This window comes from Lagenorhynchus albirostris, chromosome 3 (genome assembly GCF_949774975.1).
Source record: "Lagenorhynchus albirostris chromosome 3, mLagAlb1.1, whole genome shotgun sequence".
NCBI lineage: Eukaryota > Metazoa > Chordata > Mammalia > Artiodactyla > Delphinidae > Lagenorhynchus > Lagenorhynchus albirostris.
In genome coordinates this window covers 80,181,253-80,325,431 of record NC_083097.1, presented here as the reverse complement: position 1 = coordinate 80,325,431, position 144,179 = coordinate 80,181,253, and the positions used below count along the sequence as shown (strand labels likewise).

The window sequence follows — 144,179 nt, the reverse complement described above, 5'->3', positions numbered from 1 at the left end:
AAAGTCATGAAGAGCCTAGGGTTAAGACAGGAATAAAGACACAGTCCCACTAGAAAACAGACTTGAGTATATGGGGAGGGGGAAGGGTGAGCTGTGACAAAGTGAGAGAGAGGTATGGACATATATACACTACCAAACGTATGGTAGATAGCTAGTGGGAAGCAGCCACATAGCATAGGGAGATCAGCTCGGTGCTTTGTGACCACCTGGAGGGGTAGGATAGGGAGGGTGGGAGGGATGGAGATGCAAGAGGGAAGAGATATGGGAACATATGTATATGTATAACTGATTCACTTTGTTATAAAGCAGAAACTAATACACCATTGTAAAGCAATTATACCCCAATAAAGATGTCAAAAAAAAAAAAAGATGTGGCACATATATACAATGGAATATTATTCAGCCATAAAAAGAAACGAAATTGAGTTATTTGTAGTGAGGTGGATGGACCTAGAGTCTGTCATACAGAGTGAAGTAAGTCAGAAAGAGAAAAACAAATACCATATGCTAACACATATATATGGAATCTAAGAAAAAAAATAAAAATAAATTTTAAAAAGGTCATGAAGAAATTAGCAGTAAGATGGGAATAAAGACACAGACCTACTAGAGCATGGACTTGAGGATATGGGGAGGGGGAAGGGTAAGCTGTGACAAAGTGAGAGAGTGGCATGAACATATATACACTACCAAACGTAAAATAGATAGCTTGTGGGAAGTAGCCGCATAGCACAGGGAGATCAGCTAGGTGATTTGTGACCAACTAGAGGTGTGGGATAGGGAGGGTGGGAGGGAGGGAGACGCAAGAGGGAAGAGATATGGGAACATATGTATATGTATAAATGACTCCCTTTGTTATAAAGCAGAAACTAACACACCATTGTAAAGCAAGTATACTCCAATAAAGATGTTAAAAAAAAAAATCTTCCAACAAACAAAATCCCAGGACCAGATGGATTCACTGGTGAATTCTATCAAACATTCAGAGAAGAGCTAATGCCAATACTTCCCAAATTCTTCCAAAAAATTGCAGAAGGAACACTCCCAAACTCATTCTTCGAGGTCACCATCACCCTGATACTAAAACTAGGCAGAGATACCATAAAAAAAGAAAATTACAGACCAATAACACTGATGAATATAGATGCAAAGATCTTCAACAAAATTCTAGCAGAAAGAATCCAGCAATGCATTAAAAGGATCATACACCATGATCAAGTGGGGTTTATCCCAGAGATGCAAGGAGTCTTCAATATATGCAAAGCAATCAATATGAAACACCATATTAACAAACTGAACAATAAAAACCATATGATCATGTCAATTGATGCAGAAAAAGCTTTTGACAAAATTCAACACCCATTTATTATAAAAACTCTCCAGAAAGTAGGCATAGAGGGAACCTACCTCAACATAATAAAGCCCATATATGACACACCCACAGTAAACATCTTTCTCAATGGTGAAAAACTGAAAACATTTCCTCTAAGATTAGGAACACGAGAAGGATGTTCACTCTTGCCACTATTAGCCAACATAGTTTTGGAAGTCCTAGCCATGGCAATCAGAGAAGAAAAATAAATAAAAATGGCTTCCCTGATGGCGCAGTGGTTGAGAGTCCACCTGCTGATGCAGGGGACACGGGTTCATGCCCCAGTCTGGGAAGATCCCACATGCCGCGGAGCATCTGGGCCCATGAGCCATGGCCACTGGACCTGTGTGTCTGGAGCCTGTGCTCCACAATGGGAGAGGCTGCAACAGTGAGAGGTCCATGTACCGCAAATAAAAAAATACTAATAATAAGATAAAAATAAATAAATAAATAAAAAGAATACAAATTGGAAAAGAAGAAGTAAAACTGTCACTGTTTGCAGATGACATGATACTATAAATAGAGAATCCTAAAGATGCCACCAGAAAACTACTAGAGCTAATCAATGAATTTGGTAAAGTACCAGGATAAAAAATTAATGTACAGAAATCTCTTGCATTCCTATACACTAACAACAAAAGATCAGAAAGAGAAATTAAGGAAGCATGCCCATTCACCACTGCAACAAAATAATAAAATACCTAGGAATAAACCTACATATAAGGAGGTAAAAGACCTGTAGTGAGAAAACTATGACACTCATGAAAGAAATCAAAAATTACACCAACAGATAGAGAGATATATCATGTTCTTGGACTGGAAGAATCAACATTGTGAAAATGACTATACTACCCGAAGCAATCTACAGATTCAATGCAATCCATATCAAATTACCAATGGCATTTTTTACAGGACTAGAACAAAAATTCTTAAAATTTGTATGGAGACACAAAAACCCCAAATAACCAAAGCAATCTTGTGGGAAGAAAACGGAGCTGGAGGACTCAGGCTCCCTGACTTCAGACTATACTACAAAGCTACAGTAATCAAGACAATATGGTACTGGCACAAAAACAGAAATATAGATCAATGGAACAGGACAGAAAGCCCAGAGATAAACCCACACACATATGGTCACCTTATTTTTGACAAATGGGGCAAGAATATACAATGGAGAAAAAAAGACAGCCTCTTAAATAAGTGGTGCTGGGTAAACTGAGCAGCTAAATGTAAAAGAATGAAATTAGAACACTCCATAGCACCATATACAAAAATAAATTCAAAGACCTAAATGTAAGACTGGACACTCTAAAACTCTTAGAGGAAAACATAGGAAGAACACTCTTTGACATAAATTACAGCAAGATGTTTTGTGACCCACCTCCTAGAGTAATGGAAATAAAAACAAAAATAAACACATGGGTCTTAATGAAACTTAAATGCTTTTGTACAGCAAAGGAAACTCTAAACAAGAAGACAACCCTCAGAATATGAGAAAATATTTGCAAACGAATCAATGGACAAAGGATTAATCTCCAAAATATATAAACAGCTCATGCAGCTCAGTATTAAAAAAACAAACAACCCAATCCAAAAATGGGCAGAAGACCTAAATAGACATTTCTCCAAAGAAGACATACAGATGGCCAAGAAGCACATGAAAGGATACTCAACATCACTAAAAAATAGAGAAATGCAAATCAAAACTACAATGAGGTATCACCTCACACCAGTTAGAATGGGCATCATCAGAAAATCTACAAACAACATATGCTGGAGAGGGTGTGGAGAAAAGGGAACCCTCTTATGCTGTTGGTGGGAATATAAACGGATACAGCCACTTTGGAGAACAGTATGGAGGTTCCTTAAAATTGAACAATAGAATTACCATATGACATCAACCTAAATGCACATTGACAGACGAATGGATAAAAAAAAAGATGTGGTAAATGTGTAGAATGGAATATTACTTAGCCATTAAAAGGAACGAAATTGGGTTATTTGTAGAGATATGCATGGACCTAGAGTCTGTCACACAGAGTGAAGTAAGTCAGAAAGAGAAAAGCAAATATCGTATATTAACACATATATGTGGAATCTAGAAAAATGGTACAGATGAAACTGTTTGCAAGGCAGAAACAGAGATACAGATGTAGAGAACAAATGTATGGACACTAACGGGGGAAAGGGGGGGGATGATGGTTGTGGTGGGATGAATTGGGAGATTGGGATTGACATATATACACTAATATGTATAAAATAGATAACTAATAAGAACCTGCTGTATAAAAAATATAAATAAAATTCAAAAAAAAAGATGACATTTCCAACTACAAACAGAAATCTACATATCATCTTCATACATTGAATTGTGGTTTTACTGTGACTTAATCCAAATGTCACTGACTGCTTGGAAAATATTTATTGTTGACTGCCAAAAAGAAGGCATCTTCAAGTGCAATTTCAAACCTTTCAAGCTTACTAGCAAACTGAATGCCAAAGTCAATAGAATTTGCATTTATGAAGATTCACAGGCATAGAAGTGAAGTTTTCAGGATGTTTCTATCTATCTCAACCACTGGAAAATGAGAAAAATGAGACATTAAACTGAGTCTTGCAGCTCACCTCCTCTGCCATTTATGACATCTAATTCTGTATCTTGCAAAATTAGAGTATAATGTCAAATAGCATTTGGTTGATGGTTGAAGAAAATATTAAATGATGTTGTTATTCACCTACAAATGTCAGCACCAAATAATACAGCAGTGCTTTGTTCCTGGATTTGTATATTCCCTACCCACAGCTTTGTGAACCAAAGGAAAATAACATACAGTAACTGTAATGAAAGATTTTCTGCACTGAGTTTCAGGCATTGTTTAAGGCGTGTTTGCGATAATATCTTCTTCCTCTGAATATTATAAAGTATTTTTAGATATAAAATACCTTTGAAATATTATAAAGTATTTTCAGATCTAAAATGAGTTATTCAAGAGAAAGTAAATCTACTGGAAGCTATCTGAATTATCTATGTAGAAAATAGCCATTTCTAGTCCATAATATTAGAAAAACAATCATTTTCTCTGACACTGTTTCTCCTACTTTCCTTGCTTCTCCTACTTAAAATGGTACTTCATATTGGACCTTGTCAAAACTAAAAGATAACAGCTTTATTTATAAGTCCACACAATCTTGGCATAGGTATGGGATGATGGATGACAAACTTTTTAAAACAGCCACATTGCATTGCTTCTAGGATGCTTTGAAATCTCTCAAATCTTGATTGGAAGGATTTTGACTTTCTTGGACATTCACAGAATTCAGTCTGTCTTAGATATGATGAAATATAGTAAGAAAAGTTCTTATGTCCAGCAATAAATCCCCAACATATCTTAGAATTTGTGACCCAAAGAAAAATTGTAAATAGGGTATGAAAAAGGTGAGGACTTTCTTACAAGGCCTGTGAAGTTATTATTTGGGATGCATTAGCCATATGATCAGTGGCACAATCTTTACTCAGTGAACTTTCTGCTTGAAAAGAAACTTGTTTAAAATGGCTACTTTCACCTTCCCTTGGATGCAAATTTTAATGCCCAAGAGACAAGTATAGCTGCTCAGGTAATTAAATAGTTTGTTTTATTTAATGTTTGCAGGGGGAAAATAAATGCCTGACAGTGTGAAGGTAGCAAATTTAATTACCACTTGTGGAGCCACTGCAAATCACTTGTGTGACCATTCTATCTTAATTATAGAGCAGGATGAAAATGGTACCACTGCCCAAGACAGAATGCTTGCTGTAAAACCTGTGTGGCAGGTTTTACAGGGGAAGATGAAATAGTTAAGTGAGAATCACCTTAATGGGTAAAACACCAGCTTGGGAATCCAGAAACTATTTCTGTTTAATCTCTCTCCATCATTTCCTCACAAGGCCAACACTCCCTCAGTTATAAATTGGAAATGATTATGTTTTCAGTTTCTATCAGATAATATGCAAATAACACAATCAAAATATGTAGCAATATTTGCTTCTTGGAAGGAAAAGATCATTTTAATACAAATAAAAGGAGGAAAAAACAATGATAAATAGATCAGAATTACTATTTATTAGAGTGAGTAGAAATTTGATTTTGAATTTCTAAAGTTACAAGTTATGCTAAGTGAATTTTTGTTAAGCAACTAACATTTGTAGTTTTAAAGGTTCAATTTCCTACAAACTTTGGAGGACTGTGGTTTTTATTATGTTCCTACTAAAAAAAAAAAATCCTGACTCACCACCTAATGCACTTGGTGAGATTCTCACAGACCCATTAAGCAGGTGGCCACCAGATGCATCACACCTTTAGTAAATAGAATCAGTGCTTGGTAAATTTGTTTATGCAGGTGGTCTGTGAATCCAGGTGGTCTCCTAAGCAAGTTTCATTGTATTTCCAATCTCAGAAGACGGGGGCAGAAAAACACAGGGAAGATATTCAATACAGCTATATTTCAGGGGAGATGAAGTAGGATTCTTAAATAAATAACTTAAAATTTCACAAGGGGCGATAGCTTAGCCTGTGTGAGACTCATTGGAACAGGGATGCAGAGGCTTGGATGTGGGTCCTGGCTCTATTACCCCAGCTTAATTACAGACTCCCTAAGCATCTGCTCTCCATTATCTCAGAAATGGAGAGAACCCCAACAATTTCTTAGTTTAACATTCTCATTTTCAAGATGTAGAAACTGCATCTCAGAGAGAGTGAGGGACTTGCTAACAGTCCCACAGCCTGACAGGGGCATAAACAGATAGAAACTCAGTTCAGAATTTTTGCCACTGCACCATGCTACCCCTCTTAATCTGAAAAAGAAATCAACATGTTGAATTACTATGGACTACTAAGTGCTCTCTAGCATCCCCTCCAGCTCTAAAGTTGCATATTTCCACATCAATGTAGGAGAAGCTTGAAAAGTATTAAACATTTACATAGAAGACAATTTTAAGCTGGCTAAACTAAAAAAGTAGAGAAGCTGAATGCAAAACAGAAATGGAAGAGAAAGCACCATGTGCTCTTCTATCTCAAACCTCATTGTCAATCTTTAGCATTTATTCTCAAGCATTTATATTCAAGGTGATATTTTTCTTTATTTACTATTTCCATTTTCAAAAGCCACTCCATTTCAAACTTCCAGGAACGTGCTAAAAAATCACATCAAGCTAAGTAATAAAATGCCATTATTGGAGTGACAAGAAGCTTCACTACCTGAAGTTATAATGCTTCCTCCCCTACCAACAGGGATGTTGTGAAGATTAATGAGATATTTAAAAAGTATTTTATGCATATGGAGAAAAGAGCCTCATAAATGCAAAGGAGAAATAACAGTAGTTTATCTCCCCCATCGATGGAAGAAATCCTGTCTAAACAGATGGACCTGAAATGATGGCCTGAAATTGAGAAAACACTATCTGTGTTAGAGGCAGCTTAGGAGAAAGGGCTCCTTCAGAATAAAAATACCTCTGAACCTAGAGAGCTTTTACTCCCTAAACATTTATCTAGGGTGACCCACCATCTTGGTTTGCCCATGACTACGGTGTTTCCTGGCATGCTTGATTTGCAGTGCAAAAACCCAGACAGTTCTAGGGAAACCATGATTGTTGGTCACTCTATTTATAGGAGTTTTCTGTTAAATCGTTTTCATTTTTCTTAGAACACTGACAACCTGACTTTCTGATATTCTAATTCAAACTTTGAATTACTTAATCAACTAGGATGATGACATGTTTGGGGAAAATGTTCAAACAAAGAATTTAATGCATAAAAATGAGCTGAATTCCTGTTCACCAAGGCTACCCTAGCTTCGGGAACATTCAGGTGAAACAAGGGAAATTGCTGTAACATTTCAATCCAAACTTCATCATCTAGTTTAACTGCTGATGTTTACCCTCCCAGCCACTTCTGGTCTATCTCATACTAAGAAGCTCACACTATTCTTAGCACAATTTCACACAGTAGTGCTGTGTGCTTCATGGCTGAACCTCTGTTCCTCAGTGTTTGACAGTAGAGAGGAATGTGCAAAGGATTATACCTCTTGAAGTTACCTATGGATGCCTGATCACTGAAGGACTCCACTGTTCAACGAGCATTTTCCAGAATGCATCATATCTGTTGAGCACCATTCTCAACATATTTTGGAAATGCCAAGATGCTTTTACTTCTATCATGGACCCCTCTTTGAACACTTCTTTATTTATCTTCCCTTCACTTCTCATAATTCTTTTTCTTTCTTTCTGTAAAACTTTAATGTTAGAGTGGACCTTCAAGATTGCAGAGAAGTAAGACATGGGGATCAACTTCCTCCCCAGAAACACACCAGAAATACATCTACATGGGTCACAACTACTACAGGACACCGACAATGCTGGCAGAAGACCTCAGACTTCCCAAAAGGCAAGAAAATATCCACATACCTGGCTGTGTGGCTGACAGGGTCTTGGTGGTCTGCCCTAGTGTCAGGCCTGAGTCTCTGAGGTGAGAGAGCTGAACTCAGGACACTGGACCACCCGAGACCTCCCAGCCCCATGTAATATCAATCAGCAAGAGCTCTCCCAAAGATCTCCGTCTCAATGCTAAGACCCAGCTCCGCCCAACGGCCAGCAAACTCCAGTGCTTGGTGCCCCATGCCAATCAACTAGCAAGACAGGTACACAACCTCACCCATTAGCAGAGAGGTTTCCTAAAATCATACTAAGTTCACACACAGCCCAAAACACACCACTGGACATGGCCTTGCCAACAAGAAAGAAAAGATCCAGCCTCATCCACCAGAACACATGCACCAGTCCCCTCCACCAGGAAGCCTACACAAGCCACTGGACCAACCTTACCCACTGGGGACACATACCAAAAACAATGGGAACTATGAACCTGCAGCCTGTGAAAAGGAGACCCCAGATACAGTAAGTTAAAGAAAATGAGAACACAGAAATATGCAGCAGACAAAGGAGCAAGGCAAAAACCCAACAGAACAAACAAATGATGAGGAAATATGTAGTCTACCTGAAAAAGAATTCAGAGTAATGATAGTAAAGATTACCTAAAATCATGGAACCACAATGCAGAAAATACAAGAAACGTTTAACAAGGACCTAGAAAAACTAAAGAGCAAACAAACAATGACAAACAACACAAAAAATGAAATTTAAAATTCTCTAGAAAGAATCAATAGCAGAATAACTGAGGCAGAAGAACAGATAAGTGACCTGGAAGATAAAATAGTGGAAATAACTACCATAGAGCAGAATAAAGAGAAAAAGAAGAATAAAAAGAATGTAGGACAGTCCCAGAAACTTCTGGGACAATATTAAATGGAACAACATTCAAATTATAGGGGTACCAGAAGAATAAGAGTAAAAGAAAGGATCTAAGAAAATATTTGAGATATAGTTGATTATATAAGAGATTATAGTTGAAATATAAGAGATTAGAGTTGAAAACTTCCCAAACACGGGAAAGGAAATGGTCAATCAATTCCAGGAAGTGCAGAGAGGCCCATACAAGATAAATGCAAGGAGAAACATGCCAAGATACATTTTAATCAAACTATCAAAAATTAAATACAAAGAAAACATATTAAAAGCAGCAAGGGAAAAACAACAAATAACATACAAGGGAATCCCAATAAGGTTAACAGCTGATATTTTGCAGAAATTGCAAGCCAGAAGGGAGTGGCAGGACATATTTAAACTTATGAAAGGGAAAAAGTTACAACCAAGACTACTCTACACAGGAAGAATGTAATTCAGATTTGATGGAGAAATCTAAAGCTTTACAGACAAGCAAAAGTTAAGAGAATTCCACACCACCAAACCAGCTTTACAACAAATGCTAAAGGAAATTCTTGAGGGAGGAAACAAAAGAGAAGGAAAAGACCTACAAAAACAAACCCAAAACAACTAAGAAAACGGTAATAGGAACATACATATCAATAATTACCTTAAATGTAAATGGATTAAATGCTCCAACCAAAAGACATAGTCTGACTGAATGGATGCAAAAACAAGACCTGTATATATGCTGTCTACAAGAGACCAACTTCAGACCTAGGGACACATACAGATTGAAAGTGAGGGGGTGGAAAAAGATATTCCATGCAAATGGAAATCAAAAGAAAGCTGCAGTAACAATGCTCATATCAGACAAAATAGACTTTAAAATAAAGATTATTACAAGAGACAAAGAAGGACGCTACATAATGATCCAGAGATCAATCCAAGAAGATATAACAATTGTAAATATTTATGCACCCAACATAGGAGCACCTCAATACATAAGGCAAATGCTAACAGCCATAAAAGGGGAAATTGACAGCAACATAATCATAGTAGGGGACATTAGCACCTCACTTTCACCAATGGACAGATCATCCAAAATGAAAATAAATAAGGAAACACAGCTTTAAATTGCACATTAAACAAGATGGACTTGACTGATATTTATAGACATTCCAGCCAAAAACAACAGAATACACTTTCTTCTCAAGTGCTCATGGAACATCATCCAGGATAGATCATGTCTTGGGTCACAAATCAAGCCTTGGTAAATTTAAGAAAACTGAAGTTGTATCAAGTATCCTTTCCAACCACAGCCCTATGAGACTAGATATCAATCACAGGAAAAAAAACTGTAAAAAAATACAAACATGTGGAAGCTAAACAATATGCTACTAAATAAATAAGAGATAACTGAAGAAATCAAAGAGGAAATCAAAAAATACCTAGAAACAAATGACAATGAAGACACAACAACCCAAAACCTATGGGATGCAGCAAAAGCAGTTCTAAGAGGGAAGTTTATAGAAATACAATACTACGTAAAGAAACAAGAAACATCTCAAATAAATAACCTAACATTACACCTAAAGCAATTAGAGAAAGAAGAACAAAATAACCCCAAAGTTAGCTGAAGGAAAGAAATCATAAAGATCAGATCAGAAATAAATGAAAAAGAAATGAAGGAAACAATAGCAAAGATCAATAAAACTAAAAGCTGGTTCTTCAAGAAGATAAACAAAACTGATAAACCATTAGCCAGACCCATCAAGAAAATAAGGGAGAAGACACATCTATAGAATTAGAAATGAAAAAGGAGAAGTAACAACTGACACTGCAGAAATACAAAGGATCATGAGAGATTACTAAAAGCAACTATATGCCAATAAAATGGACAACCTCAAAGAAATGGACAAATTCTTAGAAAAGCACAGCCTTCTGAGACTGAACCAGGAAGAAACAGAAAATATAAACAAACTAATCACAAGCACTGAAATTGAGACTGTGATTAAATATCTTCCAACAAACAAAATCCCAGGACCAGATGGATTCACAGGCAAATTCTATCAAATATTTAGAGAAGAGCTAACACCTATCCTTCTCAAACTCTCCCAAAATATAGCAGAGGGAGGAACACTCTCAAACTCATTCCATGAGGCCACCATGACCCTGATTCCAAAAGCAGACAAAGATGTCACAAAGAAAGAAAACTACAGCCAATATCATTGATGAACATAGATGCAAAAATCCTTAACAAAACACTAGCAAACAGTATCCAACAGCACATTAAAAGGATCATGCACCATGGTCAAGTGGGGTTTATCCCAGGAATGTAAGCATTCTTCAGTATATGCAAATTGATCAGTGTGATACATCATATTAACAAATTGAAGGAGAAAAATCATGATAATCTCAATAGATGCAGAAAAGCTTTTGACAAAATTCAACACCGATTTATGATAAAAACTCTCCAGAAAGTAGGCATAGAGGGAACCAACCTCAACATATTAAAGGCCATATATGACAAACCCAAAGCCAGCATCGTTCTCAGTGATGAAAAACTGAAACCATTTCTCTAAGACAGAAACAATACAAGGTTGCTCACTTTTGCCATGATTATTAAACATAGTTTTGGAAGTTTTAGCCACAGAAATCAGAGAAGAAAAAGAAATAAAAGGTATCTAAATCAGAAAAGAAGTACAATGGTCACTGTTTGCAGATGACAAGATACTATACATAGAGAATCCGAAAGATGCTACCAGGAAAGTACTAAAGCTAATCAATGAATTTGGTAGAGTAGCAGGATTCAAAATTAATGCACAGAAATCACTTTCATTCCTATACACTAATGATGAAAAATATGAAAGAGAAATTATGGAAACACTCCCATTTACCAGTGCAACAAAAATAATAAAATACCTAGGAATAAACCTGCATAAGGAGATAAAAGACCTGTATGCAGAAAATTATAAGATACTGATGAAAGAAATTAAAGACCATACAAACAATGGAGAGATATACCATGCTCTTGGATTGGAAGAATCAACATTGTGAAAATGACTATACTACCCAGAGCAACCTACAGATTCAAGGCAATCCTTATCAAATGACCAATGGCACCAGGGAGGGGATATAGGGATATATGTATACATGTAGCTGATTCACTTTGTTATACAGCAGAAACTAACACAACATTGTAAAGCAATTATGCTCCAATAAAGATGTTAAAAATAAATAGCGGAAAACAAAAAAAAATTAATGTTAAAAGTAACTTTAAAATCTATGAAATGTAAGAAGAAAACTAAATATTTTGTTTAAAATCTTATCTTAAAATACTCAGAGTATTAAATTAGAGTATTAAAATGCTCTAATTATTGCCAAAATGAATTAAATTACTTATTTTGGTGAAAGTGTTTTCCATTTAAGTTTCTAAACCATTTTGAGACATGGAACTATTTTTTAAAAGTGATAAATTGTGGGAGACTTTTACTTTCTCAGCATAAATTAAATAGAGATTTATATACACCATTATCATTAGAGGCCTGTCGAATCTAAACATGTACTACAAACTTAGATCTCTGTCATTCCAGGTGAAGTTCTGGTTCTGACTATGGTCCTGATAATTGAGGTGTTTATTGTGACTTTAATTCTCAAATGTTAGCATTGGGACTTATAGTTGGGGATGAATCTCCAAAATTATTACATGAATATCTTTTTTTATGAAAAGTGTTTTGTTAGTAAAACTGTGATATCTGAAGCCATTTTGAATATGTAGAAGGAATGTCTGAATAGAAGCCAGTATGTCTTCACATACCTAAAAACTCGAGTTTTGCAAGTTGAGCACAGTTGACTGGGAAAGGAGAAACAGTTCTTGTTCTATTTCTTGGCACATACACCAACAGGGTTTTGAGAAAAGTTTGCTCCTACAATAATTCTCAGAGCTGTTTTCTCAAAGGAAGAAGCACGGTTTCAAAACTCACTGGGCTTTGGCTGATTAGGTGTGACTTCACTTGTCAGATTTCCTGGCACATCAAATTACTGAATATCTTGCATCTCTAATTAAAAACCTGAAACAGGACAAATAAAGAATTTGGTAGGAGGTCTCGGGGAAGATGGCAGAAGAGTAAGACACGGAGATCACCTTCCTCCCCACAGATATATCAGAAATACATCTACACGTGGAACTGCTCCTATAGAACACCCACTGAACGCTGGCAGAAGACCTCAGACCTCTCAAAAGGCAAGAAACTCCCCACGTACCCAGGCAGGGCAAAAGAAAAAACAGAGACAAAAGAACAGGGACGGGACCTGCACCAGTGGGATGGAGCTGTGAAGGAGGAAAGGTTTCCACACACTAGGAAGCCCCTTCACGGGTGGAGACTGCAGGTGGAGACTGCGAGTGGCAGAGGGGGGAAGCTTCAGAGCCGAGGAGGAGAGCGCAGCAACAGGGGTGTGGCAAAGCAGAGAGATTCCCGCACAGAGGATCGTCAGATCGCAGGGAGAGGACTGGCTGCTTGAACACAGCCTGAAAGGGTTAGTGCACCATGGCTAGCCGGGAGGGAGTCCGGGGAAAAGTCTGGACCTGCTGAAGAGGCAAGAGACTTTTTCTTCCCCTCTTTGTTTTCTGGTGCGCGAGGAGAGGGGATAAAGAGTGCTGCTTAAAGGAGCTCCAGAGATGGGTGCGAGCCGTGGCTATCAACACGGACCGCAGAGATGTGTCTGAGATGCTAAGGCTGCTGCTGCCACCACCAAGAAGACTGTGTGTGAGCACAGGTCACTATCCACAACTACCTTCTGGGGAGCCTGTGCAGCCCGCCACTGCCAGGGTCCCGGGATCCAGGGACAACTTCCCTGGGAGAACACACGGTGCGCCTCAGGCTGGTGCAACGTCACGCTGACCTCTCCCGGCCGCAGGCTCACCGTGCACTCCATACGCCTCCCTCCCCCTGGCCTGAGTGACCCAGAGCTCCTGAATCAGCTGCTCCTTTAACCCCGTCCTGTCTGAGCAAAGAAAAGACGCCCTCCGGTGACCTACACGCAGAGGCAGGGCCAAATCCAAAGCTGAGCCCCGGGAACTGTGAGGACAAAAAAGAGAAAGGGAAATCCCTCCCAGCAGCCTCAGAAGCAGTGGATTAAAGCTCCACAATCAACTTGATGTACCCTGCATCTGTGGAATACCTGAATAGACAACGAATCATCCCAAATTGAGGAGGTGGACTTTGAGAGCAAGATTTATTATTTTTTCCCCTTTTCCTCTTTTTGTGAGTGTGTATGTCTATGCTTCTGTGTGAGATTTTGTCTGTATAGCTTTGCTTTCACCACTTGTTCTAAGGTTCTGTCCATCTGTTTTTTTTCTTTTCTTACTTTATTTTATTTTATCCCCTTGCTTTCTTTCTTTCTTTCCTTCTTTCTTTCTTTTCTTTCCTTTTCTTTCTTTTCCTTCTTTCCTTCCTTCCTTTCTTTCTTTTCTTTCTTTTTCTTTCTTTTCCTTCCTTCCTTTCTTTCTTTCTCTCCCTTTTATTGTGAGCTGTGTGGATGAAAGGCTCTTGGTGCTGCAGCCAGCAGTCAGTGCTGTGCCTCTGAGGTGGGAGAGCCAACTTCAGGACACTGGTCCACAAGAGACCTCCCAGCTCCATGTAATATTAAATGGCGAAAATCTCCCAGAGATCTCCATCTCAACACCAACACCCAGCTTCACTCAACGACCAGCAAGCTACAGAGTTGGATACCCTATGCCAAACAACTAGCAAGACAGGAACACAAGCCACCCATTAGCAGAGAGGCTGCATAAAATCATAATAAGGTCACAGACACCCCAAAACACACCACAAGACATGGACCTGCCCACCAGAAAGACAAGATCCAGCCTCATCCACCAGAACACAGGCACTAGTCCCCTCCACCAGGAAGCCTACACAACCCCCCAAACCAACCTTAGCCACTGGGACAGAAACCAAAAAGAACAGGAACTATGAACCTGCAGCTTGCAAAAAGGAGACCCCAAACACAGTAAGACAAGCAAAATAAGAAGACAGAAAAACACACAGCAGATGAAGGAGCAAGATAAAAACCCACCAGACCTAACAAATAAAGAGGAAATAGGCAGTCTACCTGAAAAAGAACTCAGAATAAAGATAGTAAAGATGATCCAAAATCTTGGAAACAGAATAGACAAAATGCAAGAAACATTTAACAAGGACCTAGAAGAACTAACGATGAAACAAGCAATGATGAACAACAAAATAAATGAAATTAAAAATACTCTAGAAGGGATCAATAGCAGAACAACTGAGGCAGAAGAAAGGATACGTAACCTGGAAGATAAAAGAGTGGAAATAACTACTGCAGAGCAGAATAAAGAAAAATGAATGAAAAGAACTGAGGACAGTCTCAGAGACCTCTGGGACACCAATAAATGCACCAACATTCGAATTATAGGGGTCCCAGAAGTAGAAGAGTAAAAGAAAGGGACTGAGAAAATATTTGAAGAGATTATACTTGAAAACTTCCCTAATATGGGAAAGGAAATAGTTAATCAACTCCAGGAAGCACAGAGAGTCCCATACAGGATAAATTCAAGGAGGAACATGCCAAGACACATATTAATCAAACTATCAAATATTAAATACAAAGAAAACATATTAAAAGCAGCAACGGAAACACAACAAATAAGACACAAGGGAATCCCCATAAGGTTAACAGCTGATCTTTCAGCAGAAACTCTGCAAGCCAGAAGGGAGTGGTAGGACATGTTTAAAGTGATGAAGGAGAAAAACCTACAACCAAGATTACTCTACCCAGAAAGGATCTCATTCAGATTTGATGGAGAAACTAAAACCTTTACAGACAAGCAAAAGTTGAGAGTTCAGCACCACCAAACCAGCTTTACAACAAATGCTAAAAGAATTATTCTAGGCAAGAAAGACAAGAGAAGGAAAAGACCTACAATAACAAACCCAAAACAATTAAGAAAATGGTAATAGGAACATACATATCGATAATTACCTTAAATGTAATAGGACTAAATGCTCCCACCAAAAGACACAGACTGGCTGAATGAATACAAAACAACACCCATATATATGCTGTCTACAAGAGACTGACTTCAGACCTAGGGACACATACAGACTGAAAGTGAGGGAATAGAAAAAGATATTCCATGCAAATGGAAACCAAAAGAAAGCTGGAGTACCAATTCTCATATCAGACAAAATAGACTTTAAAATAAAGACTATTAGAAGAGACAAAGAAGGACACTACATAATAATCAAGAGATTGATCCAAAAATAAGATATAACAATTGTAAATATTTATGCACCCAACATAGGAGCACCTCATTACATAAGTCAAATACTAACAGCCATAAAAGGGGAAATCGAGAGTAACACATTCATAGTAGGGGACTTTAACACCCCCTTTCACCAATGGACAGATCATCCAAAATGAAAATAAATAAGGAAACACAAGCTTTAAATGATACATTAAACTACATGGACTTATTGGATATTTATAGGACACTCCATCCACAAAAAACAGAATACACATTTTTCTCAAGTGCTCATGGAACATTCTCCAGGATAGATCATATCTTGGGTCACAAATCTAGCCTTGGTAAATTTAAGAAAACTGAAATCGTATTAAGTATCTTTTCAGACCACAATGCTATGAGACTAGATATCAATTACAGGAAGAGATCTGTTAAAAATACAAACACATGAAGGCTAAACAATACACTACTTAATAACGAAGTGATCACTGAAGAAATCAAAGAGGAAATCAAAAAATACCTAGAAACAAATGACAATGGAGACATAATGACCCAAAACGTATGGGATGCAGCAAAAGTAGTTCCAAGAGGGAAGTTTATAGCAATACAGTCCTACCTTAAGAAACAGGAAACATCTCGAATAAACAACCTAACTTTGCACCTAAAGCAATTAGAGAAAGAAGAACAAAAAACCCAAAAGTTAGCAGAAGGAAAGAAATCATAAAGATCAGATCAGAAATAAATGAAAAAGAAATGAAGGAAACAATAGCAAAGATCAATAAAACTAAAAGCTCATTCCTTGAGAAGATAAACAAAATTGATAAACCATTAGCCAGACTCTTCAAGAAAAAAAGGGAGAAGACTTAATAGAATTAGAAATGAAAAAGGAGAAGTAACAACTGACACTGCAGAAATACAAAAGATCATGAGAGATTACTACAAGCAACTCTATGCCAATAAAATGGACAACCTGGAAGAAATGGACAAATTCTTAGAAATGCACAACCTGCCAAGATTGAATCAGGAAGAAATAGAAAATATGAACAGACCAATCACATGCACTGAAATTGAAACTGTGATTAAAAATCTTCTAAAAAACAAAAGCCCAGGACCAGATGGCTTCACAGGCGAATTCTATCAAACAGTTAAAGAAGAGCTAACACCTATCCTTCTCAAACTCTTCGAAAATATGGCAGAGGTAGGAACACTCCCAAACTCATTCTACGAGGCCACCATCACCCTGATAGCAAAACCAGACAAGGATATCACAAAGAAAACTACAAGCCAATATCACTGATGAACATAGATGCAAAAATCCTCAACAAAATACTAGCAAACAGAATCCAACAGCACATTAAAAGGATCATACACCATGATCAAGTGGGGTTTATTCCAGGAATGCAAGGATTCTTCAATATATGTAAATCAATCAACGTGATACACCATGTTAACAAATTGAAGGAGAAAAACCATATGATCATCTCAATAGATGCAGAGAAAGCTTCTGACAAAATTCAACACCCATTTGTGATAAAAACCCTGCTGAACGTAAGCATAGAGGGAACTTTCCTCAACATAATCTAGGCCATATATCACAAACTCACAGCCAACATCGTCCTCGATGGTGAAAAACTGAAAGCATTTCCACTAAGATCAGGAACAAGACAAGGTTGCCCACTCTCACCACTCTTATTCAAGCAGAGTTTTGGAAGTTTTAGCCACAGCATTCAGAGAAGAAAAGGAAATAAAAGGAATCCAAATCAGGAAAGAAGAAGTAAAGCTGTCACTGTTTGCAGATGATATGATACTATATGTAGAGAATCCTAAAGATGCTACCAGAAAACGATTAGAGCTAATTAATGAATTTGATAAAGTAGCAGGATACAAAACTAATGCACAGAAATCTCTGGCATTCCTATACACTAATGAAAAATCTGAAAGTGAAATTAAGAAAACACTCCCATTTACCATTGCAACAAAAAAGAATAAAATATGTAGGAATAAACCTACCTAAGGGACAAAAGACCTGTATGCAGAAAATTATGAGACACTGATGAAATAAATTAAAGATGATACAAATAGATGGAGAGATATACCATGTTCTTGGATTGGAAGAATCAACATTGTGAAAATAACTCTACTACCCAAAGCAATCTCCAGATTCAGTGCAATCCCTATGAAACTATCACTGGCATTTTTCACAGAAGTAGAACAAAAAATTTCACAATTTGTATGGAAACACAAAATACCCCGAATAGCCAAGGCAATCCTGAGAACAAAAAAATGGAGCTGGAGGAATCAGGCTCCCTGACTTCAGACTATACTACAAAGCTACAGTAATCAAGACAGTATGGTACTGGCACAATAACAGAAAGATAGATCAATGGAACAGGACAGAGAGCCCAGAGATAAACCCATGCACATATCTTTGATAAAGGAGGCAGGAATGTACAGTGGAGAAAGGACAGGCTCTTCAATAAGTGGTGCTGGCAAAACTGGACAGGTACATTTAAATGTATGAGATTAGAACACTCCCTAACACCATACACAAAAGTAGCTCAAAATGGATTAAAGACCTAAATGTAAGGCGAGAAACTATGAAACTCTTAGAGGAAAACATAGGCAGAACACTGTATGACATAAATCACAGCAAGAATGTTTTTGACCCACCTCCTAGAGAAATGGAAATAAAAACAAAAATAAACAAATGGGACCTAATGAAACTTCAAAGCTTTTGCACAGCAAAGGAAACCCTAACCAAGACCAAAAGACAACCCTCAGAATGGGAGAAAATATTTGCAAATGAAGCAACTGACAAAGGATTAATCTCCAAAATTTACAAGGAGCTCATGCAGCTCAATAACAAAAAAACAAACAACCGAATCCAAAAATGGGCAGAAGACCTAAATAGACATTTCTCCAAAGAAGATATACAAATTGGCAACAAGCACATGAAAGAGTGCTCAACATCATTAATCATTAGAGAAATGCAAATCAAAACTACAGTGAGATATCATCTCACACCGGTCAGAATGGCCATCATCAAAAAATCTAGAAACAATAAATGCTGGAGAGGGTGTGGAGAAAAGGGAACACTCTTGTACTGCTGGTGGGAATGTGAATTGGTACAGCCACTATGGAGAACAGTATGGAGGTTCCCTAAAAAACTACAAATAGAACTACCGTATGACCCAGCAATCCCAGTACTCATCATATACCCTGAGAAAACCATAATTCAAAAAGACTCATGTACCAAAATGTTCATTGCAGCTCTATTTACAATAGCCAGGACATGGAAGCAACCTAAGTGTCCATCAACAGATGAATGGATAAAGAAGACGTGGCACATATATACAATGGAATATTACTCAGCCATAAAAAGAAATGAAATTGAGCTATTTTTAGTGAGGTGGATGGACCTAGAGTCTGTCATACAGAGTGAAGTAAGTCAGAAATAGAAAGACAAATACCATATGCAACACATGTGTATGGAATCTAAGGAAAAAAGAAAAAGAAATGTCATGAAGAACCTAGGGGTAAGATGGGAATAGAGACACAGACCTTCTAGAGAATGGACTTGAGGATATAGGGAGGGGGAAGGGTAAGCTGTGACAACATGAGAGAGTGGCATGGACATATATACACTACCGAATGTAAAATAGATATCTAGTGGGAAGCAGCCACATAGCACAGCGAGATAGCTTGTTGCTTTGTAACCACCTAGAGGGGTGGGATAGGGAGGGTGGGAGGGAGGGAGACGCAGGAGGGAAGAGAGATGGGAACATATGTATATGTATAACTGATTCCCTTTGTTATAAAGCAGAAGCTAACACAGCATTGTAAAGCAATTATACTCCAATAAAGATGTAAAAAAAAAAAAGAATTTGTTAGATTTTGTGAGATACCCTGGAAAGGCAAGTCTCTTCATAGTTAATCACAGATTGTTTACATAATGCAAACTGATTGTCAAGCTCAAGGAACATAGTTATTTGAACAGATTATTAGGTCAATTATCTAGTAGCCAAGAATTAGGTGCATGTTCAAGTCATAATGGATGTGTTATTTTTAGTTGTTACCATTTATCTCAATATTCAGAAATATAGATTGTGCATTTTATTAATAGGAATGGAAGCTCATGCTTGAAGATTTGCATAGGGCGGATGTATGTATTTTACAAAATCAAGTTGTAAAATATGTAAAGCTACTGGTTTTTAAATAGAATATAAATGTTGACAGATAAATCTATATATTTTTAAATACATGAATCAAACTTTTGTTAGTTGAATATAAACTACATTGTGTGCTTTATGGAATTCAGTGACTTTTAATAATAAAGCAGGGGCTTCCCTGGTGGCACAGTGGTTGAGAATCCGCCTGCCAATTCAGGGGACACGGGTTCGAGCCCTCGTCTGGGAAGATCCCACATGCCACGGAGCAACTAAGCCCGTGAGCCACAACTACTGAGCCTGCGCGTCTGGAGCCTGTGCTCTGCAACGGGAGAGGCCGTGACAGTGAGAGGCCCGCGCACTGCGATGAAGAGCGGCCCCCGCTCTCTGCAACTGGAGAAAGCCCTCGCACAGAAATGAAGACCCAACACAGCCAAAAATAAATAAATAAATTTATTAAAAATAATAATAATAATAATAAAGCAGTTTTTCTGTAGACTTCAATGTTAAATTGGATAGATATTAAACGTTTTTGTAGTTAAAAAAAATACTGCATTTTCTTGCCATTATAGTTTATAATCCTGGAGGTACTATGGACAACTATAGGGAGGATGAAATATGGGCTTTGAGAAAGAAAATGTTATACAACTTTAAAATTATTGTTGTAGCCTGTGTTAGCAATTTCTTTTTCTTTCTTTCTTTCAATATACCAGAACGTCAAAAAATGAAACGGTCCAGGGCATTCTTACCCTCTGGCAGATGCTGGGACCATGATGAGACCGAACAACAGAAACAATATATATCAATCTTATACTCTGCTGTCAACAGTTTTCTTACTATAACACTGTAAATAAAATACACTTTTGTCTCTTTTATGCATCTTTACTTGTCAGATCCATTTGATAAACCACACATTATCAGAAAAAGGGGAAATTAACTTCAAAGCTATACTCCATGGTGACCTCCTTCTGTACCAAATGATCATACATAGAGAAAAAAAAAAGGCATTCACCCAGCTACCTGATTCTCATTCTAGCATACTAACTATCCAGATAGAGTTATAGCTGCTATGGCTGCTTTCCTGCCTGTAGCTCCTTGTGGATTAATGTCTATTTGCCTGCATTGTTATTTTTTTATTCTGTAGTACAGGTTGAAATACAAGCACCATCTGAAACCATCAAATCAGGGCCACATTTGGAAGATTTTTCCATGTACATCCTGTACCCCCTCCCAAATTTATATGGGTTTTCTCAGCCCCCTGCACAGGGATAATTATGTATTCTCCCTGATTATATGATCATATGGAAACTGGTTTTAACGTCTTCCTGCAGCTCATAACTGAAGCAAGAGATTACAGTTGTAGCTGGATACCTAAAACAGAAGCCCTCCTTGAAAACTGATATAGAAACCCCATATTTTAATCATAAAGCCAAAGAAAAATATGCAGAATATTTATTTTCAAAATGTGAAAAACACTAAAATATACTTTCACTGTGTAAAATTATCCTAAATAAAAAATAATAATGCTTGAATTTTAGACATCAGAGGTATCAAAAGCAAGTTAAGCTTAGCTATGATTGTAATTCTGTTTCCATAAAAGCTTGAAACTAACAACAAATATTTTTGAGCTCCTATTTTTCTTTTTCAGGGAACAGAGAGGATGAGGAAGATATGAGCTTCAGAAGCTGACAGACCGGTGGAAACATAATGCAAGAATATGAGCCACTAGAAGAATCCTAATCCATGCCAGCGTAAAGTAGAATGGACAGGGAAATATGAAAAAGGAATTATAGGAGTTTGAAAAGTGGGTGGATTTCATCTAGGAAGATGGAAGACAAGAAAGTCTTCCTGGAAGGAGTATCATTTGACCTGGAACTTGAAGGATGAGTAGAATTTTAAAGTACAGAAGAGGGGAAGTTTCTTCTTTCTTTTCTTTATTAACATCAATAAGATAACATTTTACTACCCATCTTGAATGGCAACCATGACAGAGTAAAGAACTTTTTCCCTTCAATATGTTTATCTACTTAACATATATTCATTCATTAGGTGATGTTGCTGGTTAAGGCCCTCTGGGTTCCAATTCTGGCTCTATCAGTGGTTAGCTGTGTAGCCCTGGTCATGTTACTTATATGTTTTGTGTCTCAGTTCCTGAAACGGTAAAATGAGCAAGATTTCAGTTTCTACTTCACAGGGTTGTTATGAGGATTATGTGAGATAAAACATGTAAAAAGCTTAAGAAGAACCTGGAACACAGTAAGTAACTCATACATGTTAGGCGTTCTGGACTCTGGCAGAGGTAGCAGCATGAACAAAAATTACAGAAGTTGGGGGAAAAACTGGGGTTTAAACATGTGGACTAGTCTGAATATAGGGCAGGAAAGTCATAAGGGAACTACTTAGGATCATCGGCCTAGAAACATAATGTGAGCCACATTGTGAAAAACCATGCACGGCAGAACAGGAAGGTCCTTCTCAGGGACTGGAAGTGCCGAAGCAGAAATGTTGCATGGAATGAAGTGGGAAAGCCACGGGATAATTATAGGAGCAGAGTTTAAAAGTCATGATGGCCCAGTTAGAGCAAGAGAAGACCAGTCAAGCTCCAGTGGAGACGTGCATCTGTAGCAACTTTGCAGCTGACTACAGATAGGGACCAAGGAGATGGAGAAATCAAAGAGGAATTAAGTTTTGTTAAGTACTGTAGCTCAGAATGAAGACACTCTAAGCAGTAACAAGAAAGCCAGAGAGGGCATACCAGAGTTGGTGAGGAAATGGGAGTGGAAGCAGAATGGGTTCCAAAATCACAATTTCCCTCCTATACTACATCTTAGGCCTATTTACTCACGCAAAATATTCAAGGAAAGCAAATTTGGTGTAACCTAATGGAGTTGTACACACACAGTGGTTGCACAGAATATTGCTAAGCCTAGAGAAAATAAAATTAAAATGTCCTTTTTATAAACTATAACATAGGGCTTCCCTGGTGGCACAGTGGTTGGGAATCCACCTGCCAATGCAGGGGACACGGGTTCGAGCCCTGGTCTGGGAAGATCCCACATGCCGCAGAGCAACTAAGCCCGTGTGCCACAAATACTGAGCCTGCGCTCTAGAGCCCATGACCCGTAACTACTGAGCCCGTGTGCCACAACTACTGAACCCCGTGCGCCTAGAGCCCGTGCTCTGCAACAAAAGAAGCCACCGCAATGAGAAGCCCGCACACTGCAACGAGGAGTGGACCCCACTCGCCACAACTAGAGAAAGCCACGTACAGTAACAAAGACCCAACACAGCCAAAAATAAATTAATTAAATAAATAAATTTATTTAAAAAAACAAAAAAACTATAACATACAGTAAATGCAAGGCATGTATACTAGTTTAACTTAATTTCATTGTAGACAGCTGTGAAAATGAAACTAACCTTAACCAAGTATTATAAACATGAAATTTCATCATTATCCTTGTTCTTTGCAATGTCAGAGAATTCCAAGGGAATCAGTGTGAAGAGCGTGCATATTATTTATGCATACATGGCTTTCAATCCCTCAGAGCAAAGAGTCTATAGAAACTAAATATTTTAGTTCATTTCAAATACTGTACTTGAGATTTGTTCCTCCCTTGATAGTTGGGGATATGCTACTAAAGTTTTAATTCTCACAGCTAGTGAGAGGTTCCCTCCTGTATACATTAATTTTCCTCTTTTTTCCCTTTACCCAAGACTTTTCACAATAGATCTATCAATCAAGCTACACAGACAATTCTAATTTAAGAAGCAAACATACCACGTTAAGGATAGCAGGCAAGTGACAGAACTGAATAAATAGCCAGTGAGCAGGCCCAGGAAATAGGTGGGAACAAGAAGGAAGAGGTGACAAGGTAGCAGAAAACACACCCCAATTCTTTCCAAAGGAAGAGTCAGGTTAAGATCCTGCCCCTGGCGTGACCACCGTGGGAACTCTCCCCTCTGGTGAACTCTTCCATGGCTCTGCATCATTGCACCATGATCCTGAGTCTTTAATAAGGTCACTTACCAAGCCACTTGAGGGACACCTGTCTCATGCAAGCTGCTGGCATAAAAAATAAAGGTCCGGCTCCTTTTTGCTATCCATTTCCATGAATGGGTTTCTCCTCAGCTAATTTCTATGTTAAAATGTTGGTCCTAGACTCTAAACATCATGAAGATAAATCTGCTTTGCCTGTCTTGCCTGGCACTTGGTAGATTATTGTATGTGTGTGTATATATATATAGACATAATGTGTAACATATATAGTTGTATAATTTGGTCAACCACTCAGTCAATTCAGTCATTTCAAATAGAAAAGCTTAGCATGACATAATTAAACAGCGAAACCCTAGTTCTAATTTTCATAATGTAGGATTAATTAAGTATGGACTAAAGTAACCAAACTAATTCTTCTGATTAAGCAAAGAAAAGTCACTGAAGTATTACTTAGCTTGAAATTAATTCTATTCTACAGTCAAGGTGGTTAATATAACTTCCCACCATTGTTGAAAAGAAAGGAATGACACTCATCCTTAGCTAGCTACAGCAGTCATGTTTTGTAAAATGGGCAGCGGCCTCAACCCATTAGGTTATAGCCTTGCAAGGACCTTGGGGGTACTAATAAGAATGGCATTCACAGACTATAGAAATTACATTTTCCGGTAAAAAGATATCATGGTCTGAAAAATGGGAAAACACTGGTGTAAACAAAATTAACCTGGTTTCTTTAGAGTAAAACATTATATAGCCTTTAACATGTAAGTCTATATAAATTATAGACATCCTAAAATAAGATAAAATGTCTTATAGCTCCCAAAATTAGCTGAGGGATCCTGATGGTCCATTGAACAAACTTTGCAAAATGTTGCTCTATACTTTGACGTTGGAAATTTGGCAAATTGCAGTTTCAGAATTCTACGCAGTTAGCATGTGAACACTCATAAAAGAAATTTCATATTTCAAAATGAGACATAGCAGGATTAAATGAAGATATGAAGAAGAAATGCTGCAGAACCAGATATTAAAGGAGAGTCTCCACATGATCCACAAAGAAGGAGGACAGACACTTCTTTTATGAAGTCCTCTAGTAAAGAGGAATCAAAAGAAAGACCAGAAATATACCATACAAAGACCCATGTATAAAGTATGGATTGACCTTAGTGTGTCTGTATGTATAAGTATTTTTTCTATTTGGTAAACAGAAAGTGGATGGTTCTATAGTATGCGTTCAGACGTTTTTTTAATTGAGTTTGACCCACTGCCTTTGACTGACTAGACCACAACTAGCTGTATCAACTAAAATTAAAATGTCCATGAAGCTCTGTGTCTGAGGGGGACAAACCAGATAAGAGCACCAACTACAGAAGGATCCGTAGACCAATCCTCTTCTGTTTAGATAAACCACATGTTATGGATTTTTTTTTCATTTAAATATTACCAAGTGAATTCTGGGTAATCATAATGAAAAAACAAAAGGCTTTGGACAAAAAGTTTCACATTATAACAATAGGGAGGATATTTTTAAAGAGAATATTATTGCTAACTGAACCAAAAAGTAGTGAAATATGAAAATGCCTTTTTCTCTGCTACTTTAATACAAAACAGAAATGTTATGATAGATATGTGTTTGAGCATATTTTGTCTTTTTTTGACAGGCTATTTCCTGAAACACAGGAATATGTTGGTCTAAATTGCTGTGCAGCCCACAGGATACATTTGGATCAAGGAAGTTCAGTTAATAGGCATTTAAAGATTATAAAAATTGCTCCACCATTAAAAAGTAAAATCACCTTATTGCATATTTATTTTCTATACAGTTCTTTGGCCATGATAAGGAAAGGAAAATCAGTACATCAATGAAGTTGGGAAAACAAATTTCAAAGAGCAGCAGTGTAAAAGGATTTGCTCAGGAAAGTTGTTTAAAATAGTATAAAGAAGTTCACCATAACAAGACTAAGTAAATAGGGAAAATACAGCATAAAAAATTCTTTTATCAATATTTATTTTAAAAGTTCAACCAATGACTGAACCCAAGGGGCTTTTATCTGTGGGAAAGCATGACTTCAAATACAGTCATTTATATAAGCACAGAGGATGAAAGATATGAAAGGGAAATTAAATTTTCAATGAAGCAATTGCCAATCACTTTACCATTTAAAACAGAACGAATTAGCAGATGCACAAAATATTTTTATTTCATTTTTGACCTTCAGGAGTCATACTATTTGTTGATAAGACACTACATAGGAAAGTGAACAACACTGGTAATAATTGCTGTAAATCAACTTTATGAATATACAATGTGGTCAGACCTACTGATTTTGCTGACCATATCAATAACATTTTTATTTTTTCTTTGAACAAGTCACAATATACATTTTTTTTAAATTAATTATTTTGGGTTGCATTGGGTCGGTTGCTGTGCATGGGCTTTCTCTAGCTGCAGTGAACAGGGGCTACTCTTCTTTGCGGTGCATGGGCTTTTCATTGTGGTGGCTTTTCTTTTTGCGGAGCACGGGCTCTAGGCATGCAGGCTCAGTAGTTGGGGCACACGGGCTTAGTTGCTCCGTGGCATGTGGGATCTTCCCGGACCAGGGATCGAACCCGTGTCCTCTGCATTGGCAGGCGGGTTCTTAACCACTGCTCCACCAGGGAAGCCCCACAATATACATTTTTAAAGAGATAATAAAAAGTATTGGAAATACTTGTACTAATCTAAGACATAAAATTGATATATTGAGAAGAAAATAACATTGAAATTCTAATTCCATTATGAATGCCTTGTTTTCTTGCCTCCCAGACTTAGAAACCTGAGTATTACTCCAAGTTGAAGGAAATTACCATTGTTCTTTAATAGACCATCTCTAATCATTAACTGTGTACAACACTTTTCCGGCAGAGCATTTTCTAGTTATTTAACAAATACATCTAGATATCATTTTCTCTGTGCCAGTGGTTTGATATTTGCAAATCGTTTTTTACAGTAATGCAATAAAAATGATACGTTAATTATTCCTAATTTATAGATGAAGAAAATCATACACAGAGAATTTAGATAACTTGCCCACAGTTACACAGCTAGTAGATGGCAATCCCCAAAACTGACCTAGGTAATCAAGTTCTAGGCTCTTTTTAATAAAGGCCTTTGCCTTGCAATGCTCAGAGTGAATTTGTAATTCATTCGTAATTTTAGGGTTTTGAACTAAATTTAATCTTATTTCTAATTATACCTCACTTGCACAAAATGTACCAGTTTTAAAAGAAAATGTTTTATTACATCTTAAAATACATTTGACAGTAAATATTATATGTCTGATCATATATGCAGTCTGAAGTATTATGATGAAATATGGTATGTGGATTGGAAATCCGAACTCACATCAAGAGATTTCTACCTTGGGGGTGAGCAGGAGACTGAACTACACAAATATTGAATAACCTTAATCAAATTGTGTGTTACCTTATGACTCATTTTCTTATCTACAAATGGGGATTTTAAAAATACAAGCTACTCAGGTAAGATTATATCAATCAGGCAATAAACATATGTTTGAATTTTTTTTTCAAATTAATCTATGGATCAGTTAACATCAATACCAGGTAGATTATTCAATTTTGGCTCATTCAAGTCAAATATGATTGATCTTATGACTATAAAAACAGGTATTTTTATTTCATCAGCTTTTATTTTCCTTCAGACAATACTTGGCATCTGGATGGATTTCTTTGAAAAGACCATCCTTGTAAGTAAAAGACCTTCCCCCTTCATCACTCCCATGATGCTCTTGCCCTAAGTTGTCCTTGGGGTAAGTGCAGAAATGCAGACTGGCCTGAGAGAGTTAGAGCTAATCCACAGAGGAATAAGATGAAGCCAGAGATATTAGAAGAAGGACTGACTGTTCAGATCCTAACTAAGGAGGATGGAGAAGACCAGTTTTAAACCAGAAAACAAAACCTTGGAAGAAGCCAAATCAATAAGGTACAAACGTAACAGTAGAACAGTTATAAAGCAAGAAAACATTTTGTAGAAATGGGAAGTATGTGAAGATTAGGGTAAATCTAAGAATTTATTTTCATAGGGTTCCTTTTGAATATGTTTGCTGAATTCACAGAGGCATAATAAAAGATTTCCTGACAACCCACATGGGTTCCTCCCGCCATCCAAGGTAGGACTAGAGTTCCTTTAGGTTTTCCCTGAGTGAATTTACCTTTCTCTACAGAAGAGCAGGGTAGTACATAATGGGCGTGTGTGTTCCCAGGCTCTGTGGCTCTTATCTTCAGATATTGTAAACTGCTTTAACTGGATTAGTGGTTTGGCAAATCAGAATGGACTTGAACACATGACTTGGTTCTTCTTCCCCAGTAGTCCAAAGAGATTATAGGTTGTAGGCACAGATTAAACTCCTGCCAGTTATATTCAGAATAGACCAGTAAAAACCACGGTGAATGTACATGGGTTTAAGGGAAAGTGAAAAAGAGGCAGAGAGGGACTAGGGAGAAAGCATAGTACTGTATAATAAGCTGTAATACTTATATGGAAATCCATAAACCAGAAGATGTAAGCATTTTAGTAGAGGTAACAGAAAACATAAAATTTATATTTTGTGGCAGAATATTATGAATTGCCCAATCAGCTATCTGAAATGTAAGATTCATATCTTAAAAATTATTTCAGGAAGCATTGTATCTATAACAATAAGAATTAGTTTTTATTCACTTGAAACCTGCTGCTCTAAGTCTCCTGCTGTCTGGCCATCTGGCTTTACTACCTTAAGACGTGCTTGAGTCAAAGTTTTCTTCACTGTAACTCTTACTATTATAGTTAGCCATGCTATTGTCCAAGCTGGACACCCATCCAAATCTCTAGTCTAAATTTCTTCATTTTATTCATTGCTTTACTTTAAAAATTTTTTTATTAAGCACTGACTTTGATGGATACTATGATTGGCACTGGAGATTTATCTTCTCTCCGCCCATATTTCCACTGCTTTAATTCATTACCTCATAATTTTTCAACTAAATCTTAGCAGGAGCAGCTGTGCTCTGCCTGATTCTGATTAAACCCTTTTCAATGTTGTCTCTTTATTATTCCTAGAATGATCTTTATAATACACAAACCTGATTATGTCGAGTGCCTGATATAATTCAAACTCTTTAGCATAACACAGAAAGCCCATTATGATATGTTGTCTGCTTACCTTTGCAGTCTCATCTCTCACTACTCCTCAATTAAAACCAGTCTTCATTTCCTGAACTAATTGCATCCCAAGAACATGAATTTTTCCTTCTCAACACTGAACTTCAGCTTACGGTGCCTTCTCTTTCCTATATACCTGACCACCACTCTTTGATTTTTAGAAATCATTTTAGGTGACACCTCCTCTAAGAAGCCTTCTCTAACCAATCACTCCGGGAAGGCTGGTTTTGAAAGTCCTTCAATAGGTTTTCATAAACACCTGTGCACATCTTTATCCTCAAGTATGTCAGATCGTATAGTCACTACCTGTTTATTTTCTGTCTCACACATTAAGGGGGAAACTTTTGGTGGCAGGGAATGTGTCTTATTTGTGCTTCCCATATATAAATCTTTCAAAAATTTTGATGAAAGAAAACGTGGAAGAATATCTCATTTGGATAAATATCAAACATCTGAAAAAAGTTGACAGGATGAAAACTATATCTGACAGAAAATAGAGAAAATAACAAAGAAGATCTTAAATGTTCTCATCACAAAATGATATGATAATTATGTAACATGATAGAGGTGTTAGCTAACACCACACTGGTAATCATACTGAAATACATAAATGTATGAAATCAACCTTTGTATACCTTAAGCTTACACAATGCTATATGCCAGTTATCTCTCAATTTAAAAAAAATATTTTAAAAAGCTGCTTCTCTGGGTATAATATGAATGTAAATCAAGTTCCAGTTGGGGAAGAAATAATAAGGCATATTGAGAAAGAGACAACTTGTTTTCTTATAGTAAATGACAGCAAAATGGCTAGTGAAGGCAAAGTCAGCATTTAGACGTGGAAGAAGAAACAGTTAGGAAAGTCTCCCAAACAAGGTCCTTACTGGGAATCATGAGTAACTGCACTTAATAAAACAAGAGAAATGTGTCTAAAGAAATAGATGAGGCTGCACAGTAAGCTCTATGGAAAACTCATATGTAAAAGAGACAAGTTCAAAAGATAAGAGAAACAAAGTATTATGATACCTATAATTCATTTAAAACTCTTCAGCATGGACAATGGACATGAGAGAGAGAGGGAGTGAGTGTGTGTGTATGTGTGTCTGTCTGGAAGCTCTTTCAGTTGGCTCCTGCATTTCTTTGACATATCCCCATTTCTGAGCCTCAATCCATATCCACTGGCCAGTTAGTAAACAATTAGAAATGCATACTCCAAAAAGGAAACCCTTTTGCACTGTTGGTGGGAATGTAAATTGATACAGCTACTATGGAGAACAGTATGGAGGTTCCTCAAAAATCTAAAAATAGAACTACCATATGACCCAGCAATTCCACTACTGGGCATATACCCAGAGAAAACCATAATTCAAAGAGTCATGTACCACAATGTTCATTGCAGCTCTATTTACAGTAGCCAGGACATAGAAGCAATCTAAGTGTCCATCATTGGATGAACGGATAAAGAAGATGTGGCACATATATACAATGGAATATTCCTCAGCCACAAAAAGAAACGAAATTGAGTTATTTGTAGTGAGGTGGATGGACCTAGAGTCTGTGATACAGAGTGAAGTAAGTCAGAAAGAGAAAAACAAATACCGTATGCTAACACATATATATGGAATCTAAGAAAAAAAATGGTTCTGAAGAACCTAGGGGCAAGACAGGAATAAAGACACAGACGTAGCAAATGGACTTGAGGACATGGGGAGGGGGAAGGGTAAACTGGGATGAAGTGAGAGAGTGGCATGGACATATATACACTACCAAATGTAAAATAGATAGCTAGTGGGAAGCAGCCACATAGCACAGGGAGATCAGCTCAATGCTTTGTGACCACCTAGAGGGGTGGGATGGGGAGGGTGGGAAGGAGACGCAAGAGGGAGGAGATATGGGGATATATGTATAGGTATAGCTGATTCACTTTGTTATAAAGCAGAAACTAACACACCATGGTAAAGCAATTATACTCCAATAAAGATGTTAAAAAAAAGAAAAAATATGGAAGAGCAGTGCCTTCAGAAGGGAAAGATGAGCTCTAATATTTTGACTTTTTAAATTTCAGGAAACAAAACAAAACTTGGGTCTATAAGAAGAAGTTACATTTGAGACTGAGAAATTTTGGTTTAAAATGAAAAGGATAAAGGAAGAATCATTTTAAAATCAAAAAAAAAAAAAGAAATGCATACTCCAAAGGTTTAACAAGTGCTTTGACTAACCTTTTTTAAATTAATAAGCATGACAATTTTTATTAATTATAATGTATATTAGAAATGAGGTTTTATTGGTAAAATTCATTTTTTAAGATTTGTTGATTGACTAGAAGAGAGAACGGTTAGGACTTTCCTGTTTTTGAATAGATAATGTATTTAAAATTCTGGTAAGCATATATACATACATAATTATATTGACATTAAAAAATTCAACATATAGATGTAGATATATATATAAATAGACACACATACTTTCTTCAGATTTCATTAGTTTTTGCCTAGCGGCATTTTTCTGTTCCAGGGTCCTATCCAAGGTACCATGGTACATTCACTTATCATGTCTCCTTAAGCACATCTGTGCTATGACAGTTTCTCACTTTTTTAAAATTTGTTTTTGATGACTTTGACAGCTCTGAGGACTACTAGCCGAGTATTTTGTAGATGTCCTTCAACTGTGTTTTGCCTGGAGTTTTTCTCATGGTTAGACTGAGGTTATGGGTTTTAGGGTGGAAGACCGCAGAGATAAACTACCATTCTCCACGCATCATATCAAAGACATATGCTATCAACAGAATTTATCACTAATGATGTTAACTTTGATCACCTGGCAAAAGTATTTCCTAGATTTCTCCACTATACAGTTACGTTCCCCTTTTCATAGTGTACACTTTGGAAGCAAGTCACTAAGTGTACCCACACTTAAGGAGGTTAGGGTTATGCTCCACCATCTCTGGAAGGGGAGTAAATTCCAAATAAATGACTTGGAATTATTCTGTACGGGAAATTTGTCTCTTCTCTCTCATTTATGTATCTTATACAATTAGTTATTTATGTCACTATGGACTCATGAATATTTACTATATGATTCTGAGTTATAATCCATTACTACCTTACTTATTGTGTTGCTCTGATGGTCAAAGTTGGAACAATTTGAAGTTCTTTCATTTGGCTCCTGCATCTCTGTAACATATCCCACTGTTTTGTTTTGGGGTATTTTCTAGCTCTAAAAGATGCTCCAGGCTCATTTTGTCTATCTCCTGCTCCAGTCCTAGAACTAGTCATTTCTCTAAGGAGCACTGGTTCCTTTTATTAGAAAATGTCACCAGAAACTAAGACACGATCACTGAGTGTGCTCATTGCTACTGGAGTGTCATTGCTTCAAGGGCCCCCTGAGCAGACAGGGCGAGGAAATATATGTGTATATACCAACCTGTGTAAATAGACATGTCTAGAATTATTTATATATCTATATACCATTATGAAGTTAAAGATTAGCTCATATTGATGTCTTCAGTCCTAATCCAGTACCACATGGGTCATTCTCCCCTTTTGCCTTGCTTACTTAAACCTCCCACTCCAACTCTGGTAAACATAGTTCCCACCATCCATTTACTTCATCCTTGAATTTTAATTGTTATCTGTATCTTTATATTGATTCAGAGGAGTGTTTGCTATCTGAGTCTGTACAGCTAAATCCTGCCGCTAAAACAATGTTACTTTTATCTTAGGTCTACAAGCCAGATGTTACTTGAGCACTAAAATAGAGCATAAGAAGTCATCCAGCTCACAAAGGTCATATCATTGTTTGTGTCTATTTCCCAATGAAGAGCAAAATGTGTGTCAGAATTTCATCTGGGCTGTAGGGATGACAACAATAGCCTCTTTCACCTCTAATTATTAGAATTTAGATATATTTTCCCAAAAGAGAATTTGATAGTTATGCATGCTCAAACCATCTTCATCAGTTTTCAATAAAATGCATAATCAAGAAAAGATTTTAAAGTTGGCCTAGGTTTTTAAGTATATCACGAGTATCAAGGATGGTTTCTAAGGACAACATAAAGGGAAATTTTAGTTTAACAAGGCACCAGAGAAGGGTAACACAGACCTACTACTTCCTGAGAATGATGCTGCCTGCCACATTGGGCTTGTTCATGTACTCCTTCCTCCCAGAGCATAACCCATCAGTACAGTAGTAATAGATGACACTGAAATCTCCCTTATCTACTTCCATTTTATTTCTATCTTCTCAATAAAAGAGAATCATCTTTAGACATGAAGAACATGGCAAACCTAGACAAGAGCCAACTGAAGACCAAGATGGTCAAGAGAACATGAAGAGTAAACCTAAGCTTTACCAATGAGTTCAAGCTTCTTGGTCTAAATTAATTATATTCTAGAGCACTGAGCCCAACTTCAGAGGAGATCCCTGAGCTACCAACAGCAATCCTGGTGCAACAGTAAAGATATGTCCAAATGTTCAATAAAGACTAAACATGTCATGTTTTTTTGTGTATACAAAATAAAAGGTAGGTACATGTGGAAGTTATAACATGAAATATTTTATATCAACATAAAGGAAAACTCTCTAATAATACTGGATGCCCCAAACTGTAAGGAGATACTTGAGGAAGTAGTAGTAGTAAAGTACTTATTTCAGAAATGTTATGAGAGATTATTGTGAAGAGAGTGGCCATCAGATTGGGATTAGATGGTCTCTAAACAGACTTCCGACCTGAATATACTGCAGTTCTTCTGTATCTAGTCTCATGACGTGGATATTATAGAACTATGTTTAATTCTAGTGCTGACTATGGTCTCTTTTGTGATTTTCATTTTAACTCTTCTGACTATAACACTGTTAACTAATGAATTTGAAAAATCTTTTATGTATAGTTAGAAAATAAAAATGGTCTCAGAATAGGTGTTAATTCATCTTCTTTGAGGTTAAAAAGCTTTTCAAAAATTTTTTTCTTGGGATTTTTAAATTTAGAGCTCAAGGTGTATGTCAGTGTTGGTAAATTTTAATAAATAAAGTTATGATAAAATAAATACATGCAAAATTGGGAACATGACCATCTTTATTTGACTAAAGTACCACTAACTTTAATTATTAAAATTAAATATAAATACTTTAACTCAAGGAAAATTATAAGTAGACAATTGAAATAAATTTTGTATGACTGATATTAGCCCGATATTCAGAAAATGAAAATTTGAATTGAAAGAAGTGTACAATTTCTAATTTAAGCTTTTTAAGAAAGAGAATACCTAAATACATCTATAAATTAGGAATGAATTGTTAGGGCCCTGTAAGGGACTTCAATTTAAGTAAAACTTATGCACTGAAACTTTAAGATACAGTTTTGTTTTGTTTTTCCCCTGAAATGAGAGTCACCTCATAAGTTCAAACACTTGGGCTCATAATTACTTTCCCAATATGGTAGGGAGTTAGAATTTCATTGCACTCATTCATTCAGAAAATATTTATCGAATGCCTATTATGTATAAGATGCTGCCACCATATTAGGTGCTGGGAATTGAGAGAGAAAACAAGACAGAGTCTCTGCCCTTTTAGAACTTACAGCCTAGCAGAGAAAATAGATATTAAACAATGGATTACTTAACTATTCACGTTTCATAGTTGAAAGGAATGTATCCAGGATAATACTGAGATTGTGTAGAGGGAAACGTCTTTAGACTAAGGAGAGGATAGGGTGGAAGAGGGCAGGAATAGTTCCTTGTGGAAATGCTGATGGAGTCAAGTTCTAAAGCATAAGAAGGAATTGGTAGGGCAAACTGAATAGAAGATGATTACCCAAGAAGAAGGCAAAGCATGGGGAAAGACTCTGAAGTAGGAAGGACCATATGTATTGAAGAGACATGAAATGGTTCCTGCCTCTGGGCTGCACAAATAGCAGGGCAGCTGGAGAGGCCAGTGTAATGACCCTGGGAAGAGGCAGGGACCACAGCACCCAGACCTGTGTTGACAACTCCTTCCATCCCAAGTTCATCCAATACAGTTACTCTTCCAAAACTACTGGTATGTTACATTTGGGTAAAATAGATACAGTTGTGATTTCTTTATTCCTCTTTTATTTGACATGCTTATTATCCATCTACATTACTCATGGTGTGTCTTGTTAAATCTTACTTAAAAAGTTTGAATTACTTTGAAAGTAAGATACATTAAATCTGAATATAGTAAATAAATGTAAATAAACCTTTCTGCTATATTCTTATCTTTTCCCACTACAATAAGTGATTTGCAAATAAATGCAAAACAATCTACTCTTCTCCTAAAACAATGTCAAAAGGTTAAAAATAAAAACTAGCACATACCACCAAATGTAGTTTGAATGAATACCCTTCAAATGTCAAGCATGTGATCTAATTTGGAAAAGGGAGAAAATGCAATGTATAGCATGGAGACAAAATAAATATTCTTCTGTGTGATTTCTCTCTGTGACTATTTTTACAAAATCTTAGAGATGATCTTCTGACTACAAAAAATCATCTTCCTTTAAAATAGGTATCATACATGAATTTTACATTGTTTATTTTAGAAAGAAATCACCAGCTGAGGCCAGAAACAGAACAATTGCCTTATAATAAAATCATATTTTCCAATTTAATAATTACTCATTTTCATACTTCTCTGTTCCCCCTGCTATTCACGCATTGGGAATTAAATTGTTTATTTATGCCACTATACAAGAGTAAGTAGGGAAAATAAAACATACACCTAAAACTAAATGCCATTTTTTTGTTTCCAATTTCAAAGAAAGTATTGGTTGAAGAGACTTGGAAATGAATAATAATAAAGCAACTAATTTCCACTTGGAAGAATCCAGAGGTCATCCAATATAAATTTCTTCCTCTGATAAATAAGAAACTAAAACCCAGGGAGATTAAATGGTTTACCCAAGTTTCACTAACTAGTAAGACTGATTTCTGGTTTCCCGGTTTCCAGCTCTTCCCAATACACACTGCCCATAATTTTACTTTGCCATGCTTTTGTTTTTCTATGTAACAAAGAAGTGGCCACATATTGCTATTCAAACTGCAATAATGTTAAAAATAAAATTCATCCAAGACCCTTGTTTATAAAGCATCAACTTCAAAAGAATCAATTAATGTTGCAAAGTAATGAGATTGCCTCAAAAAAAAAAAAAAAGCCAGCAGAGCAATAGACCAAGATGCAGAAGAAAAGGGCCTTATGCCTGTTGTCATTTAATCTTTATGTACCCCTTCAAATGGATAACCTTGGTGTTAAAAGTAAAGGAATCAATTTTGTTACATTTTATACCCAACAGTGACAGTAAATTTGTGAAGTACTTACCAGAAAGAGAGAGGTTTGCAGGTTGTGTAGCAACAAAGTAAATAAACATGTTGGTATAAACTAACTGTTCTTTAGAGGGAACTACTTTCATTATTCACTTATTAAATCTCTCTCTTAATAAAAAGAAAAAAAATACAAGACTTGAAGTGGGAAGAGGTGGTAACAGGAAAAGTGAGTGCCAGAAATTTTAAAATTATTGGTTTTTAGTAATTTGTGAGGATGGACTCATTTTTTTTTCCCATAAGCCAAACAGACCTATGATGAAATGAAGGAAAAAGTACTCCAGAATCACTGATTTATAAAACTGTCTGCATTAGCATTGAGTACCTAACTCCTCCTACTTCAACTAGAAACGTTTGCCAAAATAAAGGAGACTTGACTTTGGCTAGTTGGATAAAATTCATTAATGACGTCTATCAAAATCATTAATATTACAGAGGTCATTTTCAAAAAAAGCTTTGGTTTAGCTATACACCAAAAATGAGTTGTGGAAGAAAAAAGAAAAGATGTTTTTCTTGTCAAGTATGTCTACTGTTATTGCCAGGCACATATCCCACCATAAACTATCTCTCATTATTATTATTATTGTTATTTTAATCTCTGATCCTGGACAAGAGTCTTTGGCTCTTGTTCCTATAATAACCAATTAAGCTTCTGTCTCACCCTTTCTGTCACCCAGGAGCAGCTTCGACCCTTAACTTCTTGCCTGGCTTTTGAATTGATGGCATGGCAACTGACCTCTATATGCTTGTTGGTTCCTGACTACTACAACTTGCTTTGGAGTGATCTCTGATATCTATGTACTTCTTGATTTGCAGTTTGCTTACCTGATTCCTGTCCAGTATTTTAGTTTGCTTCATCTACCCTGGTTTTGTATTCTGCTTCTACCCCTAAGATCTATTTCTACAGCCCCTGTGTGTGTAAAGTTCTACTGACACTTTCTATTCTAGAATTTAACATGGTAATTAGACAAAATTTCAACATTTGGTCACATTTCTTTTTAGATAAAATACTCAAATTTGATAATGTTTCCAAGCAGGGTTTTCAAGATCTCTTGGGCTGCTACTTTAAATGTAATAAATTCGTCATGAGTCAACTCATTCTAAATCAATTTTTATATGAACAGTTTGAAAAATTTAGAAGCAAGCAAAACACATTCTAAATTCCATTGGTTTTAGAGACCATACTATACTTAAATATTGCAACTGTAGTGTTAAAAAGGAATGACAACAATAATAAAATGATGATGATGATGGTGATGGTGGTAGTGAAAATGACTGGCATAATCTTTTGAGTACTACATGAATCTACTATGGTACCTGAATTTTCACTGGAACTTAAAAAACATTATTCAATGAATATGTTCTACAGCAGCAGTCCCCAATCCCCGGTGTCACGGACCTATACTAATATCGGTCCGTGGCCTGTTAGGGAACCATGCCACACAGCAGGAGGTGAGTGGCAGGCTAGTGAGTGAAGCTTCATCTGTATTTACAGCCACTCCCCATTGCTTGCATTACCGTCTGAGCTCCAGCTCCTGTCAACATTACAGTGAGTTGTATAATTATTTCATTATGTATTACAATGTAATAATAATAGAAATAAAGTGCACAATGAGTGTAATGCACTTGAATCATCCCCAAACAATCCCCAACCCCCTGGTTCATGGAAAAATTGTCTTCCACGAAATCGGTCCCTGGTGCCAAAAAGGCTGGGGACCACTGTTCTAGAGTATTCGCTAACTGTTTTACAGATGTGAAAACAAACACATAATTCAAGTATGTTGCTCAAGGTCACACACAAAATAGGCAAAAGAGCTCAAATTAGAAATTGAGCCTTGTATAACTTCAAAGATGAGGCTTTTAGTCATTTTTCTAAGTTTCTCCTAAGAAGCCCAACCTTAACTCCCCTGAAATTCTATTAAAAAGAAAACAAATTGAATGGGTGACTCCAACTAAAATCTTTAAAGAAATTATCTTTTTTACCTTTAAAGTAGTACCCTCAAAGGGAAGAAAAAGCAGTTATTCTCCTACACGACTGATGTGGGTATAAAGTGGTACAAACACTGGGAAACTATTTGGCAGTTCTTACTAAAGCTACACATAGATGTACCTGGTCACCAGTAATTCTACTGCTGGGTACAGGTACGTACTCAAAAGAAATAAGTGCATATGTCTACTAAAAGCCATGCGTATGAATGTTCATGTCAGAGTTATAAATAATAGCCTAAAACTCAAAGCAACCTAAAAGTCTATAGAGAATTAAATGAATAATATAGATTGTAGTATAGTCATACAGTGGAATAGCAATGGAAAAAGGACAACTATGTATCTCATAGACATAAAACTGAGCTACAGAGTCCTGACACAAATAGTAGACCACTTGGTTCCATAACGTTCTAAAACACGGAAAACTGAACTCTGGTGACTGGTGAGAAAAGTATTAGTTTCCTTTGAGAGGGCAGTATTGCCTGGAGGAAGCAAGGAGTTCTTCTAGAGTGCTGGGAATACTCTCTACATTGATTTGAGTGCTGGGTGACTCTCATATTCATAAACCTTCACTGTACAATTAAGATGCGTCCATGTGTAGCTTATGCTTCCATGTAAAAAAAGAAATGTTCCAAGATGAGATAAAATAAATTATTATTTGTTAAAAGCTTATAACAATCCTAAAAAAATATGTAATTTGAAATGCTGAGTTTGAGTCTAACTTGCCTATAAGCCATATTTATAACTCTCAGTTTCTCCAAAAATATAGGGTTCAAAGGAAGAATTAGTCAATAATTAATGCTGAGAAATGGTATCACCTTTTGGAGAAAAACAACATCATACTAGATCATTTTCTCACAGTGTATTAGAAGATAAATTCAATATGGAATTAGAAGTTAAATATAGCAAAGATACCCAAAAAGATTATTTTGCTATTACTCAGTTGCATAAGTCTATGTGTGAAACTCTATTTAAAACCATGAAGGAAAATATCGAAGTATTTTCTTTCATGTTTTAAAATTTCTTGTCATCAAAAACTCAAAAGCAGATTTTGAAAAGCAAACAGTGAGACAGGAAATATATTTTCACAGTCTCTGACAGGAAATGGTGACAATATCTGTAGCACATAAAGAATGCTCATAAGCTATTTATGTATTATTTCTAGAGAGGATATAGACAATGTAAAAAATAAGTAAAATATATAGTCTAGCCATATGAAAATGGTTCAACTTCATAAGTCAAATGGATACAACTAAAACTACAAATAAAAAATACATTTTTCTAGCAAATTGATAAAAGGTAAAAATGTAATACATAGAGAAGTAGTACAATAAAATACACACTATTATGCATGCTTATTACATGTAAATTGGCTCAAACTTTGAGTCATATCTAGCAACAGAACATTTAAATGCCTGTGATTTCTGACTCAGTAATTCCAAGTATTAGAATTCATAAAAAAAATAAAACAGTATCAGAAAGGTACAGTAGTAGTTGTGTACAAGAAATAAACATCATTCACTTCTGGAGAAACTCAGCAAATACTTATTGAGAACCTACCACATTCTTGGCAATGTAATACTAAAGGTACTGCAATGAACAAGATATGAAGTCTGTGTAATAATGGTCAATATAAACTTTATACAAATAATTATTAGTACAATTGTTACTCTAAACAGGGAAGATTAGTGTGCTGTGAAAGTATGTAAGAGATGTGAGCTATCTGGGAGATTACAAAAACCTCTGAGAAAATGTTGTTTAAAATGAAACATGATGATTGATAGCACTACCCTTGGATTCAGGCATGAAGGGTCCCTGTCTGGGCTTTGTTATTAGATGACTCTACATATATTCTGTCAAGAACACATGGCCTCCTCTGTCACTCAGAGTCTGGCACAGAGAAATCTGCAACCTTAAACATACACTTTCATGACCAACATCATTCAAGTCCCAGGGACATATTTACTGTTCTATGTCTTTGAAGCGAACAACATCTGCCTCCAAATGCTTTGAATGTTTGTGGATTATACCCTTGTCAATATCAGAAATGAGCACTTTCATAGTGTGAGGAGGAACTGATTGACAGAAGTGCTTGAATATGAGAAAAGACAAATTAAATTACTTTAAAATTCCCTTAGTTGAAATTCCCTATCAGGTTACTTGAATGTAATCAAATCACACATAACGAAGTAGCTTTAACTACTCTTGCCAATCATCTGTTTTTATTCTTCTCTTGAGGTTCTAATTCATGGTCCTGGGGTACTCAGAATAAAAGTACACTATTTGAAAGATTTGCACTTGGCAACTAAGAAATATTTTGAAATAAAACCATGCATAAAAAAAGGCAAAAAACAAACCATTCATATTACTCTTAAGTTTGTATATATGTAGTCCTGTATTTCATATGCATGAAACATAATACCAATGCATTATATTGACTAGATGCAAATGGAAAGCCAGAATTGTAAAATAGTTTTACTCTATTAAAAAAATTTTAATAAGATTCTATTAAATGCTCAAAAATTAGATACAGTTATTCATATTTTTAAAATAACTTTATTTTTTATATATTATTTTCATATGAATCAATTTGTATATGAATTAAATATTAAGATATTATTAATTCATATATTAATTTAAATTTTATCTTACCATTAAATTTTAGTAGATAGCTTAGAATATTTTATGAGAAAATAATTTTTTCAAAACATGTAAAATAACTGTATTCATGGTTTAGATTTACATTAATTTGTTTGTGAAAATATATTTAAACTTATATACTTTAAATATAATTATTTTACTTTTTAATCTTTTTTAAAATTGAGTAAGAGTACAGATCAAAGTAGAAATAAATAATAAGAAAGGGGAGCTCACAGAAAAAGAAAATAGAAAGCTATAAAGAAAAAAGTTTTTTTTTTAATTCCATAGAGAAAATCCACTTAAATTTTTAAATCTGTAAACAAATGAGCAGTACTCTATCAAGCAAGACCTACACAAAATTAACAGAGAGAATACCATGATTCTGCAACTTGAGATCATATGATATCCCTGCAACTTCATATTATATACTACATAAAGATCTAAGATCTATCCGCTTCAAAAAATAAAAAGTTTACACCCAAAAAGCACATGTGTTTCCTAAAATTGATAAAAGAGGGTAATAGAGACCTAATCAAGAGTTTTCAACAAAAGTAATCACTGATATTAAATAAATGTAATATACTTAAAGAGTTATCATTGTGTTCCAACATTTAGATGAGCATATGTTTTATGTGACACCACCTGCACATTTCAGAAGAGAATGAAATTTTCTAGATTTAGAAGAAATGACTGTGAAATCTGATGGTAGAGTGACTGAATATGGAAATAATTTTTTTAAATAATGAAATGAAAACTAAGATGGTAACATCAAAATGAGATTACTAGTAGAATAAAAAAAGAATGAGAGAAAAGAAAACATCCACAGTGTTTAAGAAAAAAAATTAATAAAAAGTCATGCTGAATGACTAATATTTATTAGTAGAATTGTTGGAATATTAAGGGGGAAAACCACAAAACTGAAAATTTTATCAGTTTTAGACATTTTATAAAATATAACGTTTTGATTTAAGTGAAAAACTAACAAGCAATTGATCTTTCAATTGTAGACCCTGACTGAAAATAATGAGCACAAGCAGAGGAGATCAAGATGGTGGAATAGCAGGACATGGAACTCATCCCCACCCCTAACACATCAAAAATACATCTACATGTAGAATAATTCTCACTGAAAACTAAATAGAGACTAGCAGAAAGCCAAGGGAAGGTTATGGCTGTAAGGGACAAAGGTGGCTAAGACCCAGAGCAGTATCTGAGCAGGGCAGGGACAGCCATTACATTTGCTTAAACAGGCAATGTATCAAAAGCAGTCCAAGTCTCTGAATGCAGCCAGACCACTATGGCCTGTGACCCAAACCATGCTGAATGTCCACACCAGCCCCGCATGCTCTGCATTGCAGCTCCACACTAGGGTGAGGGCTGCAGCAGCTGAGAGGAGAGCTCAGCTCTGAGAAACAAAGGTGGGTCAGACCCAGAGCAGCATCTCAGCAGGGTGAGGGCAGCCATTACTAGCACTTACACAGGCAGCATATTAGAAGTGGTCTGGGTTGTTGACTGTGGCTGAAACTGCCACAGCCCACTCCCAGACCCATGCCTAGGATCCATAGTAGCCCCTCTTGCTCCAGTACTTGCTCTCCTCAGAGAGCAAGTGTGCTGGTGCTGGGAAAGGGGAGAGCACACACTTAAAGGGAAAAAACCACTTGGACCCAACCCTCAGGGCTCCTGCTCCAGCAAACTGGGACCTGCCCCACCCCTGATAGGGCAGGAATGGCCACTGAATAGAGGAGAAGCCCTGGCTCACACCTAAGTCTGGTCTAAGACCCTCCATCTGCAGCCCCACCTCCTACCAAGGTGCACCCTGGGGAAAGACTTGACTTGTGTTCACCTCAGACCCAGCTCTCCCACCAAAGGCACTGGGCGCATGCAGTCTGTATTATAGGGATGCTCCCACACAACACCACCTCTTCAAGACCAGAATAGGTAACTGTTTCACCTCACTTCATAGAGACAGAGAAAGTTAAGCAAAATAAGAAGACAGAGGAATTTGTTTCAATTGAAAGAGCAAGAGAAAACCTCTGAAAAAACAACTAATGAAACAGAAATAATTTACCAGATAAAGAGTTCAAAGAATTCATAGTAAGAATGTTACTGAATTAGGGAAAAGAATAAATGAATACACTGAGAATTTTAACAAGGAACTAGAAAATATGAAAAAGAACCAGTCAGAACTGAAGAATAAAGTAACTGAAATGAAAAATACACTAGAAGTAATTAACAGCAGACTAGGTGATACAGAATATGTACATGATCTGGAAGGTAGAGTAGTGGAAATCACCCAATCAGAACAGCAAAAGAAAAACATATTTAAAAGAATGAAAACAGCTTAAAGGGCCTCTGAGACCCAACATTTCCATGATAGGGGTCCCAGAAAGAGAAAAGGGTCAAAAATGTAACTGATAAAATGATGGCTGAAAAATTCCAAAACCTGAAGGAAGAAACAGGTATCCAGGTACAGGAAGCACAGAGGGTCCCAAACAAGATGAATTCACACAGACCCATGCCAACACATATCATAATTGAAATTAAAAAGTTAAAGGTAAGAAAAGTTAAAGGTAAAGAGATTAAATTAAAAGTTAAAGGTAAAGAGAGAATTCTAAAGGCAGCAAGAGAAAAATGAAGAGTCATGTACAAGGGAATCCCTGTAAGGTTAACATCTGATTTCTCTGAAGAAACTTTGCAGGCCAGAAGGCAATGTCATGATTGCTGATAGGGAAAACCCTGCAACCTAAGACACTCTCACAGCAAGATTACCATTTAGAATTGAAGGAGAGTGAAAGAACTTCTCAGACAAGCAAAAATGAAAAGAGTTCATCAAAACTAAACCTACCCTAAAATAAATGTTAGACACTCTCCTCTAAGTGGAAAACAAAAGGCTGTAACAAGAAGTATCTATAGGAAAGGAAAAATTCTACTGGTAAAGGCAAATGTACAGTAAAGACTGAGGATCAACTACTTAAATAAGTTAATACAAAGATTAAAAGATAAAATAAATTTTAAATTAACTATAACTACAATAATCAGTAGAGGGATAACCATGAAGGTATAAAATATGACATCAGAAACACAAAATGTAGGGGAGGGGACTAAAAAAGTTAGCTATTTTAGAATGTGTTTGAACTTAAATGACCACCTGTTTAAAAAAAGTATATATCATTATAGGTCAACATATATGAATCCTATGGTAACCACACATCAAAAACCGACAATAGATACACAAAAACTAGAGAGAAAGGAACACAAACATACCACTAGAGAAAATCAGCAAACCACAGGGAAGAAACTAAAAGGAGAAGAACAGAGAAGAACTACAAAAAGAACCAGAAAATAAGTAACAAAATGGTAACAAGTACATATCTATCAATAATGACTTTAAATGTCAATGGACTAAATGCTCCAATCAAAAGACATAGGGTGGCTGATTGGATAAGAAAACAAGACCCATCCACATGCTGCTTACAAGAGGCTCACTTCAGAATGAAAGACACACAAACTGAAAGTGAGGGGCTGGAAAAAAATATTTCATGCAAATGGAAACAAGAAAGCAGAGGTAGTAACACTCATATCAGACAGAATAGACTTTAAAAAAAAAGTCTATAACAAAAAAGAAGGGCATTATATAATGATAAAGGATCAATATAAAAAGAGGATATAAACCTCATTAACATATATACAAATATAGGTGCAACTAAATATATAAAGCAAATAGTGACATAAATGGAGAAATTAACAATAATGCAACAATAGTACAGGACTTAACACCCCACTTACTTCAATGGACTGATCATCCAGAAAGAAAGTCTATAAGTAAACTGTGGTTTTCAATGACACATTAGATCAGTTGTACTTAGTAGATATCTACAGGACATTACAATCAGAAACAGCAGAATAAACATTCTTTTCAAGTGCACATGGAACATTCTCCAGGGTAGATCATATGCCAGGCTCAACAAATTTAAGTAGATAGAAGTTATATCAAGCATTTTTTCTGACCACAATTGTATGAAACTAGAAATCAATTACAGGAAGAAAAATGGGAAAAGGAAAACACTTGGAAACTAAACAGCATGGGTCAATGAAGAAATAAGAAAATCAGAAAATATTTCAAGACAAATGAAAATGAAAACTCAGCCTTCCAAAATCTATGAGATGCAGCAAAAGCAGTTCTAAGAAGAAAGGTTATAGTAATACAGGCCTACCTTAAGAAACAAGAAAAATCTCAAATAAACAATCTAAATTAACATCTAAGGAATTAGAGAATGAATAACGAACAAAGCCAAAAGTCAGCAGAAGGAAGGAAATAATAAAGATCAAAGAGGAAATAAATGAAATATAGCCCCCAAAACAACAGAAAAGATCAATTAAACTGAGAGGTTTTTTTTAAAGATAAAGAAAATCAATAAACCTTTATCCAGCCTCATAATGAAAAAAAGAGAGAACCCATATAAAAAAAGTAAGAAATGAAAGAGGAGAAATAACAACTGATATCACAGAGATACAAAAAATCATAAGAGAATACTGCAAACAGTTATATTCTAGGACAACCTAGAAGAAATGGACAAATTTCTAGAAACATATAACCTGCCAAGACTGAAAGAGACAATCTGAACTACCAATTACTAGTAGTGAAATTAATTGTGTAATAGAAAAGAACTGGCAGCAAATAAAAGTCCAGGACTGAACAGTTCCCCAGGGAATTCTACCAAACATACAAAGAAGAGCTAATACCTAAGGACATAACACTCCCAAATGCATTCTACAAGGCCACATTTACCCTGATACCAAAACCCGGCAAAGACACTACAAAACTAACTAACTAACTAACTAAATAAATAAATAAATTTACATGTCAATTATCACTAATGAACATAGGTGCAAAAATCCTCAACAAAATATTAGTAAATTGAACTCAACCATATATAAAAAGGATCATACTACATAATCAAGTGGGATTTATTCCAGGGACATAAGAATGGTTCAACATTCACAAATCAATCAATGAGATACACCAAATTAACAAAAGGAAGGATAAAAATCACATGATTATCTCAATAGACACAGAAAAAAGCATCTCATAAAATTCAACATCCATTCATGATAAAAACTCTCATCAAAATTGGTATAGAGGGAACACACCTTAACATAATAAAGACCGTTCATGACAAACCTACAGCTAACATCATACTTAATGGTGAAAAGCTGAAAGCTTTTTCTTTAAAATCAGGAACACAACAAGTATGCACACTCTCACCACTTCTGTTTAACATAGTATGGAAGTCCTAGCCACAGCAATCAGAGAAGAAAAATAAATAAAAGGAATCCAAATTGGAAAGGAAGATGTAAAATTGTCACTGTTTGCAGATGACATGGAAAATCCTAAAGACGTTACCAAAAAATTACTAGAGCTCATCAATGAAATCCGTAAAGTTGTAGGATACAAAATTAATATACAGAAATCAGTTGCTTTTCTATACACCAAAAATAAACTATCAGAAAGAAAGAAAACAATTCCATTTAAAAGAGCATCAAAAATAAAAAATACCTAGGATTAAATTGACCAAGGAGGTGAAACACCTATACTCTGAAAACTGTAAAACATTCAGGAAGGAAAATGAAGGTGATTCAAAGCAATGGGAAGATATCCCATGCTTATGGTTTGGAAGAATTACATTATTAAAATGTCCATACTATCCAAAGCAATCTATAGATTTAATGCAATCCCTACCAAAATACCCATGACATTTATCACAGAACTAGAACAAATTACCCTAAAGTGTACTGGAAACATAGCCATTATTTTGTAACAACTTTAAACAGAGTATAATCTATAAAATTACTGAATCACTATGTTGTAGATCTGAAACTAATATAATATTGTAAATCAATTATACTTCAATACAAATTACTTTAACTAAAATAAAGATGGCAAGCTTGTAACATTGCCTATACCGATGGTGAAGAAAATGTGGATGAACCAGAATTTTAGCTGAAAAATCCATAAGAATTATTTTGCCAGAAGTAGTATACATTATTGGGAGAAATGGTCTCAAGTGCACCAAGGCTGATGACATTATTTGAAACAATCAGATATTATATATGACATTTTTTCAATCTGTCCAATATATCATAGTTAGATGAAGATCATATTAACTATTTGACCCAACAACTTCTGTCAAACACATGATAAGAATAAAATGTGCTGTTAAAGCAATCAGATCTCATTCAACCAAGTTACAACATACCAGAAGAATTAAGGGAAACAATCAACTATCCTCAGATAAAGAGTGAAGTGTGGTCTAGCAAAATAGAAATTAATTTTGAATTTGAGTACATCTATAGCTATTTGATAAGAACTTTTGTCTGCTATTAATGCTAAAAAACCTTTACAAAACTAAACAAATTTTAAAGTATTAATTTTTAAAGGGTTAAAATATTTTATATTTTTTCTATTAAAAGAAATTTCATGTGAAACTTGCAAAAAAAGGTGGCTGTGCAATGAAATACAACACAGAAATAAAAACGTTTCCCTGAAGGAAAAGACTCAGATACAAATATTGTGAAATACTTAATACAGAGCCTATTTTCTAGTCAGTATAGACAAGGATATAGCCTTGATTAAATAGAGATGAACAAATTGAGAAAAACAGTATTTTTTTTTAAGTTGCTGCTTTTTATAAATATTCTACATTAAAATATTTGACAAAGCAAACCCTGTGTAGATCCATATATTGCTATAAGAGATTATGGGTATTGTGACTATAAATAATCATGATTTATATGATGTTAAAATAAGTTGACCTACTTTCTAATTCTGATAATTTGTCATATGCAAATGTTTTATGATATTTGAACATAATATATAAAATATTTTTTCCAATCTAATTATTACTTTAAGAAATTTTCTACTACTTTGGCAAAATAACTATATTCAAATTTAAATTCATAAGATTCAAAAGGGTTTGCTCAGTATGGAATACAAATTATGTGAAAATATTCATTACAACAACATGAGCAGTGAATCTGTTGAAATGAAGAAAATAAATTTTATAAATCAGTAACTTGTAAATATGTTTTATCCAAATATCTTTGGTATGTCCAAACATGCCAGACAAGGGAAATATTAATTATATTGAGTCACCTTTGATCCTGATATTTTGCCATCATTCAATAGTAGAAAAATCATGCTTTGAAAAAGTTTTTATTTATGATGGTATATTTGTGTGGGTAAGTAAAAAGAACATGTTTTATAGGCCATCTGTTAGCTTGATTTATACTTTTTAAATATTTAGACCTTTTTTTAAAAATAAATAAATTTATTTATTTATTTATTTATTTTTGGATGTGTTGGGTCTTTGTTTCTTTGCGAGGGCTTTCTCTAGTTGCAGCAAACGGGGGCCACTCTTCATTGCGGTGTGCAGGCCTCTTATTGTCGCGGCCTCTCTTGTTGCGGAGCACAAGCTCCAGATGTGCAGGCTCAGTAGTTGTGGCTCACGGTCCTAGTTGCTCTGCGGCATGTGGGATCTTCCCAGACGAGGGCTCGAACCCGTGTCCCCTGCATTGGCAAGCAGATTCTCAACCACTGCACCACCAGGGAAGCCCATATTTAGACATATTATATGTGGCCTCCAACAGTACCAATGCTCGTGACTGCACATACGTTAGTTATTGGACAGGAGTTCAATCAGTAAAAGTTAACTCGGTAAAGAGAGGGAGGTACAAGGAGGAGGGGAAGTATTTAAGAAATTTAAAACAGCATGTATAATGGCCTAGAATTATTTTAAGAAAACATTTTTTCATTAAAGAAACTAAAAGCATTTCAGTACACTAGAACATTAGATATGTGACAAAATGCAGGAGTGGATATAACAGTAGATGAATAGTTAAATATTTTGTTATATCCACAAAATAAAATGCTATAGTCACTAGAAATCAAATTTTGAAGCCTATGAAATTTATAGGCAAATGTTTACAATATAAGTTTTAGTACATAATAAGATATAAGCAAAATTTACATTATGATCTGGATCATCTGTTTTTGCATTCTCTCTCATTCTGATGACTCTCTCAGGCCTCTGTCTCTCTTTTGTGCATTCTATGAATTTATTTATGCACATAAAAAGCCTAAGTAAATAATCTAAAATACAGTTGATTTTTTAAACAGTTCCTTTATTCTAAGAGGCTTAAAATACCAATTCCTCCCACACATCTCATCAAAAATAGGTTATATAAAGCATCTTATTAACTGGAGTCTTATTTTGTATCAGTGAAAGATAATCTGTTACATATTTTTATATCTCCCACAGTGCCTAGCCTATTATTTTGATATAATCATTCCTCAAAAAACATTATTTTAAACATGAATTCAATACTTATTCACCGTTAAGAACTTCCCAATATTGGAATGAAATTAAAGCAACAGGCACAGCAAATAAGCTAATGACAAAAAAAGACAAATGGACTGCCTTGAAAACTGCAGTAACTTTGGCTGTGAAAATGAAAAACTACACTGTGAAAGGAACTGCAGGTTAATTGAAAATTTTTGTTCAGCTCTTACGTGTGAATGTTGGAAGAACACCACTAGTATTTGCAGAATTAGAGTAGATGGGAAGAAAGGGGGCGGCGGTATGGACCTACTTAATATACATGCCTAATGACTTGCCATTCTCCCCACCTGTGCCACTCCTTCCCAGATGATGATACAGGTAGAGAGCAAAATTAAATCTAGGAATCACGCCCAGAGCCAATGCAGACTGTTGTGTTCCCTGCCTAAAGAATGTTAACAGGAAATTGGGTGGATAGCATTTCATAAGTAGACATAAGGGGCTCTTTGAATGAATGTGTGGAGAGTTATGTAGTTCAGGCACCCTTTGTTTTCTACCATCTCTTTTTGTATTGCCCTCTGCAGTATTTCAATAAGGAAAGCATAGACTTTTTCCAAAATTGGAAGTCTATAGTGATTGGAGGTGGCACTTAGATGGGTGGACAGTGGTACTACAGAAAAATGTTAAAAGCTGCTGTTTCAATTATCAATTGCTGTAAAACTAACTGCCTCAGAATTTACTGGATTAAAATAACCACCGTTTCTTTGCCCAAATTCTATGCATTGGCCATATGCACAGGCTCATCTGGAAGACCTCATCTCAGTTCTGTGTGCTAAGGAATAGGCTCTACTCACGCATTCAGAGTCAACTGGCAGGTTGGTTCAGGGCCAGCAAGCCCCACATGGCTTCCCTTATTTATGAACTCAGCTAGAACTCCTGGCCAGGGTGCTTCTGCTCTCTTCCACAAAACTTTTCCAGCAAAATATAGTAGACTTCTTGACTTGGTGGCTGAGTTTCAAGAGAGCAAGCCCCAGTGTGCAAGTACTTACCAGGCCTCTGGTTGAATCATGTTTTCCATGCACATTTGGCCAAAGCAGGCAGCAAAAGCAAGCCCAGAGTCAATGTGTAAAGAGATTACATCAGGGTATGAATACTATTACCACAAAAGGAGAAGGCTCTGTAGAGGGGCTTTTAGCAGTGCGGTCAAATAGCCTCAAAGAAACATGATACAACTTTTGGAACTAGATAAAGGCTACAGTTGCAGAACACTGTGAATGTACTACATGCCAGTAATTACACACTTTAAAATGGTTAATTTTATGTTATATGAATTTTACCTCAATAAAAGGGGTGGGGGAAAGGGACCCTAAGATGTTTCTTCAATTAAGAGAACACAGGGCTTCCCTGGTGGCGCAGTGGTTGAGAGTCAGCCTGCCGATGCAGGGGGCGCAGGCTCGTGCCCCGGTCCAGGAAGATCCCACATGCCACGAAGTGGCTGAGCCCGTGAGCCATGGCCGCTGGTCCTGTGCGTCCGGAGCCTGTGCTCCACAACGGGAGAGGCCACAGCAGTGAGAGGCCCGCGAACCGCAAAAAAAAAAAAAAAAAAAAAAAAAAAAAAAAGGGCACACTTTGAACATACACTTAATTCCCTTACCTTCCCAAATCTCATCTGGCAGGGATCTCCAGAATGAGGGCTTTATACCACTGCATCTAAAAGTCAAAACTAACATCAAAACAACAAACGACCTGATTGAAAAAATGGGCAGAAGACCCGAAGAGACATCTTTCCAAAGAGGAAATGCAGATGGCTAACAGGCACATGAAAAGATGCTCAACATGGCTACTCATCAGGGAAATGCAAACCACAATGAGCTATCACCTCACACCTGTCAGAATGGCTATCATCAAAAAACACAAATAACAAATGCAGAGCAAAGGGAACTCTTGTACACTGTTGGTGGGAATTTCAGTTGGTGCATCCACTGTGGAATACAGTATGGAGGCTTCTCAATAAACTAAAAATAGAACTACCATATGACCCAGCAATTCCAATCCTGGGTATATATATGAAAGGAACAAAAATACTAATTTGAAAATACATGTGCATCCCAATGTTCATAGCAGCAATTTACAATTGTAAATTTACAAATTTACAATTGCCAAAATATGGAAGCAACGTAAGTATCCTTCAACACATGAATGGATAAAGAAGATGTGGTATATATATATATACAATGGGATACTATTCAGTCATAAAAAGAAAGAAATTTTGTCATTTACAACAATGTGGATGGGTTTGGAGGGTATTATGCTAAGTGAAATAAGTCAGAGAAACATAAATAGCACATGGTATCACGTATATGTGGAATCTAAAAAATACAACAGAAAAGAAAGAGACTCACAGATATAGAAAACAAATTAGTTACCAGAGGGGAGAGGAAAGGGAGGAGGGGCAATATAGCAGTAGAGGATTAAGAGGTACAAACTATTACGTAAAGAATACAAGGATACATTGTACAACACAGGGAAATTAGCCATTATTTTATAGTAACTGTAAATGGAGTATATCCTTCCAAAAATGTGAATCACTATATTGTACACCTGTAAATTATATAATATTGTACATCAACTATATTTCAATAAAAATAAATAAATAAAAGTCAAAGCTACCTTGACACACACTTTCCATTGACCCAGAGTCCACAATCAGGTCTTCCATTCAAAAAAGAGACTAATTGTGGAAACTGACAAACTGCAAAGAAAACACCAATAACCCACACTCATCACTCTAGTCCTTATATAAAAATATAAACAAATAATCAAGAATTATCAAATATTTTGAGTAAAGATCTAACAACATAAAAGAAAAGGGACTAAGATACATTTAAAAGAAACAGATAATGCAAATTTAAAAAAAGAATTTAAAAATGCAAATCTGTATTCTCAGCAAGGCAATCTCCAAAAAGAAATAATTATATAACTAAGTTAGAGATATTGGATATTTTAAATTTGACTGGATATTTTAAATTTGACTGGAAAAAATACAATAAAATGGACACAAGTGAAGAGTAAATTAGTAATGTGTAAGTTAAAGCAAAAACAAAGTGTTGGACAAATGCAGGATAATAATTACATGTTTTATTTGACTTTTTTCTCACAATAATTTATGAAATGGATAATAAGAAACTTAGGCACAGATAGTTTTTTTTAAACCTGCCTAAAGTCACCCAGTTAACTATGTTAAAATGAGAATTTGAAACTTAATGTTGCTACTCCAAAGATTACCTTCTCAACTACTTCACTATTCTGCCTTTTCTGGCAGAAACAAAAAAATAGATTCAGGGAAATCGAAAATCTATTTTATTAGAAACTCTAGAAAGAAAAGAAGGAATGAAATACTCAAACATAACAGAATAAAATTTGTCATTGTTAAAGATAAATCCCCAAATATCTCAAGTAATGAGCCTTTCAAGAACCAATCAGGACTTTTTTTTTTTCCCTTAAAAAGACATATCTAAATCTTCCTGATGAATTTCAAAACTCCAAGAAAATGAGAGAATTTTAAATCACAAAGATAAGTGAAAAAAGTTTACAGTATTTTAAGTAAAAATAGTTGAAAACACCAGGGACTGATATCACTTGAATAAATTTAGCAAGGTTTACTAATCTAGAGATGACTGGGAGGTTGAGAAGCTGAGCAGAACTTCTGAAAATCTCAGAGGGCTGGGAGACCAAAATCACAGGCTGACATCCACCAGGGAGGTGGGAACCATGGCAGATGTCTATTTGTTTGTTTTCTTTTTTGAGGTAGTAGTGATCCTGAAGGGCTAAACTTTAAGGATATTGGTGAACCAGAAAGAGTTCAGCTCTTACAAGGACTGAAACTTATCTTCCATCGACTCAGTCCCTCATTGAATTAAAGGTGATTTATTTACCTCCAACCTAACTACCTGACAAAAGCAAAAGTAAATTATCTCCAATGAATAACATCATCCTGAGCCTCAAAATTAACTCTATGATTTTTTTATCTACAATCTCTCTTATTCAATAAAAGAATCAGTTATGAAAAAAGGACAAGGATTACTCAAAATGCAAGAGAAAGATGATAATAAAAACAGATTCACAGGAGAGCTGGAGATTAGATTTGTTAGACATATAATTAAACTTACAATTTATTCAGGAATGCAAATAATGTGTAGAATTAAGACAGACAACTAAAAACTACATTTAAAAAAATCAAGTGGAAGTGGAGATGTACTTAAAAACTCAGTAGATGTGTTTAAGACACAACTAAAAAGTGAACTATTGATACTGAAAATAGTAATATTAAATGGTTTAAATAAAATAGTAATATTTAAAGGGATAAGTGCAAGGACTTTTCCAAAACTGACCAAAGAAATCAAGCCATGGATCCAAGAAATACCAGCCTACTGTTCCTCACCAGCAAGATAATATCTGAATGTATGTCATGTGAGACCACTGAAAGCATAACTATGCCCCATCCCCCAGCATTAATGGAACAGCTCTAGATGTAGCCTTAGTTGGATGGATCTATGCTGCTTGCTGACCTCTCACCTGAACCAGGACACCTCAGTAATTTCAGAGATAGATACATAATGCATTCTGTGATGCTGGGAAGTAGTAACCTCTACACTAAGCATAAGGAAAAAACGTCCCCCCAAAAATAAAAAATTTAAAATACCTTATTTTTCACATTCAACCTCTCCAGGCCATCACGGCCTGATTCAAGAACTTCCTTGAACTTAATGCTATATAACAGGAACAGAGGTCTGTTTCCCTGACACCTCTAGGATTCATGCTAACCAGAATTTAAACCTTATCTTATAGTTGCCTACAAGTGAATGAGAATCAGGCTGAATCAGACAACCCATTTGCCCCAGAGATCTCTTTGTATTTGGATTTACATATCTCCTTGCTATGTTAATGGGAGTTAAAGGCTTGTAAATATTTTCAGAAAATCTCAACTTTGATCATTTACTCTATTTTCTATTAATATTTTTAGTTTAAATTCTACTATTTAAAAATTTCTATTCCTTTTTTATATTCCTTACATAGTTTTTTTCTATTTGATTCTTTTCTTTTCCTTTTTTTCCTGTTACATTGCTTTTGCTGTATCACTTGCAAATAGTCTATAGGCAGAGGCTTTTTCTATACTTTTAAACCTCGTATTTTCAGTGAGAATTTACCACATTTGCATTTATAGTTTGGACTATCACAAAAACCTGATTTTGTTTACTGTTGCTATGATTATTTTCATTTGGTTGTTTACTTTTCTGTTGAGATAATTTTTCAAGGTCACCAAGCATTTTTGTTTATCTTAACATATTTTTGGCAGAGGAAACCCTATCCTGATCTTAATTTTTTTTTTTTTTTTTTTTCCGGTACGCGGGCCTCTCACTGTGGTGGCCTCTCCCGTTGCGGAGCACAGGCTCCGGACGCGCAGGCTCAGCGGCCATGGCTCACGGGCCCAGCTGCTCTGCGGCATGTGGGATCTTCCTGGACCGGGGCACAAACCCGTGTCCCCTGCATCAGCAGGCAGACTCTCAACCACTGCGCCACCAGGGAAGCCCCCTGACCTTAATTGGAACACGTATGTTGTGGGTAGAATTTCACTGGTTCTCTTTCTAATTTATTTGGATCCTATTTGGAAATTTTCTTCAGAGCTACAGCCGTAAGGTTTAACTTTGTAGGTTTAGATAGTATTTTTCCTGCTGAGCCTAGGGGTTTAAACAGTCGTGATTACGGATTTGGTGTGAAACTTGTTTGTATTTCTTGTATTTTGTTGAGGGAACTGGCCAGTGCACTGGCCGGTGCATTTCTTACGTGCATGCCCTCAGGTTCTGCTTTGTTTCCCAATCAAGCATGAGCTGTCGAGACTTCATTTCAGATAGAAATGATTAATCCAAGGAAATTAGAGAAATTTTTTCTCTTCCCTACCAGCCAGAGGAGGGAAAATAAATAGGCAAAACTTACACGTTTTGACCAATATTGTTATAAATCAACAGAAAAGGAGGAGAATATCATATCAGATTACCTATTACCACCATAGTTTTTATATCTATCCCTGTTCCTTTTTATTTTGTTTTAAATGATCATTATCTAGATCATCTCATACATTCTTACTAGTCAGGTAAAAACAAAATGGCAACTTCTACTAGTTTTTTCCCCCAATATTTGGTGAGTGATGATTTACCTACAGTGTCAATAAAGAGCTTTTAATCTAGAGTGATAGTCTACACATTTTCACTCCTGTCAGTTAACTCCAAATTCTCTCATTAAGCTCTCCTTCAGTCCCTGTAGTTACAACCTGTCTCTTTCAATGTTATTAACTGACTTGGTCTTTAATCTCACCTGAGGTAACTTGTTCTCCTTCAGTTCATGTTGTCTCTATAGCATGTACCATGGTTAAGTGCTTTACCATAGAAACATGCCTATAGTTTTTCATCTACCTTTGGTTTTCTTCCCTAATTTGAGGGGCTGGAGGTGGACTGCACAGAACTTTAAAAATGTGATCAGAATCCCTATGGTTAAGTCCAGGCACATTTATAAGAGGAATGAGGAGCTGGCTTAGCTACATGAAGTGTCATCAAGAGGATGCTGGTGATGATAAATAGTAAAGGAAGTGGTGGTACTATTGGGAGGATAGCTGAGATAGTAATATAGAGGCAGAGGTAACAGTGGTGGTGATTTTGGTGAGGTTGTGGTGAGAGCCATGTTGACATTATGATCAATAGTAAGTGACTTTAACTGCAATGATAAGGGCAATTATAGTGGTAGCTTGAAATGTGTTGGTGATGGCAGAGGTGGTGGTTGTGGGGTGATAATGATGGATCTGAACTCCTGAAAAATCTTTCCCTCCACCTATCAATTTACACCTGTCCTTCCTGAACCCTTTTCCCTAGTTCTGCCATCACAAGTTATTAGGAGTAAGGAGACTCACCAACCTCTCTCTTTAAAAAATAAACATTTTGGAGAAAAGGGAACCCTCTTGCACTGTTGGTGGAGATGTAAATTGATACAGCCACTATGGAGAACAGTATTGAGGTTACTTAAAAAACTAAAAATAGAATTACCATATGATCCAGCAATCCCACTACTGGGTATATACCCAGAGAAAACACTAATTCAAAAAGACACATGAACCCCAATGCTCATTGCAGCACTATTTATAATAGCCAGGTCATGGAAGCAACCTAAATGCCCATCAACAGATGAATGGATAAAGAAGATGTGGTACATATATACAATGGAATATTACTCAGCCATATAAAGGAATGAAATTGAGTCATATTTTGAGACATGGATGGATCTAGAGACTGTCATACAGAGTGAAGTAAGTCAGAAAGAGAAAAACAAATATCGTATATTAATGCATGTATGTGGAACCTAGAAACATGGTACAGATGAACTGGTTTGCAGGGCAGAAGTTGAGACACAGATGTAGAGAACAAACGTATGGACACCAAGAGGGGAGAGCCGTGGGGGGCTGGGGATGGTGGTGTGCTGAATTGGGCGATTGGGATTGACATGTATACACTGATCTGTATAAAATTGATGACAAATAAGAACCTGCTGTATAAAATAAATAAAATAAAATTCAAAAATTTAAATAAATAAATAAACAAACATTTACTACCTAACCTCATTGTTATAGCAAAAGAAGGAAAGATGCACTCCTAGATTTTTATGTGGAACCTGGAAAGTATTAGTCTATAAAAACAATGATATATGTAAAATAAACATATAATAAATCCATTTTCTCAGCTATAGTGTAAGAATTCTAATAATACCTCTCATCTGATTGTGAGGGTTACATGAGAAAAAATCTGTCAAACACACAGTAGCACTGCCATATAACATCTGAGAACATTTTTTTCCTTTTTTCTCTTTTTCCTTTAACTTTGTGAGCCAATCTGGTATGCAAACTGTTATTTCAGTTTGAAACTCTTACTTCTATAGAAAAATCAGTTCCAGGTTTTAAGGTTTACAAATTAACTTTCAAAACACAACATGATTATAGAAAGGAAACTGGCAGGATGTGGCTTGAACAACTGTGTAAGAGATTTGTCCAGATGTCAGGGGAGTGATTCCAGGACAACTTCCCTCCAAACCCTTATTTTACACTTTATTTTATAATTGTTCAAAAAGCAGCAGAAGAAAGGTCTGTTTTATTTTGTTTCGACCATGGTAGGGAGCACAATGCTTACTTACTACAACAGTCAACAAGACATGGGTAGGAATGCTCAGGTTAGAAGCCATATCATCACAAAAACAGAGAGCATTTTCCTGTAATGAGTAGTTAGGATCATACATTTTGTAGAGAGTACTGAGGGAGAGACATCTTCAAAACAATCCACAATAATAATAAAAAAATGTACTGAAGGGGAACTTGTAACAGTTGCAAATCCAAAAACTAAGGTATTTCTTCAAATAGAAAAAGGCAAGTGTGGTCTCCACGTCCAATTAGTTCTCCACACTGAAGCTAGAGAAATCTTCTCAAAAGAAACATCTGATCATTTCATCTTTCTGCTTTTGAATTATTTTGATGGACACCCAATATTCTTAGAATGAAGGCAATATCCTTTAAGGTCCAGAATCATTTTGCCCCAACTCATCATCATCATCCCACCCTCACATCACACCATGTTTCCCCTTGCTGACTCCACTTCATCCACCTCAACTTTTTTCCTTCCTTCTCAGGTCATTTTTCCCACTGCTTGGAATATTCTTCTCTTCTCAGGATCCTCTTTCACACCAGAGTGGACCAGATCATTTCCTCAGGGAGGCCTTCCCTTAACTTCCTTACCTTGGCCAAAGCACGCTCTTTCAAGCTCTTGTGACTATTTTCCACATTTCACAATGGCAATTTTACATTTGTTTAAAATATGATTTGAATGCTGCCTTATCTTCCAAATTAAATTTTAAATTCTAAGAGGTCAGAGACTGTGGCCATTTTTTGCTTCCAGTACTTTCCCCAGTGCTAATACCTACTAGACAGATAAACTCTATCATCTGTTGAAACTGACCCTTCCCTATCAAATCAGGTGAGATGAAACACAAGTCACATCAAAAGTCATTAAAAACCAGAGGAAAGAGGAAATCAAATCCCTTAGTCATAAGGGCTAAAGTGTCTCACTATTTTTGATCCTCATCTTTATTGAGGAAAGAATAAAATGCACAAGTTCATGACATAAACTTTAGAGTCGATAACTGAATATATTTATAATCAGATTAATAAAAATATGTATGTCTATATATTTATATTTAAATTATCTTTCTGGGATAAAGTTTCCATTACTTTAAAATTTGGCGAGGGGATTGCTAGATCCAACCTATCCAAGTATTTCCACAAAAATACCTGGAACTGGTAGATCCTGAATCCTTAACTAAATATTACTGTTGAGTTTCTTTCCCCAAAAGAGAAAAATGAGGTAAATAATACCCCTAGAAAAAGGTTGCTGTCTCAAGCAACAGTTCTTAACAGATGGGCCGTATCTGTGTTTGACTGACTATATAGCTATTCTTTATGCAATACTATGACAGAATTAGTGTTGTATATCCCCACTCACAGTGGGTTTTTTTTCTTTTTAAGAGAAATTATGGTTCCTGTTCTCATGACCTGCTTTCCCTCTCCATCTCACCCAACGCTATGATGAATATTCTAAAAAACAGACACAGACCACACAGAATGACTTCACAGACTACTTGCCAGGAAGAATCAAGATCCATATACATATCGAGTCCAGGCAGAGAATGTATGAATGAGAGACACTATATAACTCCTCTTCTAATATACATGCAGCACTCACTCACTCTAGAAGCTAGAGGTTAAGTATAGAAAGTGGTAGAAATCATCAGTCCAATGAATTTGTGCTTCTAATTGTCACTATTCACGTGACTCCACACGGGTGTTCGTACTTTATTCCTCTCCACTATGCTCAGGCTGCTTAGAACTTATCTTCTGCTCTGGTTCTGAGACACCTACCCTAACGTTCTGCATTGGAAGTGGGTTATGTTGCAAGGAAGGTTCAGAACACATAGTAGCACTGTCATATAATAACACACCAGAATCAGATACAGTATCAGTTCCACTAAGAAGGGTTTGCCTGGAGGAATCAATGGTAATGGGAATCTAACTGCTAACTCTAGAATGATCCTATATATATTATTATCTAATAGTTAAAATGATGAAGCCCTAAACTTACAGGAGAAGAGTGTGGAAACTGGTCCTTATCAGCTCCATCCCCAACCAGAGACACATGCACAGCTCCCTGTGAAAATCGCCTCTACCTGGGCTCCTATGCTTCAGGGGATCTGCCCATTCTCTGACTCCACTATCCTACCAACTTGTGCTGTTAGTGTGTCACCAGATTTCATTACCTCATCTTGGGATATACATAACAGTGTCTGTGACATATAGAAAGATACATCAGTTGCACTATTCACTGGGCTTTCAATCTGAGTTCAGCTTCCGATACTGTCTTCTGAATTACCCTAGGCTCCCTTCCAACTTATTCCTGACACCCACAGGGGCAACATCTAAAAAAGATGTTTACCTTGTAATTTACCAAGACAAGAAATCATCTAAAAGCTATAATAAGTTGTGCTAGTAAAAGTGAAAAAGGAGAGTGGTTAGGTCACAGTCTTTTGTGTGCGGTTTTGTTCTTTTTTTTATTTGAACTCTAAATAAATGTTTGCTCTTAGAAAGTAATTTCTGGCCATTCTGATTTTTGTGCAAGTGTTTTAACAAAAGCTCTGAAAAAGCCTTAAGAGGTAGGGATGAATATTGAGATTATACAGCATGACCCATAAGTGATTCCTGCCTTTTGCAGTCAAAAGCTGATGGTAAAAGTCACAGAAACAGTTTATACTTAACTGATCTTTATACGAGAAGAAACAGATGTCCATGATAGAGTTGAACCATGATAGAGTTAGGAGACATTACACCAGTTTTTCTTCTTTTAGGTGTTTGACTTCTAAATTCCCACTTACAATATATTGGAGACAAAGCCAGCAAGGATTTGGATGGTATCTGGCAAACTGTAAAGTTTTTATCTTGGAGTAGTTTTCTTTATTCAAATACTATATAAAACTCATGACAGCTAATTATAGATATTTGGGTAAAAATGTCCCCTCAGTGTGGCAACTCACCTGCTTTAATATATCATAAGAAAGTCTAATTCTTTGTAAAGAAAAACAATGTATTCTTGTGTACCCTTCTCAGAAGCACATGAGCCAAGGCATCATAATGGCTGCATATATGAAGCACCAGCAGCCCAGACAGCAAGTCCCAAAGTAGCTTGGAAGAGCCTTCAGCAAAGTTACATGTGAACTTCTGTGTCCTAGACAACCACTCCTCCTCCTTCCCAAGCCCAGGCCTCCCCCTCCACCAGCGGCAGCCTCCTTAGAGTATCCAGCCCCTCTTTAATTTTCCAGGGTAGGAACATTTAAAAACTAGAGGAATTGAAAGAATATTTGTTTAAGAACACAGACTAATTCATGGAATCACAAAAGAGCTGAAATATCAGGCCATAGGAAACAGGAACCAAAGCAAATACAGTGGCAGAGAGTCCGCCTGCCGATGCAGGGTACACGGGTTTGTGCCCCGGTCTGGGAAGATTCCACATGCCACAGAGTGGCTGGGCCCGTGAGCCATGGCCGCTGAGCCTGCGCGTCTGGAGCCTGTGCTCCGCAACGGGAGAGGCCACAACAGTGAGAGGCCCAAGTACCGCACAAAAAAAAAAAAAAGAAACCAACACACTGGAGTAGGAGAGAAAGTGGGTCTCCCAGTGGAAGAGATGCTGGCGTGGCAAACACTGTCTAGTACACTGCTCTGTGATGTAAGTAAAGATTTTAAAAGATAAAAACTGGCCAACATTTACCCCATACATGCTCAATTTGATACCTGTAACTCCATCCTGTAAAAGCAAACTTCTTCCTCAAAAGTTGATTTCCAAGAATCTTAAGGTAATTGTAAATATTACCCTACTATCTGTAGTACTCTGTTGTTTAAAAATGTTAATTCTAGTATCTTGAGGACACTATAGGAAAACTTATAAATAAGAATAGTAAATCCCTTAATAGGTAGTCAAATAAAATGATATTTAATAAGATGAAATGCATCCATTTTATCATCTATCAGGGACATTAAATTTGAGGGGAAAACCACACTTAGCCATGACCTTAAAGTTCTATTTCTCTAATCTTCTTATATTGTGTTACCTTTACTCTTTAATTTGTATTCATTTTTATAAAGTGAATTGAGCACCTAAATCATCGACCTTGATAAATACGAAATGGGATATATTTGTGAACTAATCTTTTTTTCATTGTTGTTAGTCATTCTCGTAATCTAAAAATTATGTAAATAAAATTATTTTTAGCAAATTATAAATACCTGTGCTTCTCTGGTTATTGAATTGCCAAGAGTTGAGCTTGAAGGAAGTGGTATACTACTTTACCCTACTTTTTGCACTGAGTCTCAGCTTTCAGTATCCCAATTCAGAAACAATTTTTTAAAAGAAAGCTGACAGATTCTTTTTCTCTTAAGAAGAAAAGTAAAATCTATTAATTGTAGCTAGAAAAAAGAGTAAACCTGGTTTAATTTCAGTTACACCTAAAAAAAATGTGTTTCTTCTTAGGTGGCTTAGGCCATGGTACCTGACAGAAGGCCTGAAAACCAGCTCAGGAAAATTAGGAGGAGACATGGAAGAAAGAGATAATGTGGTTCACATTTGATTGAATGAAAGATCTCCCAAGAAATTCCACTTGAATGGTCCTAGACGCCATTATTTTCACACATCTTTACAAAACTATGGGATTTTCTCCACCAGAAATATGGCTTAAGTATGATTAGGCAAGGCAATCTTATCAGCAATACCTTCAGCTATCACACTCAAAACATACCTTGCCTGTGTCCTATGACAGTTTAAAACATAAGAATTTTTCTTGTTTTATAAAGACTTTTCTTGTTTTCTTTGCTTTTATGCACACCTGCCGGCAGTCTTTTTCTGACATATTTAAGAAACACATAGTCATAATTTAGCAGATATCTGGAAGTATATTTTTATTCTTTTAATTCTGTCAAACATCAAAAAATACAAATGAAATATACACTAAACATTTTTAAAGCAGCTCCTTCGTAAGACATAAAAACTTTTCATTAATAATCATAAATTCTGCCCTATAACTTGCATGTGTTAATTAAAATTTTTTAAAAAGGTGTACCTTCATGATAATGCCTTTTTCTAGTATGTCTAGTATATTAAGCAACTTTTTTGCTTAGTACTACTAAACAGTTCCAAATAGTTTGCTATTAATATTGTTCTTGTCCTTGATCAAACTTTTTACTTCCTTTCTATGAAACTGATACATTCCAACAAAATATATATATTTTTTAACACCAGAGTTTTGGGGATAACTCTGGTTTAAAGAAATGAGCAAAGACAGAAAGATAAAAGACATTTTGTGGCAACGGCTTATATTTACATACCATTACAGTATATTCCAAGGAAATGTCAAAAATGCTATTGTTCTAGACAGCAGGAAGTAACCAAGCTCCTATCAACAGCAAACTTAAAGTTGGATATCTATTGTCTCTGGGCCAAACTCTCATCTTTAGCAATCCCTGTTGACTGACTGAACAAGGTTAATTTAGTCACCCATTTATTCACTCATTCATTCAGCAAAGAAATATTTATTGAAGGCATATTATGTGTCAACACCAAAATTCCCCTAAGATTACCATATTATACCATCTTTGATTACTGTCAAAGTATGACAGTCTGCATGATAAATAAAATAAATAAAAAATAAATGAGATACCTAAGTGGAGCAGAGAACAGACAAGTTAACTCTGCAGACAACAAAGCATTTAAAAGCAGACCATTATCCGCACCTACAATGGCTTGGGTGAAACCATAGGCAATCACACTGAAAAACGAAGTAAAGACCACATCAAGAAGTTCTTTGCAACACAAAGGAATAAAAACTGCTTGAGATATGAGGGCTTATTAAAGCAAGTCCAAGGTCTGCATGTACCTGTATAACTGGGCTGCTTCTGATTTCTTATTTTCTCACTCTCTGAACACCATTGCTGGGCTCCTTGATTTCCTTCTCTAGTAGTATTTCTACAGTCAGCGCTTTGATCCCCCAAAACCATGAATCCATTGATTTTATATAGAGGGTTCTGTTCCTATAAACCTCTTTAAAACATCCTTCATTCATTCTTCCATACACAAATTCCAAACTTGCACGAGATCAATTTTCTTACACTTCCAAGTCTGGTTCTGAGCACTTCAATGTTTCTGAATAAAACATGCCTATACACTGATTATTTACCACTTAAATACACTGCCTATTTAGCAAATATTTATTGAGTGTCTACCATATGCTGGATACTGCTCTAGGCTTGGGGGATTCAGAAATGAACCAGACAAAAGCCATGTCCTGCTGGTTTTTCATTCTAGTGAATGAAATCCATAAACAAAAGAGGCAGAGAAAAAAGTCAACATTTACGTAAAACAACTTCAGTTGGCAATAAATATTAAAAATTCAGATCAAGGTAAATGGATAGAGATTAGGATGGAAAGGCAATTGTATGGGGTGGTCAAGGGAAGTCTTTCTGAAGAGACGAAATCAGGGCTAACAATTGAATGATGTAAGGAGCAAAGAGCAAACCCCGTGTAGATCTAAGAAAAAAGTCAGCCTGGAAATGGCTCCTGCTTCACTCAGAGTTGAAATCCACAGCCTACAAGGCCTTACAATGGCCTTCACGGTCCTAAAGTGAGGAAGGTCCCCTATTAACCACCAAGCTTCACCAGGGCGGTGAGCAGGGCCCAGCCCAGATTTCTATCTTTCATACCTAGTATCCTACCTGACTACAATATAAACTCTACCAAGATGGCTGATTGATTGGGTAAGGGCCTGGATGAATGAAGAATATTTCTCTTCAATGTATGGACTCATTGAACACCTAAAATATGGCAACATCCAAGTTTCAAACATCACCTGTTTTATACCATATAATCCCCACTACATTTCCAAGAGGAAGGAACAATTATTAATTCCATGAAAATAATGTGGAAACTGAGTCTCAAAAAGGTTAATACATACAAAGTCATAAAACTAGCAACTGATGAGGCTAAAATATGAATTCAGGCCTCTTGAATTACATACTTTATGATAATAAAGGATGAAAACTTGAAATAGACATTAGCAGAGGAGAAAGACTGGGACATTTCAGACAAATCTGAGCCTGTGAGATACCAAAAAGCTACTATCCACAAGAATGCTCCATTCTTACCCTTATATTTTAACGATGAACTGACCTGGAAACATTGCTCCCATATAGATTACGGCATTTCTAACCTTGGCCACACTGTATACTTGGCCATTACTTCATATGCCAAAAACAAGGTTTAAGTGTTTTCTCTGGGTCTTCAAAATTCACAAACCACCAATTTATGTTCACTTGTAAATCCATAACACACAATGAGCCAGGGCAGTCCAGATAAGAGAGTAGAGGGGCCAAGGGAAAACAACAATGGGGGAAACGTACAATAACTATATAACTGTACATGTTTCATGCTTTCTTGTTAAACTTTTATGTTAGAAATTTATTTGTAACCTGGTGTACCACAAGTAGCAGTTGATAAACACACTCCATTTAATAAAAAGATTAAATAAAAATTACTATTAAAACAAGTATCATATATAAACCATATGTTACTCTTCCTACTATTTCATTATATATTGTGCCGACAAGGAATATTGAACAAAAGGAGAAAACATATTATGAACTTGCTATTTTTGTTCATTGGCTTTTATGGGTCATAGCCTATTAGAAGTTTTGAATAACTAAACAATAATCTTATTTATACACACTGGGTTTTCAGTCAATGAAAAATGGTAGAACAGAATTCAGCTTAACATAAATTGAAGTAAGACTAGAGTCTATGAATAGAGTCCAGAAGTCATTTATGTATATAGCTTCAAGTTCCACACTATTAACAAAAGGAGTTACCGACCATCCAGAATAAAGGACACAATAGCTAATCAGTAGCACTTTAAGTTCTTTTCCAGAAGTGTTGATGGGTTTTACTAAGCCTTTCAAACTCATGCATGTGAAGCTTTATTAAAAATACAAGCAAGAATGCTGATGCCATGTGTTTTCCCCAGGTATTACTGCCATTGAATATTCCTTTCTTTCTCACTCTGACCTACTGGATTTATCTTATACTAAAATTTACAGAATGAAAAAAAAATTATAAATGAAGTAAAAAAACATGGTTCCCCTTCTCCTTAGCCATGATAAATAAAATCGATCAAGCTTCTTATGGTCAACAACATGCATTAAGTATCTATATGTATCATGGACACTGGGACAACCCAGAAGAGGCAAAAGGTATGGTGTCTGACTTTGAGAAACCTATGACCACGCTAAAGCTGAGTGAATGGCCATGAACTCCATGAGTGGACAAGTCCATCAGAAAGAGTTCAGTGGCCAGAATGTGTACACTGTCTAGGTATGCCTCCTTGAAGCCACTCAGAAAGAGTTCAGTGCCCAGAATGTGTACACTGTCTGGGTGTGCCTCCTTGAAGCCACTCATTGACCCTATTGTACTTGTGCCTCTGCTTTGTGTTTGCAAAAGTGCTGTTAGCAATGCTAACACTTCAGTCGAAAGACCGAAGGTCAAGCATGGAGGTCTCAGGATGGAGCTTTTCTGTGAACTTGGTCATGATCTTAGTCTTATTAGTCAAATGTTCTACGCAACTGGAAAGGAATGCTTAGAGTCATTCAGATAATCAGAAAAACGTTTTCCTTCCAAAGACAAGTATGGGAAAGAAGAGTAGCCATCAAATTCCTTATACTTTCTGGAAGTTCCACAATTCCAAATAGAATTTTATACAGAAAATAAAAAAACACAATAACCTGACATTTAAAATTCAATATTTAGTAACGTTTAATGGCAGTGGGCATTGGTAGAGACTCCCATTTAGGCTTTATTACTTTAATCAAACAATTTTAGTACATTTACTATTCTACAGTAGTACTTTATTATGAATTACTGAAAGTAAACTACCCTTGTCAAAATAAATAAAACAAGTACATCTCAGGATTCCACATCCCTAATTTTATAATGCTGCCTTTTAATTTTCATTGCTACTCATTTGCATAATTTAGTTACCTCTTGGGAATTCTCAAGTCATTAGTGTGAATTAGTATAGTATTAAGTATGAAATGACAGATACTTCAAGGAATTTTAAAAGAAATGCACTCTTAGGCACAGATTAATGGGAAGTAATGTATCTCCTTCTAGATTTACAGCTCCCACAACGAAAACAGATGGGCCACAAATATGCTTTTCCTAAGTGGTCATTTGTAGCGGCAAAACTGCTAACACAGCAATATTCTAAGCCCATTTCTCCAATACAGACCCACAGAGAAACTCAGCATGCTGTAGCAGAAAAAATCCTAAAAATATGTCAGATAGGATTCTTGTCCTGTCCTTGAATGATTCCATGCATCCTATAGTTCCTTCACCTGTGCTGGAAGGGTGCCTTTCACACTGTGCATACTTCTGAGTCAAGAATATCTGGTGATGTTTAGGGAGTTGATAAAGTACTTTGTAGTTTACATAGCTCTTTCCTCTGTACATTATTTCATTTTCACATCTCCACAGGACAGAATCTAACATGTAGGGAAACTGCTATACCTACAAGAAGTTAAGTAAATTATCCAGTACCACTTTGCTACAAAGTGCCAAAATCAATACCAGAACCTATATATTCTAAGTCCTCGTGGGTTTATTGTTAGATAAAGAAGCTCTCTTAGCCCATGACCCCACAGAGGTTTCATATACCAGAAAGACTGAGGTCAGAGCAAACAAGGCACCTGAAGAGTTTGCTAATGCACACTGTATTCTAAATTAATACATTCCCCCCACCCCCAATCAAATAATCTACTTGCCCAGTCTTTGAGGATATGGTTTTCTTTTAGGAGTAACAAATTTTAGAATCACCTTGAGCTAGTGTTTTTTAAGCTGTTGCTAACTCTTGGAAAGATTGTTGATAAGATCTCTTCAGAGAGACCATTATCCCCATTGTAACTATAAAAATACTAAGTCCTTAACTCATTTCTTACTTTAGCTTAAATTACAGCATTTGGAATTATGTAACAATTAAGAAAAATACCAAAGCTGTACATATGTGTCATAAAGCGCACGATAAACTATTACTGTAAGTCTAGTATAAGAGAGGAAGCACAAAATGGAATTTTAAATAAACCTAGTTATAAATATTAAATACAAAAATGATGACTAACATATTCTTGTTATTATTCCTATCCCAGAAAAAAATACCTACACTGTTCCTTCCTTTGGGATTCTTTATTCTCAACCCATCCTCCAACCCACTTTTTTGCCTGAAGAACTCCTGCTCATACTGCTTGGGTCCCAGCTTTCAGCCTTTAAGTATGGCTTGCCTAGACAATTTAAACACATACTGCCAACTCTTCTTTTATGATACATGATATAATCGTATTTCTTTTTCAACACTTACAGTTTGTATTACAGTTATTACTTTACACATTTGTCTCACCCTTGATTTTTGGATTCCCTGATGTCAAAGACCATATTTAATTTTTTTTTCCTTTGGTGGGTAGGGTATATCAAGCACCTTAAAACAGAGACTCAATAGAGGTCTGGAATGAGTGCATAAATGAGGGAGAAGACATAAAGTATTTGAAATCTGACGACTAAAATTCAGTATGTCCACATCATAAAATTAAGTGTAGTATTACCTTATAGTCCATATATAACTTGCTGCAGTAGCAGGTGTAAAACAGACTTCAATAGAGGTCAAGAGGCAAAAGCATTTGTATCTTTCCACAGCACTAGAAAGAGAACAGAGACAAGTTAAAGATGATCAGAGTCCACCAAAAGGTATTACTTTTGCATTTCAGAATATCTCATATCTCTTCTGGACATAAGTTGAATGAGTTCACTAATTTGCACTAATGAACAGAAATCCTTAGGTAAATCACTGACTTCCTTTTGAAAGGAAGCTAAATTAATACTTGGATCGGTCAAAGTTAGACGCAGAAACTTCAAAAGTGACTGTTTGAGTGAATTTAACTTATCTTCCCATGATAATTGATAGCAAAAGCATTCATTTAGTTGGAAATCTTCAAGAAACAGAGACATACTGAAATCCTATTCCAGTTTTCCATAAATCACTTATGTTTAAAGACAAATTAAGTTACTGATGTACTTAGCAATTAGTTTTTACTTAGTTTTAACCGTCACACAATTTCAATCTTTGACAAGAAAAACTGGATAACTTTGAGGGTGTACCTCTAAAATTAACAAAATATGCCAGATTTATGTGATAGTTAAAATGTTCACTGTAAATGCACAAACTCTTTTTTTTAACATCTTTATTGGAGTATAATTGCTTTAAAATGTTGTGTTAGTTTCTGCTGTATAAAAAACTGAATCAGCTGTACATACACATATATCCCCATATCCCCTCCCTCTTACGTCTCCCTCCCACCCTCCCTATCCCACCCCTCTAGGTGGTCACAAAGCACCCAGCTGATCTCCCTGTGCTATGCGGCTGCTTCTGCTAGCTATCTACTTTACATTTGGTAGTGTATATATGTCCATGTCACTCTCTAACTTCGTCCCAGCTTACCCTTCCCCAAGCCCCATGTCCTCAAGTCCATTAGCTACATCTGTGTCTTTATTCCTGTCCTGCCCCTAGGTTCCTCGGAACCTGTTTTTTTTTTTCTTTTTTTTAGATTCCATATATATGTGTTAGCATACGGTATTTGTTTTTCTCTTTCTGACTTACTTCACTCTGTATGACAGTCTCTAGGACTCTAGGTCCATCCACCTCACTACAAATAACTCAATTTCATTTCCTTTTATGGCTGAGTAACATTCCATTGTACATATGTGCCACAGCTTCTTTATCCATTCATCTATCAATGGACACTTATGTTTCTTCCATGTCCTGGCTATTGTAAATAGAGCTGCAATGAACATTGTGGTACATGACTCTTTTAGAATTATGGTCTTCTCCGGGTATATGTCCAGTAGTGGGATTGCTGAGTGGTATGGTAATTCTATTTTTAGTTTTTTAAGGAAGCTTCATACTGTTCTCCATAGTGGCTGTATCAATTTACATTCCCACCAACAGTGAAAGACGGTTCCCTTTTCTCCACACCCTCTCCAGAATTTATTTCTTGTAAATTTTTTGATGATGGCCATTCTGACTTGTGTGAGGTGATACCTCGTTGTAGTTTTGATTTGCATTTCTCTAATGATTAGTGATGTTGAGCACTCTTTCATGTGTTTGTTGGCAGTCTGTATATCTCCTTTGGAGAAATGTCTATTTAGGTCTTCTGCCCATTTTTGGATTGGGTTATTTGTTTTTTTGTTATTGAGCTGCTTGAGCTGTTTGTAAATTTTGTCAGTTGCTTCATTGGTAAATATATTTTCCTATTCTGAGGGTTGACTTTTCATCTTCTTTACGGTTTCCTTTGCTGTGCAAAAGCTTTTAAGTTTCATTAGGTCCCATCTGTTCATTTTTGTTCTTATTTTCGTTTCTCGAAGAGGTGGGTCAAAAAGGATCTTGCTGTGATTTATTTCATAGAGTGTTCTGCCTATGTTTTCCTCTGAGAGTTTTATAGTATCTGGCCTTACATTTAGGTCTTTAGTCCATTTTGAGTATATTTTTGTGTATGGTGTTAGGGAGTGTTCTAATTTCATTCTTTTACATGTAGCTGTCCAGTTTTTCCTGCACCACTTATTGAAGAGGCTGTCTTTCTTCCATTGTATATTCTTGCCTCCTTTATCAAAAATAAGGTGACCATATGTGCGTGGGTTTATCTCTAGGCTTTCTATCCTGTTCCATTGATCTGTTTTTCCGTTTTTGTGCCAGTACCAGACTGTCTTGATGACTGTAGCTTTGTAGTATGGTCTAGAAGTCAGGGAGCCTGATTCCTCCAGCTCCGTTTCTCTTTCTCAAGATTGCTTTGGCTATTTGGCATCTTTTGCGTTTCCATACAATTGTGTAATATTTTGTTCTAGTTCTGTGAAAAATACCTTTGGTAGTTTGATAGGGGTTGCATTGAATCTGTAGATTGCTTTGGGTAGTAGAGTCACTTTCACAATGTTGATTATTCCAATCCAAGAACATAGTATATCTCTCCATATGTTTGTATCATCTTTAATTTCTTTCATCAGTGACTTACAGTTTTCTACATACAGGTCTTTTGCCTCCCTAGGTAGGTTTATTCCTAGGTATTTTATTCTTTTTGTTGTGATGGTAAATGGGAGTGTTGACTTAATTTCTCTTTCAGATTTTTCATCATTAGTGTATAGGAATGCAAGGCATTTCTGTGCATTAATTGTGTATCCTGCTAATTTACCAAATTCATTGATCAGCTCTAGTAGTTTTCTGGGAGCATCTTTAGGATTTTCTATGTGTAGTATCATGTCATCTGTAAACAGTGACAGCCTTACTTCTTCTTTTCTGATTTAGATTCCTTTTATTTCTTTTTCTTCTCTGACTGCTGTGGCTAAAGCTTCCAAAACTATGTTGAATAAGAGTGGTGAGAGTGGACAACCTGGTCTTGTTCCTGATCTTAGAGGAAATGGTTTCAGTTTTTCACCATTGAGAATGATGTGGGCTGTGGGTTTGTCATATATGACCTTTATTATGTTGAGGAAAGTTCCCTATATGCTTACTTTATGAAGGGTATTTATCATAAATGGGTGTTAAATTTTGTTGAAAGCTTTTTCTGCATCTGTTGAGATATCATATGGGTTTTCTCCTTCAATTTGTTAATATGGTTTATCATATTGATTGACTTGCATATATTTAAGAATCCTTGCATTTCTGGGATAAACCCCACTTGATCATGGTGTATATCCTTTTAATGTGCTGTTGGATTTTGTTTGCTAGTGTTTTGTTGAGGATTTTTGCATCAATGTTCATCAGTGATATTGGCCTGTAGTTTTCTTTCTTTGTGACATCTTTGTCTGGTTTTGGTGTCAGGGTGATGGTGTCTTTGTAGAATGAGTTTGGGTGTGTTCTTCCCTCTGCTATAATTTGGAAGAATTTGAGAAGGATAGGTGTTAGCTCTTCTCTAAATGTTTGATAGAGTTCGCCTGTGAATCCACCTGGTCCTGAGCTTTTGTTTGTTGGAGGATTTTTAATCACAGTCTCAATTTCAGTACTTGTGATTGGTCTGTTTATATTTTCTATTTCTTCCTGGTTCGGTCTTGGAAGGTTGTGCTTTTCTAAGAATTTGTGCATTTCTTCCAGGTTGCCCATTTTATTGGCATATAGTTGCTGGTAGTAATCTCTCATGATCCTTTGTACTTCTGCAGTGTCAGTTGTTACTTCTCCTTTTTCATTTGTAATTCTATTGGTTTGAGTCTTCTCCCTTTTTTTCTTGATGAGTCTGGTTAATGGTTTATCAATTTTGTTTGTTATCTCAAAGAACCACCTTTTACTTTTATTGATCTCTGCAGCTCTTTCCTTCATTTCTTTTTCACATATTTCTGATCTGATCTTTATGATTTCTTTCCTTCTCTAACTTTGGGGTTCTTTTGTTCTTCTTTCTCTAATTGCTTTAGGTGTAAGGTTAGGTTGATTATTTGAGATGTTTCTTGTTTCTTAAGGTAGGATTGTATTGCTATAAACTTCCCTCTTAGAACTGCTTTTGCTGCATCCCATAGGTTTTGCATCATCGTATTTTCAGTGTCATTTGTTTCTAGGTATTTTTTGATTTCCTCTTTGATTTCTTCAATGATCTCTTGGTTATTTAGTAGTGTATTGTTTAGCCTCCATGTATTTTTATTTTTTACAGATATTATCCTGTTATTGATATCTACTCTCATAGCATTGTTGTCAGAAAAGATACTTGGTATGACTTCAATTTTCTTAAATTTACCAACACTTGATTTGTGATGCAAGTTATGATCTATCCTGGAGAATGTTCCATGAGCACTTGTATTCTGTTGTTTTTGAATGGAAAGTCCTATAAATATCAATTAAGTTCATCTTGGTTTATGTATCATTTAAAGCTTGTGTCTCCTTACTTATTTTCATTTTGGATGATCTGCCCATTGGTGAAAGTGGGGTGTTAAAGTCCCCTACTATGATTGTGTTGCTGTCAATTTCCCCTTTTATGGCTGTTAGCATTTGCCTTATGTATTTTGGTGCTCCTATGTTGGGTGCATAAATATTTACAATTGTTATATCTTCTTCTTGGATTGATCCCTTGATCACTATGTAGTTTCCTTCTTTGTCTCTTGTAATAGTCTTTATTTTAAAGTCTATTTTGTCTGATATGAGAATTGATGCTCCAGCTTTCTTTTGATTTCCACTTGCATAGAATATTTTTTTTCTATCCCCTCACTTTCAGTCTGTATGTGTCCCTAGGTCTAAAGTGTGTCTCTTGTAGACAGCATATATATGGTTCTTGTCTTTGTATCCATTCAGCCAGTCTATGTCTTTTGGCTGGAGCATTTAATCCGTTTACATTTAAAGTACTTATCAATATGTATGTTCCTATTACCATTTTTTTAATTGCTTTGGGTGTGTTATTGTAGGTCTTTTCCTTCTCTTGTGTTTTCTGCCTTGATAAGTTCCTTTAGGATTTGTTGTAGAGCTGGTTTGGTGTTGCTGAATTCTCTTAGCTTTTGCTTGTCTGTAAAGGTTTTAATTTCTTCATTGAATCTGAATGAGATCCATGTTGGGTCGAGGAATCTTGGTTGTACGTTTTTCCCTTTCATCACTTTATATATGTCCTGCCACTCCCTTCTGGCTTGCAGAGTTTCTGCTGATAGATCAGCTGTTAACCTCATGGAGATTCCTTTGTATGTTTTTTGTTGTTTTTCCCTTGCTGCTTTTAATATTTTTCTTTGTATTTAATTTTTGATAGTTTGATTAATATGTGTCCTGGCATATTTCTCCTTGGATTTATATTGTATAGGACTCTCTGCACTTCCTGGACTTGATTAACTATTTCCTTCCCCATATTGGGGAAGTTTTCAACTATAAACTCTTCCAATATTTTCTCAGTCCATTTCTTTTTCTCTTCTTCTGGGACCCTTATAATTTGAATTTTGGCACATTTAATGTTTCCCCAGAGGTCCCTGAGACTGTCCTCAATTCTGTTCATTCTTTTTTCTTTATTCTGCTCTGCAGTAGTTATTTCCACTATTTCATCTTCCAGGTCACTTATCTGTTCTTCTGTCTCAGTTATTCTGCTATTGATTCCTTCTAGCAAACTTTTAATTTCATTTATTGTGTTGTTCATTATTGTTTGTTTGCTCTTTAGTTCTTCTAGGTCCTTGTTAAATGTTTCTTATATTTTCTTCATTCTATATCCAAGATTTTGGATCACCTTTAGTATCATTACTCTGAATTCTTTTTCAGGTAGATGCCTATTTCCTCTTCATTTGTTTGGTCTGGTGGGTTTTTACGTTGCTCCTTCATCTGCTGTGTGTTTCTCTTTCTTCTCATTTTGCTTAAGTTACTGTATTTGAGGTTTCTTTTTTGCAGGCTGCAAGTTCATAGTTCCCATTGTTTTTGGTGTCTGTCCCCAGTGGCTAAGGTTGGTTCTGTGGGTTGTGTAGGCTTCCTGGTGGAGAGGACTGGTGCCTGTGTTCTCATGGATGAGGCTGGATCTTGTCTTTCTGGTGGCAGGACCACATCCGGTGGTGTGTTTTGCGGTGTCTATGACCTTATTCTGATTTTTTTGGCAGCCTCTCCACTAATGAGTGGGGCTGTGTTCCTGTCTTGCTAGTTGTTTGGCACAGTGTGTCCAGCACAGTAGCTTGCTCATCGTTGAGTGGACCTGGGTCTTAGCATTGAGATGGAGACCTCTGGAAAAGCTTTCACCGTTTGATACTACATGGAGCCGGGATGTCTCTGGTGGACTAATGTCCTGAACTCGGCTCTCCCACCTCAGAGGCACAGGCCTGACACCCAGCTGGAGCACCAAGACCCTGTCTGCCACACACCATGTGTTCTCTTAAGAGCACTCTTAAGTAACATCCTGATTGTGTGTGGTACAACTTTACTTTCGAACTGAGAGTTGAGGTGGATGGGATTTTTGCCTTTCCCAGTTGGTTGAAGGTTACAATTTTTGTTTTTGGCAACCCCCACCACATCCTTAGTTCTATTATTATTTTTGCTTGAAAAGTATAAAGAGAGTTGGAATGGAGGTGAGATTTGTGATTGGGAAAGCCCTGGACACCCTCCTTCTCCATCTTCTGCCTCTTTCTCTCTGATTAGTTCCTATCCAGCAGCAGATTGAAGCAGGAGATGATTATTCTCAAGGTTTTTTCAGTAGCTTCATTTCTAGGTGAAGGCTTCATCTGCACAAACTCCTTACCATGAATAATTAGTAACAGAGAAAGTCACAAGTTGAAATTCCAAAGCAGCATCCTAAGATTTTGAGGTTGTCATTACAAATGTAGATGTGAAAAAAATCTCTAAGTATCTCATCAGTTCAGAAGTTCAATGAGCTTTAGTCAAGACAAAGAGAAGAGAATGAAGGATATCATTAAAGACACTAAAATGAGAAGCACAAATTGATCTCAGATTTTCATTCTTTAAAGGTAAAAAAGAAAAAAAGGCCCCCAAACAAGCAGATAATATCTACATAGTGAATACCAAGGAAAGCAATCTCACAGACAAGGAAATCTGGATGATGGTAGAAATGAAACTAATCACCCTGCTCCCCACCATCAATCATGAGATTTATGATAAAAGGCGGCTCCCTTACAACCAAAACATACAGGTGGAGGCTTCACACCGTTACACCTTTAGGGGCCAGAATAGGGGACAGAAGCATCTTTATCCTTGGAATGTAGTAAAAAGAGATACCCCTAGGCCCCAAATTCAGGACCCAGGGCAGAAACCTGAGAGTAAAAAGGGGTTCATATTTCAGATCATCAGTGGCTGACTTGGCTACTGAGAGATGCTGCAGCCGCAGAACAGGAGGGGACAGAGAGGGCAGCACTGCCCAAAGTGAGCACAGGAAGCCTCCAGAAGGTGGCAGAAGTATCAGCAGCACAAGTGATTCGGATAAACCCCAAGACAGACTTGTAAACTAATGTCCTTCCTCCCTTATGGGCTTTGTGCACATGTTCAAATTCATGACTCACTAAATCTGTTCTCTTAAAGGAAAAATAAGAATACCAACAGCAACATTTTATCAGTCATGGTTTGCTAGGGAAAAAGAAGCCACTTTGTGTGTTCTAACTGTGAAGGGCTTAATACAAGTAGAGAATTTCCCAGCCATTGGGAGAGCTGGGTAGTGAAGTTCAGGAAAGTCACAGCTGATCACCTCAGCCTGAAGCACTGATAAGATTTTTTTAAAGAACTCACAGGAAACTGCTGCAATTCCTGCAAACACACAGAAGTTCCCATTGACTTTGTCTGCAGTAGTGATGGGGGTGGTTCTCGGGAGCTGGGCAGGAAGCCAGTGTGACTCTCTCATCTGAGCAGCATTTGGCTAAAACTGCTTTCAGACAATGATGACCTCTCTCCTTCCTTCTGCCTTTCTAATCAAACGGAAATGCTTCTTGTTGGCATAGGCCAACCTGAAACCTACAGGGAGAGGGATTCTGAAAAATGAAGGCCTTGGCTTTTCTGCACTGCACAGAGGACCTTACAAAGAGGTGGCGACTATCCAATTACCCAGCCTAGATAGAAATTAGGATTAAAATAGGATTATCCATGATAAGAGTGCAGTGAGTATTGGCACTATTATGACTATTATTATTACCACTCTCATCATCATCTTTATAGGGCAGAAACAGCTGTTGGGCAACGTTGACTATACAAGAAAGAATATGCCTCATTATTTGGTTCCAGGCAGAGGGACTCTACAAGAAAAGCAGAGTCTGGTGGCTCCTCAGGGAAGGAAAATAACCCAAGAGGTTTTTTCCATACTTATTATTTCCCAAAATGTTTATCAGTGGACCCATATAACTTAGACAATCAGAAATTAAACAACATTATCTTAGGAAGACAAAAGGAAGAAGAAAAGGAAGAAAGGAAGGAAGGAAGAGAGGGAGAGAGGGAGGGAGGAAGGAAAGAAGGAATAAAGGAAGGTGGGAGGGAAGAAAGGGTAAGAGAAACTTGAAATTTAGCAGTTACGCCCCTGGGAATTATTTCAAGCCAAAGGCTTTTGCTTGGTATTCTACGTTAACCATGACTAATGTGCTCTATTTCTCAGCCTAGTGACTGGAAAAACACCTATTTTATCTTTCATTAGCAGGGGACATGGCAATGAGAAGGGCAGTTTTAGTTAGCAGTAGCTTAGAAAACAGAATCAAGCACAAGGAAGTGAACAATCTAAATGCTAAAAATCATCACTGGCGTTTCGGCAAATTCACATAGCACATGGCTTAAGTGCAGCAGATTATAATACAGAGAAAATCTAATGTACTGACACACCAATGTAACAGTGTATCATCAACCAAAACAAAAATGTACTGAACCTCTCTAATATGCACAACTCTGTGCTGAAGAAGTGTAGACAATGACCTATCGGCAGCTGCGGGAGACCTGCCAATGTTAGATGACAGCACAAATTTGTTCATGCCAAGTGCCCACTGACTGCCACAAACAGTCAAGACAAGGAGGTAACTGCTGAAATCAGGACTCAAGAGTGGTTATCCATCAGACAAAGTGAAATAAAGCAAGAAACAAAGTTCAAACTTCTATCTTTGAAAGAGAGCAAAGAACAAGGGGAAACAAAATGAAAGTAGTTGGAAACGTTCCCAGAGTTTCAGGAGCCATAAAGCTGTCCACACACGTTATATACAAGGTCAGTCACTGGGAGGTGGGGGGGGGGCGGTCATCAATCAGTCCAGTCACACTGGAAGACTCCCTCAGGCCAAGTTAAGAGGAAAAATAAAGACCTAAACAGTGCCATGTATCAATCCCAGGAATCTGGGAACAGGATGGTAAAAGAGGCATTTATGGTACAAATTAATCCAAATGACTAAGGAGGGCAAACGTTTTCCATCCGTAAGCTGTACATGTCATGAAGGACCTTGTGACCATGCATAAAAGAGGTCATTTTGTTGACTCTCACTGCAGCCTTTTTCCTAAGCCTTCTCTGCCCAAACATACACGTAGGTATCCTCGTAGATTGGCAGCATGCCACTATACTCAACAATGTATGAAGACATTTTATTTACTTCTGTTCTCAGGCCCTTTGAGGAACATTAAAGTGTTTTTTTCCCTGACACCTTTTGACACTTTCCCATAGTAGAATAAACTGACACTAAATTGGATTGCACTGGATTGTAACAACTGATAGTTTAGGGAAAAAAAACCCAGTAATTCTAGTCATATATTCAGTGGTCACTTAAGAGGGGCCTTCAGTGTTGTAGTTCATCTCCTGGTTACTAGCAATGTAGTAAGTTTGTGCTACTCCCCTAAGCAAACAAGGCCAGCTCCCCACTGAGTTCAGAGTCTAAATACCACATCCTGGCTCTAAAGGTCTTCTACAACGCATCTTCAATTCATCATTCAGACACATCTTTTAGTACAAATCTCAGATAATACATTCATGAACATTTATTTCTCCTTATCTGACTGTGGTCCTTCCTTACATAAAATATCTTTTCTTCTCTTTTATGGAAAATTGCATCCTGTTCCCAGTAAAGACCAGCTTGTGACAAACTCCCCTCAAACCTTAGTGGATAACCACCACCACAATTTATTATTTTTCATCTTTCTGAGTACTGGCTGGGAGGTACTCTGCTGACTTTGCCTGTTTTCAAAGTGTCTGCACTCAGCGGGAAGGTCCCAAATGGTCCCACTCGTGTCTGGCAGTGTGTGCTGCTGCCAGCTGGTGTGTCTTTGTTTTCTCCAACAGTCCTTTTATCCTTCTCTCACAAGACTGACTTAGTGATGTCACGGACTCAGAGCAAAAGAGGGCAAAGAAGAAAGCTGCAAGATCTCTTGAGTCCTAGACTTCAGAGATCACACATCACTTCATCTACATTTTCTTAGGCTCAGCGAGTCACAAAGCCAGGTGTGATTCAAGGAATGGTAAAGGAGACTCTACTTCTTGATGGGAGAAGCTACAAAGAATTTATGGCCATATTAAATCTACCACAATCCATCATCTGGTCATAATTATTTACAATCCTCCCTTACGAAATACATTTACCTTTTCTCAAGGACCCTACCAGTCTTACCCATAAATAGCACTGGGTTCAAAATCCAACATCTGATTATCTGTATCTTGTCCAGAGATCTGTAAGCTAAAAATAGTGATGTACCACCACTACCACCACCACCCCCCCCCACACACACACCCATACCCATCCATTCAGCTAACATACACTGGTAACATGGGGACAGAAAAATTTCAATAGAAGTAATGTGAACATATAAACTTGCTAGAAAGAACGGGGAACACATAGAATTTACTGGCTCAGAGTAATTCTGAAATGCAGCCCATCACTTATGACCAGTTAGCCTAACACTGGAGGCACAGGATGTTCCTTCATCACAGCATGTAAGTACTCCCTAAGAATGGTTCCCAAATCCATTGTTCTCCTAAATTCTTGGTTCTATTTCTGCATTTTTGGTTCTGCTCTCAAAGTCACTTTTCTTTAATTTTTTTTTTTTTTTTTTTTGCGGTACGCAGGCCTCTCATTGTTGTGGCCTCTCCCGTTGTGGAGCACAGGCTCTGAATGCGCAGGCTCAGCGGCCATGGCTCACGGGCCTAGGCGCTCCGCGGCATGTGGGATCTTCCCGGACCGGGGCACGAACCCGTGTCCCCTGCATTGGCAGGCAGACTCTCAACCACTGCGCCACCAGGGAAGCCCTAGAAGACAGTTTTCTATAGCCCATGTTTAAGTAGTTCTCACAGCCTACTTTCTGTCCAGAGGCTGCTTTTCTTTTTTAAGTGTCTCTGTCCCTAAAGGGCAAGTTCAACTCGTTTCAGTTCAGTACCAATATTCTACAATCTAGCAATCCCACACCACCTTCTATTCTTCTTCGAAAATTTGCTTTCTAATCAGACTGTTCCTTCTTTAGTGCCTCTCTAGTTTCCCATACTAAATCATACACAGTTAGGAGAAGCAAATGGGCACTTTCACTATCTGTCTAGAGACCTTCTTAGTCAGAGCCATATGGGTATTTAGAGCAATATCTATCTTTTGAATTACAGCAAGCGAATGTTTTGAAAACTGTCAGCCACATGTGACATAGCTTCCAACAGTGACTTCTCAACTTTTCTAGCCTCTACCTACAGTCTCCTTGCCTCCATCTGCCAGCTGATCCCAAATATTAAACCCAATTAGGGTTTCGTTACAGCAGAACTTGTTTTCAGTTCATGTCTGGCAGTTTGTGCTTCCCACCAGTGGGGGCACCTTTGCTCTTTGCCATGTGGCACCTCATCCTACAATCAGTAAAGCCAGCTTCTTTACATGATGGTCTCAGGGCAGCATTCCAAGAGCACAAAGGCAGAAGCTGCACAATGTCACTTCCATCTCTCTCATTCTGTTGCTCAAAGAAAGTCACAGGGTCAGTTTCCATTCAAAGATCAAAGAAACAGACTCTACCTTGATGCAAAGAATGTGAGGCCACATTTCTACCACAACCTCTTATTAGATATTTTTATTCTTAGCAGTCCTCTAGGCTAGGGACTCTATTACCAGGGTATCTCCTGTATTATTTGGCACAGTATTTATTATTTATCTTTACCTTAATATTTATTCCCCAAAATTTAAAGGTCACTATGTATTACATCTTAGTAAAAGGATAATAATGACATATCTATGCAAATGTTTAAGACAGCAACATGTTTTTAAAAATTGGAGAAACACGTATAGGTGATTAAGCACTCGTTATGAAAATTACCAGTCTTTCTAATATGCTCAGTCTGCTTTCTGCTACCAGAAATGTGGACTATGTGTCCTTGGGAAAAAAATTAGATTCATTTTTTTCCTTTTCAAATTTTGTACACCAAATGGAATTGCACTATAAGGAAATTTATAAATCACCTTCAGAAAAGATACATACTATAAAATAAACCTTCCAAAAAGTGAGAAACTGACTTATAAAGTCTCATTTGCAAATGGATACATTTTTGATTATCACATGAACATTTTTTCAGCCATATTGCTCTTTCCTAAACACTCCTCTAAAAGGAAATTCCATGATGAGAATAATTAAAGTATGTTTTGTTTCCCTGTAGATTTTAATTACTTACTTCAGCTAAACTCTTACATACTTATTTTATTTCCATAAAATATGCTTTACTTAAGCATATTTTAAAATAAAGTTGAATACTCATCTGTTTTTCCCCAAGCAAAGTAACCTTTGATATACAAGGGGGAAAATGCATTTCATTGAAGGTCAGATTTAATAATTTTTCCTTATACTAACTATGTGACACTGAGGAAATTACCTGACTCTTTGGATTTCTATTTCTTTAAGATAAAAAATACGAACTTCTTTTAGGTCTTATAGTTTCAAGACACCTTGTTCTCTATATTCCTCTTTGCTAATGCAAAATTGAAGAACTCATTAGATATTTTTTCACTACCCATCAGTTTCATTAACAAGAGCTTTATTACTTAGAAGGCAGACGATGTTAGTAGATGATTAAATGAGCCAGATCTTCAGCTTAAATATACATTTCCACATTGCTCAGCAAAATGATAAACCAGCTAAGAAAGAAACACAGGTTGAGAATGTTTGTCCAATTCACGTATGGCAGCAATTTTATCTTTCAGTTAATAAAGTTAATACCTAGGAGACCTAACAAGAAAAATAGATGATAGATGTCTGCAAAATGAGGTCAAAGGTCAAATACAAGGAAAAAGTAAAGTTAGAGTGAAACATTACAGTTAACTTACAGATACTTTTAAATTATTGAGTTCTCAAGCTTTGTTGTCTTCTTAAAGTATTTATACAAACTACAGTCCTCTGATCATATTGTACCTTCTTCTCAGTTATTCTTTTGAATTCTCTTAAAGATTAAGATACCAGGAAACTTCCAGATTATGGAATTTATAACTATATTTTCCTTACTGAAAGGAACCAATGCTTCTTAGACAAATAATTTCAGGTAGATCAGATAATACATAAGAGATGTCTGAGATATCCTGTTTTGACAGAAAACAAAGACTACTGTGTCAAAAGACACAGGAGCCAACCTGCAGACAGGCTCTCACTATCCAAAGATGGACCTGTTTTAGTAAAAAAAAAAATAATAATGATAATAATAAAACTGTAATATACAGAACTATGTTAAATAAATGAAGTTTTATAAGTTTATAATATTTTTAAACACATAGATTATCATTGAAGGTAATTAGGATACCCACTCATCGTTCTGAAAATTGGTAGAGGGAACAACTAAGCATTTATCCTGCTTCTATTTTATGAATTATTTTGGGGGTAAGTAAATAGTACAAGATAGGACAGTCTAGTAATCAATGGAGTCTATAGGTAGATCTGGGCTTCTGTATATCAATATTGTTGCAATAAATAGGACTAAACAATATGTAAAAATGTAAGAACAAGAATTTTCTTGAAATCTTTTAGGGAGAATTTTCTGAAATTCTCTTCAGATCAAGAATTTTCCTGATTTTTCCGAGTGCTACTGTGTTCTTCCCTGCGCTTCTCCCAATGGTATAAGAGCTCTGAGGTCCTCTGGTCCGCTGCTGCCTTCCTCCACAGGAGCGCACTGACTGTCTAACCCTGACGTTCCTCAAGGAAGAGCACGGAGAGCCCCATTTTGCTGTAGCCTTATCACATGTGTACTCATCTCTTTGTGAAGGTAATCTTGAATTTGTTCTCAAACCTCATTTTTGCCAATTTTTCAACCCCAAACAAGTCTTTGTTTTAGCTTAATAAATCTTCACACTAATTTTCAAAGCACTTCCATAGAACTTATGGTCATCAATAATGTTATTCTGAACAGTAATATTACTCAGTTGGAATATTAACAGGAAGAGGTCATTTCAGTAGACAGTGTGGATATAGGGCAGAAAGATGCCTATTGGAGATGGGGGAGAGGAAGAAAAAAAAAGAAACAGCAATAGATTTAGTGGGGTATAAAAATAACTTGATGGAAGTATTAAAAAAAAGGTGGAGGAGTTCAACAGAAAATGAGAGAAAAGATGAGGAAGAAACATACAGAGAAAACCTACTGAAAAAAGATTTTAAAAACATATGTAAAAAGAAGAAATGAAGATCAAGGAAGAAGGAATGGAATGGAAAAGAAAAATGACAGATTCAATGGGTTCTGAAGTATGTTAATCAAGTTAAATGCTTATACCTCATTGTGCTGTCCATTTGATCCGTGGCTATAAAGTAGTTTATAATTTGTAATTTATCATCTGTCCTTTGAGAGGTTAATTAGCTTTCCTACAATTAAACACTATTCAGGACTCTTCAGCAGTTCTTATCAAACCTTCAACTGGCTATAAACATATAGCCAAAGCAGTCCTTTGGGAAAGATGATTCAATTGCAAAGTTGTGATTAAAAAAAAAATAAAACACCTATTAAAGCAGTTTTTCTCAAAGGGTAACCCAGCTTTCTAGCATCAGAATCACCTAGGATCCTTAGTAAATGCAGATTCTTGGGTGCTGTCAGAATACACTGAATCAGAATTTCTGAAGGTGGGACCCAGGAATTTACATTTTACCAAGAATCTTAAGTCTTTTTTATACACACTAATGCTTCTTCTGCTAGGAGAAATAGAGGCAAGAGGCAGGCCAGGTTAATCATCTAAAGTGCTTACTTTTATCACTTATGAGATCAGTCTTTCAGAAGGAGAAAGAGTAAACCAACAGTTATCATGATCATCTCTAGGGCAAGTTCAAGAAAATACCAGTCTGTTCTGAGTCAATAACTCTTTTTTCACTTCCTTCCACAACTGGCTGGCCAAAGTAAAAGATGGGTATCTTTAACAGAAAATTAAACAATAAAATTAAAAAACAAACTAATGGCGTGTAATTTTGTGGCATTTCTTTCTCAGGCATTCATTCCTTTTTTCTTTTAAATTAATTAATTAATTTATTTATTTATTTATGGCCGCATTGGGTCTTCGTTGTTGCGCACAGGCTTTCTCTAGTTGTGTCGAGCGGGGGTACTCTTCGTTGTGGCGTGTGGGCTTCTAATTACAGTGGTTTCTCTTTTTGTGGAGCACGGGCTCTAGGTGCATGGGTTTCAGTAGCTGTGGCACACGGGCTCAGTACTTGTGGCACACGGGCTTAGCTGCTCCACGGCATGTGGGATCTTCCCGGATCAGGGATCGAACCCGTGTCTCCTGCATTGGCAGGCGGATTCTTAACCACCGCACCACCAGGGTAATCCCCATTCCTTATCTTACTTCATGTCTTTATTTTACCAAAAGTCAGAGAATAGGAAGATTAAAATAGGACCATGAGTTTATTTCAAAAGCCTTAGAGAAATTCTGCTTTAGAGTCACAAACACCAGGGAAACAGACTATCTTATGTAAATAAGAGCCCATGGCAACCCACTTTCAAGGCAGATGTACAGCAGAATCCAGTAGGCCCCACATCTGCTATATGTGCGCTAGCCTTCCTCTCTCAAAACCCTCAGCTGTGTAATCAAACACATTTTTGTTGACTTGGGGATGGGGAGCTAAAATTCATATGGTTCACTTATTGCTTGTTCTTGGAGAGACTCCTCATAGGAACAATGTGACAGATCAAACAGCTATAGATTTTTGGAAGGCTGGTTGAGTAAGATCTCAGTAATTGTTTGGAAACCATATTTGTCACTGCATCAAGTATCTTTTAAAAAATGCCCCAGAAAACATCCAACTTACAGAATCCAGATTTGTTGACAAAGCCCAAGGTGGTTTCTGTTCCATACAACTTAGAAAGTCTCAGAGGTTCCATGTAAGATCAAATTGGTGCAGTACTGAAGAGATGTGAATGGATCTAGAAATTCTGAATGAGACTGAATTTATCCAATTCCTAACCAGATCTAGAATCCCACTAAACTATATATAAGGAATGAGCAAAGTACCCCTAAAGGGTCATTATAGGCTCATTTATTTAGTTACCCCAATAAAAAACAGGATTGTTAATACTTGTTCTATACCTCTCATGTGGTTGTGAGAATTATTTAAGATTATTTGCATGAAAATGCTTTAAAAAAGTATGAAGTATAATATAGAGTTGGATCATGTGATAGCATTCCAGGATACTTGTTCCAAGATATTGCACCCATACTAAAATTCCATTCTGAAAATAATTTTTTAAATTAAATTTTTACAAGTACATCTGGTAACTATCACTTAGAAATGTGATTATGCACAAGAAATTGGTTACCCTTTGTTAGTTATCTGCTTCTCATTTCCTCTTGCCCTTCACACATCTCATTTACATGCAGCATATCCCCAGCCTTCAATGATGTCCCACTGATTTCTATAATTTATTGCCTCTTGTTATTCATGTTAACAAGAATACAGTAAAATGAGTCTTTTGTGCACGTGGAAATTTTTGCTATGTTAATTACTGTGCTGACAATATATGGAAAGCAAGAATATTGCTCCCATTTTCTACTTTCATTCCTCAATCTCCTTATAGTTCCTTTTCTTTTTTTTTTTTTTTTTTGCATTAAGAATGAATTCAAGAGGTACCTAAAAAGATGAGTTGAAAAACAACTTTAACAGCTCATATAGGATTTTTCTCACCTAGATTTCCATATAGTAACCTGTGTTATGGACATGAGAGCATGATAATAGCTAGCATGTATATTTTTTTATAATTTTGTTATTCCTTATGACCCCATGTAGTAGATAACCATTATTATTCCTGTATTATGTATGCCTAAACTACAGAACATAGAGGTTAAGTAAATGACACAGGCCCTGCAGCCAGTAAATGCCAAGCCCAGGTTCGAACCCAGCTTATTTGAATCCATGGCTGAGTTAGTTCAAGAGCTCCCAGAAGCACACACCAAAATAAGATTAAAAGTGCAAAGATTTTATCTAGGGAAATGCCTATGGAGGAATGGAGAAAAAGTCAGGAAAGGACGGGAGAGATGTCAGACCACTATACAGGTCGCTCACTACAGAAGTAGAGAAGAGAGGAAATGGGTTACATGGAAGTGACTTAGACACAGGACAGTCCAAGGAAGGTTCGCCAGGACTGTCAGGGTCCTCAGGCCAAAGTTGTCATCAGAGGAGCCCTTGTCTCCTAAGACTGGGCCTCCCTTTGTCTCCCTGCTGTGTTCAGTCATTGACCAGAAGCAGCCAGTAGGAAGTGTGCATCAAAGCAAGCACAGATCTGGGTTTCAGATCACAGCATCTGCAGCCGTGGTTGCAGGCCTGTAGCTGCAGGTCTGCATGGCACATGCTCAGGACCACCAACATATCCTTAAACACTGGGCTATACTGTCCACTAGTCTAAAGCAAAGGGGAAAGATAGAAGAAAAACCAGAAAGAGCAGTGCTGCAGTTAAGTTCTAAGACTGAGTGTAGTAAAGAGAATGTAGTATGGTAGTAAATCCAGTATAAAACAGATTCTATAAATCCTTGCACATTTTTCCCAGTGAGAATTGGGATTCTAGAAGACTTCTCTTTGTAAGTACATATAATTTATGAACAAAGGCAATATACAGTTGCTTGGATATATCTCAGACAGATCTGAAACGTGGACTCACAAGGGTTTGACACACCTGAGAAACTCTTCCTGGGAACCTGCCCACTAGGCCCTCAGGACAGTGCCGGGGATGCCCACAGTTACTATATCTAGTAAGCAGTCAGACACAGAGCCAGAGGCTCCCAAGCAGCTGGGAAAGGTAAGAAGGGTCTAAAAACCAGTAAAGGCAAATGGGTGTTGAAAAACCTGTTGGGATCTTCACCCCATCAGATGGTAATACCTATACCGGACAGTCCTTGGGGGCTTTGGATGCCAGGAGAAGCTTGTTCCTCTAACAGGGAGATTGTTCTCCCATCTTTTGAATTTCACAACTATCTAAAAATAGTAAGCTGTATTCTTTGTGTACATATACAAATATTATATCTTTTAAATCAGTCTACTGGCATTTTCCGGTCAACTGCTTTCACCATGTGACACTTGAACTGTGAATGCTTATATGTATTTACCAGTTTAATTGAGATAAGAAAATTCAGAGGTTACACAACAAATGTCCATGTAGTTAGATACTTCAGAAGCCCCCATTTTCTTCTACCTGGCTTATTGTAATATTTACCAGTTATTCCTATCCCAGCCTCAGTCCCACTACAATCTATCCTAAACACTGTTGCCAGATGAATCTAGAGCAGCAACATATCATGAAAACTAAAAGCACAAGTGTTTGAATTTCAAGCTTTTTGATCACTTGTGTGACTAGGTAAGTCACAAAAATCTGACACTCAATTTCCTAATATATGAATTGCAAACAAGATGGTTCTTCCAGTTACCAGTTTAATGTCTCTCAGCTCAAAATTTACTTTTCATTGCCTGTTACTGGACCCTAATTGTTTCTCCTTTGCCGGTGGGCACGGTTAAACTTTAACAATAGAGGCACGAGAGGGACCCTAGAGATGGGCAGGGTTTCTCTTCCTGGTTCGGCTGTGCCGCTCCCCGCAGGTTCCTGCAGCACACACGGCTTGGATGCTCTGTTCCTGCTTTGCGTGGCAGCCTGATAGCACGTTTTTGGCAAGCAGCACTCCGCATCTCTCCATGAGCAGCTTCCTTGGGCACTCACTCGAGCAGCTGTGCAGGGATTGCGATCATCCGCACTTCCCCGTGAACAGCTTTCCCCTTGGCTTTCCCTGGAGTTCTGAAGCCCTTCCCTACACAGCTTCAGCATTACCCAGAAGAAGGGTTCTCAGTGAGACACCTCAACCAACTTTGCCATCCGTTGTGCCATGGCGCGCCCTTTCCAACAACGTTTGGATCTCAGTCCCTTGGGAAGAAATCATCCAAGTTTGTCTCTCTTGGATGCTGGGTGTCAGCCCCAGCTAGGAGTAGAGGTTTCTTCCTATATTTGCTATTCTAAAATTCTTTAGTTTTCTTTTCCCTTTACTAGCCAATCCCATATTATAGTCAGTAACTCTTTATATTTAACTTTCCCTGTTTAAATTACTGTGTGATTTCTGTCTCCGAATTGGAACTTCATTAATACTACAGTATAAACCATTGCCATAGGAGTGTTAATTGAAATGAAAGATGGAAATCACAAAGCACAGTAACCTGCTAATGGCATAAGTGCTTAGTAGATTGTACATGTTAACATTATTAATGGAATTTAACCCTGACAATAATTCCTAATCAGCCAAATTGGAGAACCCACCATTCAGCAAACATACTTGCATTTCTTATCTCTATGTCTTTGCTTATGCTGATACCTCTGCTTAGATTGCCTTTGAACTAATGCTTCAAGATTCAGAACCACTGGGAAAATAATAGAATTCTAGCCTACGGCTATTCAGCCCAAGCACAAGGGAAACTTGATTCCAGAGTAAATGCTCTTGGTGACAAAAAATTCATCTCAATCCAACACACATTGTTTTAGCATTTTCTGTATGCTAAGCATTATGCTCTTCATAACAGATACCAAAGACTAAGATAGCTTTCTGCCCTCAAGTCACTTACATCCCATTAGTATATATAGAATTGATGACAAAGAGCTATACTATAATTCTAATGGGGTTACAAATTAATTTACACTGTACTTAAATGCATGCAGAATATGAATCTTCTTTTATCTATTACTGATCCTACTTTCTAAGTAGTAGGATAAACACAAATATTAAATTTGCCCAACAATACACCCTCTCACTATGTACAAAAATAAACTCGAAATGGCTTAAAGACTTAAACATAAGACAGGACACCATAAAACTCCTAGAAGAGATCATAGGCAAAACGTTCTCTGACATAAATCGGACCAATGTTTTCTTAGGTCAGTCTCCCAAGGCAATAAAATAAAAACAAAAATAAACAAATGGGACCTAATCAAATTTAAAAGCTTTTGCACAGCAAAGGAAACCACGAGCAAAACAAAAAGACAACCCACAGGATGGGAGAAAATATTTGCAAACAATACAACCGACAAGGGCTTGATTTCTAAAATATACAAACAGCTCATACAACTAAACAACAAAAAACCAAACAACCCAATCCAAAAATGGGCAGAAGACCAGAAGAGACACTTCTCCAAGAAGAAATACCGATGGCCAATAGGCATAAAAAGATGCTCATCATAGCTAATCATTAGAGAAATGCAACTCAAAACTACAATAAGGTACAACCTCACACCGTGTCAGAATGACCATCATTAAAAAGTCTACAAATAAATTCTGGAGAGGGTGTAGAGAAAAGGGGACCCTCCTACACTGTTGGTGGGGGGAATGTAAGTCAGTGCAGCCACTGTGGAAAACAGTATGGAGGTTTCTCAGAAAACTAAAAATGGAATTACCATATGATCCAGCAATTCCACTCCTGGGCATATATTCAGACAAAACTATAATTCAAAAATACACATGCACCACTATGTTCATAGCAGCACTATTCACAACAGCCAAGACATGGAAACAACTTAAATGTCAATCAACAGATGAATGGATAAAGAAGATGTGGTACCTATATACAATGGAATACTACTCAGCCATTAGAAAGAACCATATAATGCCATTTGCAGCAACATGGATGCAACTAGAGTTTACCGAACTAAGTGAAGTCAGAAAGAGAAAGACAAATACCATATGATATCACTTATATGTGGAATCTAAAATATGACACAAAATGAACCTATGTATAAACAGAAACAGAATCGTGGACATAGGGAACAGAATGGTGCTTGCTAAGGGAGTCGGGGGTGGAGGAGGGATGAAGTGGGAGGTTGAGGATAGCAGATGTAAGCTTTTATATATCGAATGGATAAACAAAAAGGTCCTAGTGTATAGCACAGAGAACTATATTCAATATCCTATGATAAACCACAATGGAAAAGGGTATTTTAAAAAGAATGTGTATATATGTATAACTGAATCACTTTGCTGTACAGAAATTAACACAACATTGTAAATCAACTATACTTCCATTTTTAAAAAATTTATAAACTTGCCCAACATAGTAAAATGTTTCTAACAGTCTCTTAATATGCAGCCTCTTGTCTGTCTAAATAATACTCCACATTCTATATTCACTCTACTCTGAGAAGGTGTCTAGGTTTGCTAAAGATAGTTTGACTTCACAGCATCAGCAGAAAGAAAACATCCTTGCCTTGTGCTGGCTGGGGTTTCTGAGGCATCACTGCCTGATTTCCCATCCTTGGGCAACAGAATGGCTCCTGCTACTCACCGTCTGCCTGGAGTAGCTCGTGATTTTTTTCTCTGTCAACCTGGTTGGGCCTCGGTGAGACCTTACATCTGACTGACTGGGCCTCACCTTGGGACTCCTGCTGGCGTTGTAAACATACTCCGATTCTCTTCTCTGTTTTGCGCCATGGGGTCCTAGACTTGGTCTATGAGACAGCCTGTGCTGTGGGCACATCTTGGCTCTGATCCACAGCATACACGCAGGGGCTCTGTTACCTTCAGCATCCCCCCTGATGTGCGACAAGGAGGAGATGCTGGTGCCTCATAACCAAAGAGAACCCAGGGTAACTCATGAATGCTGCCTAGGTCATTACTGACTACAGTTCTCTACAGGACTGCTGGGGCCTATCCCAGACCACAGCGTGCTACCAGTTGTCCTTGCAAGAGTCCCAAATGGGAAGAGGAGTCAAAGTGGCTCCCACTTCAGTGTCCTGCTCTGACACCTGAAGTACCTTCTGTTCTAGGATTTTATTAGGACTCACACATCTCAACCAGATATCTCTTATCTCTGCTCCCTTTTGTCCGCCTAATTCCCTGGGGCCAGGAGAAGCAGATTTTTTTTCCTACTTCTCCTTCTTCTTTAACAGTGATTTCATCTATATTGTATTTTGCCTTTCTCAAGTCATTTCACATGGAAAAGCCTATGGCAGGAGAGAAACTGGTTTCCTAATAAAGACGTTTTAAAAGTTTGACCTATTACATCCCTTTTGTTTTTCAAGATAGTTCAATTATACAATTCCCTTCACAATATTCCCTGAAAACTATAAAAATTCTTGGTGCTCTTTGTTCTCCTTCGAGAAGATGTCATAAATGGCATCCAAATACTCTCTTCCTTCCTGAGGGCCTATGTCTTTGGTTCAACCACAGTCCAACATCTGGCACTAACTCATGATACTGCTCTGACTTTGTGTGTTGGCATGTGCAAAAGACATTCAACATGACATTTGAGCCAGAAATTGATTTCGCAACCTGTGTTCCCCTCTTAATGTTCTGCTAGCAGCAGCATCTTCATTTCTCTATCGGGACTACATGTACAGGCAGAAAATAGCTTGGACACAGGATCTAAAAGAAATGTGTTTCCAATAGTTAAAAATACTATAGCCCCACTTCAGAGATGTACAAATAAAGTGGTACTTGACTCCAACACAAGCCCCAGGAGAAGTCTCACCAAACTGCAAAAGGATATGATCTAAAACAACTCTGAAAGATCAAAAGGAGGTATTGAATTCACTTGGGAGGAAGGGGGACTGTCCTGAACTCATGTCTTGGTTATCTCTGTATTCCTCATAACACCTCACAGAGCTCCTCTTGTATTGTAGCAACAGTAAGTATTTCTTGAACTGAACTTAATGGAATTGATATGTCACGCTCAGTTTCATACTGAATAGGTAGAAATTAAAATCATTCACATTTCCCTTGGTGATATAAAAGCATCTGCCTCTGCAAAAAAACCTCATGAAATTTCAGGCAGAATGTGAAGTGTTTTGGAAAGCTGGGCTTATTTTTATTTCTACTAAAAATGAACACACTTAAATCTAAAAGGTGTAAGTGGCTGCCACTATGTTTGGTTTCTACACCCCATTTCATAAACATTTGCATGAACTATTGCTTTTGTGTGCTTTCTGTTGAAGGGTGCCTGTGTTATTTCTCTGATTGGAAAAAGAGAAGAGAAGACATTGTTGCATGTACAGTTCAAAACAGCCTTCTTCCCTGACTGATTCTGTAGTCAAAACAAGCATATCGCTGCAGGTGGCTGTGAATCTGAAACTCAGCTTAAGGGAGAGAAATCAATGATTCACTTTAAGGAAAAATAACTAGCTTTAGGCAAAAAAGTAAAATTCAGGACAATAAATGAAAGCAGTATATATCATGTTCTGAAATTGTTTCAGTGACTCAAAGAGCTGAGAAATTCAACACTGTTTCAGTCTTGCCTTTTTTTTTTAAGAGTTATGGACACATTTATAAAGTCATCTACACTTTCATCTAAGCTTCCTTAGTCTGATGCAGTGTTGTAAACTTAGCAGAAAAGTGAAATACCCTTAGAAAAGCAATTTATTCAAAATTCTGTCATACTGATCAGAACAGACTGTCTATATGGGAACCCAATAGGCATGATTTAAATATATCAGTTACACACCACAGAGATAGACTGAGCTGATTAGAGAGATCCTAAAATGGTCTTTGGAATAATTTAATTCACATGTTCAGGTACAATTTTGAAATACATGAAAATAAGTCAGTAGAACCACGTGTTTACTTTGGCATAGACTGCAATCATGTCTGGCAATAAATGCAGAAGCACACACTGGTTTTCACAGTGTGAAGAATATATTACAAATGGTATGAATTAGGTGTAAGAAAAGACAATATAGATTTGTCTCTCCATTTGGACTATCTTGAGTATGACAGTGCTGTAACTGGCAAAAATCCAAAATTAGGCAGAATTTCTTGATGAGGCTAAGGACAAAGGGGCACTCGTACATTGCTGGAGGGGATGCAAAATGGTACAACCCTTTTGGAAGGGAACTAGCCAATATCTAGCAAATCCATAAATACTCTAACCTTCAGTATAGCAATCTCTCTCCTAGAAAACCACCCTAGAATACCATGGAAAAAATTAAAAAGATATACTCAAGTGTCTGTCAGTTAGACCATTATAGTTTACAATAACAAAAGACTGGAAATAACCATTAATAGAACTTGAAGAAAGTATTTCATATCCATACAGTGAAATATACAGTTCTGTAAAAGTAGTAAATAATAACTAGTATGTATAGCTATGGAGTGATCCCCAGTATATGTTCCTAAGTGAAAAAGCAATGAGAGAAAGTATTCTGTCACTTATCTAAAACTAGTATTGTTGTAACTCCACTAGTACTACTATGTTTTTAAAATGAAAAACTCAAGTATTTTAAAATCCATAAATTTAGAATAATTTTTTAAAAGAACCTCACTGATCACATATGGTAGATATTATAAAATTAACTCAGTATTTTTAAAAACTGGATAAAGGAAAAATATTAAGCATTAATCTGGGTTTTGTATATTAACTGTACCTCAGAGTAACAAAATAGCTGGTAACGGAAATTTTCTCTTCATAAAGGTGTTGTAGCTAATAAGTAAAGAAAGATGAGTAGAATTAGAATATCATGATTTTGCAACCCTTGATGATACAATAATTTATATCTAGGAAAAGAGAGAAACCACACAATGGGTCCTTATTCATGTAAATATTCAATATAACCTATGAAGAAATCTTTAAAAATAAAGACCTCTACCTGATCAAGCCTTCAAGCCTTGAACAACCACTTTATAGAACATATAGAGACAGCATAATATCTTATCACAAGAGGGATGCAATCAGACTGTGGAAAATTCTACCAAACAATCCTGTTATTTCAAGAACTGAATTGCAAAAATAAATAACATTTTTAAAAGGAGAAGGAAGAGGGCTTCCCTGGTGGTGCAGTGGTTGAGAGTCCACCTGCTGATGCAGGGGACACGGGTTCGTGCCCCTGTCTGGGAAGATTCCACATGCTGCGGAGCAGCTGGGCCCGTGAGCCATGGCCGCTGAGGCTGCGCGCCCGGAGCCTGTGCTCCGCAACTGGAGAGGCCACAACAGTGAGAGGCCCGCGTACCGCAAAAAGAAAAATAAATAAATAAATAAATAAAATAAAAGGAGAAGGAAGAAAGCTTTAGGTTAAAATAGAAAAATTACATGAACCAATTTCAGAGCATTGGCCTTATTTCAATCATAATTCAAACAAAGTGAAAAAAATGAGGCAGCAGAATTAGAGCCCTGTATATTTACTAATATTAAGGAATTATAGTTTTTAAATGTGATGGTAGTATTGTTGGTAATTTCATTAATAATTTTTGACTTTTAGATCTAAGTAATATGAGTATTTTCTCTGAAACAAAACAGGGGGTGAGAGACAGTGGGAAGGAGTGTAGATAAATAAGATTGGCCAAGAGTTGATAATTGTTTAAACTCAGTGATGGGCACATCAGAGCCCATTATACTAGTATGTCTAGTTTTGTATGTTTTTGAAAATTTAATAAGAGAAAAATTAATGTTGATACAAATGATTAACTCTGTGATCTGGACAAGTTAACAGTCTAGAACTTCCCTGAACAGCACCTGTAAGAGGAGGTATCGTTTTCACAGGGTGGTTACTTAGTAGGTAACCAGTTAATGCTGACTCTCTTTACATCTTAACAAGAGTCCACTAAATCCTCTGGCATCTGACATAAAACTATATACTTCTGCAGGTTAAGTAAAATGTCAACATTACCTGTTATATTAATAGAAAAACAGAAGCATGGAGACTTAAGCACATTTGTTGTGGTCACTTATGACAAAAGTCAACATTAAATCTCAAATCCAAGTATAATTTTATAATAAAAATTTTAAACATCACAGTTTACTTTAAAATTACCTAAACTTCAGAGTTTTGCTCTACTTCATGTAAAAACAAAACAAAGACAATAAATAAGCACCATGGGTAGTAATAGATTTACTTGATTCATTTAAGCGATATTATTTCAGAAAGTACATACTTGTGCCTCTGAGATTTACCTGAGAGTTATTATACACACTAAAGCTGTATATGAGGCACAACCTTTTTTAAGCTTTACTCCTATAGGAGAAAAGGTACTGAACGCATCTTTAAAAACAAAATGCATTTTAAAGTTAGTTCACTATACCAACTCTGGAGAAGTATAACCCTGGTTCCTATTTAAAGGGATTGGAACTGTCAGAAATAAACTTTTTTATGGGCATGGAGACAACAGCAAGGCAGGTTGTGGTTCACCTTGTGACATTTTCACAGTGGCTCATCACAATTACAGATGTAAAAGGTGCTTGGTCAGTTAATTCCATAAATTATTGGCAGAAATGCCAAAAAAAATTCTTCCTGTCCCTCCCTCAAATGACCTGAGGCAGCATGATATTCTGTATTTTCCATCTATCGTTTTGATAGACAGTCACAAATTTTGTTTTAAATGAATATCTTTTTAATTTCCTGCAAGCCACACACACACCCTACTCCATCCTCCAAGAAAAAAAGGAATCACCCTTCCAAGTTTTTTTTTTTAAATAATAGAAAATAATAATAGCCAAAAAAATTATGCTTATTCCATTTGTACTGCCGAAACTACTTGGGAAATGGGCCATGTAGCAGTAATGGCATTTTGGTTTGCTACTTGTAGGATAATCTGAATTTTTGAGAATTCTTTGTTTTTCCCTCTTTGCACTCTTCACATAGGTCTCTACCATAGAAAGCAGTTGCTTCAGGTTGCCTAGTTTAGGAGAGAAATGGGATAGGCTATTTTTAGGAAGATTTGGCAGCCTATGGGAAAAAACAAGAGTAAGAAGCAGGTAGTAGATCTGAGCTGGGCAGGACAGGAGTCAAATTAAAAGTTGGAGTGTAACCAACTATACCCCAAATTTGTTGTTTCTCATTTCCAGACAAGTAAGAAGCAATACCTGTTGAAGTCCATCTAAGGCTAGAGCACGAAGCCAGTAACTAGACTGGGTGCAGAGGCATCTATGTGTGACATATCCAGTGACCTTTTTGCCTAAAACAGCTGGCAATGAGGAAGAGTTGTTACATTTGTGAAGTCAGGTCTATTATGGATTGTTTTCCAGTTTCCTTATTCCCAGTCTAAAGTTGAAAACGTAGTTCTTACCATAAAGAATGGAAAGAAGGAAGAATGGCAAGGAAGGAAGGAAGGAAGAAGGGGAGGGAGGGAGGGAGGGAGGGAGGGAGGGAGGAAAAAAACTGTAGAGAAATGTGAATGAATATAGACACAGTCTTTATGGGAGAAATATGGAAACAAAGGCAGAAGAAAAATACATAATCCCAGATAGACCTATTAAACTTATAAACACTGGGCTTACTACAGTATTAGGAGACACTGTGTTATGTGTTTAATAGACATTGTATTTTTAATCTTCCCAGTAAGTTGGTGGATTAAGTCCTAATTTTATTCCCATGTTTTTGGGAACATGTAACAAATTCACAGTGATTCCAGAATTTAAAACAAAGCTGTCTGCCTCCCAAGCTGACCACTAAATCACTCATTATGGAATTCACTAAAGGCAGTCATTAATTCATGATGTTTAAGATCTCTAATGATATGACAAAAGTTTCTGTAAAGCCAAGAAAGCTACTAAATTTAACATAGAAATAAAGAATCATTATGAAATTACATATAAAAATGAGATATAAATTTGTTAAAATATTAATAGTTGTTGCTGTGGGTGGTGATTTGAAGGTTGCTTTTTTTCTTCCTTGTTTATATTTTCCATCATTTTAAAAAATGTTCTACAATGACAAACCTTACTTTTATAATTAGGGAAAAAATGTGCAGTAATTGGTCCAATGCCTCCAAATTATATTCACTCAGACCAATATTAATTGATGCAATGCTACTTCTCAAAAACTTAAATTTATTAAAGCTCGCTACTTATTTTATCCAAAGTCTAGTCAATTTCTCTTACAAGGCTTTTGGTTTAAATATTATAAAAATTAATTCCCAAATCTATATTGTCCCTTCGTCTCCTCAAAGAATCTCTTATTCTCTTCTGGAAATTTCCTATTCTTAAATTCAACATGTCTAAAATCTAAATTAACATTTTTTTAAAACCAATGTCATCATCTCTCTTGATTTCCCCCTTTAAAACATTAAAAAGCATTTTCCTAATGCTTTAGGCAAAACCCTTGGGACAACTTTATTCCTTACACTCTATCAGTCTCCATCTAATCCTTATGGAATCTTCCTTTGAAATATTTGCCATCTGTATCCTTGCCTTTTCATTCTAAATGGTGCCATTCTGTTTCAGGTCCTTGTCAAGTTGGCCTCAGGTATGCACTAGACACATTTCCTACACAGTTCTCAAAATTATGTGAAAGCGCTGCCTTCACCATGTCATTCTTGTGCTTTCCAACGGCCAATACTCCCAAGTGCCTATCAACTCCTCACCCAGGGTTTAAGCCCCACCTCCTGCCCCAACCTATTGTAATCAAGTTTTTGGTTTCAAATTCTACTACTTGTTTCCTTCATTCCAGCTGAACTCTGGTTTCCCATTCTCCATGCATTTTACACCGCTGTGGTCAGGTAAGTCCTATCTGTTCCTTACAGCCTAATTCACACTTCAGCTTCTCTAAGCTCTCACCAACATGAAACCTTCTTAGACACTATAGATAACAATGCTTCTTCCAAAGAAGTCTTAAGCAACTGAAGAGGTTATTGTTCACAGTATCAAGACACAGGAAGAGGATATTGTTATTCCTTTTTAACATATGGAGAGGCTGAAACACACTAGATGATTTCAGCAAGCTACATAAAAGGCCAGGGTCTATATTGTAATAAAGAAATATATTGAAAAATACTAAACTGGTATGAGTGGCCTTTTTGTAATGGAGAAGTCAGACCCATCTTAGGAAATGTTTCATCAAGACATCTGTTTCAGATCAATATGTTCTCAGCAAGGAAAGTGTTGAAATCCAAATGTTTCATCAAGGATTAATGAAAACAATGGGTATTATTTTAAGTTCCTTTCTCCACAGGTTTAGCTTAAAGACACCATGAAAGATGACAGATACTCTATTTCAGAAACACATGTATCTCTAACACTTGCTCGTTTCAGTCACTGATTTGATATACTCCTCAGCACAAAGCATACAACAGAGGTGTAATATATAGCGGAGAAATAATTCATATGGTGGCTTTATGGAACACAGCTTGCATCAGGGGTAAAGATAGAAAACTAAGTCCAGTGGTCTCTAGCCTCTGCTTCTCTCCGTGGTCATGAACTTAAGTCAGAGTAGATGTATTTTTATTTTCACTCTTATTAATAAAATAACAAAGCTCAATCCTTGTTTTATCTTTCATCTTCCATAGGAAAATGCTCACTCTTCTGTTTGTAGGCAAGTTATTTGTTATTCTTTGCCTCATTGATTCCAGCAATGAATTTCAGTTTAAATAGTTGGGGGTGTTGGTTAGGGTTCTAGGACCCTTAAGTCATCAGATACATTTTAGAAAATAGTGAATATTGAATTACTTTAGTAACTTTCATTTTCAAAATGTAACACCATGCCATATTTTCCTGCTTTTTGCCTAATACCATCTTTTATTTTGTGGTTCTATTTTCTATTACAAAAATGAAGGCAGACAGAATTAGCATGAGTCAACAATAAAGAATTATCAAATCTTACCATTAAAATTATATACTTATTATCTCAGCAAGATTCCACATTATTTCTGAGGAAATATTTAGTCCTTTTTATAACATAAAATATTTCAGACTATGAATTTCTAAAAAAAGTTAAAGAGAAGTTATCTCCCTTTGCCCCAGCTATCAAACCAAAGGTACATATTTCCCAATAAAGAAAGAATTTTTTAAAAAAGGATATCAATAGTGAAATTGTTCTTATTAAAAAATATTGAAAAACAAAGTATTTAGGCACTACATAAAATCAGATATATATGTGATCATCTAATTTGAACACATTATTTTCTAATTTTTCAGGACAGTTTTAACCATAAATGAAATATAAAACATTCAAAGTGTGTTTTGATATCTCTAGTCTTCATAAAATCCCTCAATAAGTTTATTCAATCTTACCTCATTTATTTAAAACAATTAAAATTATTTTGTTATTTAATTAAATAATTAACAATGGCCACACATAATAAGTCTGATGAAATAGTATACAACGTATTTTAAGAACCTTTACTTTCCTGCCCACCATAAATGCACCTTCCAAGAAATTCTATTATCTGCAGGAGTAGAGCAAGGATCATTTGGTGGGCCTGAGGTCTCATTACCACAGTCAATACTTGGGTTGCCCTAATCAGCAGAATGTTGGAAGCTCACAGTACAGATGAGGTAGCCACAGAGGACAGAAGCATCTGGGAGCCAGGAAGGATGCACTGATGGCAGATGTGCAGGGGGAAGCTTTGGCAGAGACACAGGCATCCCCAGTGGCCTCACAAAGTGAGTACTTAGGTTTTAGACACACCTCCTATTTAAGGCTCTGATTATTTACCCTTGGGTCCTCTTCTTGTTTTCTTCATTTGGTTCTTTTTCTGTCACTTTTCATGTTGGGATGTTTGGAAGTGTTTCTTGTGAAAGGTATTTGAAAGTGTAAAAATTATATGTAGAAGACTTTCAGCTCCTCACAGGAAAAGTGCCATAAAATCTGATATCAATACATAAATAATAAATCAACTCAACAGATGTTGACTTTTTCTTGTCAGACAGTGACTTTAAACTCCTGATTCAGAATCTGTGACAGAATAAATTAACTAAAAGTGAATCTCAATTTGTCTACCTTACCCAAGAACAAAAGATAAAAAGCTTAGATTAAACAGAATTGCCTATATTCTACCAAACAAGATGGGACAAGAAGCATCATTCCTATCTTCAAAGCAGACCTTGTAACAAAAAATAACACTCAGAACAGGACTTTTTTAAGTTAAATATCCTGTTCATTAAATAGAAATTAATAAACCCAAACCATATGCTCTTAATTAGATTCTGAAAATAATTTAACACACCCTTCTTTTTTTAAGGCAGCAGACACTGAATATTAGCCAAGAAATATTAAAATCTAAGGAGCACTTGAGATCACCTTGCAATTTCAATTCTAAAAATAAAGAAAATCACTGTTTTCTGGCATTACAAGCAGAACATTAGTCAAGAAGTAGACAATCTTTATGTCAAGAAATGGAACATAGCCCTCTGGAATTGTAAGTTCACTATCTACAGTTCTTGGAAAATTTTCCTCATTGCCTATGTTTCTAATTTTAGCATTATAGTGCAAATACTTATTATTTAAATGTATCTATCCCTAAAAACTCCACAACTTAGATTATTATAAATTTTAAATATCATCTATAGGAAAGACTTTGAATCCCTGCTACTCATAGTGTGATTCATGGACAGTAGCACAGGCATTACATTTGGAACTTATCAGATGCACAGAATTGACAGCCTCACCTCCCAGATCTACTGTGTCAAAATCTGAATTTTGACAGAAATCCCCAAGTGATATATATGCACATTACAACTTGAGAATCACTGATTTGGCCACTAGCACATAATTAGCCTTCTATGTCTATTAATAACCTTTTGGTGATTTAATTATTTTTTACAAATCTAATCCAATCCCCCAAATATACTCACTTAAAAGAATTACATGGTGCCACTGAATGAATGGAAGGGATTGCTTTTGCAGGTTACATTTCATAGTAGAAAAATATATAAATTGAATGGAAGAAAATCTTAGAAAAACTATGAAATAGACCAAGTTTCCTTTCTGTGACCTAACACTATGCTCACAAATGACAATTCCCTCACAAATGTCCATTTCCCTTTCAACCACAGTTTTCTCCCTATATTATTCTTCTATATTGTTTCTTCCTTTTCTTTGAGAGGATTACTTTTGCCAGTATTTTGTCAAGCCTCTAAGTGTTTTAGTTTTTTGTTTTGTTTTTGCATGCACTTGATATCTAAAACAAGGTTTCCTTTCTATTCTCTGGGGGTTTTGTTTTTATTACATATCTAAGTTGCACACACACAAGACTCACAACAGATGTAAAGTGCTTAAAAATAACAATAGAAACATAAGCAGAATTGAGAGCCCAGAAATAAACCCATGCATATACTGTCAACTAATATTTAACAGGGGAGCCAAGAATACTCAATAGAGAAGAGACAGTCTCTTCAATAAATTGTGCTGGGGAAATGGGACACTCACATGTAAAAGAATGAAACTAGACCCCTATATTACACTACTCACAAAAATTAACCTTAAATGAATGAACGACTTAAAGGTAAGACTGGAAACCATAAAACTCCTAGAAGAAAACATAGGAGAAAAGCTCCTTGACATGGGTCATGGCAATGATGTTTTGGATATGACACCAAAAGCACATGCAACAAAAGCAAAAATAAGTGGGGCTACATAGAACTAAAAAGTTTCCACATAGCAAAAGAAACGATCAACAAAATGAAAAGTTAACCTATGGAATGGAAAAAAATATTTACAAACTATATACCTGATTAGGGGCTAATCTCCAAAATATATAAAAAATTCATGTAACTCAATAGCCCCCCCCAAAAAAAGTCCCAAATAATCCAATGAAAAATGGGAAAAGCACCTGAATAGACATTTTTCCAAAGAAGAATATAAATGACCAACAGGTACATGAAAAGGTGTTCAACATCACTAATCATTAAAGAAATGCAAATCAAGACTACAATGCAATATCACTTCACATCTGTTAGAATGGTTAACATAAAAAAGACAAGAGGTACCAAGTGTTGCTGAGGATATGGAGAAAAGAGAACCCTTGTAAATTGTTGGTGGGAATGTAAATTGGTACAGATGCTATGGGAAACAGTACGGAGGTTTGTCAAAAAACTGAAAATAGAGTTACCGTATGATTCAGCAACTCTACTTCTGGAAGTATACTCAAAGGAAATGCAAACACTATGTTGAAGAAATATCTGTATCACCATATTCCCAGCAGCATTATCTATAATAACTAATACATGGAAACAACCTAAATGTCCACTGACAAATGAATGGATAAAGAAGTTGTTATCCAACTCCACAATGGAATATTACTCAGCCATCAAAAAGAAGGAAATCCTATCATTTGCAACAATATGTATGTACCTTGAGAGCATTATGTTAAGTCAGTCAGACAGAGAAAGACAAATACTGCATGAACTCACTTATACATGGAATCTAAAAAACAAGAGCAAAAAACCAAACTCATACAAGAAGTTATAAGAGGTGGGAGGTAGTGGATAGGAGAACGGGATAAAGGTGAGCAAAAGGTACAAACTTTCAGATAAAAAAATGAAACATAAGTACACCTATCACTCATTTTTAAATAAAGAAGCCCCTGTGTGCTCCTCCCCAGGAAACTATATTTTAAAATTATTTTGATGATTTTATCTTTAATTTTACAAAGATAACTATATCACTTAACAGCATATCATTTGGTTTTGCATGATGTTATATAAATGTAGTCATTCTATTTTGAGTTTTTGATTCAGCATTATTTTCCTGAAAGCCATTTTATTTTGACATAAACTATAATAGATTGATTTTCATTGCCATATAATAATCCTGTCTTCTTTCAATGGGCTTTGTGTTATTCCAAGTCTTTAGTTAATATTAACAGCACCATCACGAGCACACCTGTATGCATTGCCTGGTGCACATGCAACACTTCTAGGACACATGCTTAAGAGTGGAATTGCAGGGTTGTGGGGAATTCACATCTTTACATTGTTAGGTAAATGTTCTCTAAGTTGCTTATTCAGAACCCTCTAAGAACTATCCCTCTAAGAGCTACACTGTGGTCATCAGGGGAGAAAAAGCCTCAGGACACTCAGGTAGTTGGGGGGGAAAGGTAGACATACATTAGAAAACATTAAAAAGGCTGGATGAAAGGGCTGCTGTACACATACATTTAAAGACATCACTCCATTTGTCCAGGAAAACATTCAGTATCCATGAGAGAGGTTATACTGAAGATCTATAAAGCAGGCCCTGTGTTTGTCCAGAGTAGGAAAACATTAACAATCTCTTTGTAAGTTAAGTGTTCAACTTTTAGGATGTGTGACATGAATCACTCTGGCTTATGGAGTGGTAGCTTTCATCACACATTTATACCTATATACTTATTATTCTAGAGACCTACCTCCCCAGTGACTGAAAGGGACCCTTGACAGAGATAGACAGGAAAGAGAGGCCTTCCCAATGAGCATAGGTTAATGCTAAAATATTTTTTTAGATGTAGTATAAAGTATACTGTTGAAGTTGTTTAGCACTACATGTATATATTAGAAAATGTGTAACTTAAAAGACACATTGAGATAGCATTTGCTATCTGAAGGAGAAAATCTTGGACCATCTAGAGAATAGGTATATTCCCATTAACATATTGCAGTACTAAATTAATTTGGAATGTCATCTTGCAGGAAGATGAGAGACCCCAAACTCCTGATGTTGTCCTGTACGGGACTTGGATGTTTTCTGCATTATAAACATCACAAAGAGAAAGGCACACAGAATGAGAAACTACTATAGAATGAAATGGAGTATCAGCTAAGCATTTGTTCTACTATCTCCCTTTTGCGTACCTGAAAAAGTGGGTGGTTCCTGGATTAGGCCAGGAAAATGGGATTTAGGAGACCCAAGAATCCCTTCTACATGTGAGTGTGGAGTGTAAATACAGTGAGGAAGGAGCTTGGTGATGATGGCCTTTTGTAGATCAAGCAGTTAGTGGCCAGGAAATGGAACAGAGATGCCAATATACTGGTTAATGGTCTGTGTATGAAGTGGATTTAGCTGGATGACCTCAAATACTACCTTTCTAACTATTTATATTGCAGGGTTTAACAAATACAACTTTCCTGATTAGAAAATGATTCTTATAAATCTAATATCCTGAACTTATCAATACTTGGAATTTAAAGTTATCTTAGATGCTTCAAAACTAAGAAAAATTTAGTAAGATTTCACTTCAAAATCAAAGCCTAAACTGATTATTTACATCACTATTGGATCTTCAACACTGTAACTACAAGACCTTCTGAATGGATATACTCTCATTCTTTTATATTCTTAGGACCATCACTCTTAAGGATACCTAATATTTTATCAAAGTGAGTTTTCTACGTTTTGCTTATTTCTGTCTACCTCCACTTCACACATATGTATGTGGGGAAGGAGGCTGTGTGTGCATTTTAACTGTTATTTCTCATGATTCAGAAAATACCATTTAATTAATAGTTATAGTTTCTATTTTCTTCATTGATGCAATAAAATAGACCAGATGACTTTGTTTTAGCTCTGTGATGCACAGTGTTTTAGATTAAATGTGTTTCGATAGACCTCAGCTATTTTTCTCCTTTTGATGTTCAAATTTTCACAACTTTGGCCTGAGAGAGTCCCATTAACATTCACTTCTGTGACCCTTTGACATGATGTCATTAATATTTAAAAGCCTCCTTGCTTTCAGGCACTGCATGATTTTCCAGTCTCAATTATAGATTCTTCCTCCTAATACCCTTATCTTCAAGGAAGTCTGGTTCACTTGAGCAGAAAAATACAATTAACAATGAGAATCTGGACTCTAAGGTGAACGATTTCAGTGAACAAAATCAGAAAAGACTGTTCTTACAAAGTCATACATCCATATTGAAAGTTCCAACTAAGTTCTAATAGCAAATAGTTTCCATTAAAATTTTTAATCCTATACTGTATTTGTATCTGTTTAACTCTAACACTGAAAAATTATTACATCTATTCAATTAAAAGTCATTACCTATTTGCTTTACCTGCAAACCCAAGAAAATAAATCCAAAATTATATGACATTACAGCAAACAAAATAATTTAATGTTCAAAGTTTTTCTACAGTTTCCTTTGTTCTTAGAATATAGCTCACAAATGATATTTGATCAAATTACTTTGTTCTGGAGCTGCTTTCAATCTCTCATTCTATGTGGTTATGTAAGTATTATTTGATGGACAGTTTGGTTCCTTTTTTTTTTTTAGTTCACTTTCAATTTTTAAAATGTTGGCATTCTTCTAAGCTCCTAAAATATGGAGGCTCTCAACTACTAGTCTTTCCTTAGTAGCAGAAAAATCTGGAAGAGAAAAGAAAGTCCTTTCTTCTTTGCCATAATTAAAACTGATCAACGCAGTCTCAAAATTTTTTGATGATCTCATTACCATTACCTGGTCCATGTATGACAACTTCCTAGACAGTTACAGGTGCAACATTAATATACATGAATATTATATATTATATTACTTGAATAAACCACCTCTACCTCCTGTTGTTTAATTTTCAGTACTGTTAAAATCCATGTACAACCACATAGGTAACTTATAACTGTACCAAATGACATCCTGATCATAAGGCTTTTTGATTTATCTGCCCTTTTTTCCCCTAAGGTATAAGTTTTATAGTCAATATTTTCTTACCAGCATAATATATCATGTTATATAGTGCTAAATCAAAATTTATCACATATAATCCAAATATTCTTTCAATAATAGTTGTAGACTTTAATTTTCCTGCAGGGTGATCAAAATATATGCACAATCTTGGAATCCCATTAGATTCCCAGTAAGTACAGGCATTTGATATTTGCATGAAATCTTTTGACTCATGAACAGAATTCAGACTTTACTTCATATAGATTACCAATGTCTCTTTTTTTAGATTTTTTTTTATTGCAGTATGGTTGATTTACAATACTGTATTAATGTCAACTGTACAGCAAAGTGATTCAGTTATACATATATTTTTCCTGATTCTTTTCCATTATAGGTTATTACAAGATAATGAATATAGTTCCCTGTGCTATACAATAAATCCTTGTTATTTATTTATTTTATATATAATGTCATGTATCTATTAATTCCATACTCCTAACTTATCCCTCTCCCCTTTCCTCTTTGGTACCCATAAGTTTGCTTTCTATGTCCCCTCCCTTTTTTTGTCTAAGCTGGTTTGAATTAGGTTTCTGTCACCTGCAACCAAAAGAGTTCTGATTGACACAGTGGGAATGTCTCTTAATTATTAACAAACCTAAAGAAAAATTCAATTTTTAAGAGGGCTTTGGATAAGTACAGGCATTTATTACCTTATTCTATATTAATTCAAACTCCCAAATGCCAATTAGGAATGTTAGGAAATATAACAGAAATATATCAAATAAACTATAATTACATTTTTTAAAACAGCCATAAAAATGTATCAAATCATATTTTTAACATACAGTTTTTCCAGAAAATACAGGTGGAAAATTTTTAATAAATTCATATGATTTAAAGATCATTTGCATGAATACTGCTAGAACTAATGTATAAAATATTCCAGTTTTTACAATCATAGCACTCCATTTTTTTTTAAGGGAACAAATTATTTCATCTCTAAAACTGATATTGGCAGGCGCCTCTGACAACTTGTCCTACAACAGTGAGGTCAAGTACTACCTCTTCTGGGGCTCTGAAATAAATGTGGCTTAGAAAATAAAAACAAACATAAAACAGATATTAACTTGCAAGTTAAAATAGAGCTAATTAGAGTTATATATATTTTAATGTAAGCATTTATTCAATGTCTTCTGATAAAGATTTTTGTCTCTTCAATGAAGAGGCATGGTCTTCACTGAACTAGACTCTAGAACTTGTTCTGGACTTGAATATAGTATCTGCAGACTCTGAGCTGTTACTTGAAAACTAAAAGCCCTTACAGATAATAACTTGAGGATCAACTACTAGTCTAGGAATTTTGATAAACACTTGCAACCATCTTCAGAGAAGGGAAATCAGAAAGCTTGTTGGACCCAGGTAAAAGAGTTAAATATGTCCAGGAACAGCAAACAGAGTTGCTGATGTTTACTTTTGCATTCATTTTCTGAACAATTACTATATCCTTTTTTTTTAAAATAGTTACATTTCCTACAATATGACAGATAGAAGAAATAGGTTTCATACCTCCCCTAAGGTGTGATAGTTTGGTCTTTTGCTCTCAGGGGCTTTTTACAGGTATTTGAGAAAACTTCTCTCCACAATGTTTTTGAAGTCTTTAAAGACATCTTGTAACCTCTTACGTAATTGTGTTTTCATTATTTTTTCTTTTTTGTTAAATCTCATCCTCCCACAAATTTTTTGAAGACATGTAAAGTTGATGGAGTGTTCCAAGCTTTACCATTAGGTATTTTAATATATCCTAATTAAATCTTTCAAAAAAGAAAAAAAAGTTTTGGTGGTCATATTTTGACATCTTCTAGAAGCAAACGCTGAGGAAAGGATTTAAGAACAAATAGTTTCTTTGTAAGGTAATTCCAGAAATAAGCAGCCAGAGAGAATGAGGAAATGAGACAAGGACAAGATGAAAATCAATAAACTACGTTATCACTGTGGGTCATCAGAATTCAGTACTACTGGAGAAACCTAGGAGACAGTGAAGAAGTATTCCTCAGAAATGTCAAACAAAGGGAGCAAGGAAACTACAGTATTTATCTCTCAGTATCTTGTTGGCAATTGGCTGATGGCAGCATGACCACCATGTTTAAAAAATACCATAGTAGATTGAGACACAGATCCCACCTGGGAGATCTAACAAGGCTTACTGATATAAAGGATTCAGAAATAAATAAGCATAGTCACTATATACAGCAGAGGGATCAATAACTTTATCTAAAATCAGAACAAGGTATAAGCTTATAAGGTCTCCCTAAATATGGCCATTCTTAGAGTCACACAATTGTAGATAATTAGTCTGATTGACAGTGTCACATTAGACCATCTGGAAGCTTAGCTATACCCCCTCCAACCCAGCTTTGCGTACACAAGAATGGAACAGTTCTGCACAATCTGGTCTGGATACACACTAGGAACTACCTCAGCTAAGCTGGGTTTACTTTTTCAATCTTGGAGTTATATAACCACAATATGTAATCTGACTACAGAACACATAAACAAGAAAAGTATTAAACCTAGTCCTATCACCCACAGCCTTCCCAGGATAGCACATCCTGGTCCAGGCATTTTCTTGGACTGAGATCTCTGGAACTAAAACTAGGGTCAGTTATCCTCATATTTCTCAGATCATGCCATCAGGCCCTTAGATACACTGTGTGTGGACCTGTCTTACAGTTGCTAATTTTCATCCCTATTGAAAGAAACAAAGATAAGTGGGAAATAGATTTGGATTAAAGTTGCCAAAAACATTAAAAGTTTTAACTTACTACAGTGTCTAGTTCATAAAACCTTTCTCCTTCTATGTTCCATTTTGTCTTATATCACATGCATTCATCACAATTACGGCAGAATTTCAAAACCAGCATATCTCAAGGGACCCAATCTTTCTGTCACCAGACTTATTCTCCCTCTCTTAGCATTAATTTTATTGCTAGACTTTTCTGTTTGTCTAACTCGAAACCTAACATTTATTTCTCCCTCACATGCCACATCCAATCAATCTTCAAGGGCTCTAAGTTTTGCCTTACCAATCTCTAGAATATATCCCTCAATGGTCATAGTCTCAGCTACAGATTTATGTCTAGCCCTCATCCTTCCAGCTTAGCTACTTAGGGAGCTTCCTAATTGGATTTATTGCTCAAGTCTCATCCCACCTAAATCCATTTTTCACAATGCAGCTCTCAGAATGATTTCCTAAATTCAAATCTTATTTGCCTACTCAAAATCTTTTCATAGCTATCAAACACAAGCATTTTTGTTTAACTTAGGATGGATGCTAATGCCTGCATCTTTTTACTCCTTTTGATCTTCCACAGCAGTATTTCTAGTCACAAGGTCTCATACTTTATCTACCAGAAATACCAAAATCTTTGTAGTTTCCCAAACTTTCCTTGAAGCTTCAGCCCCCTTTACACATGACATTCTCACTTCTGAGAATAATCTGTTCTTTGCCTTTCCAACAACTGCCACCTTCCACCTCAGTCATACTGAAATTCAAACTATAAAGGTTGTGACTAAAATTTTTAAAATTTTATTGAAGTATAGTTGATTTACAATGTTAATTTCTGCTGTACAGCAAAGTGACTCAGTTTTATATATATATATATATACACACATATACACATATATGTATATATATATTCTTTTTCATACTCTTTTCCATATGGTTTATCACAGGATACTGAATATAGTTCCCTGTGCTATACAGTAAGGACCTTGTTGTCTATCTATCCTATATATAATAGTTTGCGTCTGCTAATCCCAAACTCCCAGTCCTACCCTCCCCAACCCCCCACCCCCTGCTTTGGCAAATACAAGTCTGTTCTCTATCTCTGTGAGTCTGTTTCTGTTAAGTAGATAAGTTCATTTGTGTCATATTTTAGATTCCACACATAACCGACACCATATTGTATTTGTCTTTCTGACTTTCTTCACTTAGTATGATAATCTCTACTTCCATCCATGTTGCTGCAAGTGGCATTATTTCATTCTTTTTTATGGCTGAGTAGTATTCCATTGTGTATATGTACCACATCATCTTTATCCATTTATCTGTCGGTGGACATTTATGTAATTTCCATGTCTTGGCTACTGTGAATAGTGCTGCTATGAACATAGAGGTGCATGTAGCTTTTTGAATTAGAGTTTTGTTTGGGTGAGTGAAGAATTTGACCTCAAGGAGGTTTAGCCTCTCCAGAGGATGATCTATGACTGTCTACCCAAGTCATGGTTCTCTCATTCCCCTTGGCCAGTGACCTAAGTTATCTCCTTCTCCTTGGCTTAAGGTTGAACATATACATACGGTACAGTTCCGACTAATGAGACATCATAAGTGTGCCACAAAATGCAGCTTTATCAAAAAAATAATAATAATCTCAAGAGGAGAAAGCTCTTTATCCCTCTATTCTCTTGCTCTTTTTTCAAAAGCAGGTGTCCTGGGGCTTCCCTGGTGGCGCAGTGGTTGAGAGTCTGCCTGCCGATGCAGGGGACGTGGGTTCGTGCCCCAGTCCGGGAAGATCCCACATGCTGCAGAGCAGCTAGGCCCGTGAGCCATGACCACTGAGCCTGCGCATCCGGAGCCTGTGCTCCGCAACGGGAGAGGCCACAACAGTGAGAGGCCCGCGTACCGGAAAAAAAAAAAAAAAAAAAAAAGCAGGTGTCCTGCTTAGAGACGCAGCAGTCATCTTGTCATTACGAAGTGACAAGCAAACACGCTCAGAAGGGTGGAGAAGAAAGCAAAAATTTGGGTCAAATTCTCAGTAGACTTTCATTTTTATTTCATAACAGTATTATTTTTAGCATTATGAAGCTTACCTGTATCACAGGTTGTAAAATTTGAAAAGATTATCAGTAGGCTAAATATAATCAACTAGAATTCCAATTTAAAATGATCATTTTGGTATCATGCCATAAACCTCTTTCTCTTATTATTCCATCAGTAAGTTTGATCTGAAATTCAATATTAATAATATTGAATAATATTTTAGAAACATAGTATTGAAAATACAGTTGACCCTTGAACAACACAGTTGTTAGGGATGCTGACCAAACATGCAATCAAAAATCCATGGATAATTTACAGTCAGCCTTCTATCCCTGTGTTTCTGCATCCATAGATTCAACAAATCATATGACTGTGTATAGTACTGTACCTATTTATTGAAAAACACGAGTGGACCCACACAGCTCAAAGCCTTATTGTTCAAGGGTCTACTCTATAGTATGTTTAAAAATGAACATCGTCTCAAAAGAAAATATTTATTAAAGATCTCAATTATTGTAGGGAAATAATATATATCTATTAAAGGAAAAATTATAAATTATTTTAGTCTGACAAATACATTTCTAATTATTACTTAAAATCCATTGTATTGTTATATTTTGACTCATATTGAATAATATACTGTTGCACAATGTTTTAGTTTGCTTTTCCCCAAATTCACATTTGTCTTTGCTGCAAAGTTACAATGGCAGAGCCAAGGACTAAATATTCAAATATATAAATCTGATGAAAATAAGAAATCACTGCAAAGACTAGTTCAGAGTCTATATAAGTAATACAGTCATGACTGGAAAAATAATTTCTACCCTAATCTTTAGAATCTGATATCTAAGAGCAGGGGAATAGGTTTTTATTTGGTGGATACTAACAGAAGAAATAATTCTGAATGTGACCAAGCATTATTTTGCTATCACTTTTTACTTTAACTCCAACACGAAAAAGGAAATCCTTCCACTTATTTAAATGTATGTCCTTGTTTTATCAGCTTACATTTCAAAAAGAAAATCATATTTTTTCATTTCATTAGTGTATAAGACTATGCCTATGTAGCAAAATTAACTAGAAAATTATCTTAGAAAATTCCAAACACAAGAGAGAATCACTTATGTACTTATCTATGATCACTCATCTCGCCTTGGGCAACTTCACCTTCCCAAATGCTATAAACTATACAAGGGAAACAAGGTTGAGGTGACTATCCAGAATAATTAGGGGGGAAAAAGTAATTTACTTTCAGGCTTTAGAAACTTAATTCACAAACACTGCCCTCATGTTCAATCCCAGGATGAAAGAAACTTTTATTTTTATTTATTCATTCCATCAGTAATCTACTAAGTGTCCGGCAATATGCTAGGTACCACTGAAATCAAGACTAAGACAAAATCATTGCCCTCAAAGAATTCTAGGCCAAGTAGAAGAGACAGAAAAATGAATAAAGAGGTACAAAACTGAATATTATATTTGATAACTGTGGTATGAAAAAGGCATAAAGAAATGGGTGAAAAAAAGAAAAATAGAGGAAGACTACAGAGAAAAGGTGATGCTTAAGCTGATCCTTGAAGGATGAACAGCAGAGTGTAGAGAGGAGAGACAAAGAAAGGGTTTTCAAGACCAAAGTTCTTTCTTGGTTTGTTTTTGTTTTTTTGTTTTGTTTTGTTTTGTTTTTGGTCACAAGTAGCTTAGCAAAGGTAGAACACAGTGTAAGTATAAGGGAAAGACAAAAGATATGGTTGGCCAGAGTATAAAGGGCTTTGAATATCAAGTCAAAGAGGCATGTAGGAAATAGGGCATCACTGTAGTATTTAAACAAGCCAGAGGTATATTTGGGTTTTTGATACAACCCTTTGGTAGGTCTTTGGAAGATGAATTTTAAAGGGACAAGATTGAGGCAGGGACATGAGTTATGATTTACTGCAACAGTACATGGATCAACCAATCTATGTCAAATTTAAAGACAATTAACAAGATAAAGAGAAATGGAGTAGATCTGAAGAAGCCAGAGAAGTAAGTAGACTGAACTTAAGGACAGTTTGGGTTTGAGGTCTCAAGTAAGGTAGGAGAACTTTTTGGCTTATGAGGTTGATTTCAGTTTACTGAAGAATAACAGAAGGAAAACCAAAGTGGATTACTTCTGTTGTTGTTCTTACTTTTGTTGGTTATTTTTGTTCATTCTGAGAATGAGAGTGGAGGGGAAATGGTAAGTATAGTGATGTCCAGCAGTCAGTCAGAAATGTGTATAATGGGGATGGTTTTCAAAATTTCTAACTGACAGCTTAACAGGAGCACCAAGTAAGGCCAGCCAGGGAGGAAGTGCTAGTGCAGAGTCCTAGACCCACCCTGTTGTGTCAGGTATCAGGTCTTTAGATACTCAGGTGAAGAAGATGTGGAGCCAGACATTGTGGGGAAGGGATATGGCTGCAGGGCTCAGGCAGTGACTATTAACTAACTAGTATGGAAGTATTTCAAAATTTTAGTGACTAGTATGTCCACAGGGTCCATACAGCTTAAACATCATCCCTCAGTGAAGTTAGGAAATAGCACAATTCAAAAATCTGTAGTTCTTTCCATACTTTAAGGTGTAGAGGCAGAATATATCTTTGGTGGAGAACGTTCTTTTGAATGAGAGCACATTAATGGTATTTTATTTATGCAAGATAAGTCTCGGGCTCAGGGCCTAGTCTGGAAGGCAGAGGTTAAAGAGAAAGAAAAATAAAATGCTTTTAAAAATAAAGCAAAAGAGTTCCTCATATATTGGAGAGAAGACATTGTCCTAAATAGATATTTTGATACCAGGAGATTTTTAGTCTTTTCTAAGAATCAATGAAGCAAGGACTTTAAAAGGATGAGTTGGTCCCAGCAATGTGGTGGCTGACCAGACCTGAGTAAAGGAATAGCCAGGAGGATGGTACCAGGGAAAAGCAGCATAAATGTCAAGTGTGCAGGGAAGGGACCTGGATGGACACAGCTATGAAATACAGAAGCAGGGGTCTGGTAGCCAAAGTTAACAAAGCAGAAGTTCAAAATAAAAAATAATGAGTACCAATGTAAGGTTCTTTTGAGGATATTTAGAATAACTTGGGGAGGTATGGGCTTCCTGAAATCAGACAGGATGAAGGATATTAAATGGATATTAAATAGGAGGTAAAGGAAAAGTTCAGGAAAACTTGGGTAAAATACAGATATAATATTTAAGAAACTGTGGGATTTATAGGCTTAAGAGTCTTTGTCTAAAAGATAATTCCATTATTCCAAATGGTACAGATGAACCGGTTTGCAGGGCAGAAATTGAGACACAGATGTAGAGAACAAACGTATGGACACGAAGTGGGGAAAGCGTCGGGGGGGTGGGGGTGAGGGTGTGATGAATCGGGCGATTGGGATTGACATGTATACACTGATGTGTATAAAACTGATGACTAATAAGAACCTGCTGTTTAAAAAAATAAATAAAATTCAAAAATATATATAATTCCATTATTCTACATGGTTTGATGATTAAGGGTTTGTAGAATTAAGAGAACTGAGGACAAAATCCCATAAGACACTAACACATCTATAGAACAAATGGAAAAAGAGGCACCTTTTAGGAAAACTAAGCAGTGGGTCTGAAATGTAGAACTAAAAGAATGAATTTTTGAAGAAACTAAGAAAGATTTTTAAAGTGTATGTAGTCAGAATAAGTTAATCAGATAGAACCTAAAAGAATCGATGGTACTTGGTGATAAGAAAGCCACTAGGAAGCAAGGTGGGAGGACTCTCAGTGAAGCAGTGGTAGCATAGCCTATTTATGAGTTGAGAAAAGAAAAGGTGGAAAGGAAAATGAAATAGCAAATTTAGACCACACTCTTGCTAAATGAATGTATAAAGGAATGATGTAAAGCAAGAGCTAAGGAAATTACTGTGTTAAGGGAGGTATTATTCTTAAGATGGGATCAAACTAAACATATTTATATGATGGAGGAAGGTACGAAGAAGAAAGAGATAAAGAAAGAGGTGGGGAGAAATAGATACTGATAGAGGTCTCAGAAGAGCGAGGGAGTGATAGCAATCCAAACAAATGGAGATAGCACTGAGCAGAAAAATGTAATCTTCTTACATTACTGGAATCCTTGTCTCTTTATCTCCTGTTTCAGAGTTGGAAAATTCAGAGCACTGAAATAAATGAGAGGTGATAATTTACAGATTGCAATAGTATAGCTCTCAGTAATTTGCTGTGTAATAATAACTGAAGTCCTCCTGCACAATTTAGAAAATAGCTTTTAGTATCTAAGGCAATACTTGGAAGAGTTTGGATATGGAACATTTATTCCTTCAGGATGCTGTTTGAATAGTGATCCTGCTTTAAGAATTAGTACGTAAGTCATTCCCTACAATACCATCAGCAGCAGAATAATTAGGGAAGGTCATTTCATTTGTGAAGAGAAAACTCTAAGTCTCTCATAAAGAAAAATGGTTTTAAAAGAACAGTTTCCATATCTTTAATCTCTATAAGGGAGGAGGAGCTTGTTTTTTTTGTGGGGGGAGTGAGGTTGCTTAGTTTTGTTTGTTCGTTTAAGAGTTTAGCAGTTATATAGTTCTCAAAAAAGTAAGGCAAATCACTGAAATATGTACAAGTGGGTTTATAAATGCTTGAATCATATCACGGACAATCAGCTGATCAAATTAGTTAAGAAAGTGGATTCTGAAACTAGACTGCCTAGGACTGAATCCCTTTTCTTGAGCAAATTACCTAATCTAAGTCTCAGTGCCTTCCTCTGAAACAGAGCAATGAATAACAGTAATAGTAAGAGTATTATTCACATCATAAAATAATTAAGAGGTTTCAGAGTGTGTGTGTGTGTGTGTGTGTGTGTGTGTTTCTGTGTGTGTTAATGCATTTGGAGTGGCTAAAGATGTAACTGGAGTGGCTAAGACATTTATTTCTCCCAGGACTTAATGAGTTTCCTCACAAATATTCAAGAATCAGCTAAAAGACAAATTATCAAACTGGATATTTGCTACAATTCATTAAAACTCTAGGATTTTGAGATTTTTATAATCTTCATGTTAAAGACAGAAAAAAATGTAGCACTATTTATTTGACCCAAGGCAAGCAATATAAGTAAATCCAAAACCTCTAGACCACCTACTAGACCAAGATCAGCTTAACCTGGAAAATCAACTTAGATTTGTTGTGTGTGTGTGTATGTGTGTGTGTGTGATGGCAAATACCACTTAAAGAAATATGAACAGCAGGTACCTGTTATTAAAGTCAGTCACTGACAGTTCACAGTGCATCTGGCTGACCTCCTCTGAGGGAAACAGCACTGGAAATATGGAAATTCAGTTACGAATCTCCATGGAGCCCTACGAGACCTATAGATGGATACAGAGTAAAGATGCATATTCCAAATAGGTGACATGCTGATGATACATTCTTTTGAAAGAGACATCAAGAAAAGAAGACCTTTACTAGCTCTGTCTTGGAATGTCAGTGCGGTGTTTCAGGGATTCACTGAATTCCTGATCCTGTTGAATTGTTAACCTTCACTGATCTAAAATTCTTGTTCTAAAACAAGAATAAATAAAAGTTGCCTTTCTTTCATAAATTCCTCAAGGAGAAACAGACATGCAGTCATAAATTATAGATTATCTGCCTTTTTAAAAATGGAAAAAATGGTACTTTGTACAATATCTGCAATCTGATTACTTTTTATCTTTTCTCCACACAATATCTCAGAATTATCATACTACAATGAGATTAGGAATTCAGATTCAGAAAACCAATGGAGATCCAGGGGTGATGGAGAAGAGCTGAATACCTTGAGAAAGAATTCACTTTTTTTGATGCATGTCAAAGCTATGGTCTAATGATTGTTAAATATAAGTTAATCCAAAGGTTCCTGATTACTGCTAATGAAAATTGCCAACTGAAATGGAACATGGTTTTGTAAATAATTCCATCGGTTTGAATTAAGGGCCAATGAACCACAATTTCCATCATAAGATGGGGCACTGATACCTAATAACATATAAGTATACTTTAATATCATAGAAAAAAAAAGATGGGGCACTTAGTGCCTTTTCATGTTTATGGAACAAATCCCTAACCCCATAGGACACATGATATTCTGAATAAGTATATATAGTTATACTTATCCAGTATATGCTTATATCTGGAAAACAAACAATTTGGTTTTCAAATAAAAATGTTCTTTAACCCATTCTTCATCTCTGTTCTCACTAAAACAGATAAAGTATGCCTTCTCTATCAAAAGACAAATAGCAGAGAAAATATTTGTGAATCATGTATCACATAAGGGTCTAGTATCTAGGATATTTAAAGAACTCTTAAAGTTCAACAGAAAGAAATAATTTAAAAATAGCAAAAGACTTCAATAGACATTTCTCCAAAGCACATACACTAATGGCCAATAAAACATAAAAATATGCTCAATATCACTAGTAATTAGGTAAATGAAAATCAAATCACAATGAAATACTACTTCTTGCTCACTAGGATGGATATTACTTAGAAAATGAAAAATAACATGTTGGTTAAGATATGGAGAAATCTGGACTCATAAACTGCTGTTGGGAATGTAAAATGGTTCAGCCACTATGTGAAAAGATTGGTAGTTCCTTAAAAAGCTTAAACATAGAATATGTGATCCCACAATTCCACTCCTAGGTATATACCCAACAGAACTGAAAACAGGTACTCAAAAAATGCATATATCTAAGTGTCCATAGAAACAATATTTACAATAGCCAAGAGCTGGAAACAACCCAAATGTCCATCAACAGATGAATGCACAGCCAAAAACCAGACACAAAAGGCCACATACTGTATGATTCCACAAATATATTTTATAACATCTAAAATATATTTTGCATATATAAACTAGCCAGAATAAGTAAACCTATAGAGTCAGAAAGCAGATTAATGGTTGTCAGGGCCTTTGGAGGGAGAAAGGAATGGGGAGTAACCGAGTGATGTGATATATTTCCTTTTGTGAAGAAAATGTTTTGAAACTAGATAGAGGTGGTAGTTGCACAACACCGTGAATGTACTAAATGCTTCTGAAGTGTTCACTATGATTAATTTTATATTGTGTGAATTTCACTTAAGTAAAATGTCATACAGCACCCGTGCATGTGCTTTGACTTCACCCCCTTGCTTTCTCAAGAATTATTTCTTAACTTTCTGCATCTTCAACCACTCATTCTCTCACGTTTTGTTTTACCGAGATATAATTTACATACCATAAAATTCAGCCACTGAAGTACACAGTACAATGGTTTTTTATATGCACAGAGTTTTCCAACCATCATCACAATCTAATTTTAGAACATTTCCCCAACCCATTAGCAGGCATTCTTCAACCCTAGACAGCTACTAATCTACTTTCTGTGTCTATGAATCTGTCTATTCTGGACATTCTATATAAATGGAATCATACAATATGTGGCCTTTTGTATCTGGCTTCTTTCCCTTAACAAAAGGTTTCAAGGTTCATCCACACTTAGCAGGTTATTGATACTTTATTCCTTTTATAACAAGAGTATTGCATTGCACGCATGCCACATTTTGTTTATCCATTCACCTGTTGATGGACATTTGGGTTGTTTCCACATTTTTTTCTATATAAGTAATGCTGCTGTGAACATTCATGTGTAAGTTTTATGTGTGGATATAAGTTTTTATTTTTCTTGAAGATATACCTAGGAGGGGAACTGCTGGATCATAAGGTAACTCTAACATTCTAAGGAGCTGTCAAACTCTCTTCTACAATGACTACACCATTTTACATTTCTCAGTTTAATATAATTTACCTTCTTTCTCTGCAATCTAACTTTTGCATTTAAAATCAATTAGCAGAAGATTGTCTTCTACCCTTGCTTCTCAGGGTGGCTCCTTGATTCAATGGGATTGGAGGGAAGTGACAGTATGGCACCAACTAAAGAAGGTCACTCGCCACCCAATACTACAAGAATTAAATCATTAGTCACTGCAGTCGCTGACTTTCAACACACCCTGAGAGGAATTCAGAGCAGGATCAGGCACTCTGTATTCTGGGAAAACATATAATTACAATGTCTATTCTAATTCTAAAAATCCCTTTAAATGCTTTCTGCAAGTGAAATTATTTCAAAAAGCAACACTATGCTTTTATTTAGTCTCAGATCCTCTCACTTAAAAAAAAAATGTATTACCTGCACTTTAACTGGAAAAAAATGTGGTTGTTTAATATTTTTGCAGCAGTTCAGCATACTAAAATTAGACCAGGCTTAAGGGGAAGGTTTTTGCCTGAGATCCCCCTGCTCTCCACTTAAAACCAACTTTCTGGGCTTCCCTGGTGGTGCAGTGGTTGAGAGTCTGCCTGCCGATGCAGGGGACATGGGTTCGCGCCCCGGTCCGGGAGGATCCCACATGCCGCAGAGCGGCTGGGCCCGTGAGCCATGGCCGCTGAGCCTGCGCGTCCGGAGCCTGTGCTCCGCAACGGGAGAGGCCACAACAGTGAGAGGCCCGTGTACCGCAAAAATAAATAAATAAATAAACAACTTTCTGTTTTCTGTACACACCAACCCTTAGGTTCTTAGTGACCTCCAATTTCCTCTTAGCTTTTGGGATGTTAATAATCAGAAGCCATGACCTCATGCTTCAGATGGTTCTTATCCATCCCACCACCAACATGCACCTGCCCTTGGCTTTAAATTCTTTAGAACTTTTCTCTCTGAAAGTCACCTTAGTCCTCAAATTGATTGATTTATTATGATTGGCTGTTTATCTTATCACCCCTCTAAGAAAATGTCTTTAAATCAGAACAGGGACCTTCTGTTGGTAGTATCTTTGTTCAAAGAAATAATCCTGACTGTGGGAATGCCAAGCACTATAGCAGGCCACTCTGGAGATATTCCGAACAAAACATAGGCAACTGCCTTTTTCAACTTAGCATCAGACTGACAGCCTCAGCCTAGTAAATAAATGCACATGGAGAGCAAATCTTCAAAGAGCAAGCCCTAAGAGCTAAGTCACAGGAGTCGTTCATCATAGCATTAGGTAATTCTTGAGCTTTAAGATGACTGACATGTTTAAACTGGTCTGGATACACACGATGTGTCCCTGAAGTGGTAGTAGGGTGAGTGGGAGAGATGGAGGAGGAGATTTTAATGGAAAGCAGTTTTCTCTTTCAAACTTTCCTGTATGTCTTTTAACAACAACAATTTTTTATGTGTTTTAATTACTGCCATGTTGTACGATTTTACCCTATTCTTTGGGTTTCTCCTAAAATATCAGTGAGGTAAAAACTGTCTTAAGTCACATTGCATAAGGTATTTTTTTATATAAATAATAAAGCCTTTCATAGAAAACTCACTTCAGTATCTTATGACAGTGGAACCTGGAGTCACATAGATCAGTTGAAATCCCACTCAATATGTTAAAACACGTTAGTAGATGTAATGGTGTTCAGATTGGTGGGCTCCGTTTTAGTCTTTCTGTTTTAGAGAAAATACAGAGGAATTACTGAATCAGAAATACATGTTACAAAAACAAAACCTATTATATTGTATGACTTTCTGGTCTTCATTGCTAATAAAAAGGCTTTTCTATATTTTGTAATTTAGAATTCCCTAAATTGGGTAATAGAATATGATTTAGAATTGTTAAATTCTAGTATTAAAATTTGATGTGTGGGGTCTTCCCTGGTCTCACAGTGGTTGGGAGTCTGCCTGCCGATGCAGGGGACGCAGGTTCGTGCCCTGGTCCGGGAGGATCCCACATGCCGTGGAGTGGCTGGGCCCGTAAGCCATGGCCACTGAGCCTGTGCGTCCGGGGCCTGTGCTCTGCGGTGGGAGAGGCCACGGCGGTGGGAGGCCCACGTACCACAAAAAAAAAAAAAAATTTGACGCCTGTATGAGACTTCTAAGTAGTTTTGGTGAAGGAAATGCTTTGAAATGGTCTGATTTAACTGATTATTTTTTCTCATATTGAACATTTGCACTTATGTGAGCTAAACACTGCTAAGTTCTACAGATAAGACAGTGAGCTCCTTTGAACTTTACTATTTAGATAATCAAGAGTTTAATAACAAAGTCTCATGAGTAAAAATATAATTATAATGTATAGTTAGTGCCATGAAGGAAAATTAAAAGGTACTTTGAGAGCATGTCACAAGAGATACTAATGTAGTCTGGAAGATCAGGAAAGATCTCTGTGAGGAAGTATTATCTGATCAAGTTCTGAAAGATGCTTGGCAGCTACATGGTGAGTTAAAAATCGGAAGGAGAGCAGTATGGGAAGAGACCCAAATAGGAAGCGTGGCAGTGAAAGATGATGACGATGACTGGAGAAAATTGTGAAACATGAGGATGAAAATACAGGCAGAAAGCAAATCATGGAGGACCTGTTACACCATGCTAGAGATTTTGTGTTTCATCCTAAAGGCACTGCAAAATGATGAAAATGTTTTAATTAGGACATAGCATGAGCACCTATCCATGTTAACACCATCCTGGCCCTAGCAAGGAGAATGGATGGAAATTGAATCAGAGTCAAAGTAGGAAAATTATTTTTTTAATTATTGCATTAGTCCAGAAGAAGGGATTGTAGCTTCAACTTTAATGGCAATCTGAAACACAGACAAGCTTAAGAAATAGTCAAGAGGTAATGTGGACAAGATTTAACAAAGGATGAGTAAAAGTTTTAGAAGAAACAATTAGGCTTTTGTCTTGTGCAACTGGATAGATGTGGTGCCATTTGCTGAAATAAAAAACATACGAGCAGAATACAGTTCTGTGTTAACATGGTGAACTCAATTTTGATCATATCGATATTTAAGTTCCTTTGAGATATCCAATAGGAGATGTATTTAAATATATAAATCTGAAGCTTAGAAGATAAATTTGAGCTACCAATATAAACTGGGATAATTTGCATGTAGATGGCAAACAACACCATGAACATGAAGAGAAAAGGATCTAGAATGGAATACTAAGAAAAGTATCTAGAGTCTGCACCAAAAGATAAACCAGCAAGAAAGACTGATTAGGAGATTCCATATAAGATTGCTGTGCCTCCTAAAGAACTTTCTGGATGGAGTAAAAGCTGCAAAAATATAAAATAAATGGAGTTAAAACAATAATGTGTGCACTAATAAGGTAGGATGGAAAATTAAGGAAAATGGGTCTTTGTTCAACTCAGTGAGCATCCTTATCTGAGAAGAAAGATGATAGACCCGAAACAAATGGAAATTAAGTTTACCCTCTTGCCATGAATTTGGATATTCTTACTGAAGCCATAAAAATTAAAAATTTCTGTGTTACGGTTTTTAGAGTTTTAGAGGTAAATATTATAGCAGATTGAAATAAATGTAGCAAAGATGTTGCTTGAGCTTAAAGAGACCAACAAAGTCAGGGCATTCCATGCATATTCTGAGGCAGTTGAAAATGTATTTGTTTACATCTTTCTTATCATTTGCTTAATCTTCTATAATCTTAGGACTAATTGTCCCTCAAAATTTCTGGCAGTAGTAAACTCATATGAATTCATGCAAAGTCATCAAGCAAGGTACATTTTCTCTTGGGGATAACCATTTTTGAGTCCACAGTTCTCAATCTTCAAGATGGACCAGAGGTTTTCTAATATACTAAACAATAGTGTAACCATTATACCATAACTCCTTCTGTAGAAATCACTTTACCAGCATCTTGGGAATTTTGTCTCTTTTCTGAATTCTATGTTTCCTCACTTTTTTCCAGTTTTACTGAGATATAATTGACATAGCATTTTATTAGTTTTAGGTATAGAACATAATGATTTGATACATGTATAGATTGCAATATGATTACAATCATAAATTTAGTTAACATCCATCACCTCACACAGTTACAACTTTTTCTTGTGATGAGAACTTTTAGAGCTTTCTTAGCAACTTTCAAACTTACAATAGAGTATTGTTAATTATAGTCACCATACTGTACATTACATCCCCCAACCCCAGAATTTATCTATAAATAAAATTAAAGTTAAAAACACTTAAAGTTATCTATAACTTTAAGTTTGTGCTTTTTTTGATCTTTTGCATTTAATTTCTTGATTTACCTTATTATTTTGGCAGAACACCTCATCCAGTATTTTTCTGAAGAAAGGATATATAGTAGAAAGGATACATACTATATATATAGTAACATATATAAAAACATATATATATGTTTTTAAAATATATGTCTGAAGACACATTTACTCTACCCTTGCACTTGACTGATAAGCTACTAAAGCATTCTAAATTGGAAATCACTTTTTCTCAGAACCATGAAGGCATTGCCTCACTATCTTTGAGCTTCCCGTATTGCTGTTGATACAAATACTAATTTCTCTTTTATTTCCTAAGAGATCTTTTTTTCTTTTTTAACCGTATGAAACATCTAAGAATCTTCATCATCACCAATGTTTTGAGTTTTCCTATTAATGAGTCTTGGTCAAAGTCTTTCTTTGTCCATAATGCTGGACACTTATTTGGCTCCTGCAATATGAAACAACATGCCCTTAATTCTGGTTAATATTTTTATATCTTTGTTAATTTTACCCCCTCTCTATCCTTTCTTTGTAATTCTTGTTATATGGATATTGGAATTTTTGAACAAATTCTCTGGGTTTTTTTTTGTTTTTTTTACTATTTCCTTTCTTTTTTTTATTCTATTTTCTGGGAGATTTCTAGAACTTTATATTGCAAACTTTATTCTGACTTCATACGCTATCTAATCTTTTACTTTTCAAGATCACTATCTGGTGACATTAATTATAAGGTTAATTTTTTTCTGTTTTCTTCTGCATTTACACTGTCTATTCTTCCAGGATGTTTTTCTATTTCTCTGTGTGTGTGTGTGTGTGTGTGTGTGTGTGTGTGTGTGTGTATCTTTTACTGTTCAAGCTTTCCCTGATTATTTGGTGACACTTGGCTATCCATTAACAGTTAAGGATGAGGTTGAATGTGAGCCCTCTGTGGCTTAGGTATGACTTGAGGAATGGGTTTCAGTGTAGGGTGCTTGGGGAAGGAGTTCCCTGTTCCGTTAGGGCATCAACAGTTCTCAGTCACCCTTTCTCTTTAACAGTCCATTTCCTCAGAGATAAAACCTGTACTCTACTGCCCAGAAACTATGAAACTGGCTGCTATAGCATTGGGAACAGTAGAAGAAGGCAAATGTTCTTCTCCCTCCTTTGTATGTGGAGTTAATTCCTGTATTCCATATGGCACCCCTGACCTCCATTGTGCTTTCTGTCCAGGAGTCCCCCTGGTTCAGCCTCCCCAGCGAGTAATCTTCTTCTGGGTTGGGGAGGAGGACTTATTTGACTATGGATGGTTGTGGGTGGTGAGTATTCTCATATAGACCTTCTGCCAATTCCTCTATCTGTAAGACACCCTTTACACTTGCTTTCATTGCTATTTGGTGCCCCCAGTTTTTGAGCCTGTTGTATATTCTGATATACAAACTATCTTCAGCTGTTTTAATTTTGTTAATTTGGTCACCATATTTACCTTCTTTCCAGTGTCCAAACGTTATTGATATTGCTCCTCCCCAAATTAATATTCTCTATTTTTTTAATGAATAGCACTTACTTTGAACCAGACATTGTTATAAGTACTTTACAAAAATTGAATTATATTGTACCTGAAACAATCCTATCGGATAGGCATTTTACAGATGAAGAAACTGATACTAAGAAAAGGTTAAGTAAATTGCCCAAGTTCACAACGCTAGTAAATGGAAACCCAGGATTAAAATCTCACTCAGTGGGCTCTGGAATCCAGATTCTTCACCCCTGCTCTAACAGACTCTTAGTGGATGTGATTTAGCTACACTAAAATTGCTAATAGGCACCCTTTCTCCACATTTATAAACAATAAAAAGGGGCAGACTCTTTCTATAAGTTACTCTTAACCTTATGAGTTTTTACCCATTTATCCCTTTATTGTTCAATTCCACCATGTTTAATCAGAAATCAGAATTTAATTTAAATTCTTTAAGAATATTTTAAAGATAGGCTACCTTCATATTTAAAATCTGGTGGTACTTCATATAGTTATCAGTCAACATGTCAAATCACATCAAAACTAATGAGAGATACTTGACTTCAAACTAATTCATTTGTTTCTGACCTAAAAATTTCTTTGACCTCAGACTCAACATTAACCTAAAGTATTAATTGCCTGTTAAATGAGGTAGTACATCACCACCATACACACAATAGAAAAAGAGGTACAAGATTATCAATAAATTTTGTACTGACCATATCTATACTTACAGATGCTAAAATAATAAAAGGGGACAAGGATAGAAAAAAGCTACTGAAAACAGGTCAAAAGTTGGAATTTGGAATGTTCTAGTCTCAAGGGCAAAGCTGTGGTGGTTGAGGGAGTGGACCTGACTGGGGAAAAGTCCACTAAAGCCTGAAGAAAGGCAGAGTATTGTTAGGCAGCTTCTTCCTTCCCCCGTCAATATTTCAAGACAATCTACAAACTGGGAGAAAATATTTTCAAATGATGTGACTGACGAGGGCTTAATCTCCAAAATACACAAACAGCTCATACAACTCAACAGCAAAAAAAACCAAACAACCCATTTGAAGAATGGGCAGAAGACCTTAATAGACATTTCTCCAAAGAAGACATACTGATGGTCACTAGACATAAGAGAAGCTCAACATCACTAATTAAATTATTAGAGAAAGGTAAATCAAAACTACAATGAGGCACCACCTCACACCAGTCAGAATGGCCATCATTAAAAACTCTACAAATAACAAATGCTGGAGAGGGTGTGGAGTAAAGGAAACCCTCCTACACTGTTGGTGGGAATGTAAGTTGGTACAAACACTATGGAGAACAGTACGGAGGTTCCTTAAAAAGCTAAAAACAGAGCTACCATATGACCCAGCAATCCCACTCCTGGGCATATACCTGGAGAAAACCATAATTCAAAAAGATACATGCACCCCTAAGTGCATAGCAGCACTATTCACAATAGCCAAGACGTGGAAACAACATAAAGGTTCATCACAGATGAATGGATAAAGAAAATGTGGTACATATATACAATGGAATATTACTCAGCAATAAAAAAGAACAAAATAATGCCATTTGCAGCAACATGGATGCAACTAGAGATTATCAAAACTAAGTGAAGTAAGTCAGAAAAAGACAAATACCATATGATATCACTTATATATGGAATCTAAAATATGCCACAAATGAACCTAACAGAAACAAACTCACAGACATAGAAAACAGACTTGTGGGAGCCAAGGCAGGGGGTGGAGGGGAGGGAGAAAGATGGACTGGGAGTTTGGGGTTAGTGGATGCAAACTATTACACTTAGAATGGACAAACAGCAAGGTCCTACTGTAGCACAGAGGGAAATATATCCAATCTCCTGGGATAAACCATAATGGAAAAGATTATAAAAAAGAATGTATATATGTGTATAACTGAGTCACTTTGCGGTACAGCAGAAATTAGCACAACATTGTAAATAAGTATACTTAAATTAAAAAAAAAATAGAGAGAAAAATACTTCAGGGCTCTTCCTCCCTGCACCAGGAGTCCAGGCAAGCCCCTCTGCTCAGAGCCCCCCAGGGGCAGGGACTCCAGTGAGAACATGGCTTCCTCCCCAGGATCTTCTGGAAAAGGATCACAGAGAATGTAGCTGTTTTCAAAACACACCTGATATTAGTATGAATATCAGACCAGAATATATTTGGAAAGCACACAGAATGGTTTTGAAGAAAAAGTCTTGCCAATAATTTTTAGCATAAATTATATAATCCATTGACTTATTCCACACCAAAATCTAAAACTATTTGTATTATGTCATCACACAAACAGATGCAACTTAAAACATTCCAAAAATAATCATTTGGGATTTTGTCTGGGATTGCGTTAAAGTAATTGGGAGAATGAAAAGATTAACAATCTTGAGACTTCTCAGCCAGGAATGTGAAAACAAGAAGATATGAATTGGCATGACTTGGTTTCTGTACATTCTTTTCCTGAAAAATTATTTCTTCAACCAAAGCCTAATAGAGCAAGGGGATGGCTTGAAACAGTCTGGAAGCAAATTTGGATAGTGAAGAAATAATAGAAATGGATGTATTAATTGGAGATGATCCTTTTCCACCTGACAAACAGAAGAATCAAAATCATTTAGATCAGTAAACAGCCATAAATCTCCATTTCTTAAGACTATTTTTAGGTTTTTGCCTGAAGAAATTGAATATTATTTCTAAGAAGCAGACTTCAGATATCTTGATACAAGTTGAAAGAAAATGGTGTTAATAAAAATCGGTATTCTTAAAAATGTGGAAGTTTCCTTCATGAGAAACTTTTCAATAATGCACATAGCTTAGATTATTATGATACTTTTTGAAGATAATACAAAAAATTTCCACTAGAAAGTGAGTTTTCCCAACTTAATAATATTTCGCAATATTCTCATCAACTTTTTAGAATTATAATGTTCCAGGGAGAATTTAAATTAAGTACATAATATTCCCTAATCCACTTCCCTTCTCTTTTACTATGCCTCTCCCACCTCCCACCCAAGAATTAACCATTAATATAACTCAGTATTTATTACTTCTATGCATATTTGATAATTACATTTCTGTTGAAAGTTTTTATACTTTATAGAAAATATATATATTCCTCTCTATATTTTTATTCAACAAAACAAGTATTGTCCGAATTGCTCTAGTTTGATTATTTTCATTATTGTCCAGTTCCATTGATCGAATATAGCAAAAGCTATTGATGCATGCTCAAATTGGTAGATATTTCTATTATTTTAATATATGCATTACTACAAACAATATTGTGATGAACATTCCTACATCTGCCTTTTTGTATACATGGATGTGAAATTCTCCAGGGCAGGGTTTCTCAATCTTGGTGCTATTGACATTTTGGACAGGATAATTCTTTGTTGTTGCAGTCAGAAGTGAGGAACTACCCTGTGCACTGTAGGATATTTAGTAGCATCCCTGGCCTCCACCCATTAGAAGCCAATGGTGGTCCCTATTTTATGATTAACAAAAATGTCTCCAGACATTGCCAACTGTCCCCTGGGAGACAAAATCATCCCTGAATAAAAAACCACTGCTCTAAACTCTACACATTTAAGTCTCATTGCTATTTTATAGACTATACATATCTTCAGTTTTACTAAATATTGCCAAATTGTCCTACAAAATAACTGTAGTAATTTTCTTTGCAGTCAGTAGATGATCCATTAGATCATTTTTTTATTTACTAGATTTTTATTATGAAATATTTCTAACATACAAATAATAGTTATAATGCAGATGTAAGATGGCAATAAAAATTAACACCATGTATTCTCAACTTGGTTTAAGAAACAGAACATCAAAATATCTTAGAAGCCCACATGTCCCTATCCTGAAGCTACCCTTCTCTTTCTCACTTCTCTTTCCAGCAGAGCTAACCACTGTCTTGATTTGTTTATTCATTATTCCTTTTCTCTCACACCACATATAAGCACACATCTAAATACGATGTTGTTTTTCATGTTTTCATATACTTTTCAGTTTTACACACATGAAATCATATCTCTATAAGTTGGTTGTTTTGTGTTTGTTCAACCTCATGATTTTGGTTCATCATTATAATTTTGAATTTTATTAATGCTCATGTAGATAACTGTAATCTATTCACAGGTAAAATATACAATTACAAACCTTTTGTATTATGGTCTCCAGAATACTAATAAAATAAAAATTCAACCTGACTTATCATTTATTTTTTTCAACACTTTTCAATTTTTTAATACCCCAAGACCCACATTTACTTTCCATGGTTACAAATGTAGATCTCCCATAAGCACAGATTAAGGCACTTCATAAAAATCAAAGCTGAAAGACAATAGCCAGTGGTGTAAGTAAAAATAAGAATACTTTAAATGGGATCTATAGAATGTACATATACCTTACAAATGCATGTTATATAATTAAAACTATTTAAAATATTGTAAGCATATAGATAAGGATTAGAAGAAACTTCAGAAAAAATTAAAATAGCTAGATTGAGGAGAAAAAATTTCAGGTAAAGTTATTTTAAAAAAATATTTCACTGTTACAATGCTGTTTACATGACATTTTAAACTATTCATATCCAAGGATCTCAAAGGAAAAAGGATGACCCTTGCTGACAGGATAGCATGCACTTCAAGACTTATTATGTGAAGATAAACCGTAATTAAGCACATTGCTGTCTCAACATCTTTGGACTGCTCTACTAGGAATTATTATCAGCTCCACAGCTCTTCTTTTTCTATTGAAAATATACAGTTTTTGCATCATTCAGTGAACTTATTTCCTTCTATGTGCCAGGCACTGTGCTAGACATCAGAGACGGATCATAAACAAAGCAGATATACTCCTGACATTAAATAGACACTAAATGAATACTGCACAGCTTCCTTGACCATGGGGGGAATAAAGCCATGTACCATTGGAAGGGAATAAATCTAGAAAAAGTAAGATGCAACCAAACTGATGTATTTATTTTCTTCAGAATGTGTCTTATTTCCTGCAGGATCAAGAGGAATAAATGAGTTAAATATCAGTTAAATATCAGTTTTCAGAGCACAAGTAATTTGATTCAATTTGAATGTAAGGACAGGGACATTGTTTTTTTGCCACTGTATCCCCAATGCATAGTGTGGAACTTGGAACACAGTAGCTGTTTAAAAACTATGTTAAAAGGAGCACTTCCAGGATAATGGAGTAATTAAGGACCTCCAAAAATCAGCTGTCGATAAAAAGTGATAAAACTGGCAAAAAAAAAAGTCATAATTGACTTTTTCAGAAATGTGGAAATTAACCAACAATCCCAGGAGTGCTTACTCTAGAAGAATGCCTAAATCTCAGTAAGAACATGCTCTGTAGAGTTGTAAATTGCACTGTTCCCTTCCCTCTCTCCCCAGCCCCATAGATCCTCAAAAAGCAGCAGCAGCCTTGGAATCACAGTAGATGTGAAAAACGGCATTCTAGAAGCAAATGGAGGGGACAAAATGGGCTAAAAGTTTTTGCCCTAAAAATCCCATCCACAGAGAATTATCTTTTTTGACCTGGCTGGAAACATTTTGGAAAAGCTCCATTCATAGGGCTTGTCGTCATTTGACCAGACTCAGGGCTTACTCAGTGAGGAAAAGTCCAGTCACAAGGCATTTGTGGAAAACAATCAATAAGCACCATTTCATACCACAGCTAATGAGGCAGCAAAACTAACTGGGGCAAACAAGAGGTTGCCCCCCCCCAAAAAAAAAATAGAAGACCACATAAATGTGCAGGGCAGTGAACATACATAAGAAAGACCAGAAGAGGCTGTAATCTCTGACCACTGACTGACATTGAGGGTCTGTGAAAGCAGAAATTGCAAGCTAAGGCACAGCTTACTAGCGCACCGGGCTTCAGAGTCTCTGGATCTTCCATAGCTTTGACATATTGTACTGGCTCAGGCTTCAACTCACTGCTTATGGAGCAGCTTTCTGTTGACTATGGCAAGAAAGGCAAGCTGGAGTTTGATGTCTCTTCAGCCCCCCAACTATCTACAGCAGTTGTAGATCATCATATAACTCCATCTTGACCAACCACTCCATCCAGGAGCATTTGATTATCACTACATGGTAGACAAGGAGGCCATCTTTGATATCTGCCACTGCAACCTGGACACAGCATCCTACCTACACAAACTTCAGCTGGCTCATTGGCCAGACTGTGTCCTTCATCACTGCCTCCCTGCATTTTGATGGTGCCCTCAAAGTGGACCTCGAGAAGTTCCAGACCAATCTGGTACCCTACTCCCACATCCACTTTTACTGGGTGACCTACTCATCCACTGTCTCAGCTGAGAAGGCTTGCCACAAGCAGCTCTCAGTGGCACTGAAGCATGCACCAGCACACCCACAAAGACTTTCAGCAAAGAAGCGACTTATTGATTCAATCTATTTAAGGAAACCTCTGTCCAATCATTAGGAAACACAAAGTTAACTTAGCAGACTGTGGTGTCCACACACGACAAAGAACACAAACTTTAGGAAATTAGTCCAGGCAATTCACTAAACAAAGAGCAATGATAACAAGTAGCAGCAATGAGAAAACTCTGGAGTTCTGTTATTTTAAATGTCCAGTTTTCAAAACAACAAAATTACAAGACACACACAAACAGGAAAATGTGGCTCATACACAGGAAAAAATGCAGTCAATAGAAACTGTCCCTGTATAAGCCCAGATGTGGACTAGACAGGCAAAATCTTTAAATTACCTATTGTAAACAGATTCAAAATTAAGTATATTCCCAATATATTCAAAAGTAAAGAAAAAAATGTATAAAGAATTAAAGGAAAGTATGAGAAAAATATCATGAAGTAGTATCAATTAAGAGCAGGAGGTATGTAAAAGAACAAAATAGAAATTCTGATGGCAAAAATACAATTAATATAATACAAAATTTAGTACAAAAGCTTGAGTTGCACAAAAAAAGAATTAATTTAAAACTGGGTCAATTGAGATTATCTAGTCTAAAGAGAAAAAGGATGAAGACAAATTACCAGAGCCTAAGACTAGTGGTATACTGTCAAGCATACCAACATAGACATAATGGGAATTCCAAAATGCGAGGGGAGGAAGAAAGGGACAAAAAGAATTATTTAAGAAATAATGACCAAAACTTCCCAAATATGATTCAAATTAATCTACACACTTAAGAAGTTCAATGCACTCCAATTAGGATAACCTTAGAGAGATCCAAACCTAGGCACATGATAATTAAACTATTAAAAGACAAAGACAAAAGAAGAGAATCTTGAAAGCATCAAGAGAAATGTGACTCCACACATAAAAAGGATTCTCGGTAATATTAGCACCTGTTCAAAGACACAAAATAGGTTGAAAGTAAAATGATAAAAAAAAGATACTCTTTGCAAACAGTAAACAAAAGAGAGCTGAATACTAATATTATGCAAAATAAACCTGAAGACTAAGAGGTTTTTTGCAATAAAAAGAACATTTTACAACAATAGAAGTCCCATCAGGAGCATAACAATTATAAAAATGTGTTTTGGGGACTTCCCTAGTGGTCCAGTGCTTGAGAATCCATCTTGCAATGTGGGAGATGCCAGTTCGATCCCTGATCAGAGAGCTAAGATCCCATATGCTGCAGGGCAACCTGCACCACAACTGATGAGTCCAGGTGCTCTGGAGCCTGCACTACAACTAGAGAGAAGGCCGTGCACCACAACAAAAGATCCTGCATGCAGCAACTAAGACCCGATGCATCCAAAACGTAAATATTTTTTAAAATTTGCTTATATATATGTGTGTGTATATATATATATATATATATATATATATATATTTTTTTTTTTGCAGTACGCGGTCCTCTCACTGTTGTGTCCTGTCCCATTGTGGAGCACAGGCTCTGGACGCGCAGGCTCAGTGGCCATGGCTCACGGGCCTAGTCACTCCAAGGCATGTGGGATCTTCCTGGACCAGGGCACGAACCCGTGTCCCCTGCATCGGCAGGCGTACTCTCAACCACTGCGCCACCAGGGAAGCCCTGCTATTATATTTTTATAAAATATACCAGTACGCTTTTGATAATAGAACCCCAAAATACATGAAGCAAAATCTGACAGATTTGAAGGGAGAAATAAAAAATTAATAATAGAGGCTTCAAAATTCTACCTACAATAATAAAAAGAACTACATAGAAGATCAGCATGGAAATAGAACACTTGAACAACATTAAGAACAAATTAGACTTAATACACATCTAGAGAACACTCCACCTTAAAAAAACAAAAAAAAAAACCCCAAAAATACACATTCTTCTCCTCAAGTGCACATGGACTGTCCTGCAGAATAGGTCATAAAACAAACTTAAGTGTAAAAGGTTCAAATCATAAACAGTGTGTTCTCCAAACCACAACATAATTATAACAAAATCAATAATAGAAGAAATTTGAGAAATTCCATGAATATATGGAAATTAAACAATGTATTCCCAGAAAACACAATGGATCAAAAATACTCAGAAAAGAAATTAGAAAATATTTTGAGATTAATTAAAATGAAAATACGACACACCAAAACCTACTGGATGCAGCTAAATCTATGTTAACACGTCCAGCTGTAAATGCCTATATTAAAAAAGAAGATCTCAAATCCCTGATCTTCCATGTTAGAAAACTAAACAAAAAAGAAAGGAAAACGAAACCCAAAGTAAGAAGAAGGAAATAATTGAGATTAGAACAGAAATAAATGAAATTTTAAAAAACCAGGAAAATCAATGGAGATAATCAAAGAAAAAAAAGTGAAACAACCTATCTGATGTCAAAACTTACTACAAAGTTACAGTCATCAAGACAGTATAAGTCAGAAAGAGAAAAACAAATACTGTAAGCTAACATATATATATGGAATCTAAAAGAAAAAAAAAGTGGTCATGAAGAACCTAGGGACAAGACAGGAATAAAGATGAAGACCTACTAGAGAAAGGACTTGAGGGTATGGGAAGGAGAAAGGGTAAACTGGGACAAAGTGAGAGAGTGGCATGAACATATATACACTACCAAACGTAAAATAGATAGCTAGTGGGAAGCAGCTGCATAGCACACGGAGATCAGCTCGGTGCTTTGTGACCACCTAGAGGGGTGGGATAGGGAGGGTGGGAGGGAGGGAGATGCAAGAGGGAAGAGGTATGGGGACATATGTATATGTATAACTAATTCACTTTGTTATAAAGCAGAAACCAACACACCATTGTAAAGCAATTATACTCCAAAAAAAAATAAAATAAAATAAAAAATTTTCAAAATAGTATATAGTATTCACATATAAATAAATATACAGACCAATGGGATAGAATTGAGAATCCAGAGCCCTTATATTTATGGTCAATTGATTGTCAACAAGGTTGCCAAATCAATTAAATAAAGGAAAGAACAGTCTTTAACAAACAGTGTTGGAACAAAGAAATATTCACATGTACAAGAATAAAGGTGGACCCCTATTTCACACCATATATAGACATTAACTAAAAGTGGTTCATAGACCTAAACATAAAAGCTTGAACTATAAAATTCTTAGAAAAAAACAAGTAAATCTTTGTGACTGTGACTAATCTTCAGAGACACTTACTGTCATCTTTTTTTTAACATCTTTATTTTAGTATAATAAAGATATACAGAATGCCAACAAACACATGAAAGAATGCTCAACATCATTAATCATTAGAGAAATGCAAATCAAAACTACAATGAGATATCATCTCACACCAGTCAGAATGGCCATCATAAAAAATCTACAAACAATAAATGTTGGAGAGGGTGTAGATAAAAGGGAACCTTCTTGCACTGTTGGTGGGAAAGTAAATTGATATAGCCACTATGGAGAACAGTGTGGAGGTTCCTTAAAAAAATATAGAATTACCATACAACACAGCAATCCCACTACTTGTCATATACCCTGAGAAAACTATAATTCAGAAAGAGTCATGTACCAAAATGTTCATTGCACCTCTATTAACATTAGACAGGACATGGAAGCAACCTAAGCATCCAACAAGAGATGAATGGATAAAGAAGATGTGGTACATATATACAATGGAATATTACTCAGCCATAAAAAGAAACGAAATTGAGTTATTTGAAGTGAGGTGGGTGGACCTAGAGTCGGTCATACACAGTGAAGTATGTCAGAAAGAGAAAAACAAATACCGTATGCTAACACATATATATGGAATTTAAATATATATATATATATATATATACACACACACACACACACATACACACACACACACACACGTCTATTTTGGTCTTCTGCCCATTTTTGGATTGGGTGGTTTGTTTTTTTGATATTGAGCTGCATGAGCTGCTTGTAAATTTTGGAGATTAATCCTTTGTCAGTTGCTTCATTTGCAAATATTTTCTCCCATTCTGAGGGTTGTCTTTTTGTTCTGTTTATGGTTTCCTTTGCTGTGCAAAAGCTTTGAAGTTTCATTAGGTCCCATTTGTTTATTTTTGTTTTCATTTCCATTCCTCTAGGAGGTGGGTCAAAAAAGATCTTGCTGTGATTTATGTCACAGAGTGTTCTGCCTATGTTTTCCTCTAAGAGTTTGATGTTTTCTGGCCTTACATTTAGGTCTTTAATCCATTTTGAGCTTATTTTTGTGTATGGTGTTAGGGAGTGTTCTAATTTCATTCTTTTACATGTAGCTGTCCAGTTTTCCTAGCACCATTTATTGAAGAGGCTGTCTTTTCTCCTGATACAGATTGCATTGAATCTGTAGATTGTTTTGGGTAGTATAGTCATTTTCACAATGTTAATTCTTCCAATCCAAGAACATGGTATATCTCTCCATCTGTTGGTGTCATCTTTAATTTCTTTCATCAGTGTCTTATAATTTTCTGCATGCAGGTCTTTTGTATCCTTAGGTAGATTTATTCCTAGATATTTATTCTTTTTGTTGCAATGGTAAATGGTAGTGTTTTCTTAATTTCACTATCAGAATTTTCATCATTAGTGTAAAGGAATACAAGTCATTTCTGTACATTAATTTTGTATCCTGCTACTTTACCAAATGCATTAATTAGCTCTAGTAGTTTTCTGGTAGCATCTTTAGGATTCTCTATATATAGTATCATGTCATCTGCAAACAGTGACAGCTTTACTTCTTCTTTTCTGATTTGGATTCCTTTTATTTCTTTTTCTTCTCTGATTGCTGTGGCTAAAACTTCCAAAACTATGTTGAATAATAGCGGTGAAAGTGAGCAACCTTTTCTTCTTCCTGATCTTAGTGGAAATGGTTTCAGTTTTTCACCATTGAGGATTATGTTGGCTGTGGGTTTATCATATATGGCCTTTATTCTGTTGAGGAAAGTTCCCTCTGCCTACTTTCTGGAGGGGTTTTATCATAAATGAGTGTTGAATTTTGTCAAAAGCTTTCTCTGCATCTATTGAGATAATCATATGGTTTTTCTCCTTCAATTTGTTAAGATGGTGTATCACATTGATTGATTTGTGTATATTGAAGAATCCTTGCAAGCCTGCGATAAACCCCACTTGATCATAGTGTATGATCCTTTAAATGTGCTGTTGATTCTGTTTGCTAGTATTTTGTTGAAGATTTTTGCATCTATGCTCATCATTGATATTGGCCTGTAGTTTTCTTTCTTTGTGACATCTTTGTCTGCTTTTGGTATCAGGGTGATGGTGGCCTCGTAGAATGAGTTTGGGAGTTTTCTGCCCTCTACTATATTTTGAAAGAGTTTGAGAAGGATAGGTGTTAGCTCTTCTCTAAACGTTTGATAGAATTCACCTGTAAAGCCATCTGGTCCTGGGCTTTTGTTTGTTGGACAATTTTAATCACAGTTTCAATTTCAGTGCTTGTGATTGGTCTGTTCATATTTTCTATTTCTTCCTGGTTTAGTCTCAGAAGGTTGTGCTTCTCTAAGAATTTGTCCTTTTTTTTTTCAGGTTGTCCATTTTATTGGCATATAGTTGCTTACAGTAATCTCATGATCTTTTGTATTTCTGCAGTGTCAGTTGTTACTTCCCCTTTTTCATTTCTAATTCTATTGATTTCAGTCTTCTTTTTTTTCTTGATGAGTCTGGCTAATGATTTATCAATTTTGTTTATCTTCTCAAAGATCCAGCTTTTAGTTTTATTGATCTTTGCTACAATTTTCTTCATTTCTTTTTCATTTATTTCTGATCTGATTTTTATGATTTCTTTCCTTTGCTAACTTTGGGGGTTTTTTTGTTCTTCTTTCTCTAATTGCTTTAGGTGTATGATTAGGTTGTTTATTTGATATGTTTCTTGCTTTTTAAGGTAGGATTGTATTGCTATAAACTTCCCTCTTAGAACTGTTTTTGCTGCATCCCATAGGTTTTGGGTCTTCGTGTTTTCATTGTCTTTTTTTTCTAGGTATTTTTTGATTTCCTCTTTGAGTTCTTCAGTGATCTCTTGGTTATTAAGTAGTGTATTGCTTAGTCTTCATGAGTTTGTATTTTTTACAGAGTTTCTCCTGTATTTGATATCTAGTCTCATAGCATTGTGGTCAGAAAAGATACTTGATACGATTTCAATTTTCTTAAGTTTACCAAGGCTTGATTTGTGACCCAAGTTATGATCTATCCTGGTGAGTGTTCCATAAGCACTCGAGAAGAATGTGTATTCTGTTGTTTTTGGATGGAATACCCTATAAATATCAGTTAAGTTGATCTTGTTTAATGTGTCATTTAAAGCTTGTGTTTTCTTATTTATTTTCATTTTGGATGATCTGTCCATTGGTGAAAGTGGTGTGTTAAAGTTATGGCTGTTAGTATTTGCCTTATGTATTGAGGTGCTCCTATGTTGGGTGCATAAATATTTACAATTGTTATATCTTCTTCTTGGATTGATCCCTTGATCATTATGTAGTGTCCGTCTTTGTCTCTTGTAATAGTCTTTGTTTGAAAGTCTATTTTGTCTGATATGAGAATTGCTACTCTAGCTTTCTTTTGATTTCCATTTGCATAGAATATCTTTTTCCATCCCCTCACTTTCAGTCTGCATGTGTCCCTAGGTATGAAGTGGGTTTCTTGTAGACAGCATGTATATGGGTCTTGTTTTTTATCCATTCAGCAAGTCTATGTACTTTGGTTGGAGCAATTTAATCCATTTACATTGAAGGTAATTATCGATATGTATGTTCCTATTACCATTTTCTTAATTGTTTTGGGGTTTTTATTGTAGGTGTTTTCCTTCTCTTGTGTTTCCTGCCTAGGGAAGTTCCTTTAGCATTTGTTGTAAAGCTGGTTTGGTGGTGGTGAACTCTCTTAGATTTTGCTTGCTTGTTAGGGTTTAATTTGTCCCTCAAATCTGCATGAGATCCTTGCAGGGTAGAGTAATCTTGGTTGTAGGTTTTTCTCCTCCATCACTTTAAATATGTCCTGCCACTCCCTTCTGGCTTGTAGAGTTTCTACTGAAAGATCAGCTGTTAACCTTATGGAGATTCCCTCATGTGTTATTTGTTGTTTTTCCCTTGCTGCTTTTAACGTTTTCTTTGTATTTAATTTTTGATAGCTTGATTAATATGTGTCCTGGCATATCTCTCCTTGGATTTATCCTGTATGGGACTCTGTGCTTCCTGGACTTGATTAACTATTTCCTTTCCCATATTAGGGAAGTTTTCAACTGTAATCTCTCCACATATTTTCTCAGTCCCTTTCTTTTTCTCTTCTTCTTCTGGGACCCCTGTAATTCGAATGTTCTTGCATTTAATGTTGTGCCAGAGGTCTCTGAGACTGTCCTCAATTCTTTTTATTCTTTTTTCTTTATTCTGCTCTCCAGTAGTTATTTCTAATATTTTATCTTCCAAGTCATGTATCCATTCTTCTACCTTAGTTATTCTGCTATTTGTCCCTTCTAGAGATTTTTTAATTTCATTTATTGTGTTGTTCATCACTGCTTGTTTCCTCTTTAGTTCTTCTAGGTCCTTTTAAATGTTTCTTGCATTTTCTCCATTCTATTTCCAAGATTTTGGATCATCTTTACTATCATTATTCTGAATTCTTTTTCAGGTAGACTGCCTATTTCCTCTTCATTTTTTAGGTCTGGTGGATTTTTGTCTTGTTCCTTCATCTGCTGCTGTGTGTTTGTTTATCTTCTCATTTTGCTTAACTTACTGTGTTTGCGGTCTCCTTTTCACAGGCTGCAGGTTTGTAGTTCCCATTGTTTTTGGTGTCTGTCCCCAGTGGCTATGTTGCTTCGGTGGGTTGTGTAGGCTTCCTGGTGGAGGGGACTAGTGCCTGTGCTCTGTTGGATGAGGCTGGATCTTGTCTTTCTGGTGGGCAGGTCCACACCCGGTGGTGTGTTTTGGGGGTATCTGTGGCCTTTTTATGATTTTAGGCAGCCTCTCTGCTAATGGATGGGGTTGTGTTCCTGTCTTGCTCGTTGTTTGGCATAGGGTGTTTAGCACTGTAGCTTGCTGGTCGTTGAGTGGAGCTGGGTCTTGGCATTGAGATGAACATCTCTGGGAGATTTTCGTCATTTGATATTATGTGCAGCTGAGAGGTCTCTTGTGGACTAGTTTCCTGGACTTGGCTCTCCCACCTCAGAGGCACAGCCCTGATGCCTGGCTGGAGCACTAAGAGCCTGTCATCCACACAGACATGTGGCTGTACGTAGGAGGCCTCAGTTCCTTGCCACATGGATCTCTCTTAGGGTTGTTTGAGTGTCCTCATGATATGGCAGCTGGCTTACCCCAGGATGAGTTATCCAGCCCATGGTCCCCAGGACTGTCACAGCTTCGGCTGCTGGGGCCCCTCCATAGCCAGCAGCCTCAGTGAGGCCACCCTCTCCTCGAGCTCCGGGGCAGTTCAGTGACAGTGGATGGAAAAGACCCCGAGCCAGGAGTTCTCTTACTGTCATCTTACTAAGTTTTCAGTTACTTGCCCAAGACATCAAGCTAATTAGTTACATAATTAAAGGCAAAAACTCCAAAGCTTAAGATCTTTCCATTGGAGCACACTGCCTTCAAAGGGATTTAAAAAAAAAGGCAAAAGATCTACTTTTACTAGAGTCGAGCATGGTTAAAATAAAGCATCACTATTTAAACTTAAATCACTTGACATTGTTTAATTTTTGAGGAAAAATAAATTGTCATTTACCTTCAACCTTTTAATTTGATAATTGGTGCCTCATCTCTATTATTCCTTTCTTCTACACATTTCTGTCTCCTGATATGCTAAATTTCTGACCATTATTTCTTCATTATAGCTTTGCATGTGTGATTCTTTGCTTAGAATGGCTCTGCTGTTTCCTTGAACTTCAGAAATATTATTTATCCTTCTTGATGTAGTTTGTGGGTTACCTCTCTGGGAAATAGTTTCTCTTCCTTAGTCAGAAAGAAGTAGACCCTATTGTCTATTTCCACAGTATTTTCTGTAGCCCTGGTTTTCCTTCATATTAACATTGCTTATTTACCCCTCTCCTCTACAGTGAGCATGTGGAGCGTATTGCTTGACCTTATAATACTTTTTACCTGTCAGTGTCCAGTATATAGCAGCAATACAATAACATTTTGTTGAAAGCAAAAACAATCCCATATTTACTAAATTTAGTAAGACTACTGCAGCATTTTAAAAAGCTATTTCCCAGCATATGGCTACCCAGGTTGCATACATTCAACGTGGAGGAGAATACAAGGACAGAGTCTGTTTTGTACAAAGTCACATAAATAGAACACTGCTTACTAAATCATAAAAATACATAAGCATTCATCTTAAATTGAATGATGACTGATAGTGTTCAGAGGCAAAGACTTTACTAATAAAACATCTTTAGTTATTTTAGCCTTCATTTATTAGTGCAGTGTCTTTGAACATAAGTTTCAAAAATTAAAATACAAAAATATTTTCGTAGTCATAAAAAAGAATGAAATTTTGATATATGCTATAATATGGATAGAACTTGAGAACATTACTCTTAGTGAAATAAGCCCAACACAGAAGGACAAATATCATATGATTCCATTTATATGAAGTTCCTAAAATAGGCAAATTCATAAATATAGAAAGTAGAACAGCAAGCAGGAAGGGTGAGCTACTGTCTGTTAAGTACAGAGTTTTAGTTGGAGATGATGAAAATGGTTTGGATATAAATAGTCCTGGGGTTGCACAACACTGTGAATGTATTTAATGCCAATGAATTGTACACTTACAAAAAGTAAAAATGATAAATATTACATTATATATATTTTACCACAATAATAAAAAGAATAAGACAAAATGAAACAATTTTGATAAACAAAAGTAGTCAAAAGGTAAGTTATAATCCCCTCATCTAAAGAAAACTAGTTACATTTTGACATAAAAATTTTTTCTGTACCTTTATAGATTTAATAAGAAAATGGAAATATACACTGTATATGAATTTTTATTAAACATTTTTCCAAGTCATTGAAAAAAGTAAGGTTAATAATGACATATTCAGACTAGGTGGTATCAGCAGACCTGCACCATAGGAAATGTTAAAGGAAGTTCCTCAGGTAGAAGGAAAATAACACATGATTAAAACTCTGGATCCACACAAAAGGAATGAAGAGTGTCAGTAAAGGTAAATATGTGGGTAAATATGAAAGAGTTGTCCTCTCAGTTTTTCTCATTAAACTCAAGAACTCACTTTGAATATGTAAAACCAAAAATGTATAAAACTAACCCAACAAAAATGTATTTTTCTATAGCTTTTGATATTTAACTTTTTGTCATTTTGTGTTAGACATACATTATGAGAAACTTATTTTTAAGTTTAAAAGCTTTACTGAACATAGACACAAAAATACTCAACAAGATACTAGCAAACCAAATCCAAAAATACATTAAAAGGATCCTACACCATGATCAAGTGGGATTTACCCCAGGGGTACAATGATTCTTTGATATCTGCAAATCAGTGTGATACACCACATTAACAAACTGAAGAATAAAAACCATATGATTATCTCAAAAGATGCAGAAAAAGCTTTTGACAAAATTCAACACCAATTTATGATAAAAGCTCTCCAGAAAGTGGGAATAGAAGGAACTTACCTCAGCATAAAGAGGCCATATATGACAAACCCACAGCTAACATGATTTTCAATGGTGAAAAGCTAAAAGCATTTCCTCTAAGATCAGGAAGAAGGCAAGGATGTCCATTTTCATCACTGTTATTCAACAAAGTTTTGGAAGTACTAGCCTTGGCAATCAAAGAAGAAAAAGAAATAAAAGGAATCCAAATTGGAAAAGAAGAAGTAAAATTGACACTGTTTGCAGATGACATGATACTATACATAGAAAATCCTAAATGCTACCAGAAAACTACTAGAGCTCATCAATGAATTTGGTAAAGTTGCAGAACACAAAATTAATACAGAGAAATCTCTTGCATTCCTATAAACTAACAACAAAAGATCAGAAAGAGAAATTAAGGAAACAATCCTATTTACCATCGTATCAAAAAGAATAAAAATACCTAGGAATAAACTTACCTAAGGAGACAAAAGACCTCTACTCTGAAAATTTTAAGACACTGATGAAAGAAATCAGAGATGACATAAACAGATGGAAGGATATACCATGTTCTTGGATTGGAAAAATCAACATCAAATGATTATACTACTCAAGTCAATCTACAGATTCAATACAATCCCTATCAAGTTATCAGTGGTGTTTTTCACAGAATGAGAAAAAAAATGAATTTATATGGAAACACAAAAGACCCAAACAGCCAAAGCAATCCTGAGAAAGAAAAACAAAGCTGGAGGAATCAGGCTTCCTGACTTCAGACTATACTACAAAGCTACAGTCATCAAAACAGTATGGTACTGGGACTTCCCTGGCAGACCAGTGGTTAAGACTCTCTGCTTCCACTACAGGGGGCATGGGTTTGATCCCTGGTCTGGGAACTAAGATCCACATGCTGTGCAATGTGGCCAAAAAAGAAAAAAACAGCAAACAAACAAAAAACAGTATGTACTGACACAAAAACAGAAATATAGCTCAATGGAACATAATGGAAAGCCCAGAAATAAACCCATGCACCTATAGTCAATTAATCTATGACAAAGGAGGCAAGAATATACAATGGAGAAAAGGCAGTCTCTTCATTAAGTGGTGCTTGGAAAACTGGACAGCTACACATAAAAGAATGAAATTAGAACATTCTCTAACACCATACACAAAAATAAACTCAAAATGAATCAAAGACCTAAATATAAGGCCAGATACCATAAAATCCCTAGAGGAAAACATAGGCAAAGCACTCTGACATAAATTACAGCAATATCTTTTTAGATCCACCTCCTAGAGTCATGAAAACAAAAATAAACAAATGGGATCTAATTAAACTTAAAAGCTTTTGCACAGCAAAGGAAACCATAAACAAATGAAAAGACAACCTATGGAATGGGAGAAAATAGTTGCAAAAGAAACAACCGACAAGGGATTAATCTCCAAAATACACAAACAGTTCATGCAGCTCTATGTTAATAAAAGAAACAAGTAACCCAATCAAAAAATTGGCAGAAGATCTAAATAGACATTTCTCCAAAGAAGACATACAGGTGGCCAAAAAGTACATGAAAAGATGCTCAACATCACTAGTTATCAGAGAAATGCAAATCAAAACTACAATGAGGTATCACCTCACACAGGTCAGAAATGGCCATCATCAAAATATCTGCTAACAATAAATGCTGGAGAGGGTGTGGAGAAAACGGAACCCTCCTACACTGTTGGTGGGAATCTAAATTGGTACAACCACTATGGAGAACAGTATGGAGATGCCTTAAAAAACTAAAAATAGAACTACCATATGATCCACCAATCCCACTCCTGGGCATACATGAGGATAAAACCATAATTCCAAAGGATACATGCACCCCAATATTCATTGCAGCACTACTTACAATAGTCAAGACATGGAAGCAACCTAAGTGTCCATTGACAGAGGAATGGATAAAGATGCGGTACATGTATACAATGGCATATTACTCAGCCATAAAAAATGAATGAAATAATGCCATTTACAGCAACATAGATGGACCTAGAGATTATCATACTAAGTGAAGTAAGTCAGAGAAAGACAGAGATCATATGATATCAAGCATATGTGGAATCTAATTCTACAAAAAAAGAGATACAAATTAACTTATTTACCAAACAGAAACAGACTTACAGATATCAAAAACAAACTTATGGTTACCAAAGGGGAAATGTGGAGAGAGGGATAAATCAGGAGCTTGGGATGAACACACACACACTACTGTATATAAGACAGATAACCAACAAGGACCTACCATATAGCACAGAGAACTCCACTCAGTATTCTGTGATAATCTATATGAGAAAAGAATCTAAAAAAAGAATGAATATATGTATTTGTATAACTGAATCATTTTGCTGTATACTTAAAACTAACAACATTGTAAATCAACTATACCCCCAATAAAATTAAAATATTTTTAAAAAGTGTATTTGTGAGATCACAAATACAATTACATTATCAAATTGTTTTTCTTAGGATCACTCTTAATTTTGAATGTGACCTACACGACCCACTCTACTAGTTTGGAGTATAAAGTATAAAGATGATTCAGTTAACCGCTTGAGGCCCTACATTTCTAAAGCTGTAAACAATTCAAGAGCCATGGTATCTCCTTGGGTCTTAACTTGCCCCTCACAATTTGTCCTAAAACCATCAAGGCAAAACTTCAACTGGCAAAATTTGAAGAAAAAAAAAAATCAAAGCCTTTGATTTTACTCATTTGTAAAATCTAAAATTCTAAAATTCTGTAACCAACCTTGACATTCTGATTCTGAAGGAAAGCAGGATAAAAGTCTAATAAACCAAATAATATAATATGAAAAAAAATGCTTTACAGAAATGTTTCTTTTTGAAACAGGATAGATTTTAAGAGGAAATTGCAAAGTGTCTGAAATTCACTCAGTTAAAAGCAAAATTCACTTAAACATTTTGCATATACACTGTGAGACAATATTATACTGGAAAAATCTTAGGACTTTCAAAATAAAATTTCCATTTCTTACAAAAGATAAGCCCAAGTGTCCCTCACAGACACACAAAAAAGCACGTGCATACACACACACTTACACACATACACATTTACACAACTTGAATTGTAAGAGGGGATGTGAGATTCAGGGTAAAAAGGAGGGCAAAGGAATTTCGAGTCATCGGAGTCCAGAAAGATCTCTGCTTGACAACAAAGAATGAACCTATTTAGATTGTAGATAATTTTCTCTTTCCTCATGGTGGAGATCAGATGAGTATGTGTGGTATAGTGTATTAAACCAACACACATAGGAGAAGTTGCCAAACACATCCAAATGCAACTAAATGGGATACTTTCTGTGCAACAGAATTCAACATCCCTCTTCACTGTTTCAGCCAAAACACCCCTGTTAATTTACTTCTATAATAGAGACTGGCAATCCACCCTGATAGTGATTTAGAATGGTACCCATAAATTTCCTTGCTTTCAATGCTATTTGACAGGTCTGGGACTCTTTATACTTTGATTCCAATATTGATTCAAATTATCAATCATAAATTATTTAATTGAAAAATAAAGACATTTTAACTTCATTTCTTTGTTTTACTGTGAAGAGGGTGGCAAGGTTTACATAGTCTGTATGTAAATCAACTTCACTGGCCACGAAGAAAATGTGATTAATATTACCCAAAGTAAACAAAACCCTTATGCTAACGCCTAATAATGTGGGAAATATTTGCAGCTGCTGCACAATTAGTTTTTCA

The 144,179-nt window shown here is 36.1% G+C and overlaps 1 pseudogene; it reads left to right on the top strand.

The window, feature by feature from the left end:
• The first annotated feature begins 86,403 nt into the window (after positions 1 to 86,403).
• On the top strand, positions 86,404 to 129,847 carry LOC132518345 (tubulin alpha-8 chain-like; annotated as a pseudogene).
• The last annotated feature ends 14,332 nt before the right edge of the window (positions 129,848 to 144,179 follow it).